Source organism: Cryptomeria japonica, chromosome 2, assembly GCF_030272615.1.
Source record: "Cryptomeria japonica chromosome 2, Sugi_1.0, whole genome shotgun sequence".
In the NCBI taxonomy this organism is placed as follows: Eukaryota; Viridiplantae; Streptophyta; class Pinopsida; order Cupressales; family Cupressaceae; genus Cryptomeria; species Cryptomeria japonica.
The window spans coordinates 630163525-630307703 of NC_081406.1; positions in this window are offsets into that span (position 1 = coordinate 630163525).

Below are 144179 nucleotides of genomic sequence, written 5' to 3' on the forward strand. Positions count from 1 at the left end.
CTTCAATAGGTAGACTCGATCTCCCGATGACACCACAGTGACTCGATTGGGCCATTGACATAGCTTCCATGTTGTCAAATTGATCACCGATATCGACCCGATCATCGAAGGTGAGCTCATTGGGTAGTGGTGTAGCAAACAATCAATTCTCCTGATCTCCAATGATACCCCAATCACTGAAGGGAATTCCATCGGGTCATCGACAAGACAACCAAATAGCTATCCCGATCATCCGATCTTCCTTGATTTTCTCGATCTCTCTTTCTACACTCTGCCATGTGGCACGCCCTAATTGGCTCTAGCGTCCATGCTCTACCACCTTAGCATGACCTCACTAACCACCCAAAATGAAGCTCTTCTTTGTCATTGGGTTGTGATGGATATTCTAATGTGCAGTTTCCCATCACAACCTAGCGATCACCATTGGATCAACCTAGGCCGCTCACTCCTCCGATAGTCGATAACACTCTTATGACCCAAGGAGGATCCATCGAGACTCAGTGTAGCTTCCACCCTATTCCTCTCGATAGCCAATGTCAATCTAAGGCAACTCCATCGGGTATCAGCGTAACACCGAACAAGTCCACCCAATAGTTGATGCTACCTTGATGACCGAAGATGACTTCATCGGGTCATTGGGATGAATTCAAACCTACTTCTACGAGCTCCATTACACTTCAAGACATAGGAAGACGGACTCATTGGGTATCGGTATAGTAGATTGAGACCACTCCCGATGACCGATACCTACTCCGATATGTCGAGTTCATTGGCAAAGGTTATACCGATAGAGCTCACAAATTTTTTTCACACTGTTTCATCAACCAGAATTAACCCGATCAGTATGAACAAATGTCAAGTGAATTAGAGGCACATTTCCAAAAGATATGTGCTTTGTCTTAGAGTAAAATACCAGTTTCTTTGATATGTCAATAGTAGCAGAGTTATCACAGTGAGTAACTACTAGTCCAGTGCAATGCACTTTAATATCGTTCAACATTTGCTTCATACATAGAAATTGTGTATAGTTAGTAGCATCAACCACATATCCAACTTCATTAGTAGATAAAGAAGTACATGATTGTTTCTTGCTTATGCATGAAACTAACTTCTTTCCAAGAAATAAAGCTCCACCGGAAGTACTTTTTGGGTCATCAATATCACTAGCCCAAATAGCATCTGTATATGCATATAAAGTAAAGTCATCATACTTAGGGTACCACAAACCATATTCAGATGTACCTTGCAAGTATCTAAAAATTATTTGCACTACACTCTCATGATTCTCTCTAGGATCACTCTAAAATCTAGATGCAGTACAAACAACATTCATTATGTCATGCCTAGTCTGAGTCAAATATAGCAGACCTCCAATCATAGATTTGTATCTTGTAGGATTTATCATGCAGAAACATCTTTCCTTGACAATTTCTCACTTGTAACCATAGGAGTACTTACTGGTTTAGAATCTACCATACCAAATTTCTTCAACAGTTCTCTAGCATACTTAGTTTGACAGATGAAAATACCTTTATCATTTTGAGTAATCTGCAAACCTAAGAAAATTTTCATTTCCCCAATCATAGACATTTCAAATTCTTTTTCCATATTCTTAGAAAATTCCATGCACAACTTATCTTCACCTCCAAAAATGATGTCATCAACAAAAACTTTAATAATCAATATATCATTATCAGTGACTTTATAATATAGATTGTTGTCAGCATTACCTTTAGTGAATCCAAGCTTTAAAAGATATTTATCTAACCTTGCATACCAAGCTCTAAGTGCCTGTTTCAATCCATATAAATTTTTCCTTAACCTGCAAACCATGTTTGTATCATCTGAAAGTGAAAAACCATCAGGTTGCTCAATATAAACTTCCTCATCAAAATCCCCATTCAAAAATGCACACTTCACATCCATCTGATAAACCTTGTAGTTTTTATGTGCAACATAGGCAAGAAATAATCTTATAGCTTCAATCCTAGCTACACATGCAAAAGTTTCACCATAATCAATTCCTTACTTATGAGAATATCCTTTACAAACTGAACTAAATTCCATGTGTTATTTTTCTCAAAATGATTGAATTCTTCTTCCATATCTTTCAACCAACATTCATCTTTACATGCTTCAATTACTGATACCAGTTCAACTTGAGAAATTAAATATACCTCATTAGATGCCAATCTCCTTTTTTTCATCACTCCATTGTTCTTATCTCAAATGATCTGATCTTCTGAATGATTCAATCTCACAAACCTAGGAGTCTTCTGACTCTTTGTTCCTCTTCCTGGTTCTTCAGTTACTATTGAATTTTTTGATACTACCAAAGTAACTAGTTCAACATTTTGTTCTGGTAAAAGTGTTACCGATTTAGTTATGATCATTTCCACTGCCGGTTCTTGCTCATAAACTTTGATTTGACTTCCATTCAGCTCATCCACCTTGACATTAGCACTCTCCACAATTATCTGCAATCTCTTGTTATAACTTCTATATGCTTTGATTTCATTAGAATAACCAAGAAAAATTCCTTCATCACATATAAGATCAAATTTGCCAATGATATCTGTAGCATAGGAAATAGGAATCATCAAAGCAATATATAAAAAGACATATTAATCATTATTAGCTCAATCACAAACACATATTGCAATGATCTAATCCTAAGCACACTCAATAGAGACATAAAAAACAAAGCATTCAAAAGCAAATATCATGCAAACCAGATGACGATTTGGATGCTTCTTCCATACGGCTCCATTGTTCTTCTTTCCTCTTCAAATGAATTTGTGGATCTCACCTACAAGTGCACATACAATTGAAAGCAAGATTGACATTGATTAAAAGCTCAAGAGTACTAGAAGCATAAATTCGATAGCCTGATAGGGATTATTAATTAAGAATCCAGGGATTTGATTGAAGAAATTCATCCAATTTATAGACAAATTGGAGAGATGGATCAAATTAGCATGAAATTGATATTAGAAGCAATTAATTTCAAAAATGGCACAATTGAGTGAAAAGAAGAAGGTTATGACACCTTCTATGTCAGGAATTATGACATATTGCCAATGCAAAGCCTAGAGGACTAGAACCTTATGACATCTTGCTATGCCAAGAGTATGACGCATGAAGCACAAAAATAGGGAGAACTAGAGACAAGTTAATTAGGTGGAAATTAAAATTAGGAATTTAGAAAATAGGTGGAAATTAGAAATTAGGAAATTTAGAAAATTAGAAAAATTAGAAAATAGGAAAATTAGAAATGAAGAAATTAGGAATTTAGTGAATTAATTAATAATTTCTCATTTATTAATTAATTCACAAAGAGGGAATTTAGAAACTGATGAAAAATTAGGAAATTAGGTTAATCAATTAATAATTTGTCATTTATTAATTAATTCACAAAAAGAGGAATAATTAGTTAGCCAATTAAATTAAACATTTAATTGTGACACGAAGACCTAGGATAAATAAATACATTATTTAACCTAGAGGGAGAAAATGACAAACAAGATTAAATGAATAAATCATAAAACCTTGGAAGATGAATTAGAAATGCAAAGACGACAATTAGGTCTTGACAAAGGATAGTTGATATCGATTCGATCATGATTTTGGATTGATAAATGACCAGTGTTGATAAATGATTTGATTGAGATTGGTTGACAAAAATCAATGACAAATTGACCAAATTGACATGATTGAAAAGGACAAGGATCGATGACGAATCGATCGCAATATGACAAGATTGACAAGGACAAAGATCGACCAAAATCATGACTGAAGATTGTTGTCGACAAGACCAAATTCGAAAGCGAGACAGATGAAGAATGTAGAAGAATGACTTGATGCTCGCAAATGATAAAGACCAAATGCGTGACATAGGAGAAATGTTAATGCGACGCAAAAACCTAAAATGAGGCAATGCGCAAATGTTAAAGTATGACTCCGCAAGCGTTGACCATTTTTAGGTGTCTACAATATCATCTCTCCTGATATAACATTTACTACCAAAGATTCTGAAATACTTAACTGTAGGTGTAGTTCCAAACCATAATTCATAATGTGTCTTACCGGTTTCTCCTTTGATATGTACTCTATTGAATGCATAAACCATTGTTCTCACTGCTTCTCTCCAGTAGATGGAGGTAGACTAGCTTCCATCATCATTATTGTAGCATCATTCAAGATAGTTATGTTCTTCCTTTCCACAACTCCATTCTGTTGAGGTGTCCGGGGAGCAGAAAATTGTCTCCTTATACCATGTTTCTCACAAAAGTTAGTAAACTCATCGGATGTGAATTTTCCACCATGATCTAACCTCAAACATTTAATCTTCAATCCTGTCTCTATCTCAACTTTATCTTTAAAGATTTGAAACTTTTCAAAAGCCTTAGATTTCTCCATTAGAAAAGTAACCCATATCATTGTAGAATAATTATCAATGATTAGCATAAAATATCTATCATCTTGAAAATTTTTAACTCTAGCTGGGCCACACAAATCAATATGAATAAAATCAAGAATATCATTAGATTTATCTTATATACTCTTAAAAGAGGTTCTGACCAGTTTACCCATTTGACATTCTTTACATATCGGATTATAGGGCTTCACAATCTTTGGTATATCTCTAACTTCCTTAGTTGAACTAATCTTTACAATGTGATCAAAATTCACATGACATATCCTTTTATGCCATAGCCAACTCTCATCAATTTGTGTACTCAAACATGTCTTCTCACCAGAATTGAAATCAAATATATTACCTTTTGTATGTGTACAAGTTGCAATCTCCAAACTAGATCTATTAATGATTTTGCATTTTCCATCCTTGAACGATAATTGAAATCCCTTATCCACCAATTATCCTACACTCAAAATATTATGCCTTAAACCTTCAACATAATAAACATTATCATTATTATACTTACCATCTAATGATATAGTCCCTTTTCCCTTGATCACACATGCTTTGTCATCTCCAAATCTAACTAGACCGCCATCAAATTCTTGCAAAGATAGAAACTTCATTTTATCTCCAGTCATATGATGTGAACATCCACTGTCAATTACCCATTCATCCTTATCTTTAATTTTAGTAGCAAATTCCTTCTCTTCAGGTACATTCTCTTCCAGTGCTGGAACATCTTCCTTGATAGAAAAGAACACCCATTCCTTTCCATTGTCGGAACCACTAGCAGAGTCTTATGTCGGTTCATCATCAGAATCAATCACACCTTCCTTGTCCGCTATGTAGTATGATTTATCTTTGTTTTTCCTATACTTATACTTGTTCTGATATCCAGGGTTAGGCTTAAAATATCTTCAATCTCTCTCTTCAAATCTTGAATTCCTTTCAGGACATCTAGATGCAAAATGACCAATCTTATTACATGCAAAACATTTAAAAGGTTCTTTTCCTTCATACTTACTTCTTACCGATCCTTTAGTTACTCTTCTAGCGAATAGGGCTTCAAGTTACTCAAATTCTTCATCTTCTCTCTGCATATCATCCAATTCCTTTGCATACAAAGCTTTCCAATCTTGCTTGCAAGTTGATGATGCAGATGCATGAAAATCAGGTTCAGACTTCATAGCTCTAGAGGGTCCAAATTCTTCAAGCTCAAAAGAAGATAATTTCCCAACCAATGTATCTCTATTGACACAAGTATTAGCCATTGTTCTTAACTCATTAATTGCAGTAGCCTTCATCTTGTAAGCCTATGGTAAAGCTCTTACAATTTAAAAAAATATTTCATCTTCACTCAAAGTTCCACCACAAATTTGAATTCTCGTAACAATCTAATTTACCCTTTCCATGAATGCAGTAATCCTTTCATCTTCTTCCATCTTCAATTTTTCATATCTCACTCAGTAACCATCAAGTTTAGCAATCTTCATAGTAGGGTCACCTTCATTAAGAGTCTCCAACTTGTCCCATATAGCCTTTGTAGATAATTTGTTAGTTATTCTCATTATTTGCTAATAAAAAAGTGCACACAAGAGGGTTTCTCTTGCTCTACAATCATTCTCAAGCTCCTTATCCAATTTTGTCAGAGGAGGATTGTCAGATGCCAGATTATGAGGTGTAACACCATTCTATGTGATCTCCCAAATCTCCTTGCCAGAACATCTTAGATGAGTCTCCATCTGAATCTTCCATACTATGTAATTTGTTCCATCAAGCCTAGGAATAGCTCTCTAAAAGATAGCTCCAGATGAATTAGATGAACTTGAGTTGTTAGTCACCATAGGATCTTCCTCAAGTAGTTAAGCTTCTACAAAGAGGACCAAAGCTCTGATACCAATTGTCAAACACTTCAAATAACTAGAAGACAACTAAGAGGGGGGGGTGAATCAGTTGTCACCAAATTACTAGAACCCAAAAGATCAATACCAGAATGCATAAAGCAAATACCAAAATAGTTGGTAAAGGGAAAAACCACGGTGGGAAGCCTACCCACAGTCAAATAATACTTCTGCAGTAAGTATATGAATTACAATTGAGGGGCATTCACTTGTAGGAAGGCCAACAACCTAGAGCATGTTTCTCATCACAAAAGGAGTCTCATTGACTACATAGAAATCCAGACTACAATCTGGAGAAATGAGTGAACTACAAAGATAGTATCTCCTATGCCTGAATACAATTCCGGTTAAGCTCAATATTGGAGGACTAAATCCTCTTACATAAACCCAACTCGATCACCAATGATCAACTAAATCCTCTACCTAAATTATTATTACATTATTTGCTCCTTACATATCCATATCCTATTTCATGATGATCTACAATGAGATCTTACATCATATATATACAAACCCTCAACCATAAATAATAAGGTCAGCCACTAGATAATAAAACAATTACATATTTATGGAACATGTTGTCCTAAGACCAAACAAATAATACCCAACCCATAAGACATCCTAGAAATATAGGTTCATAACCTAGATACGCCAGGGACTCAATATAGATCCCTACACACCAAAGCAATAATCCCAATCAACTAACTCTCAAACATGATCACCATCAACATCCTGAATCTCCACTAGAAGTCGCACCAACACCACTTATGCATATCATCAAAGATCTTCATCAAACCTCTTTCGGTGAAACCTTTTCCGGAACAACAAATAAGCTTCCAAGAAAACAGGATAGCATCCGATCACTAGATCAAAACCAACTGATTGAACATGAATATGAGCAAAATGAATAATCCAATTCCATAACCCAAACATATCAGAGCATACCGGATCATATCCAACCAGAAACCAAACAACCTACTAGGACCAGAAGGGTGCCGATAAAGCATCCAAAATAGCTAGTGCTAACATCAATGCAACACATAATCAATTCCTCCAAATGGCCAACACACTTTTCAAATCTTCATCTGTCAACGTCTAGAAGTTCAAGAACATAACCAATCAGCAACTATCATGAAGAAAGATAACTTGTGGAGAACCAAATCATGAACCATTTGAATTGAAGATACACAAGACCAACCAAAACAATATCCCAAAGACCTAGCAAAAGATTAGATCACAACGAAATATACCAGAGGAAATATCAACCTCTGCAAAATAGTGATCAGCAAAATCAAACTACAAAACCAGATGAGAAAAACTTCCCAAGTACACCAGATCAAATTATAGGAATATGTTGACATCAATGACAACAACATATCCTAGCAACATCAATGACCAACCATATCCAACATTTTGATCATTGTGCATTTTCTTGAAGATCTCATGGGTCCTGTGATATTTTTCATGTTGATCTTGGCAAGATTTCCAGTGGTGGCGCATGTTCGAGGATTTTATTGGGGTCCATGTTATGGTTTTTATGATATTGTATTGGTCTGGTGGTTGATTTATGTATTGTGTGATGTAATTTTGTAATTAGGTGTTAAGGGTTTGGTCGACCTTGTACTCAAGGTTGATGATCTATATAAATAGGTGTTATATTTTTGTAATTGGTGGTTCGGTGATGTGTTGATGTTGAGTCTATATTATCAGAGAGTGGTGTATGTGAGAACAAGTGAATTTATCTTTTGGTGTGGTGTATTGAGTAGAGAGTGTTGAAGGGTAGAAAAATATGCTTAATCGGAATTGTCATCAAGCATTAGCAGATGCTATCTTTGCAGTTTATGTAATCTGGATTATAGTCTGAATATATTTGTAAGGTAGTGAAGCTTCCCTAAGGGTTGTAGCCTTTTGGGTCATTGTATTTTGAGCAGTGAGCTCTAGGTAGTGTACCTAAATAGAGATTGTGCTTAAATTGTGTAATCTAGTAAAAAATGATTCACCCCCCCCCCCCCCCCTCTCAGTTTTCCTTCATTGGTGTTGCCAATAGAACTTACTCTTATGAATTGTTGTGCAATTGGAATTATGATTGTCATGTTGGAAATATGTCAAATGTGTTTTCATTGATGTCAACCTATCATACTTATGGATTGGTGTAGTTTAAGAGGCTGAGAAATGATGGATTAGTGTAGTTGTAGAGGTCATTTGAGACCAACATGTTTGGTAGAGATGGTTTGACATAGATAGAGACATGGGAACAACATGATTGAGGAAAATCAAGACTATCTAGAAGAAAAGTAGATGTATTCATGACCTTAGGTGATAGTAAGATAGTATGGAAGTATGAGTTAAGTGTCTCATTAGCTAACTAGAATGCTTGTGCAGACTTGGGGATATGATCAAAGAGTTACAAGGGTTAATACATGTGAGTCTTCGATGATTTATTGTACCACAATGCAATATCCAGTGTTTGAACTATTATAATCAGTCTAGCATGCTCTGTCTTCATCAATTTTATATGTTTCTCTTCTTGTGCCAATACTTAATGATTAGATACTTAAAGAGAAATTTGTAGGGATGTTGTGGATAGTATACATTTCTCATATCTTGATCTACATGATGTTTTTGGTCTCTCCCCAGTGGCACACAAATCTATAGTTGACATTTTTGGTAAATTTTGTTGATGGTGGGGTGACAGTCTTGTTTCTTTCATTTGTTGTTGATTCTAACTTATTATATTTTATTCCATTGACATGTAGCAATGTTTTCCTTGGCATGGTTATACCTTGGATTGATTTGCAACTCAATTTATCTTAAATGCATGTGTTTTGAAGCTAACCTATATAGTATCACACATTTTATCCAAAGATCAGTTTGGAGTCAACCTAATTGGAGTTTTTGATATGTTGAGGAGGATATATAAAGAAGAACAAATAATTATATGAAGAGCACTACTTGTGAATATATGAAGTATGTGTGCGAAAAAAGAGACTGACACATCCACATATGTTAGATACATCTTTTATAGTAGTAGCGGATAATGTATATGTTTTTCATTATAATATTCATCTATCCTACTATGGGAGAGTAAATCTCCTTAGCAGTTCTATGCATCTTTGTACCATTCTCAATAAGTCCATAAAGGAGCAATGAGCTTCCTTAAGAAATGAGCCTTAAAACAATATTATAATAACTTGTTGATATAGTGTGAGTTAACTCTCACCATGGTTTTTCCCTCATTGGGTTTTCCACAAAAAAATATTGGTGTCCTTGTGTGTAATGTTTTGGTACATGCTTTGCTTTTTGTTCTTTCAATCAACAAATCTATTTTGATGTTTAACTTAGAAATGGAATTGATTGTTTAACTAAATACCAATTGCCCCTCCTCTTAGTATCTAGGCACATTCAATATTTGGTATTAGAGAAAGGTTCCTAGTTAATAGTCTAAAAATTGTGGTAGGTCATGTATTTGAACACATGGGAAATGAAGTAATTCTTAATCATATGATTCTTTTAGAAATAGATTTAGATTCAATGGAGCCTAAATGATGAGACATCAATATAGATGATTGTCAAGTAGATCTTGAAGGAGAACTTCAATCTTCTCTTGAAGACATACATTTGCAAGAGAATAATGCAGTGAATACAAGATTAAATAAGCTAAAAAAGAAAATTGTCAAACTGAAGGCTCAAATTGAAGGAAGCAAAGAATGTTAAGACAAACTCAAAAAGTCAGAATACAAAATTGTCAACCTAAAAGTTAAAGATGAAGAAGCCAAAAATATTGTTGATTGTTTGGATTCCAAGCTTCATGACAAATTTTTTGAATGCACTAAGCTTGAAGAATAATTTATTTCCCTAAGGAAATAATTAGAAGAGATCAAATTTCAAGTGAACAAATGTCTACAATTCAAAAAGAGCACAAATATGCTTGATGAGATAATTGAATTTCAAAAACCACTAAAAGATAAGGGTGGTCTAGGTTTTGGAAAAGAGGGAACCTCTCAAACATATATGGTTAAAGGAAAGTGTGAGAAGGAAAAAGAAAAAACATATGATTAATCTAAGAAGACAGAGGAAAATAAGAATAACTTCACACAATTATAGAACTAGAAGAACTTTAGAAAACCCACTCCTAAACAAACTACTCTAAATAGGTACTCTCAATCATTCAATGGTAATTGGTATTCATGTAATAAGGTTGGACCTAAGGTTATTGATTGTAGGATTAAAATGAGTAATAAATCATTTAGGTCTCCAAGGTATAATGTTATGGAATATCAATCCTTTCATTGTTAGCTCTATTCTTAGAATAAGTTTGGTCATAAGGAAAATGAATGTAGAAGTAAGATAATAAATATTTATGTGCAATGTTATGACTTCTCAATCCTTCTATGCTTACTACTACACATGTAACAAGATTGGTCATAGGGATGTTGATTGTAGATCCAACATGAGAAGAAGAGGTTATGGTCCACAACATAGCATCACATTCTGTAATTGTAATAAATCAAGATGCATTGCAAGGGGAAGACTATGAGACCTCCTACTCCACATAAGAAGGTTGATCTAATTTAGAAAAAATAAGGAGATGGATAAGATATGAAAGAAGAAGGAAGAAAGTGAAGTGAGAGTTGGATCTATACATTTGTCTATTGTAAATGGATCTTTTGGAAACTAAATGGAAGTATTGATTCAAGGGGAGTTGCAATTGCAAACTTTTCATACACCTGTGAACCATAAGATGTTGAAGTCTTCAACATACATACAAATAGTGACATCATATTCTATCTATAGGTCTAGATAATGATATCATACCACTTTATCAATTTTCCATATCAAATACTCTTTTTGTGAAATATTGATGAGTGATTATAAGTCCCTGTGATATATCAAAACAATAAAAGGCTACTCAAAATAAAATGCATACAATGTAGAGTAACCAAGTTAGGTATGAAGGATATTTAAGTCATACTTGATCAGATTTGATCTCATTTAAATGACTTCAAGTGAGTGCAATATCTAAAGAAGAGAAGGTTTTCAAGGTTATTGCATGTTAATCCTAACAAATATATTCCCATTTGTTTTAGTTTTTCTTCCAGAAACCCTAGTTTTAGAAAAAGTTGGCATGGCAAAACCCAAGGTTATTTACATCATGGAGAAACCAAGGCCAAAATGTAAAAAAAAATTCATACAAATACATTGTGTCTGACAAGGATAGAACATTCTCCCACATTTTGATCAATGTATTGCATACTAAATATGTTCAAATTTATATCCACTTGCAACTAAATGAGTACAACCATCTAAAGTTGGAAGACCTTAGGGGCAATCAATTATTGGATGATAATCTTTTACTAAAATTGGAGTATGCAAATGTTGAGGAAAAATGACTAGATATTTAGAAGGGTTTCCTTGAATTTAATATTGAAGATGAATGGATAATAATTGTTTTAAGCTGGATTCACAAAGAATGCAATTATCTTCATCAACCCTATAGAATCACAAAGGAAGAAATCATGGATGTGACTAGCTTGTGCTCCACCAAACATGTACGAGCACTAAAGTTTGTGAAGAACGATGAATTTATAAAGATTACCTTATGTGACTAGTTTGTGAAGTATGTACTAGCATTGAAATTTTATCACCATTGTTTCCTATCTTAATTGATCTAGCTTGATATGGTTGCTCTTAAATTTTGTATTATGCACAAGATCTCAACAAATAAGGGATAGTGGCTATGTAGATGCTTGATTGATTCACTTGTTAGGGATATGATTGCATTAGTTAGGGTTGATAAGGATGAAAAGATCCTCTTATATAGAGAGTGCCCTAGAAATGGAGGGCTAGGATTAGGAGGTGAAAGGATAAATGGTCGGCTCAGATTAGAGGGTAGGTATAGGAAATAATAAAGTATTAGAGAGGTGGTTAAAGGCAAATTTAGATATGAATGACAAGTGTCATAGAGGGAAAAAGCTAGTGAATTAATTAAATAAATAAAGATCTATTTAATTAATAGAAGAAGTGAGGCCAATTAAATAAATAAAATATTTATTTAATTAGAGGGAAAGAATTATTTAAATAAATAAAAATATTTATTTAAATAAGGAAAGGATAGAAGAGGATTAATGAATTATCTCAATAAATAAAAATATATTTAATTAATAGAAGGCTTATTCTTGAAAGTAGTGGGATCCCATTTGATAATGATTGTTGATATCTGTCTTGAAGGATGTGGTCTATCATAATTCTTAGGAGAGTCTATTAATTGTCTTAGATACATGCTTTGATTCAAGTTATGTTCTCCCATGCATTTGTTCTTGAATTTTCTTTTAAGATTTGCTTGCTTTAAAATTGAGGCTTTCAATGATTCTAGATCAATGTATGTCAAAGATGGAGTAGCCTCTTGAATGATTGGGACTATTTTTTCAGGTCTTGGTCAAATATTGTTGCAACATATATATGGATTTGGATCACCTTTGATTGTGACTTAGGTTTCATTGTGTGGGAACTCAATGCATTGGTGATATGCCAAGGGCACTTCTCTCATTTCATATATCCATGGTCATTATATTGTATGTGAGATCAAGATCAATGACTTGGCAAACCACATCTTTTGTTATTGGCCCTACGCTTGGTAGTAGAGTGACTATTCCTTTTGAGGAGCTTTATTCATCATCATATACTTTAGGGTGATCTTCTTTCTAGAATCCACAACATTTTTAGAGTATCCCAATAATAAGATAGTGTTTAATGTACAAATATTGAGACCTGCTCCTCCATCTATCAAGACTCATTTTATGTGATTTTTATGGAGGAAAGCTTAAATGTGAAGTGGTGCATTGTGTGGTTGGTATGGAGATGCATCATTTAAATCTATGAATGTAAGGCAATGGGGGGTAGAAAGGTATCCCACCATAGCTTGAAACGGGTCCACATTTAGATTAGTAGGAATGGATGTCTCTCTCAAGATTTTGTCCAAATTAGCCTTATGTGAGGGTGAAATGCACAAAATCTCAAGGATCGGGAATAAGAGAATCTTTCCTAATTGGTCTACAAGGTCATATTGGCTATCAGATGAAGATGAAGTAATTTTGGGTGCAACACCTTGTAAATTAACTTTAACCATTTGAGTAGTGACATTGCATTTGAGGGCTTTGTCTTTGATAATTATAGTAGACACATGGTTGTCCATTTCTCAAATATGGTTGATGGTGTAATCATAGGTAGTAGTAGTGTAAATTGGCATTATTGTCTATTTTTGGGTCTTTCCATTATCATGTTTTGGAAACAATTCCTTGAACATCGCATGTCATTCATTGGAAGTGTGACCATCAACTTCTATTGCACTTGTAGCTAGGAATTCTGGAACAACATCAAAGCAATAAGCATTAGCTAACCACAAAGCTAAATTGCAATGAAAACTTTCCTAATACACTCAATAGAGCTACGAAGACAAGATAATCAAACCAAATTCAAACCATTACAAACGTGGATATCTCCTCCATAATTCTCCATTGGCTTTCTTTCTACTTCAAATGGGACTTGTGTGGATATCCCCTACAAGGTTGAAAGTGTGATGGAAGCAAGATTGCAAAGTGAAAACAACAACATAAGGATACTCGAAAAATGTGGTCCCAATTATAGAAAAGATTGATAAATTTATAGAGGATTGAAGACAAGATTGCAGAATCATGATGGATTCAAAAAGATGGCATAAAGTGGCTTTTGACTGGTCATGTCTCCTTTTTTGAACTTTAAATTGAGATTAAAGAGATATTTTCCAAGAAGATAAACCAATAAAATCAGAAGCTGAGTGGTTACTTCCATTTTCAATTTTTAGGAAGATATGATAATGATTTTTGAAAATCATATAAATCAAATGACAACATACTTTCCATTTTCAAAAATTGGGAGAATGTGAGAAAATAATTTATTTTAATCGGGTAATGATTTATTTTAATTTTTAAATCATTTTCTCGATTTATTTCCATTTTTGAATTTGGGTGACGATAATTAGAAATTAAATTAAAAAAAATAAGATTTGTTTCCATTCTTGATTTTTGGAAGAAGATAACTAAGATTTTATTAAATAAATTAAAAAATTATTTAATTATGATGAAATAATAAGCTAATTAAATAATTTAAAGAAATTATTCAATTATGAGAAAAATGAAATTGAATTTAATTAAATAGTAAAGATTATTTAATTAAAGTAGGATTGAACTAATCAAAAAATAAATATTATTCAATTAATGTTAGGAAGTGAATGATTAATGATGAAATGATTAGGAAAATAGAAAATTTGAATTAGAAGAATGACACTTGATCAATTAATTGGTTAGGGTAGAAATGTTAGTAAGTTAGTGTGCACAAGCATGGTGAAATTTTTGGGTGTCTACATTCGCCCCTCTTTGAGAGAATGTGATTATGAGCGTTATTTCAAAGAATAATTAAAAAGGTTATTCCTTAGTAGATCGAGAGACGGAGGTGGGATGCCCTCTTGAGAGATTGTTGATGGATGAAAGAAATGAGTGATCTCTCGAAAGAAGAGAAAAAAATGTTAGAAGGAGAAAATATGATGAAAGAGAAAAACGTTAATAAGAAGGGAAGAATGTTAAGGGATTGTAGAAAAAAAGAGGTGATTGATATCAAAAGAATAAAATTCTCGATTGATTAGATAGAATAGATAGCATGAGAATGATTGATTTGATGAATAGATAGAAGGATTGATGGGATAGAAGAAATGTTAGCCAGAAGAAACACAAGTGAGAAGTGAAGGATGATTAATGTGATGAAATATTGCTTTCGCAAAAGCAAATAGTAGGTGAGAACCTTTATTTGATATGGCAAAATGAATGCAGTGCACCATGGCAATGAAGGGCAGGGTGATAATGCAATCCCTTTGCGTAAAACAGACACATTGCAGACAAGGAATGAGTCAAAAAATTGTCCAAGACAATATGTATGTCAAAGGTCGAGGTATGTGCGATGTTTAAAAAATGAATCTACTTATCACAGACACCCAAGACATACGTGCCCCATAAATTTATGACTCTCTCTAAATAGAAAACAAAATAAAAATGACCATGAGCCATCCTGACCACTCTAAATCACTCTATGACATCATCGAGTAGTATAGGAACATGATCAAAGATAAATAAGATTCACAACTTCAAACAAGTCAAAAAAACATCCTGATCTTCATTGCCAAAAGTGAGAATGTTGTGTTTAAAGGAGAATCATGATGTCTAGTTTCAGGGAATGCAGTACCTCATCTAAAACAGGACATAGTCTGGTTTCGAGTATACTACATCCTGCATAAGACCCATGATAATGTTGAGAAAGAACCAATAATGTTGATATTGTTGATTGATAGGACAAGTTCGATCAATTTGAATGCTTGGTTGGTTGAATAGTTCATCTGTTAATGTGTGATTTGTGAAGTGCAATGTTTATGTGTTTTCTGTCTGATGTCTACGTAGATGTCTATCTATGTACAAAAGCGACATGTTATTGGTGAAATGAAACAAAAGTGTTTGTTTTTAGATTTTTCATGTTTACCAATTTTTTTAGGGTTTTTAAAATAAAAAAAAATTTGTGCCTTTTTCAAGACATTTTACAATTTTTTTGTATTATTATTTCAGGACCTTTTACAATTTTTTTGCAATTATTTTAAGGACATTTTTTTATTTTTAGGGACTTTTTTAGGACTTTATTTGATTTTTTAGGGATTTTTCCAGGACTTATAAGTTATGTACATCTCGTAGCCTCTGAAATGTTCACTATGATAACTCTATCAATTGATCATGACAAAGAATTTGCCTCCAATTAAGGTCCAAAATGTGTACAGTGACCAGGACATAAAATATATGTACAAAGATTGGCAATCGACCGAGAAAGACATTGATGTTGACCAATCATGAGTCTGGAGAAAGACATTGGGTCAAATCAAAATGGATGGGTGTGATAAAACTTTGTGCTATGTATAGAGGGAATCATGGTAGATGAAAGAGCAATGACCTTGCTACACATGGCACCTATTTGCCAGGTTTTCACCATGGTACTTGCCCAAAGTGCCCATTTGTCAAGTTTTCACTAGAGGGCGAATGACTTTTCTTTACTATTTTAGTCATTTTTTTTATATTTTCCACTTTTTTTTGCTTTCACACAAGGCACCTATTTACCAAGTTTTCACCAAGGCGATATTTTTTCTTTTTCTTTTTTTTTCCTTTTTTTAAGGATCATATTGAAGAACTACTAACTCAAACATATGTATAATACTTTCAGAGGTGCATTTTGTTCATAGGCTCTGATAGTGGTTCTCCCTCTGGGGTTGCAAGTTGATAAGCACTTGAACCATATGTTGCAATTATGATGAAAGGGCCAACCCAATTAGGTTCAAATTTTCCTTTGATGATCTTAGTAGATTGTGAATTCTTAGGGTTGGGTTTTAGGACCAAGTCTCCCACTTCAAAGTGTCACCCTTTGAATTTATTGTTATAGGTACAACAGAGACGGTTTTGATAAGCTTGCAAATGTGTCAAAGTTATTTGACTCCTTTCATCTAGCATCTCAAGCTGATGCAACCTAGAAACTTTGTATTCTTCATCATCTATCAAGTGTTGTAAGGAGACTCGCATGGATGGAATATTGACCTCCAAAGGTAAGATAGCTTTCGCATCATACACTAGAGAGTAAGGTGTTGCGCTAGTAGGGGTGTGAATAGAAGCGCGATAGGCCCATAAAGTTGGATTTAACTGCACATGCCAATCTCGGCCAACATCATTGACAACCTTTTTGAGTATCTTGATAATGGTTTTATTGGATGCCTCAACTTGGCCATTACTCTGTGGATAATAGGGACTTGAGAAATGATTCTTAATGTGAAGCTTAACACAGAGTTCACAAACATCTTTATTTTTAAATGGACACCCATTGTCACTGACTATTGCAAGAGGGACTCCATATAAACATATGATATAATTTAGAATGAATTTAGAAATCTACATGCCAATGATATAGGTCATGGGTATAGCATCAATCCATTTTGTAAATTATTCAGTGGCAGTTATGATAAAATTATGTCCATTTGCTAATGTCAGGTGGATCTTTCCAATGAGATCAAGCCCCCATTGAGAAAAGGACCATGGAGATATGACAAGATGAATTTCTTGTGATGGCATTTGAGTGTAATCTCTATGCATTTGGAACTTCTAACACTTCTTAGAAAATTCATGGGCCCCTTTTTCCATTATCGACCAATAATATCTAGCTGAGACCAAATTTTTAGCTAGGCTAAGACCATTGAAATGGCCCCTGCATATACCATCATGAACTTCGTGTAAAGTCATTTGTGCTTCATCAGAATCTAGACATCTGAGGAGGGTTTGGTCAAAGGATCGATGGTAGAGGGTATCACTGATGATAACATATTTGGCAGCTTGTCTAAGAAAGGCTCAACATTGGCTAGTAGAAAGGTTTGGAGGTATGGTTTCAGATTTTAGGTATTCATGGATTTCTTTGTACCACAGGAAGTTAGCACCAACAAGGACACACACCAAATATGATATCGTAATTTCAAAATATGGGACCAACAACTGCTCTACCAAAAATTCACATTTATCCATATTTTGAGGCATATATATCCAACATAGAGGCAATAGTTGCCATAGCATCTTCTGATTTGTTCTGAAGGCAAGGGACTTGATTAAATTGGATAACAATGAATTTTGTCTTGAAATGTTCTACCATGTTCTTATAAGGTAGAAAATTTTCATCTTTTGTTTCATAGTCATCATTTACTTGGTAGATGACTAATTGAGAATCTCCATAGATCTGCAAATGTGTAATATGTCACTAAATTGCTATTCTGAGTCCAGTAACCAAAGCCTCATATTTTGCAATATTATTGGTGCAATCAAAAGTTATCCTGTAGGATTTTGGAATAGCATCACCTTGAGGGGTTACAAATAAAATACCTGCCCCTAAGCCAAATCTAGTGTGGGATCCATCAAAATATAATTGCCATTCACTAGAAGATGTGACAACAATAACCAATTCATCTAGAAAATCAATCAACATTCGATGTTCATCTTGGATAAGTGCATCTGCAAGTTGATTGGTTATAACATGTCCTTTTATTGATTTTCTTTCAGTGTATTCAATATTGAACTCACTCAGAATCATGACCCATTTTCTTAATCAGCCTATTAGAGCTGCTTTTCTAAGTAAATATTTCAATGCATCAACCTTGCCTACCAACAAGGTCTTATTATTTTGCATATAATGTTGGATCTTTTGAGCTACAAATACGACAGCCAAGCATGCTCACTCAATGGTAGAATAGTTTAATTCATAGCCCACTAATGTCCAACTAATATAATACATAGCCTGATCTTTGCCTTGTTCATCTTGTTGGGCCAAAAGAGCTCCTAATGTTGTATCTATTGCAAAGATATACAAAATGAAGGGATTTTCATCTATGGGAGGCATTAAATTGGGTGGTGATAGAAGATAATCTTTTAAAGCTTGGAATGTTTGTTGACACTGAACATTCCATTTAAAAACTACCCCTTTGTGAAACAAATGTTGGAAGGGGTGACACTTATCTACCAATTGAGCTATGAACCGCAGATTGATTGTAACTTGCCCTGAAGGCTTCTTAGTTGACGAATATTTGTAGGAGGAGGCATAGCTATAATTGCTTTTACCTTTGTAGGATCCACTTCTATGCCTCTTTGAGAAACAATATATCCTAATAGTTTTTTGGTTGTTACCCCAAAGACAAACTTCTTCGATTGAGTTTGATCTTGTTTTCCTCCATCCGATCAAAGATTGGGCCTAAAATAGTTAGATGACTATATCTAGTAACTGATTTGCACAACAAGTCATCCACATAGTTCTCCATTAGTGTATGCATGTAGTTGTGAAAAATTGTTGTCACGTCTCTTTGATATGTTGCTCCTGCATTTTTTAGGCCAAATGGCATCACATTCCAACAATAGGCTCCCCAAGCACATGTAAAGGTAGTCTTATGCTGGTCTTCAGGAGCTATTCAGATTTGATTATACCCGAAAAAGCCATCCATCAATGACAACATCTCATATCCAGTGGTCATGTCCACTATAATGTCTATATTTGGCAGAGGAAAGTCATCTTTAGGGTATGCTTTGTTTAAGTCTCTAAAATCAATGCAAATTCTGATGCCCCCAGTTGCTTTGCTGACCGACACTAAGTTGAGATCCACTTTGTGTAATCAATTGGTCTAATAAATCCCACATCCAACAATTTCTTGAGTTCAGCTTTGACTAGTAGGGCCACTTGCGAATGCATTTTTCTCATTTTTTTTAGCAGGCTTGGCATGTGGTTTCAGCAGAAGATGATGAAGGACTAGATCTAGAACAAGGTCAGACATGTCTGCGTAAGACCATGCAAAATTTGATAAAAACTATTCTTTCTTTTTCTAACAACGAAGCAGCGAAACGAATGACCTTAGTGTTGTCAAGTGTACCCAAATTTATCTCTTCGGTCATCTCCACAAGCAATGTTGATTTGTCCTGACCTGATAGGGTTATGTCCAATCTTCCACCTTTGGGTACCTCAGAGAGGTTTTCACGCACAGGTACGTCCTTTATTTTTACTTTTTTGTGGTCAGAGGGTTCCTTGTAGTTTTCACCAGGAGACCTATTCTTTTGATTTTTTAATTTTTTATTTCTTTTTCAATTTTTTGACTGGAAGATGGAGTTGACTCCCCCAAAATATGTTGTGGAATCCAAATCATAAAAAATTCAGCCTTGTAATCACCTTGTGGTAGGCCTTCTCTAAGCTCAAGGTATTGTGCTATTGCCTCATCATTTTCAAAGCAATCTAACTGAAGTGGTCCTTGTTGGTCATATTCAATAAGCTGTGGCTATACAAGGGCCATGTCATCATCAGTTTCAATAAAGGTTTGGATCAAGATATTAAAGATATGAATGTTAGTGGTATCACTATCTGAGCTACTTGTGTCAGATTCAGTGGTAGGATTCCAAAATGATTCTATCCAAGCTTTAGGACATCTTTTGATGAGAGGAGGAATTTCACATTTGCCTTCCATAGGAAAATCATCATGTTCAGTGAAGACATTATCAAGGGCATAGGAGGTAGAGGAATAAGAGTTCCACTCCCATTCATTAGAGTTAGTTTAGGATGGGTGTCCTCAGGTGTCGTTTCATTATTAGAATCATGCCCTTTTTCACATGTAGTCACTTTGGTAGATGAGGTTCTGATCCGCAATGGTATAAAACCTAAACCTAAAGTTTTATGTCACCTCTTAGAGATGATAGGCTCTAATATTCTTTTTTGTCTGGTCCCAAACCACTGCATCCATCATATCCCTTCATCTAACATATGGTAAACCCTTTGCCATATTATTCTACTGGCAATTTGATAGGTGGAGTGTTTGGTGTATCTTCTCCATCTTTATAGAGTCATCCTGATATGTTATCATCCAAATTTTATTTGTTTAGTTCACCCCAATTTTTAAATACAGTGTGAGGTTGATATTGGAAGATTGTTTTGGATTCCTTTTGCAACAAATGTGGTTTTCCATGTGACTTTGGTGACATAGGTATCTTGACAATAAGAAATGTTTGGGACATTGAATACTCTACACAGCCTTGATCTTTTACTTTCATCTTACCTTTGATAGATTCTAACAATATATTCGGATCCACATAATTAGGTGAGGACACCTCTATATTTATTGATACTTGTTGTTGCATAGTATCCTTTAGGTTAGAACAAAATTGAAATGGATTAGGATCTTTGATGCAGAGTGCACAACTAAAAGTGTGCAAACAGACTCAAAATGTCTCTAGGGCTCCAAAGGGTGACTCAAAGGACTTAGCCAATCCTAACCACACACAATATTGGTTTAAGAGGACTCACCCTCACCTACCTATAGACATGCACAAGGTCAAACCCCAAACCCTATGGGTTACTCAGCTTAGACCCAAAAGTTGCTTCCGGGACTCACTCCCCTATTGAGGCTCAAATAGGAAAAATGACTCAATTGATTCCTCTGATCAGGAATAGCACTTGGCACACTTCATTTGACCCTAGACAACTAAGTTCCAACCATTGGTTTGACTCTCCAAACCCTCAAACACCAAATGCACAATTTGACCTACTAGGCTACTAGGTCTCTCAAACTGAAAATGGATGATTCAAGGAAACTTTCCCAATGGACCTAGCACTATTTTAATTGTTTTGAGACTTCCCACTAGTGGCCTAACATCCCCCAAAAGGGCAGAGCCCCAAAACACACATGCAACCCCCAATCGCTACAAGTCTCACAGGTCTAATTGGCCAAATTTGGCTTGGAACACTTGCCAATCGTTGAAGTTGGGTGCATACTAAAAGGGAGTGGTTTTGGAAGGTCTATCCACCTTTTAGGAACCTAAATCAATGCCTTGGACTAGGTTTTGGGTAGTCACCCATGCACAATATCATTAAACCCTCTTGACTGGCTAAATACATACAAATATTTAGCCTAGGGCATGACCAAACTTCCCTTGGCCTTCACTTTTAGACCCAGAGCTTTTGGAGTCTTATAATACACCATTTGAACTTGCAAATTCCAGAAAACCAAAGAATTTCACTATGGGATTTGCAAGTTATGGGTCATTTTGGGTTAAAACCCTCCAAACCCTATGTTCACGGGCTGTCTTCAGTGAAACAACGATAACTTTCACCAAACAGCTCCAAATTGTGTCAAACAAAAGCAAAATGTTAGGTGATTCACCCCTTCACCCTGTCATGCCCATGGATCCATACAAACAATTCGTACAATTGCTGTCTAAACCAGTTTGCTCTAAAAATCTATCTTTTATTGTAGAAAATTGGTCATGAATTATTACAAAAACCTCTAACCTCTTGGATTTCGAATTGGGAGCCTTAAATAGGCTTCCCCAACCACATTTAACAAATCCTAATTAGTTGGAGATGTTGGAAATGTCATCCAACCAAAATTTGCAAATGTTGTCATAGTTGCTATGCAACTTTTTTTTGCAATTGTTTGCACTTTTGCAACTTTGTGAGCATTTTGCCATGTTTTCACTTGATGGCCAACTTGGGACCTCTCAACCCATGGATTTGGGCATGAGATGATAGAAATGGACATCCTACCAAATGCCAAAATCAAAAACATGAAAATTGTCAAAATGGCCTAGGCTTGCCTAGACTAGATCCTAGTGGACTAAGGGACTTCTAGGCTTATAAAATGGCCTTAGAATGCCTTGACCACACATATTGGATCATGAGACATGGATGGTGGACCTCCATCCTTATTATAATGCCAAAACAAGAAAATGCAAATCCAGTGCCCTGCACCATGCTCCACAACTTCAAAAGAACACAAGTCCCTTGAGTTGGGATGCTATCAAACTGAAACCCTAACTTTTCAATGGCCTCCTTGGTCATCCAAGTTGCTTCTTCTAGGGCTTGGTGCCTCCATTTGACAAATATTTATAATATACCTTTCTCCTTGTTTGTTTAATCACCCTCTTGTCAAGAATGCTCTCAATCTCCAAGATAGATGGGTTTGACATCTCCTTAAGTGCATCAGCCTGTTGTACATCAGATTTACCTGCAACAAACACATCATCTATAGATCCTTTATAGGGAAATATGTCGACAACATTAAATATAGGTGATAAACCAATGGATGAAGGAAGATCAACATGATAAGCATTATTTCCACACTTTTTGAGGATCTTGCATGGACCAAGCTTCCTCATCATCAACTTGGTGTATTTCTCCTTGGGTAACCTCTCGTTCTTCAAATGAACCATCACCAAATCACCCACTTTAAATTGCAAATCTCTTCTTTTCTTATCTACTGCTACCTTATATTTCTCAGTTGCAAATTTCAGCTGGTTCCTTACTTGCTCATGCACATCCTTCATTATCTCTGCAAAATCTTCAGCCAAAGCACTTTTCCTTTCCAAATGACTAACATCTCTTAGCTCCATGACTCCTCTAGGGTGCATACCATATACAATTTGAAAAGGTGTCATACCTATACTCCTGTTTATGGAATCGTTGTAAGAAAATTCTGCCTGTGCTAGGATAGAATCCCAGCTTGAACCATGCTCTTGTGTGAGACACCTCAAGAGGTTGCCAAGTGACCTATTGATGACCTCGGTTTGTCCATTTGATTGAGGATGGTATGCTGAAGACAAAGCCACATTAGTACCAAGTTTCTTCCATAAGGTCCTCCAAAAGTGACCTATAAACTTAGGTTCCCTATCAGAAATGATTGACATCGATAGTCCATGAAGTCTTACTATTTCTTTGAAGAATAAACCAGAAACATGTGAAGCATCATGAGTGGTTTTACAAGGAATAAAATGAGCCATTTTTGAAAATCTATCCACAACCACATATACACTATCAAAACCAGATTTAGTTTTAGGAAGCCCAAGCACAAAATCCATACTTACTGAGTCCAATGGCTTTGAAGGGATAGGTAATGGTGTATAAAGTCCTGCATTAGATGATTTGCCTTTGGCCCTTTGACACACAATACAAGTCTCAACAAACTTTCTTACACCAGTCTGAAGTTTAGGCCAAAAATAAAATCTTCTAACCAATTCCAATGTTTAATCTACTCCAAAGTGCCCTGCTAGACTCCCACAATGCTTTTCCTTGATTATATTCTCCCTTATTGACCCCTTAGGCACACAAAGAAAACTACCTTTAAACAAGTATCCATCTTGCACCAAAAATTCAAAGAACTCAGTATGATACCTGGTTGTCATATCAACACATACCTTGTAGATTTCCTTGAAATCATCATCCATAGCATACATGTCCTTTATTGTGTGTATACCTATACTTTCCAATTGAATCCCTTGAATGGTCAAATTCCTCCTGCTTAGAGCATCCACCACTTTATTAGCAATACCTTTCTTATGTTTTATGGTGAAAGTATAAGATTGTAAAAATTCCATCCATTTAACATGTCTATGATGAAGCTTCTCTTACCTATTCAAAAAACTCAAAGCTTGATTATCCGTAAACACAATAAACTCCTTAGGAAGTAGGTAGTGCCTCCATTTCCTCAAGGCTTGAACCATAGCATAGAGTTCAAGGTCATAAGTAGAGTACTTTTGTTTGGCCTCATTCAACTTTTCACTGAAGAAGGCAACTGGCCTCCCTTCTTGGCTTATGACTCCTCCAATAGCCCTGTTGCTAGCATCACATTCTACCACAAAAACCTTATGAAAATCAGGAAGTATAAGCATAGGAAGTTCTGCAATCTTCTTTTTCAATGCCTCAAATGACCTACTTGCCTCATTAGTCCATGCAAACACACACTTCCTTCCACCTTTTATAGTATCAATGAGTGGAGCACAAATTCCACTAAAGTTTTTAATGAACTTTCTATAGAAACTACATAAGCCATGAAAGCTTTTTACCTCAGTGGCATTGGTAGATGCTAGCCAATTTAGAATGACTTCAACTTTGGATGGATCCATTTTCAAAGCTCCTTTTGAGATGACAAATCCTAGAAAAACCAACTCTTCTTGCATGAAAAAACACTTCTCAAGGTTGATTTTCAGTTTCTCCTCATGTAGTCTCTTAAGAACCATGTCTATATGTTTGAGATGCTCCTCCTTGCTACTGCTAAACACCAAAATATCATCCATATACACTACAATAAACTTGTTAATGAAAGGTGCCAGAACTTCATTCATCAAGCGCATAAAAGTACTAGGAGCATTAGACAAACCAAAGGGCATTACAACCCATTCATACAAACCTTCATTAGTTTTAAATGTTGTTTTCCACTCATCTCCTTGTCTGATCCATACCTGATGATATCCACTCTTGAGGTCAATCTTGGAGTAGTACTTAGCCCCTCCCAAACAATCCATGAGATCTTCCAATCTAGGCATTGGAAACTGGTATCTGATGGTGATTTTGTTGATTGCTCTGGAGTCAATGCATAATCTCCAAGTTCCTTCCTTCTTAGGTGCAAGGACTGCTGGTACAATACAAGGACTAATACTTTTCCTTATGAAACCCTTCTCCAACAACTCTTGGATTTGCCTAGATACCTCAGCATTTTGTTCAAGTGTAAGTTTGTAAGCGGCCTTGTTAGGCAAAGTGGCTCCTAGAATCAGGTCTATACAATGACTTATCAACCTCTCAGGGGGCAAAGTGTCATTGATTCCATCAGCAACAATTCCTTTGTATTGGTTCAACAAATCAGCCACCTCCTTGGGGCCTACATCCTTTGCAAAGTTCTGAATTTTCTCTTCTTTGGGTCTGCTGTCCTTAAGCTTCACTACAACAGCAAAACATAGTGTCTTCTCTTCCTTCAACCCTCTCATGAACTCCTTTTCTCCCACCAACATCACACTATTAGTTGAGGTCTTCTCCTTTGGCTCATCTAATAAGGGTGTCATTGTGAAACTGTCACCATTCTTCTTGATGTGATATACATTCTTTTTTACATCATGCTAGGCACTAGTGTCATATTGCCAAGGTCTTCCTAAAAGAAGATGACAAGCATCCATGTGCACTACTTCACACAAAATCTTATCTTCATATTCACCTATTGCAAAACTTATCCAACATTGTTCATCAACTAGAGTTTGCTGCTCTTTATTCAACCATGAAACTTTATAGGGGTTGGGATGAGGTATTTTCTTTAATCCTAACTTCTCAATCATTTAAGTAGAAACCAAGTTTTTAGTGGATCCAAAATCTACAGTTACCTTGCATACTTTACCATTCACCAAGCATGTGGTTCGGAATAAAGACTTTCTTTGTGGTGGCTCCTTGCTGATTGGTATCAATAGTGACCTATTAAACATGATGCATTCCCCAATGACTGGATCAGTAGGTTTTGATGAGGCAGTATGGTATGAGGTGGTGCTTTGGTGATCATCCTCTTGGGCTAGTTGCACTCTTCTTTCTCCTTGCTGGCCTGAACTAATGCTTGCTTTCTCAAGACACCTAAATGATTGGTGGCCTACTTGGTTACATGAGAAACATATCCCAGTAAAGAAATTAGAGCCCCTACCTCCAAATCTGCCTCTTCCCATGCCTCTTCCACCTCTAGGATTGCTTCTATAGCCTGAATCTTTTCAATATCTTTATGGCTGCCTTCACCTTGCTGCTTTTGGAATGAACCTCTACCATGAAATCTGCCTCTTCCTCTGAAATTTGGATTGCCTCTACCCCCTCTATTGTTTTGTTCACCTCTCTTCCTTTGTTTTTCTTCAATTTTCAATGCCATTTGATGGCATTTATGGACTGATTTAGGGTTAAACAAACTTAACTCATCCTGAATGCTATATTTCAGTCCATTTACATATCTAGCCAACTTCTGATTTTCAGTTTCAGATATCTTAGTCTTCAAAGAAATTTTATAAAACTCCTTTGTATAGGTACTCACATCCATATCCTTTTGTTTCAGATTATGTAGCTTCTTGTGGAGGGTAACTTCATAGTCTTCAGGCATAAATTGCTTCTTTACCTCAACCAACATCTTCTTCCATGTGGTGATAGGTACTTTGTTGTTCTCAACCCTCTCATTCTGCAAGAAGTTCCACCAACTCAATGCTGGTCCCTTCATCTTTGATTTTGCAATCTTCACCTTTGAACTCTCAGGTGTATCATCACATTCAAAGTAGTTTTCAAGGGCCTCTACCCAATCCATGCATTCTTCAGCATTCATCTTTCCTATGAACACTGGGACATCAGGTTTACTATCCTTCCTTCCTACCTTTTCAATGGCTTCAAGGAATTGTCTTTGATCAGCAGGTATATTCAATCCATCAAGCTGAGACCTAGGGGCCTCTTCTTCCTCTTCTTCCTCACATTCCTCTTCATCTCTTATTGTCCCTTGTCTATGCTTGAGTCTTTCTAACTCCATTTCCATCTTCTTGCTCCTTGCTAGGTGTTCTTTGAACATTTTTGCCAACTCCTTGTTGGTGATGTTTTGAGGAAATCCATCCCCATCATTTCCTTCATTCTCAGACATCTTCTTAGAACCAGTGATCTTAGTGGTGCTCAAATACCACTTGATGCAGAGTACACAACTGAAAGTGTGCAAACAAACTCAAAATGTCTCTAGTGCTCCAAAGGGTGACTCAAAGGACTTAGCCAACCCTACCCACACACAATATTGGTTTAAGAAGACTCACCCTCACCTACCTATAGACCTACACAAGGCCAAACCTCGAACCCTATGGGTTACTCAACTTAGACCCAAAAGTTGCTTTCGGGACTCACTCCCCTATTGAGGCTCAAATAGGAAAAATGACTCAAATGATTCCTCTAATCAGGAACAGCACTTGACACACTTCATTTGACCCTAGACAACTAAGTTCCAACCATTGGTTTGACTCTCCAAACCCTCAAACACCAAATGCACAATCTGACCTACTAGGCTACTAGGTCTCTCAAACTGAAAATGGATGATTCAAGGAAACTTTCCCAATGGACCTAGCATGTTTTAATTGTTTTGAGACCTCCTACTAGTGGCCTAACATCCCCCAAAAGGGTAGAGCCCCACAACACACCTGCAACCCCCAATCGCTACAAGTCTCATAGGCCTAATTGGCCAAATTTGCCTTGGAACACTTGCCAATCGTTGAAGTTGGGTGCATACTGAAAGGGTAGTGGTTTTGGAAGGTCTATCCACCTTTTAGGAACCTAAATCAATGCCTTGGACCAGGTTTTGGGTAGTCACCCATGCACAATATCATTAAACCCTCTTGACTAGCTAAATACATACAAATATTTAGCCTAGGGCATGACCAAACTTCCCTTGGCCTTCACTTTCAAACCCAGAGCTTTTGGATTCTTATAATACACCATTTGAACTTGTAAATTCCAGAAAACCAAAGAATTTCACTATGGGATTTGCAAGTTATGGGTCATTTTGAGTTAAAACCCTCCAAACCCTATGTTCATGGGTTGTCTTCAGTAAAACAGTGATAACTTTCACAACATTCACCTCTTCACCCTGTCATGCCCATGGATCCATACAAACAATCCGTACAATTGTTGTCTAAACCAGTTTGCTTTGAAAATTTGTCTTTTATTACAGAAAATTGGTCATGAATTATTACAAAAACCTCTAACCTCTTGGGTTTCAAATTGGGAGCCTTAAATAGGCTTCCCCAACCTCATTTAACTGATCCTAATCAGTTGGAGATGTTGGATATGTCAGCCAACCGAAATTTGTAAATGTTGTCATAGTTGCTATGCAACTTTTTTTTGCAATTGTTTGCACTTTTGCAACTTTGTGAGCATTTTTCCATGTTTTCACTTGATGGCCAACTTGGGACCTCTCAACCCATGGATCTGGGCATGAGATTATAGAAATGGACATCCTACCAAATGCCAAAATCAAAAACATGAAAATTGTCAAAATGGCCTAGGCTTGCCTAGACTAGATCCTAGTGGACTAAGGGACTTCTAGGCTTATAAAATGGCCTTAGAATTCCTTGACCACACATATTGGATAATGAGACATGGATGGTGGACCTCCATCCTTATTACAATGCCAAAACAAGAAAATGCAAATCCGGTGCCCTACACCAATCTCCAAGAATTGTTATCTCAGTTCACTTGTATGAATATTTTAGACACTGGAAATAGGTCGAAGGAACCACTTTCATTGCATGAATCCAGGGACAACCTAGAATCATATTATGGGGGAGATCCAAATCTAGCACTTGTAGCAAAGTGTTCTCTGTTGCTGGACCCACTCTGATAGGCAAACCAATCACTCCTTTAGATGGGCATTCAACATCATCATAGGATTTTATTGTTATCTTCCTTGAAGGATCTATGTCATTTTCAAATTGACCAAGGCCAATTATGACTCTCATAGTGCATATATTCAGGCCTACTCCACTATCTATCAAAACTCATCTGATTTTGCAATTATGGACGAACACTTCAAGATGGAGGGGATCATTATGATTAGTTTTATCGCAAGGTATATCTTTGTTTGAAAAGGTAACATGCTGAAAAGGCAACATGCAAGGTATATGATGACTAGTGCTTATGGTTCTTGTATCAACTACACCATCATTAGTGGAATTCTTGTTTTTGGACAAAAACTTATTCCTATCACTCAAGTTGGTCGGATTTTTGTTATCTTTGTTTACTTTAATAACTCCCTTATCAATAAGAGCATCCTCAATGTCCATTCCTTTTTTAATGAGCTTCACAATAGTAAAATGACCTTTCAATTTAATCTCATACATCATTTCTGGTATCAAGTTTTGAATAAATAAATTGACTTGTTGTTCCTCCAGAATGTCAAGGGAACATTGACTAATGATGCAGTCAAGGTAGGAAGGTCCAATCAAGGACATCCCCACCTTGTAGCCTAAACACAAACACCATGCAAGATATATCGGTAACCAGCAACACAACACAGATAAAGCAGAAAGAGCAACCAATAACATCACAAAATACATAACCGGTAAATAGTATAAACAATTCCTATAACAACTTGAAGAATTACATATGCCACATGTCATAACTAATAAAACCCTCAAAGAGAATCAACCAACTTATGCAACAAGAGTAAAACAACGAAAAAAATAAGAAAATATAGCAAGATTACAAAAACTGATCATATTATTTCCTTAGAACTTCTAGCAACCAACCTGTTATCATCATACAATCATCAAATAACATCTAGTAGCTAACCGGTTACATTCAGGCCTCAAGCTAGATACAATCCAACTAGGACTCTAAGAATCAACCAGATCACAAAATATGAATCTCAATCCTTATTCTCAATTCTACTTCCTTTGCCCCTACAAATTATTACATAATATCATATTTATACCCACCGAAACATATCCAGGTCAGCCTCATAAGATTACATTTACCAATGTAGGAAAATGAAATGTGTAACTAGGTCGGCCCTAAGAATTAAAGAAATCTTTTCAAAAAATAACAACCAAGAGGTGAAGTTCAGCAAGAAGGTCAACCAAATGACAAAAAACATTGGACAAGATCCCAAATAGGTCCACATGCAAAGAATCACTCTGGTAATGAAGGAAAACCAACCAGTAAGCACAAGAGTTGTCCCAGAACCAAGAAATAGTCAACTGGAAGCGATAACTGACTGGAAAAGAACCCAGATGAACTAAAAATATGGAATTAAGCACATGAACCAGCCTAGAAACCAAAAATAAAATCTGCCATGAAAAGCAAGAAACTACCGGTACCAACCAGTAAGAACATAGAAAAATGAACAATGAACTAAACAAGAACAAAAATAAAAGGAAATATTTTTGGTTGATGCAAGATTGCTCATCGACCGAGGATGCTCCTACATCAAACACCCTAAATAGAAAAATATGTTCTGTGAGAGGCAACTCATGAACATCTAAAAGGATTCGAGATAAAGACCACATGCTCCTTTTTTATCTAAACATCTTCCTTATCTGCCAACCTCTTCTTTAGCTCCTTTGGTGCCTCAACCGGCTTCTCTGACCCCTAACTCTCTTTCTTTATCTTCCTTTTCTTCAGATATGCACATTGTCTCTGTTTAATCTTCTCTTTCTTTTGCAACTCTGATTTGTTTCTACCACAAGAGTTCATCCAGTTTGTTTCCACAAGCTTTATGTCATCTGGTTCCATCTATCCCTCAGGCTCATCTACCAAGTCCTTCTGCAAACTCATGTCACCCTTTGGTATAACCTCTACAACTGGTTCTATCAGATCTTTCTGCAAACCTTTTGGTATAACCTCTACAATCTATTTCTCAGTACTACTACTCTTCTTAAGGTTCAAATTCTTCACCTCCTTCTCTTTCTCCTTCAAAGAAATCAATGTGAACTTTGTTAGGTCCCGAAGACAACTTAGAGGGGGGGGGGTGAATCAGTTGTCCAATAAATTCAACCAAAATTAACTTAACCAAAACTTAATGCTTAATGTCAGTAAACCAAACTTTATGTCAGTAGACAGTTTTATCAGTTAATTGCAGTATCGGTAAAGATTAATGCATGGAACAGAAAGACAATAACATCCATAACACATAACACAAATATTTGTACGTGGAAACCCTATAAGGGGAAAAACCACGGTGGGAAGCCTTACCCACAATCAAATGATACTACTGCAGATAATATGAGTGTACAATATGGATTCTGCACATGCAGAAAGGCCAGCTACCTAGAGCTCACTGCTCAATCACAAAATGAGAGTCACACTGACTACAATTGGATGGTTATATTCAATGATAATGTACTGCATAAAATAGCATCTTCATATGTTGGATTTAGTATCGGTTAAGTTCTGATTTCCTTCACAAAAAACTTCCTTCAACCTTCAAATGATGTCTGCATGTATAGCTCTACTTATTTTTGCAAATACCTTATTATTATTTAACACATCACACTCTGTAGACTCACTTTGTGAAGACTCATCATCATTGTCAATAGAAGTTTCAAACATGTTAATATCAAGCCCACCTTCTTTTCTCATAGATTCTTGAAGGGCTTGAGCTACAACACATTGCTGAGGGGAATGTGGTCCATCATTGGCCATGCACCAGGGAGTATTTTCTATATTATGAACATTTCCTCCTTTCAAGGGATCTGGGGTATCTTGGCTCTAATTTTTTTTTGGCTTATCATTTTGATGTTTGCCATCCTTCCAAGTAGTGTTGTAAGACATGTCATGTAATCTAGGAGGCCTATCTTGCCAATCGTAATGTGGCTTATCATTTTTACTCACCTCAGCAGTAAGATCTTTCATGGCAGTCATCAACTTCTCTATTTTGTCATCCTCCTTGGCAACTTTATTTGGCTGTTGTTTTGATTCTTGCCACAACCTTCCATCAGCTCTCCTTCCTACTTTTTTGGATGCTTTCCTATTACTTTCTACATTAATGGCAATCTTAAAAGCATCCCTTAGATTATGTGGGTTCTTATCCCTCAGAATATAGGCCATTTTAGAATCAAAAGCATTATAATAAGTGTTCAGACACATATTATCATCTAATCTCATCACTTGATAAAGCCTATGCATTGCTTTTTGAAATCTAGCATTGAAATCTATGACAATTTCATTTTCAAACTTCCTAATATTATTGAACATATTGAGCATGAAGCTCACATTTTTTTTATCACCATATTGTTCTTGGAAGCAATTCTTAAAATCCTCCCAAAAACCAATGCTATTCACAGGCAGACCTCTATACCAATCCCTTGCATCATCTACCAAGGATTGTACAAATAATTTCATGATGATATCTTCATCTACAATTTCATAATCATTTATCAGGTCACCAAATGATTTTATATGCTCTTCTGCACTCATTGCATTATTACTAGCAAATTTATGAATCCTATCTCTTAATTCAATAGGAACATGGTTAGGATACCCTGGGATTCCATCAAAAAGGAGCTGTCTATATAATTCCAAGTTAATGGGTCTTCTCTAGAACTGATTAGCATTAGGGTTATTACCCATATTACTTCTCACATTGGAACAATGTGTCAGAGGGATTTGGCTACCTTGATTAGCTGGAGGAGTGCTCACAAGTAAGGTTGATCGAATCTTTATTGGAGGGAGTGAAACAGGCCGAGGTAAAGGTTTACTTAAGTCTGTTGAAGGAAAAATTATAGGAAGAGCCTTTAGGTAATTAATTTTCCATTTAACCTCTTGATTGGCTACTTCTAATTCAGCTTTCTCCAATTCCCTTTGTAGGTCCTCTTTTTTTGTTCTCATTCTATCTATTTCTTTCTCATGTGTAGACAACATATGAGAAACTTCTACTATAGTCTTAGACCTAGACCCATCTTCCATACATTTTTGTTTTCCTTTGTGAACAACATTCCTAACAGGTTGTGGGTCACTAAGGACCTCCCTACTTGGTTGCACAATGGATTTGTATGCAGGGTTGATTTTGGCAACTAAATTTTCTCTGATGACTGGACCTTCATCCTCACTCTTAGCTTTCTCTTGGGTGAATAGTTTAAGATCAGCAATCTATCTTAGAAGCCTATCCCTCTCAATCACTTAGCTTTCACTTCCCTTTCTTTATTTTCTTCCTTTTGTGCTCTTAGGGAAATTAAGTGATGGACTCTTCTATTGGGGGCCTCAATTTCTTGGGATACCTTATATTCATCAGGAAACATTTCTTCAGAATCTGACACATTGACTTGGTCGATATCAATTAAACTAATTTTTCCATCCACTGTTCTAGGTACAAAATCCATCTTAATATTTGAACTATTCCTATGCTTCCCAGATAAACTAGCATGAGAGATCCTCTGATTCAAAACTTGGACATCATCATTATTACCAAACAAACCAGAATGGAAACCCAAAATGTCCTGCTCAGATTCACAGGAAGAAGAATTTGAATTTGCATATATGGGTCTATCGGATGACTTACCCATATTAATGCTCTTTTATACCCAGGTAGCACTATATGGCTCATGTGCAACTAATCTTTTCTGGCCTCTCTGTGCCTATTCAGGTAATCCCTCTTGCAACGTCTCTTGAGGATGTTTCCTCATGAATGACCTGGTGTTTCTTCCTCTCTACATTATACTTGTTTCTCTTAAAAGAATTATACTTATTCAATCGCACTAGTTGTACTTGTCAGATTCGCCACCCACAAAAAATATGGGAAAATAAGAAAACAAGTTTCGACAAATCACTTGCAGATATTTAGATAACAGGAATATTTTTAGAGAGAGAGAGATATAGCACAAATGAGAGATAACACAATCTGCCACAAACACATAGAGATTCAAACAAACTTCCGAGATAATACAAGCACCAATCTGTAACATAAGTACACACTATGACTCTCCCCAGTAGAGTCGCCACTTTTATTGTTCTCAAATTCTGATTCCCTCCTATTCCTCCCTATAAGAAAATTTAATAACTCTGTTTGCATATGAAGAGGACATCAATAAAATAGAATTCTAGACTAACATATAACAAGGTTTCAACAAAACCTTCTACACTTCGAACTTATCCAAAGCTCGGGTGGGTATACCTTTTGTGAATACTTTCACACTTTTAAATTATGATCCATAGTAAACCTGTTACGGGTCCCATGGATATTGAGAGGAGGGGGGTGAATCAGTATCTGACCAGTAATTAGAATTTCTTAACTTAAAGCATGCAACACATAATATAACAGTGTACCGGTATGCAAGAAATAATGCAATAAACAGAATCAAGAACATCCACATGAAAAGCATACCATAACATAAGATTTTAATGAGGAAACCTGGTGTGGGAAAAACCTCGGTGGGATTTGTGACCCACAATATTTACTCACTGGCCAATAAGAGAATATTACTTACAATAGGGGCCTACACATGTAGGAAGGCCAACTGCCTAGAGCTCACTGCTCAATGGGAAGTCACACTGACTTACAATAAGGATTATACAAATCCAATATCTTGTACTGCTTTACAATAGCATCTTTAATGCCTGATTCAATACCGGTTCCTGCTCTATTCTTTACATATACCCCTCGACCTATATTTCGCACATTAGGTCTACCTAATATTTTCTTTTATGCTCCTACCTCACTATATCAAATGTCTACAATGATCTCCTTTATATATAAGAGTCATTTTACAATTTTCCAAGTCAGCTTACAATAATAAACAAAATATTGTATAACAAAATACTGTCGGCCTCTGTGTCGGTATACTTCTTTTCTTCTGTGCCAGTGCCGGTGTAGAGTGTGATTTGCTGATGCTGGTATAATGTCTTTGCTGATGCCATAAGATTGCAAGGTTTCCATCAATGCCAAAACCTTCAATCACATACAATGTCTCATTGGAGTGTGCATATGTCAACAATCTCCCCCTTTGGCATTGATGGCAACACTCATGAGAAATTTCAAAAAGTGTTGATATGTGTGCAGTCCAAAAAATGTTACCAAAAATGTGAGAGCTCCCCCTGAGCATATGATTCCTGTGTTTTGAACTTTCTCATCCCACTACTCCCCCTTTGGCATCAATGACAAAGGTTGTCAAGATGTCAGTAGAGTTTGTAGTTTCAACTATTCGTAAACTCAACCTTGTAGCTGGGTAGTTATAATCTAAAAAAGATCTCCCAAAATCAAGTTTATACTTTCCATAAAATTCTTACTATCCTTTATTGTTGTCTCAGTTCTCTTCATTGTATCGGTTAGATGTTGCAAATGCTCTGTTGGTGTTTTCCTTTCCTGTATTAATGCCTCAGAAATTTCCTTCTGCAAAGATGCTAGATAGTCCAATCTTGGAATTAGTTTAGATCTCAAATGTTTTTCCTTATTTATTATCCTTTCTTTCTCCCTTTCCAATTTGAGTAGTTCTTCCTCAAAATTTGATATCTTCTCTTCAAAAACTGATAGTGTATCAGGTGAGTTGACAAAACTATCTACAAGTTTATTGATCTCATCATGTACCTTGCTCATTTTCTTATCAATATCTACAGTCAAAAAGTTTGTTTTACAGGTATCTTTGTACAAATTTTTGTACTCTTTCAACAAACTACATAATTCCGGTAGAAGTGTGTCAAAATCTCTATTACACTTCTTTATTTGTTCATCAAAGAATTTCTGTTTTTCAACTTCTACTTTATCCTTTACTAAATCTTCCTTTATTTTCTCAATGTTCTCTGAGATATATTTACAGAGTGTGTCCAATTGTCCTAAAGAATCTTTATTATCTATATTACAGTTAGGTGCAATTACCTTCAAAATTGGTATGGTATCATCAATTGCTTTGTAAGCCTGTGAGCTGCAGTCGGTTATTTTCTTGATAGAATCTAGTAATACCTTAGTCACATTTGTTGATTTGTATGCTGATGATGATCCAACAATCTAAGTACCGGTGGAAGTTACCAAGATTTTATTGACCTCTGGTAGGTCAGTTTGTGTCTGCATTTCTTTAAGCACTAGTTTTCCTCCTTCACTGGTTGCCGGTGGCACTATTTCCTTATGTACCTATTCTGGTTGTTGTTGTTTTGGAGCCTTTTCTCTATTTGTTTCTCTGTAGGTTTCATTTCCTCATTTTGTGACTCAGTCTCTACCTTTTTCTCTTTATCATCTACCGGTTTATTAGTTTCCCTTGCTACCGGAGGCTCACTAGCCATATTTGACTTTTCAGTTGTATCTTTGTCTACTGCTATGTTGATCTTCTGAGTATCAACATCCACAGTATATAGGATTTCAGAATTAGGATTATTATCCTCTACATCGATACTCTCAACTGCCGGTTGATCTTCAGTAGTTGTTAATTTTACCGGTGGAGTATTTAAAGAAGGTGGGGGTAAGTTGTCTCTAACCTTGATACTTGGTGGTCCACCAACTTTACCTTTCCCCTTGTCTCTGTCTTTCTGATATACCTTTATAGGTTCAGGGTTCTTGTACTCTTCTTGTTTTTCTTTCTCAACTAGGAATATATCCCATCCATCTTCTATTTCCTCTATCACTTCATTAACTCTTTCTGCCATTAGCGAAATATGTCAGTGTGTAGTAGAGAATACTGACCGGTTTGCCTTTGCAATCAAATCATCAATTTCCTTTGGTGAGTTTACCGAATATACAACAAGTAGCTTCTCAATTTTTATTTTCTTATCCAATTCTATCACTGCCTGTCTTCTTGCCTCAAGTCTTTTGAATAATTCATCAAGAATTTCATTGACTACTTCCATCAAAAATTTCTTGTACATATCCATGTGCAATATAACACTATTTTCAACTTGTTCTTTCTCATCAGCTATTAGAGTGTCATAAATTTTCTCTATATTCTTCAGTTTACCTTCCTCTGTGATTTCATTTAGTAGTATATCAAGAGGGGCCAAGTCTTTGTTTGTCCTTTTCTTCTTCTTAGGTGTTAGTTTCTTCTTTGGTGTGGCCTTTCTAACCAGAGATCTCATTGCTTGTTGCTTTTGCCTTGTCCTCCTAGGTGAAGGTGTGGCTGCTAGTGGGATCTCTTTTCCTTACAAATCTTTTAAAAGTTGCAAGCATGTCACTTCCTGAAGAAGTACCTACCGGTGATAGGTGAGTTTTAGGCTGTGGAGCTGCTAGCTCATCCTCTGTTATGCCGGTTTTCTTCAATACATCTTTCTTAATGGCTTTTGCTTGTCTGGACCCTTTCCTTACAACTGCCTCAACCTTTTTCACTCTTTTCTTTGATTGAATTTGGCTTTTTATGGTTTCAGCACTACCAAATACTTCTTCTTTTGGTTCTCTGGGGGCTTCCAGAAGTGCTTTAGCATATGTTTCAACTATGTGATCATCTGTTTCATAGCCCATCTCAGTTACCCAAACTGTCCTTGGGATGACCACTTCCATCTAGATTTCATCTTTCTTGATGACAAAGCATATATCATCTTTGTATTTGTCTACTATTAGGGTTCCCACAGATACTAAGAGGGGGGGTGAATCAGTATCTGACCGGTAATGAAATTTTCTTGATACTAAATATGCAGAATATAAAGTAACAATATATCGATATGCAAGAATTAATGCAAATAACATAATCAAAAGCATCCACATGAAAAGAACACCATAACACAAGATGTTTAACGAGGAAACCTCGGTGGGATTTGTGACCCACAATATTCACTTACTGGCCAATAAGAGAATATTACTTACAATAGGGGCCTACACATGCAGGAAGGCCAACTGCCTAGAGCTCACTGCTCAATAAGAAGTCACACTGACTTACAATGAGGATTTACACAAATCCAATATTCTGTACTACTTTACAATAGCATCTTCAATGCTAGATTCAGTACCAGTTCTTGCTCTGTTCTTTACATATACCCTTGACCTACAATTCACACATTAGGTCTGCCTTATAATTTTATTTATTGCTTTCTATCCATATCCTACAAATGCCTACAATGATCTCTTTTATATACAAGAGTCATTTTACAATTTGCCAAGTCAGCTTAATAAACAAAATATTACATATCAAAAATCCTATCAGGCTCTGTGCCGGTATACATATTTCCTTCTGTGTTGGTGTACATCTTCTGTGTCAGTGCTGGTGTAGATTGATTTTGTTGATGTTGGAGTACTGTTTTGTTTGAGTAATGCTTTGCCGGTATAATGTCTTGTCGGTGCCATAGGATTGCAAGGTTGCCTGTGTAATACTTTGCCGGTGCCATAGGATTGCAAGGTTTCCATCAATGACAAAACCTTCAATCACACACAATGTCTCATTGGAGTGTCCATATGCCAACAATCTCTCCCTTTGGCATTGATGGCAACACTCATGAGAAATTTCAAAAACATATCCAAAAAATGTTACCAAAAATGTGAGAGCTCCCCCTGAGCATGTGATCCCTGTGTTTTGAATTTTCTCATCTACTACTCCCCCTTTGGCATCAATGACAAAGGTTAGTAGATTTTGTAGTTGTACCAATTCATAACCTCAACCTTGTAGTTGGGTAGTTATTATCTGAAGAATATCTCCCAAAATTAAGTTTATGCCATCCATAAACTTCTTGCTCTCCTTTATTGCTATCTCAGTTTTGTATACTATACCGGTGTTTTGCTACCCTGTGCTAGTGCCTCTGAGATTTCCTTACGCAGAGATGCTAAATAGTTCAATCTTGGACTTAGTTTAGATCTCAAAAATTTTGCCTTTTTTATTATTTTCTCTTTTTCTCTTTCTAATCTGAGCAATTCTTCCTCAAAATTTGTTATCTTTTCCTCAAAAACTGATAATGTATCGGGTGAGTTAACAAAATTATCAGCAAGTTTATTGATCTCTTCCTGTACCTTGCTCATCTTTTTGTCTACATCCGTGGTCAAAAAGTTTATCTTACAGGTGTCTTTGTACAGAGTTTTGTACTCTTTCAATAAATTGCACAGTTCTGGTAGAAGTGTGTCAAATTCTCTGTTACACTTCTTTATTCCTTCCTCAAAGAATTTTTGTTTCTCTTTTTCTACACTTTCCTTTATAGTTTCTACCTTTGTTTGCTCAAAATTTCTAGAAATATATTTACAAAGTGTATCCAACTGGCCTAAAGAATCTTTGTTGGCTATATTACAATTGGGAGCTATTGATTTCAAAACTGGAATTGAATCATCTATCGCTTTATAGGTTTGTGAGCTATAATCAGTTATTTTCTTGATAGATTTGAGCAATACCTCTGTTACATTTGATGGTGACCCAATAAACTAAGTGCCGGTGGAAGTGACCATGCTGGTATTGACCTCTGGTAGGTCTGTTTGTGTCTCCATCTCTTTAAGCATAGTTTTTCCTGCACCATTTCTTACCGGTGGCATTTGTTTTGGAGCCTTTAGCTCTGTTGGTTGCTCTATTTGTGTTCCAGATTCCATCTTTTTCTCTGAATCTACTGCCGGTTTCTCTTTGTTATCAGATTTATCTATGGTATCCTTATCTACCACTATGTTGATTTTTTGAGTATCAACATTCACAGTATATAGGACTTCAGGATTAGGATTATTATCCTCTATGTCCATGCTCTCAGTTGCTGGTTGATATTTTGCAGTTGTTGCTTTTACCAGTGGAGTATTTAAAGGAGGTGGGGGTAAGTTGTCTCTAATCTTGATACTTGGTTGTCCACCAACTTTACCTTTCCCTTTGTCCTTTTGATATACCAGAATGGGCTTGGGATTCCTATATTCTTCTTGTTTTTCTTTTTCAACCAAGAATGTATCCCAACCATCTTCTGTTTCATTTGAAACTTAAGTAACTCTACCTGCCATTAGTGATATTTGCCGGTGTGCAGTGGAAAAAACTATCCAGTTGGCCTGAGCTATCAAATCATCAATTTCCTTAGGTGAGTTGACCGGGTATACTGCAAGTAATTTTTCTATTTTAATTTTCTTATCCAACTCAACTATTCCTTGTCATAGATTTTCCCTATGTTTTTCAATTTACCTTCCTTTGTGATCTCATTCAGTAATATGTCAAAAGGGGCCAAATCAGTGTTTGTCTTCTTCTTCTTTTTGGGGGTCAACTTTTTCTTAGGTGTGGCTTTCTTGACTGGAGACATCATAGCTTGTTGCTTTTGTCTTGTCCTTCTAGGTGAAGGAGTGGATATCGGTGAGGGGTCTCTTTTCCTAACAACTCTTTTGAAAGTTGTTGGCATATCTCCTTCTGAGGAGGTATCTACCGGTGATAGATGAGTTTCAGACTGTTGGGCTACCAACTCTTCTTCTGTTATGCCGGTTTTCTTTAATACATCATCTTTTATGGCTTTTGCTTGCCTGGTTCCTTTCCTCACAAATGCTTCAACTTTCTTTACTCTCTTTTTAGATTGAATTTGACTTTCGATGGTCTCAACACTACCAAATACTTCTTCCTTTGGTTCATTGGGGGCTTCCAGAAGTGCTTTGGCATAAGTTACCACTATGTGGTCATCTGTTTCATACCCCATCTCTGTAACCCAGATTGTTCTTGGGATGACTGCTTCCATCCAGATCTCATCCTTTTTTATTACAAAGCATATATCATCCTTGTATTTGTTGACAATTTCTTGTGATAGTCTGATTCTTTTATTCATTCTGACCTTTAGTGCTTGAAAATACTCATTGATATTCTTTTCTCTGTTTTCACCCATGTTGTTGAATAAGTCAGACAATTGTCTTCCTACCAGTATGTCGAATCCAAAATCCTTATAGCCTATATTGGGAGCCTGTTTGGTTATATGTAACATTAAGCATACAAGCAAATTTCCAAATCTAAAGGTTCCTTTCTTATCCTTCTTGATTTTTGCCAAATGGTCAATTAACTCATCTTTTAACCATTCACAGATATCAATTTTTACATTGTCCTTAACCATGTCATAAGCACTTTTTATGCATAAACTGGAAACAGAGTTAAGCCTATTTGCATGAGTTGCTTTGTAACCTAGAATCATGCTAATGAATCTCACATTTGTATCGGTCACATCATTAACCCTTAATGATCTTTTGTCGGATGTTGCACCAGTTAATTTCATTACTAGGTCATTGGAGACCTTCTTGGTTTTGTCGGGTCTGGTACCGATGGAAGGTAACCCTATTACTGCTTTCACAGCTACCTTTGTAATTTTATGCACTGAGTCAAGCCAAAAGAATGAGCCATGTACCCTACTAAGAACTATCCTAACCACTTCCTTGGGAAATTCAGGAATGCAGAGGATTTTAGTGAATCCTAGGGTTTCAACAATTTTATGTTCAGGTTTCACATTTCCAGCATTGTCACATATAATAGATTTATACATGTTTTTGATTTCTTCATCACCTAATTCCTCTATGTTGCAATGAATATACATTCTAGGGTCTTCTACATAAACAACACCCTTTGGAATTTGGGAAAAAGCACCTATGTTGTCATCTTTCTTAGCTACCTCGAGAACTAGCTGAAACACGAGCCTAGGTCATTTTATAACCTCAACTACTGTAGGGTTTACTATGAATTCAGGTGTAGAGGAGGATGCCATGATGATAAATACCTTTTTCTGCCTTTGGATGGATTGATTGCTAAAGTGCTTTGCCTTGGAATGCCTTAGCTCAAAAATCTTCGTGCTCTCTGAAAGTTTGAATTCACGGTGAAATCAAATGGAGCCAAAAACCTTATTTTATAGTCTTTTCTACTACCTACCACATTAATTGTTTGCCGGCAATGTATTAACTCAACTTTATTTGCCAGTAATGAAGGATTTTCAACTTCTTTTTTCTCACCGAGGGAATAATAGCACATGTGTCATTAAATTGCCAAACCCTCAAGATAATTTTCTTCAATTTGATGAAGAACATCCTGCCGGTGGAGCATCATATTGTCCTGCCAGTGAAGCATTTGTTGGTTCTACTGGTGGAGGAGTAACCCCAATATTTAGATCACCTTTTCTAATCCATTGCTTTGAAAATTCTTGCTTAACCTCTTCAACCTTTTCTTTACCTTTCAAGCTAGTACTTTTGTTATCTACTGGTGTACCTTTACTTCTATAGAATTTAGCAATATGACCAATCTTGTTACATGCATAACAAGTTACATTATTTTTCTAAATAGCTTTCCCATAACTTATGCTGGTTTGTGTTCTGCATTTATTTTATAAATGACCAAATCTTCCACAAACATAACATCTTACATTCATTCTCCAATTTTCAGAGTTATGACCAATTTTGTTGCATTTGGTGCATTGACCGGTGGGAGGATTGATGTTCTGATAATTCCTAGATCTACATTCATTTTCCCTATGACCATATTTATTATAGTTAAAGCATTTTCTATTGAATTTGTAAGTATTAGAGGGTCTTACCGGTTTGCTTTGATCCTAGGTATTTGCAGTATCGGAGCTTTCTCCAACTTCAAATCCAACTCCAGAAGTGTCACCTTTGGGTTTTTGATTCTTCAATAAGGTACCAAGTTCTTCTGAGCTTTTCTTGAATTTTTCTTTGTGTTGATTTGCAGTTTCCAATTCCCTTTCCAAGATCTCTTTTTGTCTCATTAGTTCATTCGAGTCAATTTGAGTATGCATCAGATCTATCTTCAACATGTCATTTTCATAGCTAAGTCTTATGTTCTCATTTGCTGCATCACTTAGTCTTCTAGTCAATTCTTCTTCATTCTTCTTTCTGTCCTCAATCTCTTTGCAGAATCTCATAGTCATATCCTGCATTTCATTTTTTGTTGTCATGATCTCTTATTTCAATTTGCTTATCATATCATTTAGTGATTCCTTTTCCTCATTTTCATTTTGCAATTTTTCACAAAGTTCTCTTCTCTTATTTCTTGTAACAGTAAGATTTTCTTGAAGTGCCTGAATAATGTCCTGAGCTACTTTTAAATCATCTTCTAATTTGATATTTTTCAACTTCTCTGCATCATAGTCAGTAAGAGCTCCTTCAAGTTGCTTCATCAGATTTTCCATCTTTACCGATGTCAAGATCTTCCTCAAGCTGTTAGGATTCTGAAAATAGAGGACCAAGCTCTGATACCAATTGTTAGGGTTCCCACAGATACTGAGAGGGGGGGGTGAATCGGTATCTAACCGGTAATGAAATTTTCTTGATACTGAATATGTAGAATATAAAGTAACAGTATACCGGTATGCAAGAATTAATGCAAATAACAAAATCAAAAGCATCCACATGAAAAGAACACCATAACACAAGATGTTTAATGAGGAAACCCAGCGTGGGAAAAACCTCGGTGGGATTTGTGACCCACAATATTCACTTACTGGCCAATAAGAGAATATTACTTACAATAGGGGCCTGCACATGCAGGAAGGCCAACTGCCTAGAGCTCACTGCTCAATAAGAAGTCACACTGACTTACAATGAGGATTTACACAAATCCAATATTCTATACTGCTTTACAATAGCATCTTCAATGCTAGATTCAGTACTGGTTCTTGCTCTATTCTTTACATATACCCTTGACCTACAATTCGCACATTAGGTCTGCCTTATAATTTTATTTATTGCTTTCTATCCATATCCTACAAATGCCTACAATGATCTCTTTTATATACAAGAGTCATTTTACAATTTGCCAAGTCGGCTTACAATGATAGACAAAATATTACATATCAAAAATCCTGTCGACCTCTGTGCTGGTATACATATTTCCTTCTGTGTCGGTGTACATCTTCTGTGCCGGTGCCGGTGTAGATTGATTTTGTTGATGACGGAGCACTATTTTGTTTGAGTAATGCTTTGCCAGTATAATGTCTTGCCGGTGCCATAGGATTGCAAGGTTGCCTGATTAATGCTTTGCCAGTGCCATAGGATTGCAAGGTTACCATCAATGACAAAACCTTCAATCACACACAATGTCTCATTGGAGTGTCCATATGCCAACATCTACAATCTTCTGGGATAACCTTACTCTTTTCTTCATTTTGGTCTTTAATGCTTGGAAAAAGTCATTAATATTGTTTTCCTTGTTCTCACCCATGTTATTGAATAGTTCAGGCAATTGTTTTCCTACTAGTATGTCATATCCAAGTTCTTTGTAGCCTATACCAGGAACCTATTTTGTTATGTGTAGCATTAGGCATACCAAAAAATTTCCAAATCTGAAAGTTCCTTTCTTGTCCTTCTTGATCTTTCCAAGATTGTCAATTAATTCATCCTTTAACCATTCACATATGTCAATTTTTGCATTATCTGTTACCATATCATAAGCACTCTTAATGCATAAACTTGAAACTGAATTTAGTCTATTAGCATGAGTTGCTTTATACCCTAATATCATACTGATGGATCTCACATTGATATCTTTTACATCATTAACCCTTAGAGACCTCTTGTCAAATGTTGCACCAGTTAGGTCTATAACTAGGTCATTGGAAACCTTCTTGGTTTTATCTGGCCTTTTACCGGTGGTCGGTAACCCTGTGACAACTTTCACAGCTTCCTTGGTGATCTTATGGATTGTATCTAACCAAAAAAATTCTCCATGTACCCTGCTTAAAACTATCCTAATAACATCCTTTGGAAATTCAGGAATGCTAAGGATTTATGTAAATCCTAGGGTCTCAATGATTTTGTGTTCATCCTTTACATTGCTGGTATTATCACATATCACGGTTTATACATGGTTTTGATTTCCTCATCTCCTAACTCTTTAGTGTTACAGTGGATGTACATTCGGGGGTCTTCAGCATAAACAACTCCCTTAGGAATTTGAGAAAAAACACCTAAGGTATCATCCTTCTTTGCTATCTCGAGAACTAACTGAAATACGGGCCTAGGTCTTTTTATTACTTCAACAATAGTAGGGTTTTCCATGTATTCAATTGCAGAGGTGGATGCCATGATTAAATACCTTTTACTGCCTTGGATGGATGATTGCTTGGAGTGTGCTTTCTTCTTGCTCGAAATGCCTTAGCTCGGAGTCTTCGTGCTCTCTAAAAATTTGAAATCTCGGTGAAATGAAATGGAGCCAAAACCTTAACTTTATAATGTCTCTTCGCCATCTACCACATTAATTGCATGCCAGTTAAATATTCACTTAACATTGTTTTCAAGTAATAAGTAATTTTCAACTTCTTATCTCTAATTGAGGGAATAATAGCACATGTATCAATAGATTGTCCTACCAGTGGAGCACTGCTCTATCCTTCTGGTGAAGCATCACTCTATCCTATTGGTGAAGCATTGGTTTGTTCTACCAGTGGAGGAGTATTCCCAATATTTAGATCAACTTTTCTAATCCATTGTTTTGAGAATTCTTGCTTAGCCTCTTCAACTTCTTCTTTACCTTTCAAGCTAGAACTTTTGTTGTCTACCAGTGTTCCTTTACTTCTACAAAATTTAGCAATATGCCCAATCTTGTTACATGCATAACAAGTTACATTATTCTTCTGAATAACTTTCCCATAACCTATGTCGGTTTGTGTCCTGCATTGATTAGATAAATGTCCAAATCTTCCACAAACATAACATCTCACATTCATTCTACAGTTTTCAGAGTTGTGACCAACTTTGTTGCATTTAGAATATTGACCAGTGGGTGTGTTGATATTCTAATAATTTCTAGATCTACATTCATTTTCTCTATGACCATACTTGTTATATTCTAATAATTTCTAGATCTACATTCATTTTCTCTATGTTCATTTTCAGTATTGATCCTCAAGAAAGATAGAAAGAATTCCATAACTGATATCAGTGCCTTATCTAGGCTACAAAGTCACCTAAATCAAGCAAGAGTTTTCAAAACTAAACATTCTCATACATTTCATCACTTTGGCTTTCATGAACCCCATACATGCCTAACATATGCATAGGTTCTTTCCCTTTAAACTAAAATAGTTCATCAAATTCAAAGAAACAAACAATTGATCTACTGACAGAAATATTTCACGCATATTTAATCCCTCTCCTGAAGAGAAAAGCCAGAAATATATCTATAGGGTTGCCTTACAATCCATGCTCATTCAAATAACCCTAAATTATCCAAATGAAACCAGCAAACCAATGAATGCACGCCAGAAGACAAAGAAGATTTAGGCCTAAAACTTTGATCTGTATATTCATATTCATTCTTGAAAATTTTACATAATTCAAGGTAATCTCTGAGAGAACTAGAAAAAACCTAGATATATTTCAACAGAGTTCCTTTACAAATTCTTGTGATCTTTATTCTTAAGTCTTGGTATCCATTTATAACAATATGGATGCATACAAGCTTCAGACATTCCTAAGAATAGTTTGTTACAACCACATTTTTTTCAAAAAGAAGTTACAAGTCACTTTCAATCCTAGCAACCTTTTAGTTGGTTATTACGATGCAACATCTTCTTGAACCTCTGCTTCTTGCATTGCATATTTTCTTGTCCACTCTTGGAACATGTCATCAACAGGCCATGAGAAGCTAACAATTTTTTCTTTCAACTTAGCTAACCTTTTCCAAGAGTTTCTCACTTTCTTAACCTCTGATTCCAAAAAATCGTAATATGACTTTATCTTCTCTATTTCCTCAATTGTCTTGACAAACAAAGATGTGTCATCTATATTGATGATTTCATTCACCCTTAGAGACAAGTTTGCTCCTAGCTCATCAAGCCATACTTGTTTGTCCTTCAACTGATTTGGACTAACAAAACCCCAAGGAAACAGTTCAAACTTATGCTCAGTATATTCCTTCCTGTACAAGTTGGCTTTTCTCTCTAAACCAACTCTTCCTTCTGGTAACCTAGTCATGCTTTTTGCTAATTCACATGTGGATTTAATAATGGTATCAGATCCTGCCTCATCATGGGATGCACTCATAAGTTCTAGATCCACTTCTCAGGCATCCACTTATTCAAAATTGGCTCCAGAGTAGCCTTTTCTTCATTCAACTCACTCAAAATATCCAAAATTATTTTCATGTTAGTGTGCACAATGGGGGCTCCTACTATATCAGCAAAACTCAAAATTGTGGCCTTTACCTTTTCTTCTTATTTATTTGCAAACAGGGCTTGAGCCTGTTTTAAATTTTCCAATTCATGTTGAATGGTCTTAGCTGGTTGAAAACCAAAAGACATAGGAGAAGGGGGAAATTCAATGATGGGACTGGTGGGTGGAGGTCTTGCTGGAGAAGATGCAATCATTAGAGTAGAGGACTCACCTTTCTAGTATTGTCCTACCAATTGACTCTGTAATTTAGCAATGATGTTATCCCTATTAGCTATCTCCCCTTTGGCTTCATTATAAGCCTTCAAAATTATTTCTAATTTTACTTGGAAATCTATTTTTTCCTTGGCTTCCCTCTTAGTTACTACCAAACTGAATTTTGCAGTTTCTAAAACTATGCTGGCAGCTTCCACTATCCCTGTGTCCTGCACTCTTTTAACAATCATCCCTCCAAAGTAATTGGACTCTGAGGTGTCCTTCCTTCTTCTACCCTCATCCCTCTTTAAGGACCACATGACCAAAGCAACATTATCCTTACTGAATGTCACTGCTTCCATAGGCTTCGTTTCTTTTCTGACTACTTCAAGTACTAAAACACCAACTATATCCCATTCAGGGAGGATTAAAACACCAGCCTTTGACACCATTTCTCTCCCCTTTTCAGGAGTAATGGCTTTGAATTCTAACATCATTTCTTGTTTCACCTCCTCCTCCACTGTAGTTGCATCTTTGTGAGGTTGCTCACTCTTTTTCTTCTCACACCTTGCCTTAAATTGCTCAATGTTTTGTTTCCAAACAAATTGCATAAAGGACCCTATTGTGACAAAATTACTATCAGCTAGGAACTCCTCACTGGCTTGTTTGATAGCAGGGTCTAGTTTTTTGCCTTTGAACTCATCTACAGTCAAGTTCATCTCGGCACTAGGTGGCTCTTTGGGCATTCCCTCTTGTGTTTCCTCATATGTGTAGGCAATCTCCCCGAGACTCCCTAACTCCAACAGTTGCTCGGCCACTGCCTGTTCATCTCCCACATAGATAGGGGATTGGGATGGAGAATATAAAGGTTTACTTGTTTGCACTTCTCTTCCCTCTTGAAGTAGAGGGCTCACCTATTACTGGCACCAACACACTATACCTTATCTTCTTATGCATCACATAATCACCCGAAGGGATGGCTTTAGCAAAGGCAGGCTTGGCTAAAACCAATTAGCCTTTTCAAGATTATTCCTTATTATAGCTTCCCTTTTTTCCTTTAGAGTTTGCATTAGGTCTTGAAAATAAAGAATTAAGGATTTAACCTTTTCCTCAAAGGGATTAAAACTAGACAGAGGGTCATAACCACTATCAAATTGGTGAATAAAATCAAGGGCCTTTTTGTATGCCACCCATTTTTCTTTTCTCAATTCTTGCTCATCTAAATTGAATTCATTTCTAATCAGATCCTCAAGAAAATGGAACTGATTTGGTCTACCTTTACATACTGCTCTTTTTTTGAACATGCCATTGAAGAAATCTTCAGGGTCAACAAACCTTGATACTGTATTAGACAATCTATATGGTTGAAAGAAATCATCAAAGTGTTTCCAACCACCCTTGGTGATTACAACTTGATGAGCCATGGTGATAGTTGGGAAAATTGTCCCTTTTCCCCGATTTGATAACACTACCTCTTGAACACCTCCAATTTGCCTCAGGATCTCTACAATTCTTATCTTCAATGAGACTTGATAGGGGAGTAAGTATGGAGTACCTCTGAAACCATAAATTCTGAATACAGTAGAGACAGGGTATAAATATATGTCTCCCCAATTATGAACAATCTTAATACCTTCAGCAAATTGTTTAGGCCTAAGGAATTCTAAGAGAGCCTTAGGGATCCTAGGGTTTTGTTGGCATCCTCTATATCCCAAGACAAAATTGTGCTCCACAATTGCACAAGCATCTCTTCACCTTCTTTTTCCTTAACCAGGTCCATATCATTAGCAAAATAATCAACACCTTTGAACAAAAACATGTGCATGAGAAGTGAGTACCACCCAAAAGGTCTATCCACCTTACCATTTTGTATACCTACCAGCCCTGCATGAATTGCATTAGTGAGGTAAGGTGCATAATCAAAAGGGATAGTTCTTATACTAAATGTAAGTACAGATCCAATAGCCAAAAAGATGAGGGGGGGGGGTGAATCATACAAACTTAATCTTCTATAAAAACATCAGATTCAACCTCGGTAACATATACTTTAGTAATATAACCAAAACTGTTAAACATGCAAACTCAAAAGCATATAAACATCATAAACCTCATAACACCAGATTTAACATGGAAACCCAAATAGGGAAAAACCACTGTGGGATTTCAGACCCACTAAGAAATATACTCTTCTAGAGTATGCTCGGTTAAAAGCAAACCCTGTTAAAGATTACAAACACATTGCTAGATATGACCCAATTAAGGGATTTCCCTCAGATCTATTAGGATCTTCACCTTGTTAGAAGTGACCTTGTTAAAGGATTTCAAACACTCAATAAGAATGTCACCTTGCTAGAGGGTTTTACAAATAAGACTGTTAAGTCCACTCGGTTAAGATATTTTCTATCACTTTCACAAAATAACAGTAATAAAAATCTATCTACAGCTTCACATCTAAAATGCTAAAGCAGATTCTTATTTGTTCAATACAATCTAGACATAGAACTAATCTTGTCCATTTGCTGGGCTTCTATGCTCTGTTATTCAAATAGGTCTTCAAGCTTTTGTGCTTGGTAATCACTATGTAGCATTCCTATGCATACATTTGCCTGCATACATTGTTTATCAACAGTTCCCTATTTATAAACAATTAGCTAACCGCTTAATCTCCTTGATCACATTTCCCATGATCAATCATAGCCATCAGATCTTCTATCTTGTCCAGGTTTAATGCATCTTTCGATCTGAAAACATTTTACCCCGCCTAGGAACTTGCATATATTTCTTGGATCTTGTGCTAGGGTATTGTGGTTCAATCTGAGCTATAGATCTTCGTGCCGACTTTTCTTTGCCATAGATTCATTAACAAACTTTATGCATGACATACCAATCATCTAATCAGTTCCAGCTCATCAGCTTCATTCATTAAAAAACACATGTAACCATTTAATGCATTCTGTTATAGCTTGGTTACAACTCAGTTATAACTCAATAAATACTAAAATTCACTCGGTAGACATTCTGCCTTCATTAACCGATAGTGATAACCTTAGGGTTTACTGACTAGGTTCTTTGCTTAGTAACATAGTATAGTATTAACCTTACAATTTTACAACATATGTATGATGTTAAAACAATCTAAACATCATGATCTCATCATTGTCTGACTTGGTAATAGTTTCCCATTGAATACCTTATTCATCCTCTTATTCATCATAATCTTTCTTGTGTCTTTTACCAACATCTTTATATTCTTCAAATCATACTTCTCAAAATATGGCAACATCATACTGAATTAGAAAATCAATTTCTTGACATCAGTGACAAAATAATAATATCAAGACAGTAAACATCCTTAATCAGTTATATCCATAATCATCAACAACCTTCTCAATATTCTTGTTGAAATGTCAACAATCCTTCATTGTTTGTTATAATGCTATATTGCCAACAAAAAGTTATTGCTAGAGAGGGGTTTAAAATCTATGCTATCATTAGCATGTAGTGAGTTGGCATGGTGGTATCAACATCTTCCCCAAAAATCTGATATAGTGACCAATACATACCTTTAGCCCTCAGGGTGAAAAGATTTAGAGAGAAGGGTTCCATGGTACTAGGGCCTACAATAGTTAGTCCTCCTATTTTGACAAAAAATTCTTTCAAAGGGCCACTCCTGAGGTGATCTCTCTGCACATTGTAAAACTGGGCCAGTGTATCAAAATTTATGGGCTCTAAATAATTAGACACCTCACTGAGCCTGAAAAAATTCCTAAATTCATCATCATTGATCTCAATTAAAGCTCCCCCATTTACATTTCTAACACATTTATCAATAGGGTCATAATTATTTGCAATCTGGTTTAATAAATCTACATCCATAAAAACCCCAGGGACTATGAGCTTTCCCGCGTCTAACTCCCATATACTGTTCATCCAAGCAGAGGAATGTCTTTGACCAAAACCCACCTTGTAAAGTCCCAGCCCTGATATCCCTATCTATGAATCCCTCAACTAGTTCCCTTTGTCATACAAACCATCGCCAATTCTAAAACGGGGGGCCTTGGGCACTAATTCTTTAATCTTAGCAGCGATATTTGTAGACATGGTTAATTATTCCAAGAAATCATCACATATAGCTCTATCCTTATAATTCACTTTCCCTGTGAAATCCCTTCTTGGTGCCATCCTGGAATTGCAGTTATTCAATTAATATTTGGACAAACTTTTGAGAAAACAAGCATGCAATGATACTTTCATTGGACAAACTTCTAAGAAAACAAGCATGGAGACGACCTTTGAAAGAAAGCAATGGTACTTTCATTGCTCTCATACCCAAAATCCAAGGTGCAGACTCTATGGACAAGTTTAGACCAATTAGTTTATGTAACTCTTTTTATAAGATTATTTCCAAGGTCCTTTCCACTAGAATTCTGACTATCCTTCCTTCTTTGATTAATCATCAGCAAAATGGTTTTGTCCCTAGTAGACAAATTCTTGACTCCATTATAACTGTCCATGAGAATATTCATTCTCTTGTTAGGGCCAAGAAGCAGGGTCTCATCCTTAAGCTTGATCTCTCCAAGGCCAATGACTGGGTTGACTGGCCTTTTCTTGTGAAGGTACTTATGGCTTATGGTTTTTCCTCTAAATGTGTTGACCTTTTCAGCCAGCTTATTACTTTAGCCTCTTTTTTTGTTCTTGTTAATGGTTCCCCTCCCCCCTTCTTCCAAGCTTCTAGAGGTCTAAGGCAAGGGGATTGGTGCAGGGCACCGGATTTGCATTTTCCTATTTTGGAATTGTAATAAGGATGGAGGTCCACCATCCATGTCTCATGATCCAATATGTGTGGTCAAGGCATTCTAAGGCCATTTTATAAGCCTAGAAGTCCCTTAGTCCACTAGGATCTAGTCTAGGCAAGCCTAGGCCATTTTGACAATTTTCATGTTTTTGATTTTAGGATTTGGTAGGATGTCCATTTCTATCATCTCATGCCCAAATCCATGGGTTGAGAGGTCCCAAGTTCGCCATCAAGTGCAAACATGGAAAAATGCTCACAAAGTTGCAAAAGTGCAAACAATTGCAAAAAAAAGTTGCATAGCAACTATGACAACATTTGCAAATTTCGGTTGGATGACATGTCCAACATCTCCAACTAATTGGGTTTAGTTAAATGTGATTGAGGAATCCTATTTAAGGCTCCCAATTCGAAATCCAAGAGGTTAGAGGTTTTTGTAATAATTCATGACCAATTTTCTGCAATAAAAGATAGATTTTCAAAGCAAACTAGTTTAGACAGCAATTGTATGGATTGTTTGTATGGATCCATGGGCATGACAGGGTGAAGGGGTGAATCACCTAACATTTGGCTTTTGTTTGACCCAATTTGGAGCTGTTTGGTGAAAGTTATCGTTGTTTTACTAAAGACAACCCGTGAACATAGGGTTTGGAGGGTTTTAACCCAAAATGACCCATAACTTGCAAATCCCATAGTGAAATTCTTTGGTTTTCTGGAATTTGCAAGTTCAAATGGTGTATTATAAGACTCCAAAAGCTCTGGGTCTGAAAGTGAAGGCCAAGGGAATTTTGGTCATGCCCTAGGCTAAATTTTTGTATGTATTTAGCCAATCAAGAGGGTTTAATGATATTGTGCATGGGTGACTGCCCAAAACCTGGTCCAAGGCATTGATTTAGGTTCCTAAAAGGTGGATAGACCTTCCAAAACCACTTCCCTTTCAATATGCACCCAACTTCAATGATTGGCAAGTGTTCCAAGCCAATTTTGGCCAATTAGGCCTGTGAGACTTGTAGCGATTGGGGGTTGCAAGAGTGTTGTGGGGCTCTGTCCTTTTGGGGGATGTTAGGCTACTAATAGGAGGTCTCAAAACAATTAAAACAGTGCTAGGTCCATTGGGAAAGTTTCCTTGAATCATCTATTTTTTAGTTTGAGAGACCTAGTAGCCTAGTAGGTCAAATTGTGCATTTGGTGTTTGAGGGTTTGGAGAGTCAAACCAATGGCTGGAAATTAGTTTTCTAGGGTACAATGAAGTGTGCCAAGTCTTGTTCCTAATCAGAGGAATCATTTGAGTCATTTTTCCTATTTGAGCCTCAATAGGGGAGTGAGTCCTGGAAGCAACTTTTGGGTCTAAGTTGAGTAACCCATAGGGTTTGGGGTTTGGCCTTATGCAGGTCTATCAGTAGGTGAGGTTGAGTCCTCTTAAAGCATTATTGTATGTGGGTAGGGTTGGCTAAGTCCTTTGAGTCACCCTTTGGAGCCCTAGAGACATTTTGAGTCTATTTGCACACTTTCAGTTGTGCACTCTGCATCAGGGATCCCATCTCCCCTATCCTCTTTATCATTATGGCAAAATGTTTTGGTAGGTCCATGGAAAATATGGTTATGCAAGGATCTTTTGAGGGACTCCAACCTTCTTCTGTTGACCTTATTTGCTCCCATCAATAGTTTGTGGATGATACTATTATTACGGGGGAATCAAGTATCTTTGAAGCTAGAACCCTAAAGAATACTCTTTGTAAGTTTACCTTAGCTTCTAGTTAGCCTATTAATTGGATCAAAAGTGAAGTTTTTTCCATCAATACTATAGAGAGAAGACAACAAAGAATCAGAAAAATCCTGGAATGTAGGATTGATGATCTTCCTACGACCTATCTTGGCCTCCCCATGGGCATTACACCTCCTGATCCTTTTTGGAGCTCACTTGTGGATAAATTTCATAAAAAATTAGCTGGTTAGAAAGCAGCCATTCTGAGTCAAGCTAGAAAGCTTCAACTTCTAAAAGCTTCTCTTCAAAGCATACTAATCTATGCCTTGATAGTTCTGATACTTATTGTAAGTACAGATCCAATAGCCAAGAAGATGAGAGGGGGGAGTGAATCATACAAACTTAATCTTCCATAAAAACATCAGATTCAACCTCGGTAACATATACTTCAATAATATAATCAAAACATGCAGACTCAAAAGCATATAAACATCATAAACCTCATAACACCATATTTAACATGGAAACCCAAATAGGGAAAAACCACTATGGAATTTTGGACCCACTAAGAAATATACTCTTCTAGAGTATGCTCGGTTAAAAGCAAATCCTGTTAAAGATTACAAACACATTGCTAGATGTGACCCAGTTAAGGGATTTCCCTCAGATCTGTTAGGATCTTCACCTTGTTAGAAGTGACCTTGTTAAAGGATTTCAAACACTCAATCAGAATGTCACCTTCCTAGAGGGTTTTACAAATAAGACTGTTAAGTCCACTCGGTTAAGAGATTTTTTGTCACTTTCACAAAATAATAGTAATAAAAATCTATCTGCAACTTCACATCTAAAATGCTAAAGCGGATTCTTATTTTCTTAATACAATCTAGATATAGAACTAATCTTGTCCATCTGCTGGGCTTCTATACTCTGTTATTCAAATAGGTCTTCAAGCTTCTGTGTTTGATAATCACTATATAGCATCCCTATGCATACATTTGCCTGCATACACTCTTTATCAATACTTCCCTATTTATAAACAATTAGCTAACCGCTTAATCTCCTTGATCACATTTCCCATGATCAACCATAGCCATCAGATCTTCAATCTTGTCCAAGTTCAATGTATCCTTCGATCTGAAAAATGTTTTACCCCACCTAGGAACTTGCATACATTTCTTGGAACTTGTGCTAGGGTATTGCAGTTCAATCTGAGCTGTAGATCTTCATGCCAATTTTCCTTTGCCATAGATTCATTAACAAACATTATGCATGGCATACCAATCATCTAATCAGTTCCAGCTCATCAGCTTTCTTCATTAAATAACGCATGTAACCATTTAATGTATTTTTTTATAGCTCGGTTACAACTCGGTAATTACTCAATGAATACTAAACTTCACTCGGTAGACATTTTGCCTTCATTAACCGATAGCGATAACCTTAGGGTTTACCGACTAGGTTCTTTGCTTGATAACATAGTATAGTATTAACCTTACAATTTACAACATATGTATGATGTCAAAATAATCTAAACATCATGATCTCATCGTTGTCTGACTCGGTAATGGTTGCCCATTGAATACCTTATTCATCCCCTTATTCATCATATTCTTTCTATGTCTTTTACCGACATCTTTATACTCTTTAAATCATACTTCTCAAGATATGGCAACATCATACTGAATTAGAAAATCAATTTCTTGACATCAATGACAAAATAATAATATCAAGATAGTAAACATCCTTAATCAATTATATCCATAATCATCAACAACCTTCTCAATATCCTTATTGAAATGCCAATAATCTTCCATTGTCTATTATAATGCCAAATGCTAACAATCTCCCACTTTGGTATTGATGGCAAAACCAATTGATTTGACCTTAAAAAGATTCAGATTGCTGTGATTCAGAAATGCTAAAATGCTCTCTTACTGTCATTAGAATTCTCCCCCATACATCAGACTTCTCATATTTTCTTCAGTCTTTTCAATCAGTCTTCTCTCCCTTATATTAGTCTTCTCCCCCTTTGACAACAATGCCAAAAACTAAATAATTAAAACATAATTTCTTCCTATATGAAGTGATTTCTTGTTGTTTGTGTATCAACTGAGTCTCAGTCAGAGCATTTTGCCTTCAATTTTTGTTCCCTGTATTGTTTCCTGTATTTTTCCAGTACTATTTCCTGTACTATTTTTTGTACACCTTTAGAAAAACATCCTAAACTATGTAAATCAACATCAACTCTGAAAAGATATTCGATAGAGTCATTGAATTGATGCTTTCACCAAACTTGGTCAGTGAGTAGAAGATAGGGGTAGGACCCCTAACTTACTTCTGAGATATTCAAAAGTGTCCCTTGGTAGTGGCTTGGTAAAGATATCTGCTATTTGTTCCTTTGTGCTAACATACTCCAACACCACTTTCTTCTCTTGAGCTTCTTCTCTAAGATAATGATATTTGATAGAGATGTGCTTTGTCTTAGAGTGCATAACAGGATTCTTTGAAATGTTAATGGCACTAGTATTGTCACAGAATATAGTTATTGGCTCGGTAACTTTCTCATTTATTCCTTCCAACAGTTTTTTGATCCATGCAATGTTGGTACAATTCAATACTATAGCAATGTATTTAGCTTCTATTGTTGACTGTGAAACCCATCCTTGTTTCTTGCTAAGCCAACTCACTAGTCTTTCTCCTAAAAAGAAAGCTCCTCCACTTGTGCTTTTTCTGTCATCAATGTTGCCTGCCCAATCAGCATCAGTATAAACTTTTAAATCAAAATCATTTCCTTTCTGATATACTAAGCCATAATCCTCTATGCCTTTCAAGTATCTAAAAATTCTTTTGATTTCTATCATGTGTGTTTCCTTAGGATCTGCAGAGAATCTTGCAACTATACCTACTGCATGTGCTATGTCTGGTCTGCTGTGAACAACATATTGTAGCTTTTCAATCATGGATTGATAAAGTGTCTCATCAATAGATGCAAATTCATCATTCTTTGATAGTTTATAGTTGGTAGTCATAGGAGTACTTACTGGTTTTGAATCCTCCATTCCAAATTTCTTCAAGATTTCCTTTATGTACTTAGATTGAGTAACGAAAATCTCATTTTTTATTTGCAATATCTGTAAACCTATAAAATATTTTATCTCACCAATTAATGGCATCTCAAATTATTTGCTCATTTCATTTCCAAAGTTCTTACATAGAGAGTCATTTCCACAAAATATAATATCATCAACAAATATGGCTGAGATCAGTATTCCATTTTCATCATTCTTCATGTACATATTGTTGTTCTCACTTGTCCTTATAAAACCAATATTAATCAAATAAGAGTGCAATCTTTCATACCATGCTCTAGGTGCTTGTTTCAAACCATATAAAGCTTTGTTCAATTTACGTACCTGATCTTTATTATTGTCTTCTACAAATCCTTTAGGTTGTTCAATAAAAACTTCTTCTTCTAATATTCCATTTAGAAATTCAGATTTGACATCCATTTGATATACCTTGAAGTTTTTGAAAGTAGCATATGCCAACAATGTTCTTACTCCTTCAAGTCTAGTCATAGGTGCAAAAGTTTCACCATAATCAATTCCTTCTTCTTGAGCATAACCTTCGCAAACTAGTCTTGCTTTATTTCAAATGACCTCTACTTTTTCATTTAGCTTGTTTCTAAAAATCCACTTTGTATCGATTACATTTTTGTCCTTTGGTCTTGGGATTAGTGTCCATGTGTCATTCTTCTTGATTTGATCAATCTCTTCTATCATAGCATTTATCCAATCTTCACTGTTAAATGCCTTTTTCACTATTGTCGATTCAAATTCAGATATCAAACATGTGTTCTATCTCAGTTTGTTCCTTGTCACTGGATCATCCTTATCTCCTATAATCTGACTCAGTGCATGATGTCTTCTGACATACTTGGCTAATATAGGATTGGAAGGCTCTGTATGATCTTCTTCATTACTCAGTAACTAGATATTCTCTTCATTTTCTTCAACATTTTTCTTAATAAGACTTGTCGGTTGAACATAGACAAATTCATCATAATCTTCTGGTTCCTTGGAATTTCCTTCATCATTTCTTTCTGCAAATTCATCAATTTTCACATTTGCACTTTCTACTATTTTGTTACATGATTTGATCAGACATTTAAATGCTTTGCTTTTAGAAGAATAACCTAGAAATGTTCCTTCTTCACTTTTCTGATCAAACTTGCCATTTCTATCATCTTTGTGTACATAGCATCTACTTCCAAAGATTTTAAAATAACTTACATTAGGTTTCCTGTCATACTATATTTCATATGGTGTCTTCAAAGTACCTTTCTTCAGTTATACTCAGTTTAGGGTGTAAACTACTGTGCTTATTGCTTCTCTCCAAAATGTTTGTGGCACTTTCTTTTCAATCATCAGTGTTCTAGCACAATCCACAATAGATCTGTTTCTTCTCTCAGCTATTCCATTCTGTTGTGGAGTTCTTGGTGTAGAGACTTATCTTTTAATACCATGATCATTGCAGAATAAGTTGAACTCATCAGATCTGAACTCTCCTCTATCTGATCTAAGACATTTCAGTTGTCTCCCTATTTGATTTTCAACTCTTGCCTTGTACCATTTAAACATTTGAAAAGCTTCTAATTTTTCTTTTAAAAACATTACTGACATCATCCTTGAATAGTCATCCACAAATAATATGAAATATTTATCACCATAATAACTTTGAACTTTCATAGGACCACAAATATCAGTGTGCACAAGATCTAAAATTCCCTTAGAAGTGTAAGACTTACTTGTGAAGCTTGATCTTGTCATCTTACCCATCTATCATCCTCAGCACATAGCATTCTCAGGTTTTTCAAGACTTGGTAGACCTCTTACTTGGTGCTTCTTACTTATTTTGACCAGATTATCAAAATTTACATGACAAAACCTTTTATGCCATAACTAGGTATCATCTATCTTTGCATATAGACACTTGTTCTGAGTTGATTCAAGGTGAAATGTGTTACCTTTGGTTTGTGTCCCGGTAGCAGCTAACTTTCCATTCTTATCATGAACTTTGACAATTCCTTTCTAAAATTCTATTTGGTAACCTGTATTGTTTAGCTGTGCTACACTCAACAAATTGTATTTCAAACCTTCAACCCAATAAACATCATTGCATCTTGCATTGTCAAGAAGTGTTATAGATCCTTTACCTTTCACCGGACATGGCGCATCATTACCAAATCTAACATAGCATCCATCATAATCTTCTAACATAACAAACTTGTGTTTATCACCTGTCATATGATATGAGCATCCACTATCTATGATCCAAGAATCATTAGTGTTTATGTGAGATATTAGGGCTTTTTCCCCATACCTTTCTTCATCTGATCCATCTTTGATAGCCACATAAACTACTTCCTCTGTATCAGTTTCATCTGATTTATCATCATTAGATTCCTCATCAGCTATTAAGCATGTCTTTTTATCTCTTCTTTTGAAGTCTCAGTGTCCTCTGTAATGATTGTCTTTCTATCTGTCATCTTGATAATCTCTCTTTTCAGTAGAATCTTTGTCAGGACAGTTAGAAGCCATATGTCCTATCTTATCACAATTGAAACATTTCAAAGGTAGTTTTCCTTTATACTTACCTTTGCCTCTTGGTAACCTTCTGGATAATAGTGCTTCAAACTCTTCCTACGTTTTGATTTCCTCATACATTTTGTGTACTTCTTCTATGTTCTTACAAAATCTTTCACTTGCTCCACTGTGATCTCCTTCAGAGTACTTATACTTTATTTCATTGTAATCATTAGATTCATCAAGATGAAAAGAACTAAATGCAGATTCAACTTTATTTACCAAAGATCCACTGTTATCAAAGTTACTTAACTCAAATGCATGTAGCTTACCAATAGTAGCATCTAAAGAAACTAGCATATTAGGTACAGACCTCAATTCATTGATTGCAGAGACGCAGATTGCATAAGCCAGTAGAAGTGTTATTAACAACTTACTTGTTATATCCTTTTCTTCAATAGTTCCACCTGCTCCTTTGATTTGATTGACAATCTCCTTTAGTCTTGTACTATACTGAGTTATGTTCTTACCTTCATTCATCCTCATAGATTCAAGTTGTCCTCTTAGACTATCTACTTTTGCTCTTTGAACATGTTCATCTCCTCCATATACTGATATAAGCTTATTCCATATAGCCTTTGCATCATTGCAGCCTTCTAGATCATTAAACTGTGAGTCGGTCAATGCAGATGTTATTTCAATCATTGCTTGGATACGTTCTTGCTTTTCCTTTATCTCTTCCATAGTCAATGGATAGGTGCTTGGTGTGATGAAATCATTCTCCAGATAATATACATAATATTCTCCAACTCGTGATAGGTGCAGCTTCATCCTTTTCTACCATGTAGAGAACCTTGATTTGTTCAACTTCTGTCCATCCCTCTTTTACATCTTCGGATCTTTGCCTCAAGTACCTTTAAACTTTTCTTCCCAGAGTCCTAAGCTCTGATACCAATTGATAGTTCTGATACTTAATGTAAGTATAGATCCAATAGCCAACAAGATGGGAGGGTGGGGTGAATCATACAAACTTAATCTTCCATAAAACCATCAGATTCAACCTCGATAACATATACTTCAATAATATAATCAAAACATGTAGACTCAAAAGCATATAAACATCATAAAGCTCATAACACTAGATTTAACGTGGAAACCCAATTAGGGAAAAACCACTGTGGGATTTCGGACCAACTAAGAAATATACTCTTCTAGAGTATGCTCGATTAAATGCAAATCCTGTTAAAGATTACAAACACATTGCTAGATGTGACCCGGTTAAGGGATTTCCTTCAGATTTGTTAGGATCTTCACCTTATTAAAAGTGACCTTGTTAAAGGATTTCAAACACTGAATCAGAATGTCACCTTGCTAGAGGGTTTTACAAATAAGACTGTTAAGTCCACTCAGTTAAGAGATTTTCTGTCACTTTCACAAAATAACAGTAATAAAAATCTATCTGAAACTTCACATCTAAAATGCTAAAGCAGATTCTTATTTGCTCAATATAATCTAGACATAGAACTAATCTTGTCCATTTGTTGGGCTTCTATACTTTGTTATTCAAATAGGTCTTCAAGCTTCTATGCTCGGTAATCACTATGTAGCATCCCTATGCATACATTGTTTATCAATAGTTCCCTATTTATAAACAATTAGCTAACCGCTTAATCTCCTTGATCACATTTCCCATGATCAATCATAGCCATCAAATCTTCAATCTTGTCCAGGTTCAATGTATCCTTCAAGCTGAAAAGTGTTTTTCCCCACCTAGGAACTTGCATACATTTCTTGGAACTTGTGCTAGGGTATTGCAGTTCAATCTGATTTACAGATCTTCATGCCGATTTTCCTTTGCCATAGATTCATTAACAAACGTTATGCACAACATACCAATCATCTAATCAGTTCTAGCTCATCAGCTTCCTTCATTAAATAATGCATGTAACCATTTAATGTATTCTATTATAGCTTGGTTACAACTCAGTAATTACTCGATGAATACTAAACTTCACTCGGTAGACATTCTACCTTCATTAACCTATAGCAATAACCTTAGGGTTTACTGACTAGGTTCTTTGCTTGATAACATAGTATAGTATTAACCTTACAATTTACAACATCTGTATGATGTCAAAACAATCTAAACATCATGATCTCATCATTTTCTGACTCGGTAATAGTTGCCCATTGAGTACCTTATTCATCCCCTTATTCATCATATTCTTTCTATGTCTTTTACCGACATCTTTATACTCTTTAAATCATATTTCTCAAGATTTGGCAACATCGTACTGAATTAGAAAATCAATTTCTTGACATCAATGACAAAATAATAATATCAAGATAGTAAACATCCTTAATCAATTATATCCATAATCATCAACAACTTTCTCAATATCCTTATTGAAATGCCAACAATCTTCCATTGTCTAGTATAATTGCAAATGTTAACATGCCCTAAGCCTTTTCAGAATTCCATTTAAGTATGCTGATGCAATTGAGAAAATTCAAAGAAAATTTCTATGGTCAGAGGTTGAGGACAAGAAAATAATGTCTCTTGTCGCTTGGGATTAGGTATGCAGACCAAAAAGTAAAGGAGGTATGGGCCTGAGAAGAATCCGGACCTTAAATGAAGCTCTCCTGTCCAAGAAAGTCTGGAGAATGTTCCATTTAGATACTGAATGGTGTAAAATCTGATGAAGTAAGTACTCTCTTATGTTCTCTTCTCTTTCTTCTTTTATCAACTCGGAAATTAGTATTAATGGGTCCCATATATGGAATCATGCCTCTAAGTGCAGAGAAAGCATTGCTAAAGGAGTTATATGGAAAGTTGGAAATGGTAGGAGAGTTAAATTCTAGGAAGACCCTTGGCTTTTTGATAAACCCTTGAGTGATTTCCTTGAATGGGCCCCTCATGCTCCCTCTTGTATTAGAATTTTTGGCACCTTAGTTGAAGGGTATTGGTCTGGCAATAAATGGAAAAACATTGAAAGTATCCACCCAAGTCTCATAAAGCTCAAGATCCACCTATCTTCGGTATGGTTGAACAAAGAGGAAGACTCCCTCATTTGGAAATATGAACCCAAAGGTATCATTACAGTTTCTTCAATGTATGGTGTTCTCTCCCCCACCCCTCTTGATAATCCTTTCTGGTCTAAAGCTTGGATTATGGGCCTGACCCCCAAAATCAACTTTTACTATGGGACTATTCTTCAAAATAAAATCTTGACCCTAGATAACCTCAGGGGTAGAGGTTTTGCCTTTCCTAATAGATGTTCTCTGTGTCTTAAGGAGGAAGAGTCAATGGACCACCTAGCCATCCACTATTCCTTTTCTTCCTTGGTTTGGGATAGATTTCTTAAAAGTTTTAGCATTGATTTGATATTTCCTATAACTATCAGTGAGTTGTTCTACTCCTAGAATATCCATTGGTCTAACTCCTTTTTAAGATCTATGTGGCAGCTATCACTTTATCACATTCTGTGGAGATTATGGAAAGAAAGAAATAATCGTATCTTCAGGAAAACTTCCCTCAATCAGGATATTGTGTTCCAGAAAATACAATGGGCGATTGTGGAGAATATTGGGATCATTGGGTGTCTATGTTTTTTGACCAACCCCCTGGAATCTAACATTTTAAGTTTCTAGAATTTGAAGAATGTTGGAAGCTCTGACCCTAAGAAAAACAAAAGACTTGAAGCAAGATGGAAAACTCCCCCTCATGGTTGGTTCAAAGTCAATTTTGATGGTGCTGCAAAAGGTAATCTGGGCCATGTGGGTTGTGGAGCTATTCTTAGAGATGATAAAGGAATATGCAAGGAAATGATTGTTGTCCCAATAAGGAGTCAAACAAACCACAAAACAGAAGAAATGGAAGCTCTCCAAGGAATTCTCCTTGCTAAAAGATGGAATTGCCCCTTCATATGGATTGAAGGGGATTAAAACAACATCATTATATGTCTCAAGGGGACCTCTTAGCCCTCATGGTCTATCCATAATATTATAAAAGCCGCTAGAGACCTTATTAGCACTTTTGAAAAAAGTTATATATCTCATATCTACCGTCAAGCCAATGGGTTTGCTAACTGGGCAGCCAACATGGTGGTCAATAAAGATGAAATGATTACATGGATAGGAGAACAAGGACTCCTTGAGGATGTCAGACTATTCATTTTTAATGACAGATATAGTAACACTCCAAAGATCTTTGATGGATAAAACAATAATTAAATGTACTAAATGGAGTACTCTAAGTTATTATAATATTGTCAGCACCACTTATTATATTACTCATTCTATAACTTCCCACGCTTTATGGGTAAATTTGGTAGCTTCGAGAAACTTTGTCTAAAACTCTTTGCAAGTTTCATTTTTCTGCTCTGAACAAACAAAACATGGACAGAAACAAACGTTGATACGAACCTAGTAGCTGCAAGGAATGGAAGCAGAAGGAGGAGGTCTGGAATATTTTGCAAAAGGGTGGGTTTCTAAATTTATGGAGAGACTCTATGGATGGGATGGCATGGTCACCAGTTTCTTCTGCAAAAACTGGAAAAAGGGCACTTTGAAAATGGGAGACCAGTCTGCTGTCATAGATGAAGATCTTATCACCCAAGCCACGGGTCTCCGAAGGGAAGGAAGCAAATTCTATAGAGACAGAAAAGTGAGTAAGGAGGCCATTGAGAGATATCTTGAAACTGACAAGGAGAAAAAATGTCTGGTGAAGCTAAGTAAAACTTACTATCCCCCTAGGGCTTTTGTTAAACCTTATCGGAAGGTTCTCTCTGTTATAATGCCCTATATTACTTTGTATGGTAGATTTACTAAAGTATACAGCTACCATTTTGTTTTGTTGAATCATTTTAGGCATGATGAGAAGGTTAACTTTCCTTATTTTCTGTTATGCTCTATGAATGCCACCATTAAGGCCTATAAAGAGAACACAATGGGGGACATTGCCATGCATCAAGGCTTAATGGTTCTTATTTATGATCATCTCAAGGCTAATCAGATTGTCCACCCTCAGCCCTCTATTGAGTCTGAGGACGATGGGTCAGACTCTGCTTTTTCTATGGATGAGGGTTCCTCAAGTGACCCAACGAGTGACTCTGAGGAGAATTTGGATGACTTAGAATTTGAAATTGGTAAGAAGAGGAAATATATGAAAACCAAACCTTCTTCCTCAAAGGGAAAAAAAATTTAAGGCAAAATCCTCCATATTAGCTCCTCGGAGGAGGAGGAGGTCTCTGAAGACTCGGAGAAGGAGAAATGCCAGGGTTCTCTGAAAAAGAAAACTAAAGTCCATACTCAGACTAGAAACTAGAATAAGAGAAAGGTGGAGAGTGTGAAGGAGCTGGAGGCTCATAAGAAGGAAAATATTTTGGAAGCTAAACAGAACCTGGAGAAGGTGATCACTGGAGAGGTTCATAGGGTTGACGACACAGATACTTTTGGTGACACTCCAAAAAAGGAACAAGACAACTCCGGTAAGATTGATCTTCCCCTGAACCCTCCTCTTGAGGGTATGAAAGGCTTTATGGACACCATGGAGTGGTTAATAACTAGTTGCAAGAAAGTTGTGGATGACAACAAGAAGCTTAGCCACAGAATTCAGATTGTGGAAACTATCAACACTGGGAAAGGGAAGACTATGGCTGATTATATTGAGGACTTGAAAAATACTATTGCAAAAGTTGAAAATATAAGAGACATCTTCAACCCCAAATTTGAGAAAATAGAGAAAGACCAGCTGGAGAGGAAAACTCTTGCTGACGCTATGGATCAAACTATGTCGGGCACTGTCAGTAAAGTCAGAAAAATTGAGGTTTGCCTCAAGAGTATTACAGAGAAAAGTTTAGACATCTTGAAGGTTTTTATTGGCAATACTAAAACTCTCATCAGCAAATTGGACGAGGAGAAGGATACCTAGGATATTGACCCTGACACTGAAGGCACAGGAGATGCTCAAGGACCTAGAACTAGAACCAAAGGTAAAAAGAAAGAAAAGAAGCCTAATAAGGATCTAGATGATCTCCAAGTTGTTGCGGCCAACTATGACCAGTTGGTGAAAAAGGTGGAGGACCTTCTGAAGACTATAACTATGTAGTGGCTTCCTAGTTTCTTTGGTATGCTGGTTTTATTGTCAATCATTTTGTAAGCGGTTTTTATGCTCTGGACTCTTTGATGACTTATCTTAATTTCCTATATTAAAGGTTTCAAGTCCTGAAAACCTATTTTTCTTAATTAATCAGAACAAGCATGCAGTGATACCAATTCAGACTGTAACTAACAAGCAATATGCAGAAACTTACTACTTGCCGGAAGAAATTCGCTCTATGCACCGGCTTCTCTGCAAAAATCTTCAAAATGGTGCCAATGTTTAGTTGATGTGAAGCTTAATATGGCAACTAGGCATTGAATTGAAACATTAAAACCGCATGCTTCGGCAATCAACTCAGAATTGAATTCAAAAAATGGCTCCAACAGATCATAAAATCTTCTAAGTGTTTCACCTTTCGCTATTTCGTGGAGTTTAAAATCCTTGCACCTTTTCATTGCAAAGCAAATGACGTTCATTGGATCCCAAAAGACCTACACGTCCTTTACCTTACCCAGTCATTCTACTTAGAAACAGGCCCTACCTTCCTTTTCCTTCTTCGTGAAAGGTAAACCTCATGCATTTTTATCATGCGAAACAATGTTGTTCGTCAGATCTTCTACCATCCACTTGATCTTTACTTCTTACGATGACCGCCAGTCTTTTTCACTAACTGCACACAACCATCACCACTTAAGGTTTTTGTTGTTTTGCAAAGGTTAACAACCCTACATCTTTGGGCTGTGAAATAGTGCTGATTGTTGGATCACCTTTGAGATGCACCACTTTTACCATCCCTTAACATTCAGAGTGGGCCCTCTGCATGGATTCCACTTGCATTATTGATTGGGCAGATAACTCTTACATGTCAACCACCCATTTTCCCAAGAACTCTATCAGGATCCACATCTTAACTGCCACGTGCTTTACTTTAGCCATGAATCTTATCACCATCATTGCTCAATCAAAGTGGGCCCTTCCCGATCCTCTAGAGCCATGTGTCCATCCGACACATTACCTTTTGCCTTAGCCAGGCATCCAACTGCATTGCCACATCATTAGCCATGTAAACACCAGCTCATTTCACCATTTCGTGAAAGGTAAATCTCATGTTGCTTCTGGCTGTGAATCAATGCGGGTCATCCGATCAACTCCAAATTGATCAGTCTTTAAAACCATGAGCTTCCTATCTTCCAGACCCATCCTCCTTTCGTTTCTTCACAAAGGATAAACCTCGTGCATTTTTTGCCCAGTGAAATAACACGGACCATTAGATCTACCTCAAGAGGCACCTCTTTTACCTTTCAAGCAAACCTTCCATCGAGCCCACTATCCTTTCACCATTTTGCATAAGATAAACATCAAACACATTTGCCGAGCAAAATAGTGTTGGCCATTAAATCTTTTTGGATATGATCAGGTTTTAACTAGAGGATTCACTTATCTTTTGGGGCCCACCAGGCTTTTGCTACTTCATGAATTAACGTGCACCGTCAGATCTTGATCAAGATGCTCAATCTTTAAATTCATTCTTTAATCCACTTACCCGAGTCCACCACTCCTTTCACTACTTCGTGAAAGGTAAGTCTCATGCATCTCTGGGCTACGAAACAACATGGTCTGTTAGATCTTCTGAGAGATGATCATCCGTTAGCCTTCCTTGTGACCATTTTACCCGGGCCTGACACCTTTTCATTACTTCACGAAAGGTAAGTTTTGCACATCTTTTCCTCACAAAACAACGCACACCGTCAGATCAACTAAAACCTACATGATCTTTAGGAAACCCGACAAGGAAATAAAACTTAGGGGAAGGCATAAAAAAAAAACATTTTAAGGACCTGCCTAGGATAAATGTAAAAGGGAGAACCTCTTTTCACGGTGGAGTGACCCTTCCACTTAAGTGGAAAAAGTAACATAGAAATAGAATGCGGGGATGTTAGGATTCCCACAGATACTGAGAGGGGGGGGGGTGAATCAGTATCTAATCGGTTGTAAGATTTTCTTAACTTAAAACATGTAGAGCATATTAATACTGTGTACCGGTAAGCAGAAAGTAATGCAATAAATAGAGATAAAAACAACCACATGGAAAACACACCATAACACAAGGATTTAACAAGGAAACCCGGTGTGGGAAAACCTCAGTGGGATTTGTGACCCACAATATTCACTTACTGGCCAATAAGAGAATATTATTGCCACAAGAGGGGCCTGCACATGCAGGAAGGCCAACTACCTAGAGCTCACTGCTCAAATACAAAATAGGAAGTCTCACTGACTTACAAAATGGATTGTATAAATCCAGTGTCTTGTACTGCTTCAAGATAGCATCTATAATGCCAGATCCAGTACTGGTTTCTACTTTGTTTCTTACATAAACCCTTAACCTATAATTTGCATAATAGGTCTACCTTATTTTTCCTAATTACAATCTTCTTACTTTATTACAAATGTTCTACAATGATCTCTCTTATATAAGAGTCATTTTACAAATTGCCAAGTCGGCTTACAAAGATTTTACAATAATAAACAAAATATATAAACAACAAAAATCCTGTCAGCCTCTGTGCTGGTATACTTCCTTTCGTTGCCGGTGTCGATGATTTGAGTGCCGGTGTAGAGTCTGATCTTGCTAGTGCCAGTGGAATGCCTTGTCGGTGTTATAGGATTGTAAGGTTGCCATCAATGACAAAACCTTCAATCACCTAAAATGTCATTGGAGTGTGCATATGCCAATAACCTCCCCCTTTGGCATTGATGGCAATACTCATGAGAAAATTCCAAAACTTGTAATCCAAAAATTGTGTACCAAAAATATGTGAGCTCCCCCTAAGCAGATAAGCCTTTTGCTGATTATTTTCTCATACTACTACTCCCCCTTTGGCATCAGTGACAAAGGTTGTCAAGGTGTCAATAGAGTTGTAGTTTTCTGCCTCAACCTTGTAACTGAGTGGTTACAATTTGAAAGAGATCCGCCAAAACCAAATTTATGCTTTCCATAAATTTCTTACTATCTTTTATTGTTGCCTCTGTTCTTTGAACTATACCGGTGAGTTGTTGCATATGCTCTGTCGGTGTTTTCTGTCCTTGTACTAATGCCTTAGATATTTCCTTTCTCAGGGATGCTAGATAGTCCAGTCTGGGACTTAGTCTTAGTCTCACATTCTTAGCCTTGTTTATTATTCTCTCCTTTTCTCTCTCTAGCTTCAGTAGCTCTTCCTCTAAACTTGTTATCTTTTGCTCAAAAACTGATAATGTATCAAGTGAATTAACAAAATTGTCAGCAAGTTTATTAATTTCTTCTTGTACTTTGCTCATCTTCTTATCTATGTCCACTGTCAAAAGTTTGTCTTGCAAGTATCTTTGTATAGAGTTTTACATTCCTTCAATATGTTACATAGTTCCGGTAGAAGTGTGTTAAATTCCCTAGTACACTTCTTTATTTGATCCTCAAAGAATTTCTGTTTTTCAATTTCCAACCTATCTTTGAATGCCTGTTCCTTTATTTGCTCAACTGTCATTGTTTTGTCAGTAATATACTTCGACAAGGTGTCAAGTTGACTTAAAGAATCCTTATTATCTATGTTGCATTTAGGAGCTATCATCCTCAAAATTGGGATTGTGTCATCTATAGCTTTATAAGCTTGTGAACTGCAATCAGTTATTTTCTTCAAAGAATCTAAAAGAACTTCAATTACATTGGTTGATTTGTAATTTGCTGAGGATGAACCAACATTCTGAATTCCACTAGTGGAGGAAGTAACCATGCTTGTAGTGACCTCTGGTAGGTCAGTCTTATCCGTTGTGTCTTTATCTACCACAATGTTGACCTTTTGAGTATAATTGTTAGGATTTCCACATATACTAAGAGGGGGGGTGAATCAGTATCTAACCGGTTGTAAGATTTTCTTAACTTAAAACATGTAGACTATATTAATACTATGTACCGGTAAGCAGAAAGTAATGTAATAAACAAAGATAAAAACAACCACATGAAAAACACACCATAACACAAGGATTTAACGATGAAACCTAGTGTGGGAAAAACCTCGGTGGGATTTGTGACCCACAATATTCACTTACTGGCCAATAAGAGAATATTACTGCTACAATAGGGGCCTACACATGCACAAGGCCAACTGCCTAGAGCTCACTACTCAAATACAAAATAGGAAGTCTCACTGACTTACAAAATGGATTCTATAAATCCAGTGTCTTGTACTGCTTCAAGATAGCATCTATAATGCCAAATCCAGTACCAATTTCTGCTCTGCTTCTTACATAAACCCTTAACCTATAATTTGCATAATAGGTCTGCTTTATTTTGCCTAATTATAATCTTCTTACTTTATTACAAATGTTCTACAATGATCTCTCTTATATAAGAGTCATTTTACAACTTGCCAAGTCGTCTTACAAAGATTTTACAATAATAAACAAAATATATAAACAACAAAATTCTTGTCGGCCTCTATGCCAGTATACTTCCTTTCATTGCTGATGTCGGTGATGTGAGTGCCGGTGTAGAGTCTGATCTTGCTAGTGTCGGTGGAATGCCTTGCCGGTGTCATAGGATTGTAAGGTTGTCATCAATGACAAAACTTTCAATCACCTAAAATGTCTCATTGGAGTGTGCATATGCCAACAGGGGATTCCAAAACATAGCAAGGGTAAATTTCAAAAAAACCCTAAACCTTTTGACCAATAACTCAGAGGCAAGATGAAGTATAAGCATAACTTTGCAAGTTTTAGCAGATTAAGGAAAAAAATCACCCAAAAGTCAAAACAGTGATAACAAGTTGACCTTGAGTAGGAGCAGTATAGCCATTCTTTGTAACATCCCATATTTCCTTTCCAATGCAATTCAAATGTATCTCCATCCTGATCTTCCATATGCCATAGTTATTTTCATCAAGTTTCAGACTGTCCTTCCTGAAATAGTTAGAAGACATTGGATCTCCTCAAGCTGTTAAACTTCTGCAAAAAGAGGACTATGCTCTGATACCAATTGTTAGGTCCTAGAGACAACTGAGAGGGGAGTGAATCAATTGTCCAATAAATTCAACCAAAATTAACTTAACCAAAACTTAATGCTTAATGCCGATAAACCAAACTTTATGCTGGTAGACAGTTTTATCACTTAATTGCAGTACCAGTAAAGATTAATGCATGAAACAAAAAGACAATAACATCCACAACACATAACACAAATATTTGTACGTGGAAATCCTATAAGGGGAAAAACCATAGTGGGAATCCTTACCCACAATCAAATAATACTACCATAGATAGTATGTGTGTACAATATGGATTCTACACATGCAGAAAGGCCAGTTGCCCAGAGCTCACTACTCAATCACAAAATGAGAGTCACACTAACTACAATTGGATGGTTAAATCCAATGATAATGTACTACATAAAATAGCATCTTCATATGCTGGATTCAGTACCAGTTAAAATCTGATTGCCTTCACAAAAACCTTCCTTCAACCTTCAAATGATGTCTGCATGTATAGCTCTACTTATTTTTGCATATACCTTATTACAATTATTTTTCCAATCGCATATCAATCTCACAAATGAGATCTTACATTTATACCATAACCTAAGACCAATTAAATAGGTCAGCCCACTAAAAGATATTACAATAAAATCAATTATAAATAAATTAATATCCGATGCATGATGTTGGCTCAATGCATTTACAATAAATCATCTCCATAATGTGTCGTGTTGATATGGAATAGATATGATTGTCGGTGCATATCTTGGACCTATTTGCCGGTAACAGCAAATATGCAAACCTGAATAAACCAATAACCAAATCACCAAAACCAAGTGATCAAATAATGTCTTTGACATAACCAAGTAATCTCCAAGTCATTCCAAGTGTCGGTGAACCAAATACCAGTGACTATGCATAAGTCTCTGACTTGTCAGTGAACATAACCAAAGATCTCCAAGTGTTGATAAGTGATTATAGGTATTGACATCAATGACAAAACCATCTCAACATATCCAAAATACCAACAAACTTTTGCCCATCCTTCTCAAAAAGTGATTAGGTTTCTTCTACAATCATAAATAGCTCCTCTATCAAACTTCCAAGGTCTTCCCAACAAGACATGACAAGCACTCATAGATACAACATCACACAAAACCTCATCCCTAAAAGGCCCAATATTAAAATTCACCAAACATTGTTCCTTTACTTCTATCTTTTGATCATCTTAGCTCATAAGGACAAGGATGCTCAAGCCTCTTCAATCCAAGCTTCACAACCATCTCCTCAGATACCAAATTGTTATTACTCCCAATATCCACAATAACCTTGCAACACTTACCTCCTAATTTGCACACAGTCCACAAAAGACTCTTCCTCTGAGTAGATCTAGTATCCTTTCTTCTGAACATAAGGGATTCTCCTTGCTCCAGTGCACAGTCACATTAGGTACCTTCACCTTTTGATTCCTCATTTTCTACACAACTTCTTGAAATTCCCTGCTTACATTCATAGAATCTATGTCTAATTTCTCCACACTTGAAACATTTGCCAGGAAATTCTCTACCGGTACTACCAATGCCTTTCCTCTATATTTTTTGCTCTGGTTCTTTACTCCACTTAGGTTTTGATTCTTCCTCAACATTTTGCTTCTCTATACTCATCGATCCCTTGAATTTCTCCTTCCCTCTATTTGGTTGTCTTCTTCTCATCTTCTCCTCAACCTTCAAAGCATACTCTTAAGCTTCCTCAACTATGGAAACCCTTAACATACTCATCTCATCCTGAATATTAAATGCAAGTCCATTTATGTACCTTGCCACCTTTTCTCTATCCATCTCTCTATGTCCAGATCTAATCATCACCTTGTAGAATTCCTCAGTATACTCTTTCACAGTCATGTTTCTCTATTTTAGGTTCTGCAACTTCTTAAAAAATTCTAACTCATAGTCTCCCGGTATGAACTTGGCCTTTAATCTTGTAGCCATCTGTCTCCACTAGGTGATATTCATTTCACCATTCTCCACTCCATCTTTCTACAATTCCTTCCACCATAAGGCAGCATGGCCTTTCAACTTAGTCTATGCCAACCAAACTCTTTGCAGGTCCTTGACATCCTCAAACTCAAATTAGTCCTCCAACTCTCTGATCCAATCAATCAGATCCTCTGGGTTCAATGTTCCAAAAAATTTGGAAACTTCAACTTTATGAACTTTACTTGCTTGGGCCACTGCTCTCAAGAATATTTCCTCTCATCTTCTAGTACTTTAGCTTCTTCATATTCATCCTCAAATTTAGGTTTTCTTAGCAAACCAGCCAAAGCATTTTAGATTTTGTTCCTCACTTCATTCTTGAAGTCCTCCATCACCTGCTCTACCCTCTGAGGGTTTTGTTGGCATTTGACTAAACTGGTAAATAATTGATTGGTGAATGTGATGAAGAGATTAAGATTCATGTTTGATGAGTAATTCTTGTATTATCATTGATGGCAACAATTTTTTTGGTAGTCATCTAAGTCTTGGAAGCCAACTAGTGAGGTATAACTGATACATAAGATAGTTTACCAGTGAACTAGCAAATAGGTTCTTAACTGGTAAACAAAGATAGAGTTGCATTCATGCAACCAATACAAACAATTGGTGAAGAGTTGAATGATGCGGTTTTATAGGAGTGATGGAGACAAGTATTTGGAGCTATGTTAATGACCGCATTGGTAGATTCAACCGAAAAAGCGAGATTTGATGTATAGAGTAGGTATTCTGATGAACACTTAGCTGATAGTGATAGAGTCACTTAAATCGGTAAAATGACACAGATTTTAGTTTATTATATCAGTGCTTGACATAAGTTCAGCATGCAATGTTAGTTTGTCTAGATTCATTGAACCTAGGAAATTGTTCCAAGGTTGTAGCCGACTAAGTTGATGTCTATTAAAAGTGTGATGGGTTATGAGATATATATGCATATGTTGAAGAGATCGAAGGCGAATATTGTGATTCTCATTGTGTGGTGATTAGTGAAGCTCTGTATTGATGTGTTGTTGAAGTTTTGAATATCTGAAGTAGATATTATTAGACACATGAAGATAATTTGAACTGTTGTTATCCTAACAGTTACAACAGTAAAATCCCTTAACTGGGTAGGTCCTAATAGGCCTTGCATTGTAAATCCCTTAACTGGGTAGCTCTATATCAAAGTGTTAAATCCTCTTGTGAGGTTGATCCTAATAGGTCAAAGTAACTAACAAGGCTCATCATCTAAATCCATTAACCGAGTGACTCATAACTCAGTTTTCTCCTAATAGGGCATGTTTGCAAGACCTTAACCGGTCAAGTGCATGTTTGCAAGACCTTAACCAGTCAAGATTTCTATTTTGCAGATAGTGAATCTTATGGGTATTAACTCCCACCATGGTTTTTCCCTTTTGGGTTTCCATGTATAAATCTCTTGTGCTATGTGGAATTTTTTTTATTAGGCATTAGCTTATGTGATGATATTCCTCTTATGCTTGTTAAGTTTTAAGGTGTTTAAGTTAGTGATTAGATTCATATTGTTTTTTCTTGCACTTATTCATCCCCCCTTTCAATGCCTTATAAGTTTATTGGGTTTTCCCTTCTAGGCAACATCTCCTCTTCCACTCCGCTGAATTGCCTCAACTTAACGATCTGACTATCAATTTCAATTGCCTCTCCTCAATGATCTATTGAATACACACACAACCTACCTCCAATCGGTGATCTATCCACCAAAAGGAATGCCTCAATGTTTGCAAACAACTCTTCCACCAGCCAGTTCATAACCAACTTTGATACCACGATGCAACCATAATCAGTAAAACCCTCAAAGAGAATCAACCGACTTATGCAGTGAGAGTAACACAATGAAAGCAACAAGAAAAAATAGATCATATTATTGCCCTATAACTTCCGGCACCTAACCAGTTATCATCATACAATCATCAAAGAACATCCAATAGTTAACCAATTATATGCAAGCCTCAAGCCAAATACAATCCAACTAGGACTCTAAGAATCAACCAGATCATAAAATGCGAATCTCAATCCTTATTCTCAATTCTACTTCCTCTTCCCCTACAAATGATTACATAATATCATATTTATACCCACTAGAACATATTGGGGTCAGCCTCATAAGATTGCATTTACCAATGCAGGAAAATAAAAATGTGTAACTAGCCAGTTCATAACCAGCTTTGATACCACTTCATGCAACCATAATCAGTAAAACCCTCAAAGAGAATCAACCGACTTATGCAGCGAGAGTAACATGACGAAAGCAAAAAGAAAAAATAGCAATATTAAAAAAATAGATCATATTATTTCCCTATAACTTCTGGCACCTAACCAGTTATCATCATACAATCATCAAAGAACATCCAATAGTTAACCAGTTACATGCAAGCCTCAAGCCAAATACAATCCAACTAGGACTCTAAGAATCAACCAGATCACAAAATGCGAATCTCAATCCTTATTCTCAATTCTACTTCCTCTTCCCCTACAAATGATTAGGTAATATCATATTTATACCCACCAAAACATATCGAGGTCAGACTCATAAGATTACATCTACCAATGCAGGAAAATAAAATGTGTAACTAGGTCGGCCCTAAGAATTAAAGAAATATTTCTGAAAAATAACAACCAAGCGGTGTGGTTCAACAGGAAGATTGACCAAACACCAAAGAACATAGGACATGATCCCAAATAGGTCCACACGCCAAGAATAGCTTTGGCAATGAAGGAAACCAACCGGTAAGCACAAGAGCTATCCCAAAACCAGAAACAGTCAACAAAAAGCGATAACTAACTGAAAAAGAACCCAAATGAACTAAAAAATATGGAATTAAGCACATCAACCAACCTGGAAACCAAAAATAAGATCTGCCATGAAAAGAAAGAAACTACTAGTATCAACCGGTAAGAACACATAAAATTGCACAATGAACTAAACAAGAACAAAACTGAAAGGAAATATTTTTGGTTGATGCAAGATTGCTCATCGACTGAGGATGCTCCTGCATCAACTAGCCAGGCCTCTCCATCTTTGTAAGAAAGTCATTGATGGTTCTCCTATATTTTTATTTATGTTGCATAAATCTGACATGATTATCTCATTATCGATGTTGAATGCAAAATGACAAATGAATTTATTGGCCAATTTATTCCAAGACCTTATATTCCCCAAAAAATGTACATACCAATCCATAGCTTGTCCTGTGAGACTGTACGGGAAAAGACGCATCAAATATGTCTCATCATAGGTTACCTCAGTACACATTGCATAAAAAACTCGAATATGTTCTTTTGGATTACCGTTTCCCTTGTATTTTTCAAAATTTGGTGCTTCAAAGTGCTTAGGAAAAGGAGGCATGTACAAACTCTTATCAAATGGATTAGGACATAAGTCTTTCTCTATGTATAACTTCTTTGTATTTTTGGTTTGTAATACCTCTATTTGTCATTGCATCTTTTCAATTTGTTGCACCAACACATCTGATTGTGAAGGCTTTTGAGGATCATCATTCATCCCTGGATGTCCTTGTTTTCGATATATAGTACTTCCAAATGGTTGTTTACATTCAGAAATCATTGTCTTTGGTGTCTCTTGAATATATTCATTTTGGTATTTCTCATGTTGTTGAGGCACTACCATGTTTTGGTATTGAGTATTTTTTGGTGCCCTTTCAGATTCAATTGCCATCTGCATTTGTGGTTGATACTACACTTTGGGTTGTTGAAATAGCATTTGTGGTTGGTAATGTGCATTTGGTTGTTGTTGTTGTTGTTGTTGGGGCATATAATAGCTTGCTTTCCCTTGTTATGCATATTGAGGTACATATTGTTGTTGATATTGATGTTGTTGAATTTGAATTGGAGTTTGTTGCTTTTGTGCCATTTGTTGATGTCCTGATGTAAAACCCATTAATTTCAAGAAGCTTTGCTTATGTGCTTTAGGTTGTTTCACTTTTACATGTGGAATGGCACTTGCATTTACTTCTTGTGAAGTTTGTCCAAATTATTGTTGTTGTTTCCAGTTTGTATTTACTTGTAGTGGCACAGAAGGAGCTATTGTTTGTTATTGAGTATAATATTTTCGTTGTGCATTATGTGTTTGCATATTTGATGGTGCATGTTGTGCATTTTTAAATTGTTGCAATATTTGTTGCAGTTGTGTACCACTATTTGTTCTTTTTGTTACCATAATTGAAGGTTATGTCGATAAACTTTGTGTCATTTGTTTGGACATTAGTAATGTTTGGCATTCTGGTTGTAAAATGCTCTTACATTTGTGATTGTGATCCATTTTGGAGAACTTGTGATGTATTTGGATATGTTGTCTTTGTCAATGATTTCACCATCACCATTTGATCTTGTGGAAATGATGTAGTGTTGAACAATGGATTATTAATTGTGTCAAAGGTTGATTTTAGTGGATCACTCACACCCAAGGATTTAGAGACACTCTTCTCAAGTGGTGTGGTTGGTACTTCCTATTGTGCATTCATTTCATCTAGATGAGGTTCAAAACTGAAAATATTACCAAATTCATGTTGTGTTTGTACATTAGTTTGATCATTCGAGGTTGTAGTAGATTCACGCATGCTTCTATACTTGTTGGGAAAAAATCTAGACACTTTACTGAAAAATTTATTCATTTTCTTTTCCATTTTTGGATTGGTAACAAATATTTTGACATCATCTAAATCATCAGAATCTGATGAGGAATCCGATGGATTATTTGGATCCATTTCTTGTTGAAGGTCTTGTTTTGACCCAAATCCTTGTATAAGGTTTTGTCCCTCATATGATATTGGAGGTTGTGTGTCATGTTGATGGTTTAATTGATTGAAATCGAATGGTGCACTCCCTGACGATGTTGGTGGAACACTTCCAAATCCTGGTTTCATTGGCACAAATATGGGTTCATAATATGGAGGTGGTCCCAATTGTACTATCTCATATTATGGTGGTGCATTGCTTGAGGAATCCACATTTGGATTGAGTGACTAAGTCTAATATTGTTTTTGATTATGGGAAAAATAGGTTTTGAAGGGACCCCGAAACCCTTTACAAGATATCCTTAAAAGAAAAGAGCATTCAAAAACAAGAAAAGACATTCTGCAAAAAAAATAGCACAGTTCTCGGACAAAACCAGCATAAAAGCCCAACAAAACCATCAACATCCAGCCAAAACAGAAAAAAGACAAATTACTTAATGTTTTTAAGGGCATTAGCCAAATTTCCACTAATCCCTTGCAAATCTTTGATATTATCCCTGAGCATTGGGATTTCCTTTAAAGAGGCCAAAGTAGCTTTTTTCATACTCGCCCTAGTCCTTTTGGCCACACCACCAGGAGCACTTTCCACATTCCCTACCTCAATAGAATCCTCATCAACATCTAGGTCCACCACAGGTTTGGAAGTGCTGGAGCCATCAAGTTACTTGGCAATTTCCTCCATATTCCTAGTCACAGAGGTAAGGAAATCTGGAATCATAACTAAGAAGTTCTTCATGGTTGTCTTTCCTTCCTCTAGCTTCTCCACTTTCTCCTCCATAACCTTTTTCCATTGCTCATGGCTACTTTCATCTTTCTTTCCTTGCTCTTCCTGCTGCTTATCAATTTTATCTAGTTTATTGATTCTTTCATATACCCACCTATAAAAACCCATACAAGCCTCAGACTGGTTCTTGAGTTTATCCAGAATAATCCCATCTCCAGCTTTATCATGTTCCTTGCTCGTTTCTTCCTTATCCTTTTCCTTCTCAGTTTTGATTTCCCTTTCCTCTTTATTTATCTAATTCTCTTGCTACTCCATAGGCTAGCTATTAACATTACCAATACTCACGATGTGGGTAGGGTTGTTCTGATCAGAAACATCCTTTGCTCCTCCTTCCTCTTCCCCCACTTCCTCTTCTTTCCAGCTCTCCTCTCTGTCAGACTGATCGGTCTCCATCTCACTTACTTCTTTTCCCATATCCTCATAATCAACCTTTGTATCCTTTTGTTTATCCATGTCCTCTTGAATTTTCTCCATAGTGGCTTTTTAAACCTTTTTACTCTGTATCAACTCATCCTTACTGGGCCCACATTCCTCAATTTTCCTCTTTCCTTTCCCTGGAGACACCAACAACCTTTTGTTTTCCTAAATAGCCAAAATCTTACAATGCTCATAAATGAGAAAAATAAGGCCGTAATGAAGCATAGGAGAAGAGGGGTTCTTACTATGCTTGTTCAAAGACCGCGACAGAGACTTGAAAAGGTAATAGGACAAAGAAATCCTCTTCTCATGTCTAAAGTGATTTAGAAGGACAAAATGGTAGGTGTGGACCCTAGTGAAATGACCCTCCATAATAATACATTTCATAATTACATTAAGCACACAGCCCCAGATTTTTTTGATATTAGAAGCATCATTATACCCCCCGAAGCTTTTACTAATTTTGCTCTCTCCTTGTCTTTACATAGAAAGAGCTTCACTGCATTATTAGACACTTTCAGGTCCCTAAAGAAATTAAGACCAAAATGGGGCATACCTGTGACCGTTGAAATGAGGTCTGCATCCAGCTTGAATCTAAACACCATGAATTTTAAAGGAGCCATTTTTCCAATTTTTAGTAACTTTGGTAACCGCCAGGTTAACTCTACTTTTATCATAGTCTACCAATTTTTCCATGAAATGCATCATGAAACCCTTCTCTAGCTTTGTCCATACCTTAGGCATCTCCCACCATCTAGAAATATTATCATGTTCTTCTCTTCTAAGATCACCCCCCATTTTAGAATTCGTTTTACAATTTCTCTGCTTCTACAACTTCAGAGCTTTCTTCCAAATGACACTTGACTTTTTGAAAATGCACACCCACAAAGCATGCAAAATTTTAATATTCTTGTTTAGGACCCTGCCCTTATGACGTGTTATCATTACCTTTCTAAAAAATTGATGATTAATCATTAATACTTCCATGATTAACGTGTGATCCTTCTTTCCCCATAAATCCATCCTTTCTAATGAGATCTTTAATATTAAAATCAATATCATCCTCCCCATTCCATATGCTTTGAGCTTCAAAAATAATGCCAAGGTTAGCAAGGTCGTCCACTACGACATTTTTTTCCCTGAAAGAATGCTCAATAATAACTGATTTAAAGCTAGAAATAATTTCTCTAGCTTTAAAAATAATATTTTCTATAGTCCACAAAGGCTCAAATTCTCCCTTAAGGCATTTAATAATGTTAAGAGAGTCTCCCTCCAACCATAGATTATCATGATTTATACTTTTAGCTATAATCAAAATATTTAGGGCCATCAAGGCTTCAACATAATGACTAGTTTGGCTACCCAAAGGGCCAGCAATAGCCACAAGGCAACTTCCAACAAAATTCCTGACAATGCCCCCATAACCAACATTCTCAGGATTTCCCTTAGAGGCCCCATCAAAGTTGGCCTTGATCCATCCCTTAGGAGGAAAGCACTAGAAAAGACCATCACTACCTTTATCCTTTTTGTTTCTACTATTGGAGAGGTTCCATCTTTCATTAAAGTCTTCTTTAACAGCTAAACCATTATCAATTTCATATAAACATTCATAGATCCCTCTATAGATTTTATCCACCACCACTTCAAGGTTTGCACTTTTTTCCCTAAAAATCTCATTGTTACGCTCCTTCCAAATGTTCCATATGACAATAGGGAGAGTAAGTTTCCAAAGCTCAACATTCTTAGAATTGGAACTAGGGCAATACCATTGCTACCAAAACTCTTCCAGAGAGTTCAGGAAAACCCACCTCAAATTCCACTTACTAAAAATAATATTCCAAATTTCCTGACTGAAATTGCTTTGGTAGAGGATATGGCGAGTAGACTCCTCCTCCCTGTAGCAAAGAGAACACCTATTAGGAAAAAAAAATCCACCCTTATGGAGATTATCAAGAGTTAGCACCTTATTCTGGATAAAAATCCAAAAGAAGATATTAATTTTGGGTGTCAACTCTTGGCATATGGACACTCCAATGAGACATTGTGTGTGATTGAAGGTTTTGTCATTGATGGAAACCTTACAATCCTATGGCACCGGAAAAGACATTATACCAACAAAGTATTACACAAGCAACCTTGCAATCCTATGGCATCGGCAAAGACATTATACTGGCAAAGTATTACATAGGCAACCTTGCAATCCTATGGCACTGGCAAAGACATTATACCAGCAAAGCATTACTCAAACAAAACAATGCACCGGTATCAACAAAATCAATGTACACTGGCACCGGCATAGAAGATGTACACTGGCACAGAAGGAAATATGTATACCGGCATAGAGGCCGACAAAATTTTTGATATGTAATATTTTGTTTATCATTGTAAGCCGACTTGGCAAAATGTAAAATGACTCTTGTATATAAAAGAGATCATTGTAGGCATTTGTAGAAGATAGAGAGTATGTAATAAATAAAATATAAGGCAGACCTAATGTGCGAATTATAGGTCAAGGGTTTATGTAAAGAACAGAGCAAGAACCGATACTGAATCTGGCATTGAAGATGCTATTGTAAAGCAGTACAGAATATTGGATTTGTGTAAATCCTCTTTGTAAGTCAGTGTGACTTCTTGTTGAGTAGTGAGCTCTAGGCAGTTGGCCTTCCTGCATGTGCAGGCCCCTATTGTAAGTAATATTCTCTTATTGGCCAGTAAGTGAACATTGTGGGTCACAAATCCCACCGAGGTTTTTCCCACACCGGGTTTCCTTGTTAAACATCTTGTGTTATGGTGTTCTTTTCATGTGGATGCTTTTGATTTTGTTATTTACATCAATTCTTGCATACTGGTATACTGTTACTTTATATTCTGCATATTCATTTTTAAGAAAATCTCATAACCAATCAGATATTGATTCACCCCCCCCTCTCAGTATCTGTGAGAACCCTAACAATTGGTATCAGAGCTTGGTCCTCTACTTTCAGAAGCCTAACAGCTTGAGGAAGATCTTGACACCGGTAAAGATGGAAAATCTGATGAAGCAACTTGAAGGAGCTCTTACTGACTATGATGCAGAGAAGTTGAAAAATATCAAATTAGAAGATGATTTAAAAGTAGCTCAGGACATTATTCAAGCACTTCAAGAAAATCTTACTGTTACAAGAAACAAGAGAAGAGAACTTTGTGAAAAGTTGCAAAATGAAAATGATGAAAAGGAATCATTAAATGATATGATGAGCAAATTGAAACAAGAGATCATGACAACAAAAAATGAAATGCAGGATATGACTATGAGATTCAGCAAAGAGATTGAGGACAAAAGGAGGAATGAAGAAGAATTGACCAGAAGACTAAGTGATGTAGCAAATGAGAACACAAGACTTAGCTATGAAAATGATATGTTGAAGACAGATCTGATGCATACCCAAAATGACTCGAATGAACTAATGAGACAAAAAGAGATCTTGGAAAGGGAATTGGAAACTGCAAAGCAACACAAAGAAAAATTCAAGAAAAGCTCAGAAGAACTTGGTGCCTTATTGAAGAATCAAAAACCCAAAGGTGATACTTCTTGAGTTGGATTTGAAGTTGGAGAAAGCTCTGGTACTGCAAATACCTAGGATCTAAGCAAACTGGTAAGACCCTCTATTACTTACAAATTCAATGGAAAATGCTTTAACTGTAATAAATTTGGCCTTAGGGAAAATGAATGTAGATCTAGAAATTATCAGAACATCAATCCTCCCACCGGTCAATGCACCAAATGCAACAAAATTGGTCATAACTCTAAAAATTGCAGAATGAATGTAAGATGTTATGTTTGTGGAAGATTTGGTCATTTATCAAATAAATGTAGAATGCAAACCAGCATAGGTTATGGGAAAGCTATTCAGAAAAATAATGTAACTTCTTATGCATGTAACAAAATTGGTCATATTGCAAAATTCTGTAGAAGCAAAGGTACACTGGTAGATAACAAAAGTACTAGCTTGAAAGGTAAAGAAAAGGTTGAAGAGGTTAAGCAAGAATTTTCAAAGCAATGGATTAGAAAAGGTAATCTAAATATTGAGGTTACTCCTCCATTGGTAGAGCCAATAAATGCTTCACCGATAGGACAATATGATGCTCCACCGACAGGACAGAGCAATGCTCCACCGGCAGGATATTCTTCATCAAATTGAAGAAAATTATCTTGAGGGTTTGACAATTTATTGACACGTGCTATTATTCCCTCGGTTAGAGAAAAGAAGTTGAAAATCCTTCATTACCGGTAAATAAAGTTGAGTTAATACATCACCGGTAGACAATTAATGTGGTAGGTGGCAGAAAAGGCTTTATAAATTAAGTTTTTGGCTCCATTTCATTTCACCGTGAATTCAAACTTTCAGAGAGTGCGAAGATTTCCGAGCTAAGGCATTCCAAGCAAAGAGGCAAAGCACTTCAGCAATCAGTCCATCAAAAGGTAGAAAAAGGTATTTATCATCATGGCATCCTCCTCTGCACTTGAATTCATAGCAAACCCTATAGTAGTCGAGGTTATAAAATGACCTAGGCCCGTATTTGAGCTAGTTCCTGAGGTAGCTAAGAAAGATGACAACACAAGTGCTTTTTCCCAAATTCCAAAGGGTGTTGTTTATGCAGAAGACCCTAGAATGTACATTCATTGCAACATAGAGGAATTAGGTGATGAAGAAATCAAAGACATGTACAAATCTGTTATTTGTGACAATGTCGAAAATGTGAAACCTGAACACCAAATTGTTGAAACCCTAGGATTCACTGAAATCCTCTGCATTCCTGAATTTCCCAAGGAAGTGATTAGGATAGTTCTCAGCAGGGTACATGTCTCATTCTTTTGGCTTGACTCTATACATAAAATTACAAAGGTAGCCATGAAAGCAGTAACAGGGTTACCTTCCACCAGTACCAGACCCGACAAAACCAAGAAGGTCTCCAATGAGCTAGTAACGAAACTAACTGGTGCAACATCAGACAAAAGATCATTGAGGGTTAATGATGTAACTAATACAAATGTAAGATTCATTAGCATGATTTTAGGTTCTAAAGCTACTCATGCAAATAGGCTTAACTCTATTTCCAGTTTATGCATAAAAAGTGCTTATGACATGGTTAAGAACAATGTAAAAATTGACGTCTGTGAATGGTTAAAAGATGAGTTAATTGATAACTTAGCAAAAATCAAGAAGGATAAGAAAGGAACCTTTAGATTTGGAAATTTGCTTGTATGCTTAATGCTACATATAACCAAACAGGCTCCTGGTATAGGCAACAAGGATTTTGAATTTGACATACCGGTAGGAAAACAATTGTCTGACTTATTCAACAACATGGGTGAAAACAAAGAAAAGAATATCCATGAGTATTTTCAAGCACTAAAGGTCAAAATGAATAAGAGGATCAGACTATCACAGGAAATTGTCAACAAATACAAGGATGACATTTGTTTTGTAATAAAAAAGGATGAAATCTGGATGGAAGCAGTCATCCCAAGAACAATCTGGGTTACAGAAATGGGGTATGAAATAGATGACCACATAGTGGAAACTAATGCCAAAGCACTTCTGGAAGCCCCCCATGAACCAAAGGAAGAAGTATTTGGTAGTGCTGAGCACATTGAAAGTCAAATACAATCAAAAAAGAGAGTAAAGAAAGTTGAGGCATCTGTGAGGAAAGGATGCAGGCAAGCAAAAGCCTTAAAAGATGATGTACTAAAGAAAACTGACATAACAGAAGATGAGTTGGCAGCCCAATGGCTAGAAACTCATCTATCACTGGTAGATACCTCCTCAGAAGGAGATATGCCAGCAACTTTCAAAAGAGTTGTGAGGAAAAGAGACCCCTCACCGGTATCCACTCCTTCACCTAGAAGGACAAGACATAAGCAACAAGTTGTGAGGTCTCCAGTCAAGAAAGCCACACCTAAGAAAAAGTTGACCCCTAAAAGGAAGAAGAAGACAGACACTGACTTGGCCCCTTTTGACATATTACTGGATGAAATCATAGTGGAAGGAAAATTGAAAAACATAGGGAAAATCTATGACACCCTATCAGAAGATGAGAAAGGACAAATTGAGGAAAGTGTTATACTACACATGGACATGTATAAAAAGTTTTTGATGCAAGTCCTAAATGAAATTCCTGATGAATTATATAAGAGACTTGAGGCCAGAAGGCAAGGAATAATTGAGTTGGATAAGAAAATAAAAATAGAAAAATTACTTGCAGTATACCCGGCCAACTCACCTAAGGAAATTGATGATTTGATAGCTCAGGCCAACCAGACAGTCTTTTCCACTGTACACCGGCAAATATCATTAATGGCAGGCAAAGTAACTAAAGTCTCAACTGAAACAGAAGATGGTTGGGATAGATTCTTGGTTGAAAAAGAAAAACAAGAAGAATATATGAATCCCAAGCCCATTCTGGTATATCAAAAGGACAAAGGGAAAGGTAAAGTTGGTGCATCGTCAAGTATCAAGATTAGAGACAACTTACCCCCACCTCCTTTAAATACTCCACTGATAAAAACAACTGCAAAAGGTCAACCGGCAGTTGAGAGCATGGACACAGAGGATAACAATCCTAATCCTGAAGTCCTATATATTGTGAATGTTGATACTCAAGAAATCAACATAGTGGTAGATAAGGATACCACAGAGAAATCTGATAATAAGGAGCAACCAACAACAGGAAACCAAGAGCAACCGACTGTAAATTCAGAGAAAAACAAGGAATTTGGAACACAAACAGAGCAACCAACAGAGCTAAAGGCTCAAGAACAGATGCCACCGGTAAGAAATGATGCAAGAAAAACTATGGAGACACAAACAGACCTACCAAAGGTCAATACCAGCATGGTCCCTTCCACCGGCACTTGTTTACTGGGTCATCATCAAATGTAACAGAGGTATTGCTCGATTCTATCAAGAAAATAACTGATTATAGCTCACAAGCATATAAAGCAATAGATGATTCAATTCCAGTTTTGAAATTAATAGCTCCAAACTGTAATATAGCCAACAAAGATTCTTTAGGCTAGTTGGATACACTCTGTAAATATATTTCTGGAAATTTTGAGCAATCAAAGGTAGAAATGGTAAAGGAAAGTGTAGAAAAAGAAAAACAGAAATTCTTTGAGGAAGGAATAAAGAAGTGTATCAGGGAATTTGACACACTTCTACCGGACCTGTGCAATATATTGAAAGAGCACAAAACTCTGTATAAAGACACCTGTAAGATAAGCTTTTTGACCACGGATGTAGATAAAAAGATGAGCAAGGTATAGGAAGAGATCAATAAACTTGCTGATAATTTTGTTAACTCACCTGATACATTATCAGTTTTTGAGGAAAAGATAACAAATTTTGAGGAAGAATTGCTTAAATTAGAAAGAGAAAAAGAGAAAATAATAAACAAGGCAAAATTTTTGAGATCTAAACTTAGTCCAAGATTGGACTACTTAGCATCTCTACGTAAGGAAATCTCAGAGGCACTAAAATAGGGTAGCAAAACACCGGCAGAGCACTTGCAGCATCTCACCAGTACAGTACACAGAACTGAGATAGCAATAAAGGAGAGCAAGAAGTTTATGGATGGTATAAACTTAATTTTGGGAGATATTCTTTAGCTAATAACTACCCAACTACAAGGTTGAGGTTATGTATTGGTACAACTACAAATCTACTAACCTTTGTCATTGATGCCAAAGGGGGAGTAGTAGATGAGAAAATTCAAAACACAGGGATCATGGGATCACATGCTCAGGGAGCCCTCATATTTTTGGTAACATTTTTTTGGGTATACATATTTTTGGATATCTTTTGAAATTTCTCATGAGTGTTGCCATCAATGCCAAAGGGAGAGATTGTTGGCATATGGACACTCCAATGAGACATTGTGTGTGATTGAAGGTTTGTCATTGATGGTAACCTTGCAATCCTATGGAACAGGCAAAGACATTATACCGGCAAAGTATTACACAAGCAACCTTGCAATCCTATGGCATCGGCAAAGACATTATACCGGCAAAGTATTACACAGGCAACCTTGCAATCGTATGGCACTGGCAAAGACATTATACCGGTAAAGCATTACTCAAATAGAACAATGCACTGACATCAACAAAATCAATGTACACCGGCACTGGCATAGAAGATGTACACCAGCACAGAAGCAAATATGTATACTGGCATAGAGGCCGACAGGATTTTTGATATGTAATATTTTGTTTATCATTGTAAGTTGACTTGGCAAAATGTAAAATGACTCTTGTATATAAAAGAGATCATTGTAGGCATTTGTAGAAGATAGAGAGTATGTAATAAATAAAATATAAGGCAAACCTAATGTGCGAATTATAGGTCAAGGGTATATGTAAAGAACAAAGCAAGAATCGGTACTGAATCTGGCATTGAAGATGCTATTGTAAAGTAGTACAGAATATTGGATTTGTGTAAATCCTCTTTGTAAGTCAGTGTGACTTCTTGTTGAGTAGTGAGCTCTAGGCAGTTGGCCTTCCTGCATGTGCAGGCCCCTATTGTAAGTAATATTCTCTTATTGGCCAGTAAGTGAACATTGTGGGTCACAAATCCCATCGAGGTTTTTCCCACACTGGGTTTCCTCATTAAACATCTTGTGTTATGGTGTTCTTTTCATGTGGATGCTTTTGATTTTGTTATTTACATCAATTCTTGCATACCGGTATACTGTTACTTTATATTCTGCATATTCAGTTTTAAGAAAATCTCATAACCAGTCAGATACTGATTCACCCCCCCCCCTCTCAGTATCTGTGAGAACCCTAACATCAACTTCTTTATCCACACTTTCACCCACAAAAGGATCTCTTCCAGAACTTTGTAATGGATAGACACTGTTGAAGACACAGAATATTTCCCATCAGAAGTTTCCTTCCAAATCAAACAATCCTCATAATGCTCCATAAAGATTTTCGAAGAAAGAAAGATCTCCAAAAATTTTAATCCCGAACAAAGCTGGCTGAACTCAATCCACTTCCCATTTTTCCAGTAGTCTCTAACAAAGTCTCCATACCTACTTTTGAACCAATCTTTCCATTCCTTAAGAATGGGGATTTCCTCCAGTGGTTTATCCATTAGCTATCTGTCCTCCCAGAATCTAATAATTCTCCCATTCCTCAATTTCCACTTTCTTCCAGCTACAGCCCAAGCTTTAACCATTTGAACTACATTCCAAATTGCAAAGCCTTCCACAAGAAAAGAATTATCCATAAATTATTCCTCAGATGGTTGCATGTGAAGGTATTTCTTTTTCCAAATTGAATTCCATTCCCTTTCCTCCCATTTCATTCTCCAAATTTGTTTAGCTAACAAGGCATTATTCATAGTTATAATGTTCCTTAATCCCAAACCCACAAAAGACTTAGGAGTGCAAATATTATCCCAGGAAATAAGGGGGGTTCTATTTTTATCTTCCACTCCCGACCATAAGAAATTTTTTTGAATTCTTTCAATGGCCTCAGCAAACTTCCTAGGGATTTTGAATAGACTAAGGGCATAAGTAGGCAAATTTTGAAGGGTAGCCTTAAGCAACGTCACCTTACCCACTTGCTTAAGGAGGGATCCTTTCCATCCAGCCAATTTGGAATTGAATCTATCAACCAACTTCATCCAAAAAATTCTCCGAAGGCTTTAAGCACAGAGGGAGACCTAAATAAGTAGAAGGGAACTTAGCAATTTTACATCCAAGGATTCTTTCGATCCTTCTTTGTCTATCCACAAGGCTATTGATGAAGGAAAAAGAACTCTTGTCCCAATTTATTTTTTGACCAGAAGAAGCTTCATAGGAATCCATAACACTCTTCATGTTTCTCGCTTCTCTTATGGTAGCTTCTCCCATAGTAATAGAATCATCAACAAACTATTCATGAGTACAGGTTAAGTTGGACGAGGAAGGTTTAAGGCCTTTGAGTTTCCCTTCTTCCACACTTCTCATAATAAATCTACCCAAACTTTTAGCCAAAATAGTAAACAAAATAGGAGAGATGGGATCCCCCTATCTTAGGTCTCTAGAACTTTTGAAGAAACTGGAAGGGGATCCATTAATAATAATTGCAGAAGTCTAAGTGCCAGTCAACTAAGAACAAAGCTGAATCACCTTTTCCCCAAACCCAAAAGCTTTCATAATTATGAAAAGGAATTGCCAATTCACTCTGTCATAGGCCTTGGACATGTCCAACTTAAGATAAAAGCCCTATTTTTTAGCAACAGTTAAAGAATGAATATTCTCATGCACAGAAATGATGGAATCTAGAATCTATCTGCCAGGGACAAAACCATTCTGCTGAGCCGAAATAATGTGGGGGAGGATATCCAGCATTCTAGAAGTGATAACCTTAGATATTATCTTGCAAACAGAATTACAAAGACTGATAGGTCTGAACTTATTGAGAGAATCTCCTCCAAAGATCTTAGGAATAAGAATGATAAAGGTAGCATTGAGTTCTTTTAGAAGCCGCCTAGAACCAAAGAATTCTTTAACTCCATTACAAATATCAATCACCACAATATGCCAAAAAATTTGGAAGAAGAACATAGGGAATCCATCCGAACCAGGAGACTTGTCTCCAAGAAAGAAAACATGGCCTTTTTTATTTCCTGATTCGAAGGGATCCGAGAAAGATTTTTGTTGTCATCGTCATTTAAAATGGGAGGGATAGCTTGAGCTAGAAGGTCTTAATTTCTGATATCCAGAACGTCCACACCTCCCAAAAGATTACTAAAGAAATCCATAGCTTCCTTTCTTATTTCATTTTCATCTGACAAAATCCCCCTATTGCAGGATAAACTGGAAATCCTGTTGGCCTCCCTATGCTTAAGAGCGGTCATGTGAAAAAATCAGGTATTTTTATCACCTTCCTTCAAATACAACAAACTTGATCTTTGTCTCCAAAAAGTTTCTTCATTAGAGATAATTTCATGGTATTTGGACAGCAACCCATTTTCAACATTCCTCGAATCCTCAGAAAGCCCTTCCACTTGAATTTTATCTTGAACTTCTTTAATATTTGTCTTAATATGAGCTTTCATTTTAAAGATATCTCCAAAAGTCTCTTTGTTCCAGATTTTAACTTTGGCTTTGATAATATTAAGCTTTTTGGCCACTCTAAATAAGGTAGTACCCTCAACCTCCGAATTCCACCATTCAGCAACACAGATTTCCAATGAAGGGTGGGACAACCAAGCTTTTTCAAATCTAAAAGGAAAATTTTGCTTTGCAGAAGTTGAATTGGCAGTGAAAGAAATAGGATAATGATCAGAACCAATCTTAATGATAGACGCCAAAGAACAATTATACTTAGAAATCCAATCAGGAGAAATCAGGGATCTATCCAACCTAACTTGAATAAGATCAGAGCCAGTTCTTCTATTGTTCCAAGTGTAATTAATCCCTTGGAGATCCACATCCATCAAAGCTTGATCATTAATAAATTCCATAAGATCTTGTGTTCCCTCCAACTGCAAAGGAAGGCCTCCCATCTTTTCATCCTCTTTTAAAGGGGTATTGAAATCTTCCATAATCATCCATCTTTTATCAGAAAAACTTTGTCTATCTTCAGCCAGGCTCCTCCAAAATTTAGCTCCTCCAAGTTTAGAATTAGGCACATAGATATTAGTGATAACCCAGACAAAGTTATCCTTAATGTGCTCAAGCAAAACTGAGGTCCTATTAACCCCTGAAGCAATTTCCTTACCTTTTATAGTATTCTAATTCCAAAAGGTAGTTGTACCTCTAGAGGCACCCTCCAAACTTGTTCCAATTACCCCATTACTTTTGAAAATTCTAATCCTTTCCACTTTATCCTTACACATCTTAGTTTCTTGAATAAGAACTACATCCAATTTATGATCTCTTACAATATTATGCAACACATCCTTCTTGTGGAGGGGCATTCAACCCTCTAATATTCCATGAAATTATCTTCATACTTTAACCAGGGATAAGCCTGACTCAATGGAACTCTGTGTTCCATCAGCACGGTTCTTCCAACTTTCCTGCTCCCTCTGATTCTTTAGAGAGGGTCTCCCCTATTTTTTGTTGTGACTGCCAACATCTGCCACCTTCTTATTCTTGTTTCTGGTTGAAATACCCACATTGGGTGAAAATCCTAAGATTTCCCTCAAGAGCCACTGTCTCCATACTTTTAGGAGGAGTTTTGCATTGGGAGTTCAGGATCATATTTCTAGTCTTCTTAGAACTTCCATTGGTTAATAACAACAATGACACAATATCCAAAATATTACAGTCCTATGCTTCATTAAAGTCTTCCTCATTTTCTTTATTATTAGATGAAGCTGAAGCATCATCATAGGAAAACTCATCAACTTTACCCTGGATGATAGGACCAACCTTCAAATCCTCTGATTCATATTTTTTAACCCTTTCTTTGGTCCCATTCTCTTCCTCCTTGTTACTTTCCTTTTAACTATCAGGACAGGCACAGACAAATTTTTCCTTGTTATTATTCAAACCCTTTTTTTCCTCATTTTCCATCTCAGTCACTTCCTTCTTAGGGACAATAGTCTAAGGGTGGATCATCATTCTTCCCTTTCATTTGCCATTTCTGCTTTGATTTGCTATCATTTTTACCATTCTTACCTTTCTTGGACGGACAAGATTTTGCCCAATGACCCAACTTTTTACAATGAAAACACACAAACGAGAGAGATTCATATTCAATCACTTGGTTCCATTTCCTCAGTTTGGACAAAATCTCAATAGATTGAGGCATATCCGTCATTTGTTTAACATTAACACAAATACAAGCATAAACCAACCTAGATTTAGCTACAGTCATCGGGTCGATCTGTTGGTATTTCGGTATGGTTTTGTCATTGATGTCAACACCTACTAAACACTTATCAACTTTGAAACTTTGGAGAATCAGCAACATTCACCGACAAGCAAGTGACTCATGCACAGTCACCGATATCTAGTACACCAACAAGATATAATGATCATCGGTACTTGGAATGATATGGAAAACACTTGGTTATGTCAAAGACATCATGTGGACACTTTGACTTGGAGTTCTATTTACTGGTACATTAGCATTTACATATTTGTTGTTACCGGCAAATAGGTCCAGGTTACACTGGCAGGTTTATCTTTTCTAGATCAGCATGGCATGTTATGGAGATGACTTATTATTGTTGTAAATGCATTAAGCCGACATATTGAATCGGTTATTGCATCGGGTATTAATTGATATGTAAATTAATTTTACTGTAATATCTTGTAGAGCTGACCTACTAAAATTGGTCTTAGGCTATGGTATAAATGTAAGATCTTATTTGTAAGATCAAATGTGGAATGCGAAAAAGGATTGTGTGAAGGTATATGTGAGAATAAGAAGAGCTATACACACAGACATCATTTGAAGATTGAAAGAGGGTTTTTGAGAAGACAATCAGAACTACACCGGTACTGAATCTAGAATATGAAGATGCTATTTTGAGCAGTACATTATTATTGGATTTAACCATCCAACTGTAGTCAGTGTGACTCCCATTTTGTGATTGAGCAGTGAGCTCTAGACACTTGGCCTTTCTGCATGTGTAGACCCCATTTGTATACACTTCCTATCTGTAGTAGTATCATCTGATTGTGGGTAAGGTTTCCCACTGTGGTTTTTCCCCTTACAGGGTTTCCATGTACAAATATTGGTGTTATGTGTTGTGGATGACTTTGTCTTTATGTTTCATGCATTAATCCTTACCGGTATTGCAATTAACTATTAAAACTGTCTACCGACATATTGGACTGATTTATTGGTATTAAGCATTAAGTTGGTTAAGTTGTTTTGGTTTGAATTTATTTGACAATTGATTCACCCCCCCCCTCTCAGTTGTCTCTGGGGCCTAACAATTGGTATCAGGGCTTAGTCCTCTTTTGCAGAAGTTTAACAGCTTGAGGAGATCCAATGTCTACTAACTATTTCAGGAAGGACAGTCCTAAACTTGATGGAACCAACTATGGCATATGGAAGATCAGAATGGAGACACATCTAAATTGCATTGGAAAGGACATCTGGGATGTTACAAAGAATGGCTATACTGCTCCTACTCAGAGTTAGCCCAATCCACCCAGCTTGACTAAAGATGAAGAAAATGATTGCAAAGCAAGAGAAGCACTTTTGAGCGTATTATCTGATCAAAAAATCATGGGACTATCAGATAGGTCTACTACTAAATCTATTTGGGATCATTTGGAAACACTGAATGAAGGTGATTCCACAATCAAAATTGCAAAACTTGAAAGCTTCTGGGTTAGGTATGAACATCTGAAAATGGAAGAAGATGAAAGGATTTTTGCTTTTATGGAAAGAGTAAATGAGATTGTTTTGGGTATTAAATGTTGTGGAGGAAGCTTGAGTGAGGATGAAATTGTTTCAAAAGTCTTAAGAGGATTGCCACCGGCATATAAAATGGAAGTCACTGCTATAAATGAGTTAAGAACAATGCCTAATACATCAGTAACTAGGGATACATTGATTGGAAAACTTTCAGCTTTTGAAATTGAAGAATTTTGTCCTGTTGCTACTATAAAGACCGATTTAGCCTTTAAAGCATCAACATCATGTACTCCATCAATTGACAAATCTGATTGGAAAGCCTTTTATGCAAGAGAACTTGAAGAAAGCAGGAAAGAAAATGAAGAACTTGGAGAACTTGAAGCACTATTTGCAAGGAAAATGCCTAAAGGTCTAGTTGGAAGTAAGTATGAAGGTAAAGCACCCTTTAAATGTTTTGACTGCAATAATATTGGTCATATGGCTTCAAGATGCCCCGATAGACATTCTAGACTAAGAGAAGAAGCTAGAAGAACATACAAGCCTAACCCTGAATATCAGAGATACAAATTTAAGAAGAATAAAGATAAATCTTGTTACATTGCTGATGAAGGAGTGACTGATGATTTTGATGAGGATCTGATAGAAAATGGATGGGTTTTTGTTGCTTCAATAGAAGATCAACCGGCACCTACTGCTCAACTAGTAGAATAGGCCTTGATAGCTAAAATTGAAGTAAAGGATGAGTGGATCATTGATTTAGGATGCTCACATCATATGACAGGAGGCAAAGGTAAATTCTTGAACTTTCAAGAATACAATGGAGGCTTAGTGAGATTTGGAGATGACAAAGCTTGTTTGATCAAAGGTAAGGGTATAATATCTCTTGATGGTAAGCATAATACTGACAATGTTTACTATGTTGAAGGATTAAAGCATAATCTTTTGAGTGTTCATCAATTAGTTGAGAAAGGATTTCAGTTACAATTCAAAAATGGAAAATGCAAAATCATGAATAGAACTGGTTTGGAAATTGCAACAAGTAATCAGACTAGAGGTAATATCTTTCATTTGAATAACAGTGAAAAGACATGCTTAATTGCACATATTGATGAAAGTTGGCTATGGCATAAGAGACTCTGTCATGTAAACTTTGATTGCATGGTGAAAATCAGCACTATTAAGGCAGTTAGAGACTTACCTAAAATTGTCAAACCTCACAATACAATATGTACGGAATGTCAATTTGGAAAACAAGTTAGAGCTAGTTTCAAAATTATTCCAGAGAAATCCAATAATGCTCTTGATTTAATTCATATCGATTTATGTGGTCTAGCTAGAACTAAAAGCTTACAAGGTGATAGATATTTCATGCTAATCATTGATGACAATTCTAGAATGTGTTGGGTTACTTTTCTCAGAAAAATCAGAAGCACTTGGAAAGTTCAAACTGTTCAAAGCAATGGTAGAAAATGAAACTGGTAAGAAATCAAATTTATAAGATCAGATCAGGGAGGAGAATTTACATCTAAGGAATTTAATACATTCTGTGAAGTAAATGGAATTAGAAGACAACTATCAGCACCTCGGACACCACAGTGGAATGGAGTTGTTGAAAGGAAAAACAAAACTATCTTGGATGCAACAAGAAGTATGTTATCAGAAGCAAACCTACCACATGTATATTGGAGAGAGGCAGTCAGTACAATGGTCTATACATTCAACAAAGTTCACATCAAAGGTGAAACCGATAAGACCCCTCATGAACTATGGTTTGGTATTACTCCTACTCTTAAATATTTCAGAATTTTTGGAAGTAAATGTTACATCAGAAGAGATGAGTATATTGGCAAATTTGATCCTAGAAGTGATGAAGGAATATTTCTTGGTTATTCATCTAAGAGCAAGGCATGTAGATGTTTTAACAAAAGATTGTAGAAAATTGTTGAAAGTACAAATGTAAAGATTGATGAACAATTCAGAGGAACTTCAAGGTATATAGACTCTAAACTGGCAACATAAATTTTGAGAAATGAACCTACTCTGAATCCACTAATACAGAATGAAGATCCAGTTACTCTGGTATCATCTGAAAATTCCACAGTAACTGAGGAACAACAACAAACAAAGACACCCCGGTATGTAAGACCAAATCACTCTGAAGATCAGATAATTGGAAACAAGTTTAAAGGAGTTATGACAAGAGGAAGATTGGCAAATGAAGAGGTATGTCTTATTTCTAAAATTGAACCATCATCATTTAATGAGGCATGTGCAGATAAATTTTGGATTAAAGCTATGGAAGAAGAATTAGAACAAATTGAGAAGAATAACACTTGGACATTAGTTCCCCGGCCTAAAGATAAAAATGTAATTGGAACCAAATAGGTATTCAGAAACAAACTTAATGAAGATGGTAAGGTTATTAGAAATAAAGCAAGACTAGTGTGTAAGAGATATTCTTAGAAAGAAGGAATTGATTACAATGAAACCTTTGCACCGATAGCTAGAATTGAGGCAGTCAGATTATTTTTGGCTTTTGCAGCACATAAGAACTACAAAGTATATCAAATGGATATTAAATGTGCATTTTTGAATGGAGATCTTGAAGAAGAACTTTACATTGAACAACCTGATGGATTTTCTTAGATAGATAACAAAGATATGGTTTGCAGGTTAAGAAAAGATTTGTATGGATTAAAGCAAGCTGCAAGAGCTTGGTATGCAAGATTGGATAAGTATCTTTTGAAGATTGGTTTTTCTAAAGGTAATGCAGACAATGTAGGTCCCGAAGACAACTGAGAGGGGGGGTGAATCAGTTGTCTAATAAATTCAAACCAAAAACTTATTAACCAACTTAATGCTTGATACCGGTAAATTAATTAAGTATGCCGGTAGACAATGTTAACAGAAAATTGTTGTACCGGTAAGAATTAATGCATGAAACATAAGCACAAAGTCATCCACAACACATGACACCAATATTTGTATGTGGAAACACTGTAAGGGGAAAAACCACAATGGGAAACCTTACCCACAATCAGATGATACTACTGCAGATAGTAAGTGTACAAAGAGGGGTCTGCACATGCAGAAAGGCCAACAGCCTAGAGCTCACTGCTCAATCACAAATGGGAGTCACACTGACTACAGTTGGATGGTTAAATCCAATGAGAATGTACTGCACAAAATAGCATCTTCATATGCTAGATTCAGTACCAGTGTAATGTTGATATGCTTCTACAAAAACCTAACTTCACCTTCAAAAGTTATCTTCATGTATATCCCTACTTGATCTCGCATATACCTTTCCTTAGATCTTTTTTTTCGCATTCCACACTTGATCTTACAAATAAGATCTTACATTTATATCATACCCTAAGACCAATTTTAGTAGGTCGGCTCTACAAGATATTACAATAAAAACATTTTACAAACAATACAATATCCGATGCAATAACCGATTGAGCATGTAGGCTTAATGCATTTACAACAATAATAAATCATCTCCATAGCATGCCATGCTGATCTGGAAAAGATAAACCTGCCGGTATAACCCTAGATAACCTGGACCTATTTGCCAGTAAAAGCAAATATGCAAATGAGAATATACCAATGATTATTACTTTAAAGTAAAGTGTCCACATGATGTCTTCGACATTACCAAGTGTCTTCCATGTCAATGTAGGTACCAATGAACATTATATCCTACCAGTTAACCATATACCGGTAACTGTTTGCACAATTTACTATTTTCCAGTGAATGTTGCTAGATCTCCAAAGTAGGTGTATTTAGCAGGTGTTGACATCAATGACAAAACCATACCAAAATACCAGCAGACAACAATTTATATTATAAAGTGAGTAATGATGACATCTTGGTTATAGAAGTATTTGTTGATGATATAATCTTTGGAGGAGAAGATGGATTATGTAAAGAATTTTCTATTAAAATGCAGCAAGAATTTTAAATGTCTATGATTGGAGAAATAAAATTCTTTTTAGGATTACAGATTTCACAAACTGATAAAGGTATATTCTTGAGTCAATCCAAGTACTTAAAAGAGTTACTAAAGAAATTTGGGATGGAGAACTCTAAACTGGTAAGCACACTAATGACTACAAATGACAAACTATCACTAAGGGATGAATCTACACCTGTTAATCCAACCAGATACAAATCTATGATAGGAGGTTTATTGTATTTGACACAAACCAGACCTGATATTATGAATGTAGTATGTATTGTTTCAAGATTTTAGAGTAATCCTAGAGAAAATCATGAATCAACAGTAAAAAGGATTTTTTGGTACTTACAAGGCACTATAAATCTTGGATTATGGTATCCTAGAGATGAAAACTCTGAATTATGTGCATACATAGATGCAAATTGGGCAGAAAATGTGGGTGATAGAAAAAGCACCATCGGTAGAGCATTCTTTCTTGGAAACAGACTAATCTCTTGGTTGAGTAAGAAACAAAGTTGTACATCTTTATCAACAACAGAATCAGAATATGTTGCAGCAACAACTAACTGTACACAGGTACTATGGCTTAAGCAAATGCTGAAAGACATAAAGGTAAAATGCAAGGAACCTATTACTATCTATTGTGACAACATTGTAGCAATTGATATATCTAAGAATCTGGTATTACATTCTAAAACCAAACATGTTTCTATCAAACTGAATTTTCCAAGGGAAAATGTTGAAGCAAAGGAAATAAAACTGGTTTATGTGAATACAAAAGAGCAGATAGCAGATATCTTTACTAAACCTCTGCATAAGGAGACTTTTGAATATCTTAGAGATCAATTTGGGGTCATACCCCCACTGGTAGAGACTTAGGAAGTTGATGATTATCATCAACTGACAGAATTAATAGAGAAATATTTTATTCTGGCTTTGATGGGAAGCTACTTCTCAGGGGGAGTAGTTGGTATACTAAATTAATTGGTACTTTGTATATGAACTTGGCTTCAAAATAACTTTGGCAATTGATGTCAAAGGGGGAGAGATTGGTATGGAAAAACACAAGGAAAACACATGTTGCTCCTAGGGGGAGAGATTGTTGGTTGGGAGAGATTATTACTCTCTGTATCTATATTTTGATTTCTAGTTATGGTCTATTTTTGGAGATTGTTGGTTTTTGGTATTTGGCATTTTTGTTTTTGCATTTTGAAGGTTTTTCCATCTTGTGTTGCCATCAATGCCAAAGGGGGAGATTGTTGGTATTTTGGTATGGTTTTGTCATTGATGTCAACATCTACTAAACACTTATCAACTCTGGCACTTTGGAGAATCAGAAACATTCACTAGCAAGCAAGTGACTCATGCACAGTCACTAGTATCTAGTACACAGGCAAGATATAATGATCACCCACACCTGGAATGATATGGAAAACACTTGGTTATGCCGAAGACATCATGTGGACACTTTGTCTTGGAGTTTTTTTTATTGGTACATTAGCATTTACATATTTGTTATTACTGACAAATAGGTCCAGGTTACACCGATAGGTTTATCTTTCCAGATCAGCAAGGCATGCTATGGAGATGACTTATTGTTGTTGTAAATGCATTAAGCCAACATATTGAACTGGTTATTGCATCAGGTATTAATTGATATGTAAATTAATTTTATTGTAATATCTTGTAGAGCCGACCTACTAAAATTGGTCTTAGGTTATGGTATAAATGTAAGATCTTATTTGTAACATCAAATGTGGAATGCGAAAAAGGATTGTGTGAAGGTATATGTGAGAATAAGAAGAGCTATACACATAGACATCATTTGAAGATTGAAAGAGGGTTTTTGAGAAGACAATCAGAACTACATCGGTACTAAATCTAGCATATGAAGATACTATTTTGAGTAGTACATTCTTATTGGATTTAACCATCCAACTGTAGTCAATGTGACTCCCATTTTGTGATTGAGCAGTGAGCTCTAGGCACTTGGCCATTCTGCATGTGCAGACCCCATTTGTATACACTTACTATCTGCAGTAGTATCATCTGATTGTGGGTAAGGTTTCCCACTGTGGTTTTTCCCCTTACAGGGTTTCCATGTATAAATATTGGTGTTATGCAATGTGGATGACTTTGTCTTTATGTTTCATGCATTAATCCTTACTGGTATTCCAATTAACTGTTAAAACTGTCTACCGACATATTGGACTGATTTATTGGTATTAAGCATTAAGTTGGTTAAGTTGTTTTGGTTTGAATTTATTTGACAATTGATTCACCCCCCCCCCCTCTCAGTTGTCTCTGGGGCCTAACACGATCGATAGAAGTTCACCAAATGATCTCAAAATCCCTTTAAAGACCTCCTCATTCCAAAACTCCAATGGAAGGCCAGGAAGACGCATCCACATAGGCACCGACACAAAAAATGAATCATCCAAAGGAAGGTTAGGAGCCCATTTCTGTAAAGCCAAGGTTGACTTGCCAAATATCCATGGCCCTTCGTAGAGCGCTTTATTCATATCTTCTTCATTATTAAAAGAAAATGAGAAAAAACCCCTAGGCAGAGCCGCTACATCCACTTGACCTTTGAGAACCCATTTTCTCCTTTTAAAGTTCCTTACAACATCGATGTTAGGTCTAAAACCAGCAAACCATCCAACCAAGGTCATAGCTAAGCCAGACACAGTGAAATCAACTAGCTTATCCGGTACAGATAAAGCAAAATCCCCTGTCGTTGGATCAGAAAGATTTTTAACTTTCAGAAGGCCAGATTGCACCAAAGGCTTGACTCCAAAAAGAGCCAACCATTTCTTTTCTTTATCTCTATTATGTGGGTCCCCAGTTTTGGAATCTTTATCTTCCACCGATTTGATTGTCGCCTTGTCCCCCTTAGTACCCTGAGAAGCCTGGGGACCTGCATGATTACCATCTCCAGCTGCAGAAAGACCGCCATCCCCATGAGTTCCTCCATCCCCATGTTTGAAATTTGAACTTCTTGCTTGTCGCTCCTCTCCTCCCATTTTTACTGAGTCTGATATTGTTGCATTTGTGTGTTTTGTTTTTTATCCATTGGAAAGGACATGGCTTGATACATTGATTTGTGTGGCTTCTTTGACTTAGACCTTGTTTCAACCAGCATGTCATTATGTGATGTATGTAACTAAGGCAACCTAGATGATTGACAATGCAACAAAATGTTTTTTGGTCTTTTTGAATTTTGGGAATGACAATTAGATGTAACTAAATGCAACCTTAGCAAATGATAATGGAACTTAGGGTAAAAGTGCAACCTATGTTTTTGTTATTTTAGGATTCTTTTAGAAATGATATGAAATCTTAAGTAATGGTAATGCAACCCGTTTTTGTTGTTTTTGACAAACTTTTGAAATTCATCCCTAAAGACATGACCCTTGTGAAATTGAAATGAAGTCTAGACCTTAAAAGGACATAGGACCAAATGACAATAGGACAAATTGACAATGTGTCACCTATACACTTGGATACTAAGCTAGGTTTGACAAAAGGATATTGACAAGAGGACAAATGTTGGACAAGGTCAAGACTTCCTAACAATGACTTAGGGTTTAATCTAAAGTTTTGATTTTTGAAGTTTGGCAAACCTAATTTTGAAGACTATATGCAAGAAGGCAATGATTAATGACAAGGACCTAGGGTATAAACCCAAGATATGATATGAAAATGACCTCAAGATGTGCTAAGACCTAGAAATATGAAATATCCTAAGGATATGAAATGGACCACAGTTATGATTATGATGCAATGATATGATCTAGGGTTTATGATATGACCTAATGATGTAAGCTTAGGGATATAAATGCAAATGTATGATTTTGTTTAGTATGACCTAAGTGAAGACCTAATTTAGGTATTGACAATGATTATGCAATATGAGGACACTACAAATTAAATGGACTACAATGAAGAATAATGATTATGTCCTAAGACCTAAGTTTGGACTATGCAAAGTCTAACCCTAAGTGACATGTATTTTGAGACAAGGATTTACAATGTTTTGACAGGCCATGTTTAAATGTTGGATGAATACTTGGACAATATTTTGGACCTTTGTTTGAACCTTGTTTTGAATTTGGTTTGGAAAAAGTTTGGACTTGCTTGAAAATGACTTTTTGTGACAAATTGTTTGTTGGACGTTGACACAAAACAATCATTCACCTTCACATCATTCCCTAAGGCTGGCAAGGACAATATCTTTTGACTCCTCTTACCATAAAATACCACATTCAACTAGATAGTTAGAAGCTTGGTAGCAATGGCTCCCCTCCACGACACTCACTTCTATAGGCATACCAAGCTTCGAATTCAAGGGGCATCACTTCCCAAGAATTTATTCTCTAATTGAGGGGTACATGAGATGTTTCTTTGGCTTGCATGTATCATAATGCCTGAGTCAACAAATAGGGGGATTTTGGTCTCTAAATACAAGAGGTTTTAGTCAGGACATCCATTCAGGTGGGCATAGATCCGGCAAATTTAATTGTCACTAAGCCATTCCAACACCCGTTGCTTACAACTTTTGTTGCAAACACAATTATTTAGAGTGGTTTGGAAGAGATTGGCCTTAGCTCATCACCACTTTGGTTTGTTCCCTCTCACCAATGCTTGTGCTAAGTAGCAGGCAAATCGGGAGGCAAACCCACTTCTAAGGGTAAAAACACACAAGCAAAATGAAAGAAAACATAACATACATGGTATTCATTAACCCTTAGAAAATGAAGTGTGCAACTATTCTAAAAATCACAAACACTTATTTTTGATGAAATTCTTTGGCCGCGTCCTGCACCAAATACATTAGTAGTTTCAATTTTTGTCTTCGATGCACGAAAATGATAATCTACACAAAATAAAGCCCAAAATTAGTTGCCAAAATAATATAAAAAGTCAACCAAAAGAAAATACTAACATGCGAACTAACAAACTAACCAACTAATCTAACTAAATACCAAACTCTAATAAAACAATACAAATTAAATTACCAAAATAAACTAAAACTAATCTAAAATTAAGAAATTAAAAAACTAAAACTAATCTAAATTAACAAAAAAAATAAAAAAATCTAACCTAAAAGTAATCTAAATTAGCAAAAAAAAATATAATCTAAAAGTAATCTAAATTAACAAAAAATAAAATCTAATCTAAAAATAATCTAAATTAACAAAAAAAATAAAATCTAATCTAAATAACCAATCATCAAAATCTAATAATAACAATTCTAATTTAAAACCAAACTAAGCTATCATTTTTAAAAAGAAAAAAAGAAAAACCAAACTAAAATCTAACTAATCTAAACTCAAACTAACACTAACACTAATACTAATGAAATAAATACTAACTAGAACTGAAGAAAAAAAAAAATCAAAAAAATGCTAGACAAACTAAAAAAAAAAAGAAAAAAACTAACTACCAAACTACTAACAAAGCTAATAACCCCAAATACTAACTATTAACTACACGTTGTTGCATTTAAATGTTTTTAAATCAGCCCAAAAAGAAAGCACATGGGAATGCTATTTTGCTTATTTTAATGTAGTTTTAAATCCGTCAAAAAACTAAGCACATTGGAATGCTATATTGCTGTTTTGAGTGCCTTTGAAATCTGCACAAAAGAAACTGCAAAAATGTTATCAAAAACGTTGTTCTAATGCCATTTGATCAATAAAAACACTGATTATAAATCAGAATGAAGATGGATTATATCAGCAAATATGTGGGCCATAAATTGATCATAGAAAAGACACAAAACAACATTATAACCTGTCAAAATATGGGATATAGACAAGCAAATAAACCAAGTTATTACATTCAAAATATGAATCAAATAAAAACACATAAGACCATGTTTAAATCTGCAAAATGTGATCAGAAATGAGCATATTTCACGCAGGGTTCACCAAGAAATGTAGCTAGGAATTCTAGAACAACATCAAAGCAATAAACATTAGCTAACCACAAAGCTAAATTGCAATGAAAAAATTCCTAATACACTCAATAGAGCTATGAAGACAAGATATTCAAACCAAATTCAAACCATTACAAACATTGCTAGGTCCCGGAGGCAACTGAGAGGGGGGGGTGAATCAATTGTCAAATAAATTCAAACCAAAAACAACTTAACCAACTTAATGCAGAATACCGGTTGACAGTTTTATCAGTTAATTGCAATACCGGTAAAGATTAATGCATGAAACAAAAAGACAAAGTCATCCACAACACATAACACCAATATTTGTACGTGGAAACCCTGTAAGGGGAAAAACCATGGTGGGAAACCTTACCCACAATCAGATAATACTACTACAGATAGTAAGTGTATACAAATGGGGTCTGCACATGCAAAAAGGCCAAGCACCTAGAGCTCACTGCTCAAATGCAAAATAGGAGTCACACTGACTACAATTGGATGCTTAAATCTAATAAGGATGTACTGCTCAAAATAGCATCTTCATTGCTGGATTTAGTACCGGTGTAGTTCTGATATGCTTTCACAAAAACCTTGTTTCAGCTTCAAATAATATCTGCATGTATAGCTCTACTTATTCTCGCATATACCTTCACATAATTCTTCTTCGCATTCCACATTCGATCTTACATTTATATCATATTCTAGGACCAATTTTAGTAGGTCGGCTCTACAGGATATTACAATAAAATCAATTTATAATTAAAACAATATCCGATGTAATAACCGATACAACATGTCAGCTTGATGTATTTACAACAATAATAAATCATCTCCATAGCATGTCATGCTGATCTGAAAAGATAATCATGCCAGTGTATAACCTGGACCTATTTGCCAGTAACAACAAATATGCAAATACGAATATGCCAATAAATAAATCTCCAAAAAAAAGTGTCCAAATAATGTCTTCGACATAACCAAGTGTTTTCCATGCCATTCCAAGTGTCGGTGATCATTATATCATGTTGGTGTACCAGATACCAATGACTATACATAAGTCATTTATTTGCTGGTGAATGTTGTTGACTTTCCAAAGTGTCAGAGCTGATAAGTGTTAGTAGGTGTTGACATCAATGACAAAACCATACCAAAATACCAACAATCTCCCCCTTTGGCATTGATGGCAAAACAAGATGGAAAAACCATCAAAGTGCCAAAACAGAAATGCCAAATACCAAAAGCCAACAAAAGCCAACAATCTCCCAAAAGAGATCATAGCCAAAAATAAAAAATTGAGAAATAAATAATCTCTCCCAAAGTAACAATCTCTCCCCTTGAGAGTGACATGTGTTTCCTTGTGTTTTTCCATACCAATCTCTCCCCCTTTGACATCAATTGCCAAAGTAAAAACATTTTTCAGATTCAAAATACCAACCAATTCAGTATACCAGCTACTCCCCCTAAGAAGTAGCTTCCTCATCAAAGCCGGAATAAAAGATTTCTCTAGTAATTCTATCGGTTGATGACAAACATCAACTTCCTAAGTATCTACCGGTGGGGGTATGACCCCAAGCTGATTTCTAAGATATTCAAAAGTCTCCTTAGGCAGAGGTTTAGTGAAAATATCTGCAATCTGCTCTTTAGTATTCACATAAACTAGTTTTATTTCTTTTGCTTCAACATTCTCCCTTAGAAAATTCAATTTGATAGAAACATGTTTGGTTTTAGAATGTAGTACCGGATTCTTAGATATATCAATTGCTGCAGTGTTATCACAATATATAGTTATAGGTTCCTTGCATTTTACCTTTATGTCTTTCAGCATTTGTTTAAGCCATAGTACATGTGTACAGTTAGTTGTTGTTGCAACATATTCTGATTCTACTATTGATAAGGATGTACAACTTTGTTTCTTACTCAACCAAGAAACTAGTCTATTTCCAAGAAAAAATGTTCCACCGGTGGTGCTTTTTCTATCATCCACATCTCCTGCCCAATTTGCATTGGTGTATGCATATAATTCAAATTTTTCATCTCTAGGATACCATAATCCAAGATTTGTTGTGTCTTGCAAGTATCGGAAAATCCTTTTTACTGTTGATTCATGATTTTCTCTAGGATTACTCTGAAATCTTGAATAAATACATATTGCATTCATGATATCAGGTCTTGTTTGTGTCAAATACAGTAAACCTCCTATCATAGATTTGTATCTAGTCGGATTAACAGGTGTAGATTCATCCCTTTGTGATAATTTGTCATTTGTAGTCATAGGTGTGCTTACCGGTTTAGAGTTCTCCATCCCAAATTTCTTTGATAACTCCTTCAAGTACTTGGATTGACTCAAGAATATACCTTTATCAGTCTATGAAATCTGCAATCCTAAAAAGAATTTTATTTCTCCAATCATAGACATTTCAAATTCTTGCTGCATTTCAATAGAAAGTTCTTTTCATAATCCATCTTCTCCTCCAAAGATTATATCATCAACAAAAACTTCTATAGCCAAGATGTCATCATTAGTCACTTTATAATATAAGTTGCTGTCAGCATTACCTTTAGAAAAACCAATCTTTAAAAGATACTTATCCAATCTTGCATACCAAGCTCATGGAGCTTGCTTCAACCCATACAAAGCTTTCCTTAACCTACAAACCATATCTTTGTTATCTGTCAAAGAAAATCCATTAGGTTGTTCAACATAAACTTCTTCTTCAAGGTCTCCATTTACAAATGCACATTTAATATCCATTTGATATACTTTGTAGTTCTTATTTGTTGCAAAAGCCAAAAATAATCTAACTGTCTCAATTCTAGCTACCAGTGCAATGGTCTCATTATAATCAATTCCCTCTTTCTGAGAATACCCCTTACACACCAGTTTTGTTTTATTTCTGATAACCTTACCATCTTCATTAAGTTTGTTTCTGAATACCCATTTGGTTCCATTTACATTTTTATCTTTAGGCCAGGGAACTAATGTCCAAGTGTTATTCTTCTCAATTTGCTCTAATTCTTCTTCCATAGCTTCAATCCAGTGTTTATCTTCACATGCCTCATTCATTGATGATGGTTCAATTTGAGAAATAAGACATACCTCTTCATTTGCCAATCTTCCTCTTGTCATAGCTCCTTTATATTTGTTTCCAATTATCTGATCTTTAGAATGATTCAGTCTTACATACTGAGGTGTCTTTGTTTGCTGTTGTTCCTCAGTTATAGTGGAGTTTTCAGATAATAGCGGTGTAACTGGATCTTCATTCTGTACTGGTGGGTTCAGTGTAGGTTCATTTGTCATAATTTCTATTGCTAGTTCTGAATCTATATACCTTGAAGTACCTCTTAATTGTTCATCAATATTCACATTTTTACTCTCAACAATTTCTTGTAATCTTTTGTTAAAACGTCTATATGCCTTACTCTTAGATGAATAACCAAGAAATATTCCTTCATTACTTCTAGGATCAAATTTCCCAATATACTCATCTCTTCTAATATAGCATTTACTTCCAAGTATTCTGAAATATTTAAGAGTGGGAGTAATACCAATCCATAGTTCATGAGGGGTCTTATCGGTTTCACATTTGATGTGAAATTTGTTGAATGTATAGACCGTTGTACTTACTACCTCTCTCCAATACACATGTGATAGATTTGCTACTAATAACATACTTCTTGTTGCATCCAAGATAGTTCTATTTTTCCTTTCAACAACTCCATTCTGCTGTGGTGTCCGGGGTGCTAATAGTTGTCTTCTGATTCCATTCACTTCACAGAATGTATTAAATTCCTTAGATGTAAATTCTCCTCCTTGATATGATCTCAGACATTTGATTTTTTTACCGGTTTCATTTTCTACCATTGCTTTGAACAGTTTGAACTTTCCAGGTGCTTCTGATTTTTCTCTGAGAAAAGTAACCCAACATATTCTAGAGTAGTCATCAATGATTAGCATGAAATATCTATCACCTTGCAAACTTTTAGTTCTAGCTGGACCACATAAATCAGTATGGATTAAGTCAAGAGAATAATTTGATTTTTTTGGAATACTTTTAAAAGTATCTCTAACTTGTTTTCCAAATTGACATTCCTTACATACTGTATTGTGAGGTTTGACAATTTTAGGTAAATCTCTAACTGCCTTAGTAGTACTGATTTTTACCATGCAATCAAAGTTTACATGACAGAGTCTCTTATGCCATAGCCAACTTTCATCAATATGTGCAATCAAGCATGTCTTTTCACTATTATTCAAATGAAAGATATTACCTCTAGTTTGATTACCAATTGCAATTTCCAAACCAGTTCTGTTCATGATTTTGCATTTTCCATTTTTGAATTGTAACTGAAATCCTTGTTCAACTAATTGACCAACACTTAAAAGATTATTCTTTAAACCTTCAACATAGTAAACATTGTAAGTATTATGCTTACCATCAAGAGATATTGTACCTTTACCTTTGATTAGACAAGTTTTATCATCTCCAAATCTCACTAAGCCTCCATTATATTCTTGAAAGTTCAAGAATTTACTTTTATCTCTAGTCATATGATGTGAGCATCCTGAATCAATGATCCATTCATCCATTACTTCAACTTTAGCTTCCAGGGCCTGCTCTTCATTTTCTCTCTTGCTTTCCTCAAGTTCTCTTGCATAAAAGGCTTTCCAATCAGATTTATCAAATGATGGTGCAAACGATTTTGATGCCTTAAAAGCTAAATCTATCTTTATAGTAGCAACAGGAACAAATTCCTCAATTTCAAAAGCTGAGAGTTTTCCAATCAATGTATCCCTAGTTACTGATGTATTAGGCATTGTTCTTAACTCATTTATAGCAGTAACCTTCATTTAATATGCCGGTGGAAATCCTCTTAAAAATTTTGAAACAATTTCATCTTCACTTAAGGTTCCTCCACAACATTTAATACTGACAACAATTTCATTAACTCTTTCTATAAAAGTAGAAATCCTTTCATCTTCTTCCATTTTCAGATTTTCATACCTGACCCAGAAGCTTTCAAGTTTTGCAATTTTGACTATGGAATCTCCTTCATTCAGTGTTTCCAAATGATCCCAAATAGCTTTAGCAGTGGATCTATCTGAAAATCCCATGATTTGTTGATTTGTTAATGCGCTCAAAAGTGCTTCTCTTGCTTTGCAATCATTTTCTTCATCTTTAGCCAAGTTAGGTGGATTAGGCTGACTTTGAGAAGGAGCAGTATAGTCATTCTTTGTAACATCCCAAATGTCCTTACCAATGAAATTTAGATGTGTCTCCATTCTGATCTTCCATATGCCATAGTTGGTTCCATCAAGTTTAGGATTGTCCTTCCTGAAATAGTTAGTAGACATTGGATCTCCTCAAGCTGTTAAACTTCCGCAAAAGAGGACTAAGCTCTGATACCAATTGTTAGGTCTCGGAGGCAACTGAGAGGGGGCGGGGGTGAATCAGTTGTCAAATAAATTCAAACCAAAAATAACTTAACCAACTTAATGCTGAATATCAGTAAACCAGTCTTTTATACCGGTTGACAGTTTTATCAGTTAATTGCAATACCGGTAAAGATTAATGCATGAAACAAAAAGACAAATTCATCCACAACACATAACACCAGTATTTGTACATGGAAACCCTGTAAGGGGAAAAACTGTGGTGGGAAACCTTACCCACAATCAGATAATACTACTATAGATAGTAAGTGTATACGAATGGGGTCTGCACATGCAGAAAGACCAAGTGCCTAGAGCTCACTACTCAAACACAAAATTGGAGTGACACTGACTACAATTGGATGGTTAAATCCAATAAGGATGTACTGCTCAAAATAGCATCTTCATATGTTGGATACGATACCGGTGTAGTTCTGATATGCTTTCACAAAAACCTTTCTTCACCTTCAAATGATGTCTGCATGTATAGCTCTGCTTATTCTTGCATATACCTTCACACAATTCTTCTTCGCATTCCACATCCGATCTTACAAATAAGATCTTACATTTATATCATATCCTAGGACCAATTTTAGTAGGTCGGCTCTATAGGATATTACAATAAAATCAATTTACAATTAAAACAATATCCAATGTAATAACCGATACAACATGTCGGCTTGATGTATTTACAACAATAATAAATCATCTCCATAGTGTGCCATGTTGATCTAAAAAGATAATCATGTCGGTGTATAACCTAGACCTATTTGTCGGTAACAACAAATATGCAAATACGAATATGCCAATAAACAAATCTCCAAGACAAAGTGTCCAAATGATGTCTTTGACATAACCAAGTGTTTTCCATGCCTTTCCAAGTGTTGGTGATCATTATATCCTGTCGGTGTACCAGATACCAGTGACTATACATAAGTCATTTATTTGTCGGTGAATGTTGTTGATTCTTCAAAGTGCCAGAGTTGATAAGTGTTAGTAGGTGTTGACATCAATGACAAAACCATACCAAAATAATAAAAAACGTGGATATCTCCTCCATAATTCTCTATTGGCTTTCTTTCTCCTTCAAATGGGACTTGTGTGGGTATCACATACAAGGTTGCAAGTGTGATGGAAGCAAGATTGCAAAGTGAAAACAACAACATAAGGATACTCGAAAAATATGGTCCCGATTAGAGAAAAGATTGATAAATTTATAGAAGATTGAAGACAATATTGGAGAATCATGATGGATTCAAAAAGATGGCATAAAGTGGCTTTTGGCTGGCATATCTCCTTTTTTGAATTTTAAATTGATATTAAAGAGATATTTTCCAAGAATAAAAACCAAAAAAATCAGAAGCTGACTGGTTACTTCCATTTTCAATTTTTAGGAAGATATGATAATGATTTTTAAAAATCATATAAATTAGATGATGACATGCTTTCCATTTTCAAAAATTGGGAGAATATAAGAAAATAATTTATTTAAATTGGATAATGATTCATTTTAAGTTTTAAATCATTTTCTTGATTTATTGTCATTTTTGAATTTGGATGAAGATAATTAGAAATTAAATTAAAAACAAATAAAGATTTGTTTCCATTCTTGATTTTTGGAAGAAGATAATTAAGATTTTATTAATTAAATAAAAATTTATTTAATTATGATGAAATAATTAGCTAATTAAATAATTTAAAGTAATTATTCAATTATGAGAAAAATGAAATTGAATTTAATTAAATAATAAATATTATTTAATTAAAGTAGGATTGAACTAATCAAATAATAAATATTATTCAATTAATGTTAGGAAATGAATGATTTAAATGATCAGGAAAATAGAAAATTTCAATTAGAAGAATGAAACTTGATCAATTAATCGATTAGGGCAAAAATGTTAGTAAGTTAATGTGCACAAGCATGGTGCATTTTTTGGGTGTCTACAACACCATTATCGATAAGATCCTAGATGAGATTCTTCAATTTGTGGCAATTACTAGTCTTATGTCCCTTCTCTTATGGTAATTGCAAAATTCATCATCATTCCACCATGTACTCTTTACCCTTGGTTCAAATGGTTGATTATCTAGCAATGTAATGATCTTATTAGTTACCAACTTCTTCAATGTGGTTTCAATTGGTTCTCCCAAAGGAGTGTACTTCCTTGATGTCCTTTGAGTGTTAACTTGATTGTTGGATGAACTAGCACCGAGAAAAAGTTAACTTTGGTTTTACCACATTAGCATCCACTACCCTATCATTATTGGTTTTCTTGTTCTTATTCCATAATTGGGGTTTGTCTTTCTCATTAGAATCATCTTTGTTGTCTTTAAATAGTTTGATGGTGCCATGCTCCATGAAGACCTTCTCAATTGATAAACCATTTTCAATGACCTCTTTGAAGGTAGAAAAACATGTTTTTTGAAGTTCATATCCAATTCATTTGTTCACATTTTGGGTAAACATCTCAACCATTTGTTTTTGTGGAATTTGAAAAGAGCAACGACTACCCAAACTTCTCCACCACTGTAAGAATGATGCAAGAGATTCCCCATTTTTCTACTTTGTGTTGCATAAGGTAGTCATTGATATATTTGTTTCAATGTTGTATGAGAAATGTTGTATAAAGGCCTCTACCAATTCACCCCATGACTTTATCCTAGGTAGAAGTTGTGAAAGCCATTCCATGGCTTTTCCACCTAAGCTTTGTGGAAATAATCTTATCAAGTAGGATTCCTCTCTTGCTACTTCTATGCAAGTTGTGAAAAAATCTCTATTGTGTGCCTTGGGATCTCCTTTTCCTCTATACTTGTCAAACTTTGGTGCCACAAAATAAGGAGGAAAAGGAAGCATTGGTATTCTTTTATCATATGGAGAAGGACATATGTCATTGATCATGTAGTTCTTTGTTGGTGTTTGCATACTTCCTATCTATTGTTGCAAATCCTCAATATATTGTTGTGAATCACTAGGTGGTGTCTTTTCCTTTTGAGTTGTTCCCATGCTTGAGCCACCAGGAGGAGGAGGAATTTAATGCATTTAAGGGTGATATTATTCAAAGATATGCTCATATGGACGAGGAAAAAAGTTATTGCTATTGTATGGGCCACTTGGTATGATATTATAATGAGGAGCACTAGGCCTAGGATGGTTGTATGTATCATGACCATGGGCATAATTTGTATTATAAGCTTGATCTTGAGCATTTCCCCCAAATCTAACATGTGGTTCTCTTGCATAGGGATTTCCATAAACTTGGATATTCTCTTGTTGTTGAGCATATGCATTGGTATTTCTTCGCCCTTGGAGAGGATGAGCATGGGGTTTCTCATGTGTGTTTCTAGAATCATTGGTATAAGAATGAGTATCAGACACTTTGGGTTTTTGAAACAAGGATGATGATTACTCAAGAACAGTACGCTCACATTTATGTTCACCATCATGACCACTGGAATTAGGTTGATTTGGATCCTCTTCCATAGTTTGTGACACATGAAAGTCATGGGGTAGTCTTGCACCACTTTGCATGAACATTTGTAAAAAATATTGGTGGTCTCTTCTCATGATTTATTCAACCACTCTATTAAATCGTGCATCAAATATAGTGTCTTGAATGTCTATTGTAGTAATGGACTCATTATCAACATATTGTGTATTACTACAATTCTTAAAAGATTGTGGGTTGTAAAATTCATTTCCATCTAACTCATACATACTCATATTGAGATATCTTTGAGCTTCTTCAGCTTATTTTCTAATCCTTTGTGAATGGGTTCCAACCATGAAAGACCTTGGATAAAATTGAGGATGGGATAAATGTGAAGAATATGGAAGACCAAGATGATTGTGGAATGGAAAATAAATCTAGGGTTGTCTTGCAATGTCCCAAATACAAGAAAATTATGACGATCTAAGAAAGGTGTGGCTTCCTAGGAGATGATATACAAATAATGATAATGAGGTAAGTTAACCTTAACTAAATATGTCCAAATGGTACCCAAGATAATAAATATGATGAGAGAACCACCTAGACATGCAATGTAATGTGTTTGCAAGATAAGATAGGGACTACTGAAACAACCTTTTTACTCTAGTTGAAAAGTGTGAGAGGGGATTGCAAATGATGTCTAAAAATGTTTGAAAATAAATGAAAAGCCTAGACCAAATGATGGTTGACTAAATTAAATCCTATGGAAGCAACCTTAGAATCTCCTTGTGATCTCCAGAATATAGATGCAGTATGAGTTCACAGATGCATCAAACTTTTACTTATACATAGCTTCAAAGTCCAAATATGTGTTTTCATAGTTGTAATGTAATTCTCAGTTTTTCTCAAATATGTGATATAAAGTTGTAAATGCGTGCCAAGATGTGTCAAATTTTAAAATTGTTAAAAGTGACCAAATCTCAATGTTTATTATTTTGTGGCAAGAAAACACATCAAACAACAAGACACAATATTTGAAGCTATTGTTGTCAAAATTTTGAGTGCAATGTGTATGTTCAATAGGTCAAAACAACTCAATTTCCACGAGTCTAAACACAATAAAAAACACTTCAAACACTCCTCAGCCTAAGGTCAAGGTTTCATGGTAGTAACCTCATCCCAAAACTTGGAATCTTTGTCGACTCAAATGTAGGGAGACCTCAAGGGGTGTATACACTATTTTGTCTTTGTGTGAAAGAACGGATAGGGGCCTCTAGGACTAGAAGGATGACCCAATCACCCTCTCCCTGGAAATCCATAAGTAGCTTATGCTAAGCCGAGAATTTTTGTCTAATTCCATGAGAGCCTTATGGTGAGTATCTTGGGGGGAAAACCAACTATCCCCTTACACTAAATCTATCATGACCTTTGGATAAAAAAAGGGTGACCACTAATCTAAGGTGTCTAGTAATATTTTGGGGTATACTGGTGGTCATGCATGCAACGGTCTGCTCAATTAAGAGGTCTCCTATCCCTTTTGAGTTTTATGCATCATTATGTGGATTAAAGATCATGCACATACTAAGGGAGATATTCATCAGTATAACACATCAACACTAGGTGATAAGAGACTTTCATCTGTAACCACAATTATTTATATAGCGGACCAAAACAAGGTACCGCTTGGGTCATTCCCTCTAACCTAATCTTAAGGGCTTCTCGAGAGGGAGACCCTCTAAAAAGAAAATAACAATTTCTCTTGCACCCAACATCCAATGGAAGGAGAGGAGAGAGGACACTTTTGTTATCACCTTAGGGTTCTAATATAAACACAAAGCATGCCAAAAGCAGAAGACACTCCAAAAAAAGTTAATTTACCCTCTAATGAAAATCATGTGAACCTAATTAAACTAGAAAATAAAAGGCAAACATGCATCTAAATTACCCCTACAAGCAAATGATTAGTAGTTTCAATGACTACCCCAACCTGCAAGGAAAATGATTAGAACATAAATTAAGATCAAAATTTTTATTTTATTTTTATTTTTTAATTTATTTTATTTCATTTTATTTTTTCCTTTTTGACCTAGTTAACAAGATTTTAATTTTTTGCAATGATTTTTATCCCCAAAAATAAAATTAAAAGAACAAACCCCTACTAAATTTTTGAGAGCTTTCTAAAAATGTAGATTTCTAATAAAAATACCTTGATTTGAGCCCTAGATAGTAAATTTATTGAAAAACTCCAATTTCCAAAGATTTGACCTTTTATGAATTATTTTGCATCAAAATTAAAATCACAAATATCACACTTTTTGGAGAGATCTTGGAATTCAACTCCGCTTGTCCTAGTGAAGTTTCTTTGAGTGTTGGAGGGGATTTTATCTCTTTCCTTCTTTGTTTCAATGTCTATTGCTTCTATCTAGTTTACCAATCTCTTATCTATTTTACTTCTATCTTTATCACTTTATCTCCCAATCGTTTCCACTGTCTGGGTTGTCTACGAAGGTGAAAAATCTGAAATGGGAGTCTAGCTAAGGCAAACCTCTAAACACATCTCCAAAATTTTCCTGTAGTGTCCTAAAATTGCACCCCTTTGCACTTTTGACCACATTAGGTCCTTACCTTAGTGTTTGTGCCCTTTGGCCTGCTTGGGACCTGATTATGCTCTTGCCCCTTTCATATTGCATCACTTGGCATTCATTTGGTACTTGACCCTTTCCCCAAAATAGGGTAGGACTAGGGTGTGGTGCCCTAGTCCTCAATAGGACCATGGCGCCACACCATGGTCCCCCTCATTTTTGGGCCCCTTTTAACCCATTTTCACACTTCAAAATTGATTGGGAATTCCATCTCCGTGTCAGCTCATATCGAAAAATTAGCCAATTTTCGCTACGGGCAAGTATATAAAGAGGATTTCCCCTCTCATTTGATTATCATGAAAAATAAAGAAGTATTGAGCACACACATGAGATCAAGAAATCAAGAATTCAAGAGCAATTGAGTATTTTGAGTCTTTCTTCAAGCCTTGGAGTAGAAATAAAGTCAAGGATCAAGCATTGAAGTGGAGATCTACATCATATTTCATGTAACCTTAATTCCATGTGGAGGAAAGCAAAACTTCACAAGGAGGTATCATTATTCAATCATAATTAAACATCTCCCTCAAAAGGAGAACCTTTCCTTAAAGTCACTTCAATTACTTCTATTTTAATTTCATGGTTAATTCCAAAATAGAGATTTGACCTAAGGCAATCCCTATTCCCAACCCATTTCCCTTTCTTTCTATGTGGAGGAAACATGTACAGGGTTGTACTTCTTAGAATAAGCTTCATTCACATAGACAAATCAACCCTTTTCGATTCACATAAAGTTCAGAAGACCGTGGTGTCATGTCTTGGTCTAGACTTTTTAAGAGATATTTCAAGGGTTAGATTCGACTCAACTTATAGTGCCTAATTCTAGGTGCCCTGCTCTATCCCGCATTTGTAACTCACTGTTTTCTCAATTTTACCTTCATTTTTCAACACTTTACCTTAAATCAACATTTCAACTTACAAAAGAGAGGAAAACCCCATAACAATTAATCACTCCATTCAGTATTCAATCCTTAATCTAATTTGTGACTAAATCTAGTGGATTCCCTTCCCTCTTTTCAATATAAAAGGTTTTTCAAGCAAAATTGATTTGTTGATTTCTCCTTTCTATGTTACAAATTGCCAAATCAAAATTTTCCTACATTTTGGCGAACTCGACATGTCCTATGCTTACTTCTGATTTTTTGTTATCAGATATGAGTGTGTTTACATTTTAAAATTCAAATTTTCATTTACAAGTTTGGTTTTGTTACAAATTTTTAAAATTTAGAGGTTAATTTCATTAAAACCCTAATTTTTTATTTTCAAAATTAAGCTTGTGAATTACATAATTTGGATTAATTGTTTCAGATACGAGTATTATTCAATTTTAAAAATTCAAATTTTCACTTGCAAGTTAAATTCCAAATTTAAATTTTAAAATAAAGTGGTTAATTGCAAAAATCCTAATTTTCAAAGATTTTTAAAAAATGAGCTTGTGGGTTGTTTAAATTTTGAATTTATCATTTTAGAGTGGCTTCAAATTCAAATTTGCAATCTTGGACCAAAATTAAAATATAAATTTAAAAATTAAGTTGTTAATTAAAAAGCTCTATTTTTAAAATTTAAATTAACCTTGTGCATTTCCCAATTTTGGATTCATCATTTCAATTTAAAAATTTAAACTTCAGAGGTTCTTTTTACAAGACCCTAATTTTAAATTTCTTGTGAACAATTTCAAATTTAATTTTCAAAATTAAGAGGTTCTTTTTACAAGGCCCTAATTTTAAATTTTCTTTTCAATTTAAATTTTTTAAATTAAGAGGTTATTTTTTACCCCTAATTTTAAATTTAAATTTAAATTTCTATCTCCTAGTGGGTAATTTTAATTTTAAATTAAGAGGTTATTTTAACAAAGCCCTAATTTTAAATTTCAATTTCTTAGAGGATTGCATAATTTATCTTTTCAATTAATTTGTTTATTTAATTGAGTAATCATTTTTTCTAAAATTTTGTATTATTCGATTACTTTACAAATTTTAAACTTCAAATTTCAAATTTTCAATTCCCCTCCCTTAGTGCATGAGTTTTACTACTATTAGTCCAACCTATAATATCCCTGTGAGAAGAAGTTGTAGAATTAAGGCTTCCTAAGGAGATGGAGCCTAATTTGGATAACTTGTTCCATGAGTATGTAAGGCTTCCTAAGGTTTAATTACAAATGTCTCCATTTATCTTCATTCTTTAGATAGTTCTCATGATGTAGATGAATCACTAACTAGGGTTTTTGTTGACCAATTGGAGAAGATTGACAATCAATTTGAAAATCTTCAACAATGGATGAGTCAACAATACTCAAAAAGTGAAGCTCTCCCATTGATTGAAGGATTGAAAAGAATGGTTCAAAGTGATCAACTTGGTGTCGATATCTTGTTTGGTATTCCTCATATTGTTGATTCTAATATTATGCCTATGAAGAGTTCTATTGAAATCCTTGTTTATACACAATGTCCTAATCAAGTTAATCATTGCATTCCTTCAACTACCCTTATGGCTAGTGTTCCCACTTTTACCTCCAACATCATGGCTACTTCTACTCAAAATGTCATACCTACAAGTGTTAATCGAGGGGGAAACTCCTATAATCATAACTCCTTCATCCCTCCTCAAGTGAGTCTTCCATTTGTTACCCAATCTTCTCCCATACCTACCTATAATAGTGTTTCACCTCCTTATTCTCAACCCCCACCTTCCTATAACAATATCCCTCCTTATTTTCAATTTCCTTCATTCAACAATGTTACCCCTCCTTCTCAATCCAACATGTCTGATTTCAATCCTTCTACCAAAGCTACAATCAATAGTCTATCCCAAACAATGTCTTCTTTACAACAACAAATCACTTCTATAAATCAATCTAAGTATAATGTGCCTACATTTGATATAGTGAGCCCATTATCCAATGAAATTATCCAAGTTGTCCCTCGTAAACATGTGGAAGTTCTTCGATTGGAGATATATAATAGAAAAGGTGGTCCCTTTACTCATCTAAAAACATTTCAAACTTTGTGTAGTGACTTTTCTCATGACCAAAGATTGTTGGCTAAATTGTTTACTAGAACATTAAGGGATAAAGTTTGGCAATGGTATTGTTTTTTGCCTCCTTGCTCTATTACTTCATTTCAACAATTGGCTAATGCTTTTAATCAACAATTTGACAATAATATTGGTTCTAAAATCACTTTGACTGATTTTATGCATTGTAAGCAAGGTGTTAAAGAAAAAGTGACTAATTTTATTGGTAGCTATAAGCATTTGTATTCTCAAATTTCTTTTCATGTGCTTGATCAAGATATTCAAATAATTTTTCATTTATAATTTGCAAAAGTATATTAAGGATAAACTTCTCTTTTTTGAGTTTACTTCCTTTACACGGTTGTGCGTAGTACTTCACAATTATCAACTTACCATGAGTCAATTGGAATAATCATCTTCAATGGCTCTGAGTGATAAAACTAGAAGTGCTCAAAAACCTTTTGTGAAGTTCAAACTGAATAAGGGATTCATAAAATTCAATGACAACAACAACACTCAAGTAGTAGTCGCAACAATAGGTGTGCCTTCTTTTTCTAAATAATTTGCATTGTATTATGTCACAATTGTTACAAAGGAATTTGTTGAAACTTCCCCCTATTAAACCAATTGATACAACCAAGCCTTTGCTAGCTTCTTATGATGCCAAAACCTTTTTCTAATACCATTGTCAATCTAGTCATGACACTAAAATGTTTTATTCCTTAAGGAGTAAGATTCAAGACTTCATTGATAATACCATATATGTGGCTGGTGTGAATGATAAATGGAACAAATAAGTAGCTCCTAATCAAAACCTTCAAATTTTCATTGATTCTTTACCTTCCCATTCCACTAATGTGATTGAGATTGATCTATTGGTATTTGAATGAAGATTGCATTGATGAACTATTGTGTTGACATTGATGTCAATTGTAACTAGTAATGATGTCATTATGATGATAGTTCTGATACTGAATGTTTAGTACAGATGCCAAGCTAATAAGATGAGAGGGGGGGGTGAATCATATAAACTTAATCTTCCATAAAAACAAAAGATTCAACCTTGGTAACATATACTTCAGCAATATAACCAAAACTGCTAAACATGCAAACTCATAAGCATATAAACATCATAACACTCATAACACCAGATTTAACGTGGAAACCCAAATAGGGAAAAACCACTGTTGGATTTTAGACCCACTAAGAAATATACTCTTCTAGAGTATGCTTGGTTAAAAGCAAATCCTGTTAAAGATTACAAACACATTGCTAGATGTGACCCGGTTAAGGGATTTCCCTCAGATCCGTTAGGATCTTCACCTTGTTAGAAGTGACCTTGTTAAAGGATTTCAAACACTCAATCAGAATGTCACCTTGCTAGAGGGTTTTACAAATAAGACTGTTAAGTCCACTTGGTTAAGAGATTTTCTGCCACTTTACAAAATAACAGTAATAAAAATCTATCTACAACTTCACATCTAAAATGCTAAAGCAGATTCCTATTTGCTCAATACAATTTAGTCATAGGACTTATCTTGTCCATCTTTGGGCTCTCTACTCTGTTATTCAAATAGGTCTTCAAGCTTCTGTGCTCGGTAATCACTATGTAGCATCCCTATGCATACACTTGCCCACATACATTGTTTATCAAAATTTCCTTATTTATAAACAATTTGCCAACCGCTTAATCTCCTTGATCACATATCCCATGATCAATCATAGCCATCAAATCTTCAAACTTGACTAGGTTCAATCTATCCTTCGATCTGAAAATGTTTTACCCCACCTTGGAACTTGCATACATTTCTTGGAACTTGTGCTAGGGTATTGCGGTTCAATCTGAGCTGTAGATCTTCCTGCCGATTTTCCTTTGCCATAGATTCTTTAACAAAATTCATGCACGGCATACCAATCATTTAATCATAACCAGCTCATCGGCTTCCTTCATTAAATAATGCTTTTTATTCATTTAATGCATTCTATTATTACTCGGTAAATACTAAACTTTACACAATAGACATTTTGCCTTCATTAACCAATAGCGATAACCTTAGGGTTTACCGACTAGGTTCTTTGCTCGATAACATAGTATAGTATTAACCTTACAATCAACACCATATGTAGGATATCAAAACAATCTAAACATCATGGTCTCATCATTGTCTAACTCGGTAATAGTTGCCCATTGAATAACTTATTCCTCCCCTTATTCATCACATTCTTTTTGTGTCTTTTACCGACATCTTTATACTCACCAAATCATACTTCTTAAGATATGGCAACATCATACTGAATTAGAAAATCAATTTCTTGACATCAATGATAAAATAATAATATTAAGACAGTAAACATCCTTAATCACTTATATCCATAATTATCAACAACCTTCTCAATATCCTTATTAAAATGCTAACAATCTCTTATTGTAATTGGAATGCCAACAATCTCCCTTTGTCTGTTATAATGCCAACAATCTCCTCCTTTGGCATTGATGGAAAACCAATTGATTTGACCTAATTGATTTGGATTCAGATTGCTAAAATGCTGAAATGCTCTCCCCCTATCATCAATCTTCTCCCCCATACGTTAGTCTTCTCCCCTTTTCTTCAGTCTTCTCCCCCTTTGACAACAATGCCAAAAAGTAAAGAACTAAAACATAATTTCTTCCTGTATGAAGTGATTTCCTGCTGTCATGTGTCAACTTAGTCTCGGTCAGAGCATTTTGTCTTCAATTCCTGTTCCCTATTATTGTTTCCTACACACCTTTAGAAAACATCCTAAAGTGTGTAAATCAACATCAACTCCTACAAGATATTCTATAGAGTTGTCGAATTGATGCTTTCACCGAACTTAGTCAGTGAATGGAAGATAGGGTAGGACCCCTAACTTACTTCTGAGATACTCAAAAATGTCCCTTGGCAGCGGCTTGGTAAAGATATATGCTATTTGTTCCTTTGTGATAACATATTCCAACACCACTTTCTTCTCTTGAGCTTCTTCTCTAAGATAATGATATTTGATAGAGATGTACTTTTTCTTAGAGTGCATAACAAGATTCTTTGAAATGTTTATGGCACTAGTATTGTCACAGAATATAGTTACTGGCTCAGTAACTTTCTCATTTATACCTTCCAACAGTTGTTTGATCCATGCTATGTTGGTACAATTCAATGCTGCAGTAACATATTCAGCTTCTGCTATTGACTGTGAAACACATCCTTGTTTCCTGCTAAGCCAACTCACTAGTCTTTCTCCTAAAAAAAAAGCTCCTCCACTTGTGCTTTTCCTGTCATCAAGGTTGCCTGCCCAATCAGCATCAATATAAAATTTTAAATCAAAGTCATTCCCCTTCTGATATACTAAGCCATTATCCTCGGTGCCTTTCAAGTATCTGAAAATTCTCTTGATTGTTGTCATGTGTGTTTCCTTGGGATCTGCAGAGAATCTTGCAACTATACCTACTACAAGTGCTATATCTGGCCTATTGTGAACAACATATTGTATCTTTCCAATCATGGATCGGTAAAGTTTCTCATCAACAAATGCAGATTCATCAATCTTTGATAATTTACAGTTGGTAGTCATAGGAGTACTTACTGGTTTTGAATCCTCCATTCCAAATTTCTTCAAGATTTCCTTTATGTACTTGGATTGAGTAGTGAAAATCTCATCTTTCATTTGCAGTATTTATAAACCTATAAAATACTTTATCTCACCTATTAATAACATCTCAAATTCTTTGCTCATTTCATTTCCAAAGTTCTTGCATAGAGAGTCATTTCCACAAAAGATCATATCATCAACAAATATGGCTGAGATCAGTATTCCATTTTCATCATTCTTCATGTACATGTTACTGTTTTCACTTGTCCTTATAAAACCATTCTTGATTAAATAAGAGTGTAATCTCTCATACCATGCTCTAGGTGCTTGTTTTAGACCATATAAAGCTTTGTTCAATTTACATACCTGATCTTTATTCTTGTCTTCAACAAATCCTTTAGGTTGTTCAATAAAAACTTCTTCTTCTAATATACCATTCAGAAATGCAGATTTGACATCCATTTGATATACCTTGAAATTCTTGTAAGCAGCATATGCCAACAATGTTCTTACTCCTTCAAGTCTTGCCACAGGTGCAAAAGTCTCACCATAATCAATTCCTTCTTCTTGGGCATAACCTTTGCAAACTAATCTTGCTTTATTTCGAATGACCTCACCTTTTTCATTTAGCTTGTTTCTGAAAATCCACTTTGTACCGATTACATTTTTGTCCTTTGGTCTTAGGACCAGTGTCCATGTTGTTAGGTCTCAGAGACAACTAAGAGGGGGGGGGGGGTGAATCAGTTGTCAAATAAATTCAAACCAAAACCAACTTACCCAACTTAATGCTTAATACCGGTAAACCAGTTAAGTATGCCGGTAGACAATGTTAATAGTTAATTGCTACACCGGTAAAGATTAATGCATGAAACATAAACACAAAGTCATCCACAACACATAACACCAATATTTGTACGTGGAAACCCTGTAAGGGGAAAACCATGGTGGGAGACCTTACCCACAATCAGATGATACTACTGCAGATAGTAAGTGTACATAAATGGGGTCTGCACATGCAAAAAGGCCAATAGCCTAGAGCTCACTACTCAATCACGAAAAGGGAGTCACACTGACTACAGTTGGATGGTTAAATTCAATAAGAATGTACTACACAAAATAGCATCTTCATATGCTAGATTCAGTACTAATGTAATGCTGATATGTTTCCACAAAAACCTAGCTTCACCTTCAAATGATGTCTTTGTGTATAGCTCTGCTTAATCTCGCATATACCTTCTCACAATTCTTTTTCGCATTCCACATTCGATCTTACAAATAAGATCTTACATTTATACCATAACCTAAGACCAATTTTAGTAGGTCAGCTCTACAAGATATTACAATAAAACATTTTACAAACAACATAATATCTAATGCAATAACCCATTAAACATGTCGGCTTAAAGCATTTACAACAATAATTAATCATCTCCATAGCATGCCATGCTGATCTGGAAAAGATAAACCTGTCGGTGTAACCCTAGGTAACCCTGGACTTATTTGTCAGTAAAACAAAATATGCAAATATTAATATTGATAGTTTTGATACTTAATATAAGTACAGATCCAATAGCCAACAATATGAGAGGGGGGGGGGTGAATCATACAAACTGTATGTTAGGAAATAGGAAATCATCACAAGACAAGATAAACATAATAGCTCAATCACAAAAACTCATTGCAATGATCTATCCTAAACAACACTCAATAGAGACATGAAATAAAAACATTCAAAAGCAAAGATTATGCAAACCAAAGATGTGATTTGAATGCTCCTTCATGCGGCTCCATTGTTCTTCTTTCCTCTTCAAATGGTTTGGTTGTGGATCTCACCTACAAGTGCACACACAAAATTGAAAGCAAGTAGATGAGATTTTTTATCAAGAGTACTAGAAATGTGATTCGATAGTCTGATTACCAATTAGCTTTGATTGATGAAGATCATCCAATTCATAGAAGAATTGGAGAGATGACAAGATTAGCATGATAGTGATTCGAATGGAAATTCAAATCAAGAATAGCAAAATTATGACATGTATATGACAAATTGCTATGCAAGGATTTATGACAATTTATGACAAATTTCTATGCAAGGATTTAAGACAATTTATGATAAATTTCTATGCAAGGATTGATTGATTGTCAATTATGACAAATTATGACAAATTTCTATGTCATTTCCATGAATTTAGGAGAGAAATAGGAGGAAATTGAAATTAGGAACTAGAAAATTAAGAAACTAGAAAATGAGGAATTTAGGAATTAAGAAATTTGATGAAAATTAGAAATTAGGTAAATTAATTAATAATTTATCATTTATTAATTAATTCACAAAGAGGAATAATTAGCCAATTAAATGAACATTTAATTGCAATGAGAAAACTTAGGATAAATAAACAATTTATTAATCTTAAAGGAAGAAATGACACACACAAGGTTAAATGATTAAATCACGAAACCCTAGAAGATGAATTAGGTCTTGATGAAAGATAATTGACTCGATTCGATTTGATTTTGGATTGATAAATGACCAATGTGATAAATGATTTGATTAATAAAGACGCCAATTGACGAGGAACAATGACAAATTGATCCAAATTGACATAATTGAGATAGACAACAATCGATGATAAATCAACCGCCAAATGACAAGATTGACAAGAGGACAAGAATCGATGACAAAATAGATTGCAAAACGACATTATTGAAAATGACCACGATCAATGACAAATTGATCGCAAAATGACAAGATCGAACATGACAATGATTGATGACAAATCGATCGTTAAGAGGACAAGATTGAAGGATTGATGATAAATCGACAAGATTGATAAGATGACAATGATCGATGACAAATCGATCGCAAGATTGATAGGACAAAACCCTAATTAGGATTGACGATGTCCAAAATGATGACAAATAAGCACGCACATTGATGCAATAGGATAAAATTGATCAAAATCATGATTGGAGATTGTTGTCGACAAGACCAAATTCGAGAGCCAGATAAATGAAGAATGTAGAAGAAAGACTCGATGTTCGCAAATGATAAAAACCAAGTACGAATCATAGGAGAAATGTTAATGTGATGCAAAAACCTAAAATGAGGCAATGCGCAAATGTTAAAGTATGACTCCGCAAGCGTTGACCATTTTTAGGTGTCTACATTTTGCCCCTCTTTGAGACAATGCGATTTTAAGTGTTGTTTCAAAGAACAATAATGAAAATGCCCCAGACAACTGACAATGACATATGCATGCCCCCTTGAGGAATTGGCCAGAAATGTGCAGAAAAGAGGCCAATTGATCGATAAAAATGATAGGATCGAACGGACTGACAATCGGATATCGGATGCATGAAGGACAAGCAATTGATGGTGCAAAAGACCACGACCAACATAAGATGGAGAGGGTGCACGTCCATCTATGCACTGACAAAGATCTATAAATGAGACCAAGAGAGGGAAAATTGCTCATTTGCACTAGACAAAGAGGAGGATTTGTTGCTCTGGACAAGAACACTTGCAGAGAGATGGCGAACATTCCAATGGCGGATCACCTTGGGGAACATGTACGCACATTCAGACGATCGGACGACGTAGGAGCAGCGGTATGGATCTCAAATACCCATGTTTTCAATTTCATGAATTTTGATTGCTTGCGGGACATTGCGGGGCCCACAGGGGATGCCGAAAAGGACTCCTGCACTTGTGTAGGGCGAATCCTATGCTTGTGTGGGGTCTTCTGCGCTTGTGTAGGGAGACACAGGCGCAGGTTACTTGACATAGGCACAGGTTACCTTACACAGGTGCAATTGTGCAATGCAAACTCTAATTTTGGTCAAAATGACATGCAAATGATCCGGAAAGGGGGGACAAGGATAGAATAGGTCAGATTAGATGAAAAACACCCTAATTAGACATGAAAATGAGGAAATGCAACCCGTAGGAGCAAACCCTAATACTGACAAAATATGCCCCAATTTGTGATGTAGAGTCGACAGTATCCGTTGATCACATGGGAGAACCGACCAGATTGCTTCATGCTACGACATAGACTCAGGAGCACAGAGAGAGATACCTTAGCAAGACTTGGGATATACTATGTCACATTCATGCCCAAGATTAGGGAAAACACAGGACTGCTTACCGCATTGGCAGAGCGATGGCATTCAGAGACTTCCTCATTCCATCTGGCGACTGGAGAGGCGACGGTGACACTGGAGGATGTATGGTGTATCCTCCGCATTCTGATTCATGGAGAGATGCATTGTGCAGATTGTTTGAGTGTGACACAGATGATCTGGATATTGTCGAGAGGGAGATTGGTTGGGAGACTATGGCATCATAGTATGATCGACGATATGTGGTGATAGCAGTGGTGATGGCATGTCTACTAGTGGGAGACAGACGAGGACATGGATTCCCTATTGGATGGGGAAGAGTGCTAGAGAAAATGGCGACAGAGGGGACAGTGTACGCATGGGGACCATGTGTACTAGCTATGCTCTATTTTCAGCTGCATCAGATAGCATATCAGGGAGTGCAGACTTTGAGCTATGGAGTTACACTGCTACAGGTATGGGCATTTGAGCACATAGCTATATGTCGACCGATTACAGATAGACAGGTAGTACCACACCGACCATATGTGTATTGCTATGGGGGAGCACTGAGACAGGGTCCTTTTGGATACATATTATATTGGCGACATGAGCTAGACCGACTGAGAGAGTTCATATGGAGGCCATATCGTGATTGCCTGGGATGGTCAGATGACAGTGATGAGCTACCATATTGTAGACAGGAGAGGTACCTGATTGGGCGACTAGTGAATCGCCAAAGAGTGATTGAGTTGTACCTGCCAGAGAGAGTCAGACGACAATTTGGAGAGAGGCAGGATGTACCCAGGAGGACTGCACACTTTGCCCGATCTCACAGAGAGACAAGTCAGTGGGGGAGTATGATTTAGCCACACATAGCATATGCGGACTTCTCACAGCTACAGCAGAGACAGTGGGAGTGGAGATCAGAGGTGGTGGACGTTGGGATGACAGATGAGTATGATAGATGGTTTGCACGATGATGACCAGTGTCATTGATGGATCCGGATATTCTAGTACCGAGGTGATAGGAGGACTTCCCACTCACAGGAGAGGAGGAGGGAGATGATGAGGACGAGGAGGATGAGGGCGGGGATGAGGAGGATGACGGGGATGGAGATGAGGATGGGGATGATGAGGACGGAGATGAGGATGGTGGGGATGATGAGGATGAGCCAGATTCAGGCAAGCATGAGGCATTACAAGACATACCCATAGAGCCAGAGACAGCTAGGACAAAGGAGATGGAGATATTTAGGGCTACCATAGCGAGTCAGCAGGATCACATTACGACTTTAGAGAGACAACAGGATCAGTTCAGAGTAGAGATAGCCAGACTCATAGCAGCTCAAGATGCAGCGATTGCTCAGGCACAACGAGAGGAACAGAGTCACTGAGTATATTGGGTCGATTCGAGATGCTAGTGTAAGGGAGCTAGGACAAATGCTGGTAGAGACCGGAGAGGAGATACGCCATTGGAGGACACTGTATGAGAGTGCAGTTCCGCCAGAGCAGAGAGCACCTTCATATCGGGCACGATCGAGGACAAAGAGCAGGGCACACTCTCAGAGGTCATTGAGCAGCATGGGGGTGAGTGGACCGATGAGACCACCACAGCCAGGACCAGGGGGAACATCATCCGTGAGACATGGCAGGGATGAGGAGGATAGAGGGAGCACCCAGTGACAGAGGCACGTGCTCCTTAGACAGACAGTAGACATTATGTAGTTTGACATTTTATAGTCAATCTACGGGTCATACTTAGGACAAACAGTCCGATTTTGTACTCCGATATTATTGTGACGGATGATATGATATGCATTGATATGATGAGATGCAAATGACTTATGTTATTTTCCATGTATGGATGACTTATGCACTGTTTATGCACCTTTGTGGAATATGTATGGATATATGTTTTTTTTGTTTATGTGTTTTTGATGCATTTATAATATGGAATGGATAAAATGCTTGATATGATGCGTAATGTAATGCAAATGTACTAACTAAATGGATGCAGGATGCAGCATATGTGTGCGGGGAAATCGGAGCACTAAACCGAACTGACTATCTGAACTGACGGAAGAAATGTTAGTAAGAAGAAAATGAGACAGAAGACAGTTAAAGATGAAGAAAACTTGCTTTCAGTAATGCACTTTGTAGGTGAGAACCTTTATTTTTATGTAGCAAAATGGATCCGTAGCATCATGGCATTGAAGGCCAGAGCTGAAATGCAACCCATTTTGCAAAAGACAAACACATCACAGACAAACAACAATCACAATAAAAAAGAAAAGGACCATGATCCATCCCGGTCACTCTAAATCACTCAGTGACATCATCGAGCAACATAAGAACATGATCGAAGCCAAAGATAAATCAATAAAAAGATAAGATGCACAAATTCCCACAAATCAAACAAATATCTTGATCTTCATTGTCAAAAGTTGAAAGTGCTAATAGGACGATCATGTTGTCTGGTTTCAGGGAATGTGATACCTCGTCTAAGACAGGACACAGTCTGGTTTCGAGTATACCACACCCTGTATAAGACCCATGATAGTGTGCCAAGGACGAATGATTTTGAGGTTGATTGATAAGACAATTTTGATCAGTTTGAATGTCTGGTTTGATTGAAAGAGTTCATCTGTTTACGCATGATTTCATTAAAGCACAGTGTTGGATTGCGAGTTGTTGGATGTATACTCAGTGAGCTGTCTATGCATAGAGGGGATATTTATTGCAAAAAAAATGCTTGTTTTTGGATTTTAATGTTTTTGAAATGTTTTTGTGTTCATTTTTTCAGGACTTTTTATGATTTTTAGGGATTTTCATTTTTTCAGTTTTTAGATACTTTTTTCAAGACTTTATTCGATTTTTTTTTTTTTGCTTGAAGATTTTTTCAGGACTTTTTAAAATGTTTTTTGAGATTTGTTCAGGATGTTTTTCAATTTTTTAGATATTTTTTCAAGACATTTTTCAATTTTTAAGAGATTTTTTAAGGACATTTTTCAATTTTTATGAGATTTTTTTTTTCAGGACATTTTTCAATTTTTATGAGATTTTTCTTTTTCAGGACATTTTTCAATTTTTAAGAGATTTTTTCAGGACATTTTTCAATTTTTATGATTATTTCAGGACATTTTTCAATTTTTATGATTTTTTTCAGAACATTTTTAAATGCAAAAGTTCCAGTGATCGATCATGACAAGGGAACGCACCCAATGTGCATCGGAAAGACATACATAGACCGGGACCAAAACATATGGACAAAGAACTGGTGTATGTAAGACAATGATGTTGACCAATAACGAGCCTGGAATAGGACATCGGGTCAAGACAAAGATAGAGATGAGAAACCCGCTGAGAAAAAAGCATAGCTTAGAGGTCATGATAGATGATGGAGCAACGATCTCATTTTACACATGGCACCTGTTTGCCAGGTTTTCACCAAGGTACTTGCCCCAAGCACCTGTTTGCCAGGTTTTCACTAGAGGGCAAATCATTTTTCATTACCTTTTTTGCTTTTTTTCACTTTTTTTGTATTTTTGCATTTTGACTTTTTCAATAGAAGTTGGACACATGATAGGAGATGGAAGAAGGACTCAAACATCTTTTTGTTTGGATAGTAGCCTTGAAAAAAATGGACCATGACCTTTAAAAGTATGCTTAAAGACGTTGGTAGGATATGGAAAATGAGATGAAACTAAGGCGAGGATTTATGCAAAGGATTGGACCAGAGGGATCGAAGGATGGAAAATATGAATTGGATAATGGATAGGGTATTGGAAGAATTGGGCTTCAATGGACAAAAATGTTGGCAAGATCGACATTGGCACACACCTTGAGGGGTGATGGACTAATGGAGGACAAATGTATTTTGGATATTGAGATTTTGATGAAGGAATAGCTAGGTATTTGTGGACATAAGGGCCCAAAATGGAAGAAGGAGGTGATGGAGGAATAGCAACTTTGGATGCCAAGTTGGATGTTTCTTTTTGTGCTTCAAGGAGCTTCTTAGGGATCCACATGGTTTTTGATTTTTCATGCTTTTGTGGTTCCTTGGAGTGCATTCCTTGCACAAGGGATTTAGGAACCCATATATATTTTGACTTTGCTTTATTTTGCTCAGTGGGCCTTTGTGGCCTTTTGGATATATTTTTTTCTTTATAGATCATATTGTTCATTGTTTTAACATGTCGATTATATTGGACATGTTGATCCTTGAATACATGTGGATTGCTAGACTTATGGCATTTACACTTGGCATCCAAATTGCTTGGAGGGGGAAAGGAATGCATGGATGGATATGAATGAAATGGACTTATTTTGGCTGGATGAAATTTACTCAAGGATGTGTGCCTTTGCTGACCTTGCATAGAGGATGAAGGGATATAAGGACCTAAGATGGATGGAAGGGATGATGGGGAAGGGATATGTTTGGCTTTTGAAGGAGGGATACCAACGTCTTGAGAGTGAGTTGTGTAGCCATGACCATTAGTATATTCTTTGATATGGAGGGATCCTTGCTTATGGAGATCTACTCCTTTGCCTTTATGACTATCTTGACTTGTAGGATACTCTTTTCTTTGGGAAGAAGACGGGAGTCCATTATGAGGTGGATATGATATGAGAGAAACAATGAGATCTTGAAGTGGATTGGATTGCACCAAAGTGGAAGAACCCATTTTGCATGTCAAGGGTTCATGAACATCTTGCACTGACACGTTAGAATCATGAGTGGGATTATGATCATGAGGGGGACTAGGATTGTGTGGTGGACATGGTTCAATGACAGGCTCTTCAAGAGATGGAATGGGAGGAATAATGGGATCATCACAAGAAATATGATCTTGGAGTGGATATGCTGGATTAAGACAAGGAGATGGAGGAACAAAAGGATCTTGTGGAGGATTTAAAGGAATAATTTGATCTTGACAAGGAGGAAGATCATTGGAATCCTCTTTAAAGGTGCTTTGCTCTTGACTTTCAATGGGATCATCATAAAGGATGGAGAGGATATCTTGATCTTTCTCAGGAAGTGGAATGTCAATGGGATTTGAAAGGACATTATGTTCATGAAATGGAAGGGGATCGTTTGGGATTGGATGGACTGGGATATCTTGATCTTGCCTAGGGAATGGAGTGTCAATAGGACTTTGGATATGATGGACAAGAATAGGGGAATCATCATGAGTGTCTGGGAACATGGGGTCCTGGTCAACAATTGGATAGGATGATAAGGTTTCAAGATCTTGATCTTCATCTATTTCAAGACACGTTTCTTCATGCTCTAAATTATCCTCTTGACATGAGGTTGGACTTTGGATATGCATGGAGGATTCTAACAAGGAATCAATGTTTTGGCATGAAGGAAATGCACTTTGAACATTTGGGATGGATTCTGACAAGGAATCAATGCTTGAACATGAGGAAGAGGGACTTCGAATGGGGTCCTCTAAAACAAGTAATGGCAATAAAGTGCATGGTGGCATTGGGTCTTGTATTTCTGAAACATGACAAGGATGTGCATCATGAATTGGATTATCTTGGCAATCAATTATGGATAGCCCTTGGATAATTGCATCCTTGGGTGTATTGTTTGATGAGGATAATATGGAAGGTTCTTGTGAAAATTCTAGAGGTGTAGGGATAGATGCCACTGGAGAGTCAATTTGTTTGCAGGGGGATGAGGCATTGCTAGACATAAGTATATTATCTTTATCTTCCTCAAAAAACTCACTTGGTAGTTTCCTTAAGAGCATTGCAATAAAGCCACCTTTCTTTCGAGGTTTTGATATAGTTGAATCTAGAATTTGAACTTGTTTGGAAAGGAGTTGGTTCTGGTCTGGTGTCATGTTTTGATATTGGACTTGGTTCAATTGTTCTGACATGTTTGAAATTTGGCTTGGTGTATGTTGCAAGTTTTGTTTTTGAATTTTTGATTGTTGTTGTTGACATTGATATGTTGATTGAACTTGTTGATATTCCACCATTGGTTGAACCATTTGTTGACATTGTATAGTTGGTTGGACATATTGTTGAAATTGGACCATTGGTTGTGTTGGTTGCATATGTTGGACAATTGGTTGTGATGGTTGAAAATCTGATTGATAGTAAACACCTTCTTGTTCTTGTTGTGGAGGCACATAATGTTGAAATTGATGTTGTCTCCTTTCTTGAAATTGTTTCATCATCTCTATTTGGGAGAGGAGAGCTGGTATGTTTGATCGTTCAATAAGAGACCTTACATCAATTGGCTCAATATTTGGATTTCGACCTGGAAGTTTTCGAAACATTTTGGACATTTGTGATCTATTCTTCACAATGTTTTTCACTCTTTGTTCCAAAATCTCATTTTCTTGAGCTAGTTTCGCCTCTATTTTTTGTATTTGGAGACTTGTTTCATCATAAAGAGTTTGATCGATATTGCCTTGGATTAAAATTCGATTGCATTGTCGGTTGATATGTCAAACTTTGTTGCATCATTGGTGCTTGGAACCTTGTTTCAATAGACATGTCACTATGCAAATGCAATATTTTTGGAATTTTTCAAAGACAATGTATGATATGCAACTAAATGCAAACTAGATAGACGAAAATGCAATCTATGTTTTTTGGTTGTTTTTTCAAGATTTTGACAAACTTTTTGAATGTAAATCTAAGAGAGGGACCCTTAGGAAATTGGAATGATATCTAGACCTCAAAGGACAAAAGGACTCAAGTGACAAAAGGACAAAATGACAAAGTCTCCCCTATATGCTTGGGTACTAAGCTAGGTTTGACCAAATGATATTGATGATAAAAGGACAAAAGATTTGACAAGGTCTAGACTTCCTAACAATGACTTAGGGTTTATCAAAGATTATAATTATTCAAGTATGACAAAACCTAATTTTGGCACTATATGCAAAGGGACATTACAATGCAAGTGACCTTAATATGATATGATAATGACCTAAGCTTAATGAAGAGACCTAGGGTAAGCAATGTAAATGTATGACAATGATATGACTTTAATGCAAGAGGACATATGCAAATGGATGACTCTTATTGATATGCAAAGGAGTATGACTTAGGTGACACCTAACCTTGGTACTTGACAATGAACTTTGCAAAAATACAACCTAGGATGAACCTAAATGTAAGTGACATGCTTGTTGTGATAAGATTTTGAACAATGTTTTCTAACCATGCTTGAAGATGAGTTTTGAAGATTTGTTGGACCTTTGTTGGATGAATGTCTCTTGTGTTTAATCTTATGTTGGATCAATTTGTTTTTGCTTTTGAAATGGGATGCAATTCAACTTTTGACAAGCAAAGAATACAAGATATTGCAACTTGTCAAGACAATCATGCTCATTTCCACATTTCTTATGGTAGGCAAAGACATTAGGTACTTGAGAGGTAGACTCATTATGGGATTCAAGGAGAATACATAGATGCTTGACCCCACGGGCTCCCCTCCACGGCACTCACTTCTCAGGGCAGCCAAGCATCAGTCCCCATGGAAATCTCCCCATGGCAAACTTAGTATCTCTTCCAAGTATCCGAATTTGTCCTTCTCAAGCAACTAGAAGGGTTTTTGGCCTCTAAAAATAAGGTGTTTAGTAAGGATTTCTGTTAAGCATTACTCCTTGATGTCACGCAAGCATGATTGACACATTAAGCCCATCAAGATACCAAACAAATGTAGTCGTGCAAGCACGATTTAGACCAAGAGGCCCTACTTAGATGTTGATATGAGAAAGAGTCCAAGGGTCATCACTTCCCAAGTAACTGCAATTCCCACGTAATACTTCCTTCAAAGCTTTCACTCATCGGGTATTTTTTTATAATGAGTTAGAATGCCAAGGAATTCTAGCCGTACTCACTTTGGGTCATTCCCTTCTCACGATTATCACTTGCTTGCAAAAGCAAAGTGGTCGGGAAGGCAGGCCCTCTAAAGGAGACACACAATCAAAGACAAAAGCATGGTATCGAAGATCTGGATTTCTGATCACCCTAAAAGGATGAGAGCATACTCTCCTACTCCAATGTCACACTCAACAATCAAATCAAGCATAGATTCATTCCATCCTAATTTCCATCCTATTTAAAAAAATCACTAGGTGCCTAAAACATTTAAAGACAAACACCAAGTTTAGTTGTTTCTCCAAGGCAACCTGCAAAACCCAAGTTAGGAGTTTGATTTGTTGTCTTTGACTATCAATTCTACATAACACATGTTAGTAGTTTCATTTATTGTCTTTGCCATGCGTATGCCAAGATTCTGCACAGATAATTAGTACCAAAATCCAAAGCACAGAAAACAGAATGCAAAAACTAAACAAATTTCAAATAAAACACTGCATTTTTACCCCTGTTTTGGACTTTACACAGGCGCAGAACCCATGACACAGGTGTAGAATGCAGGACACAAGCACAAAATGTCTTCAACACAAGCGCAGAATGCTCAACACAGGCGCAGGACACAGGCGCAGAAGTCTCCAGAAAACCCTGCACGACCCTGTTTTTGGGTTTTTTGGCTTGCAAATCAACTTGAAACCACTCAAAACACCATAAAGAGGTTAGAAGGTTAGTTTTCACATTGGGTTCACCAACTAATGTATGTTAGGAAATAGGAAATCATCACAAGACAAGATAAACATAATAGCTCAATCACAAAAACTCATTGCAATGATCTATCCTAAACAACACTCAATAGAGACATGAAATAAAAACATTCAAAAGAAAAGATTATGCAAACCAAAGATGTGATTTGAATGCTCCTTCATGTGGCTCCATTGTTCTTCTTTCCTCTTCAAATGGTTTGGTTGTGGATCTCACCTACAAGTGCACACACAAAATTGAAAGCAAGTAGACGAGATTTTTGATCAAGAGTACTAGAAATGTGATTCGATAGTCTGATTACCAATTAGCTTTGATTGATGAAGATCATCCAATTTATAGAAGAATTGGAGAGATGACAAGATTAGCATCATATTGATTCAAATGGAAATTCAAATCAAGAATAGCAAAATTATGACATGTATATGACAAATTGCTATGCAAGGATTTATGACAATTTATGACAAATTTCTATGCAAGGATTTATGACAATTTATGACAAATTTCTATGCAAGGATTGATTGATTGTCAATTATGACAAATTATGACAAATTTCTATGTCATTTCCATGAATTTAGGAGAGAAATAGGAGGAAATTGAAATTAGGAATTAGAAAATTAAGAAATTAGAAAATGAGGAATTTAGGAATTAAGAAATTTGATGAAAATTAGAAATTAGGTAAATTAATTAATAATTTATCATTTATTAATTAATTCACAAAGAGGAATAATTAGCCAATTAAATGAACATTTAATTGCAATGAGAAAACTTAGGATAAATAAACAATTTATTAATCCTAAAGGAAGAAATGACACACACAAGGTTAAATGATTAAATCACGAAACCCTAGAAGATGAATTAGGTCTTGATGAAAGATAATTGACTCGATTCGATTTGATTTTGGATTGATAAATGACCAATGTTATAAATGATTTGATTAATAAATACGCCAATTGATGAGGAACAATGACAAATTGATCCAAATTGACATAATTGAGACAAACAACAATCGATGACAAATCGATCGCCAAATGACAAGATTGACAAGAGGACAAGAATCGATGACAATATTGAAAATGCCCGTGATCAATGACAAATTGATCGCAAAATGACAAGATCGAACATGACAACGATTGATGACAAATCGATCGTTAAGAGGACAAGATTGAAGGATTGATGATAAATCGACAAGATTGATAAGAGGACAATGATCGATGACAAATCGATCGCAAGATTGATAGGACAAAACCCTAATTAGGATTGGCGATGTCCAAAATGATGACAAATAAGCATGCACATTGATGCAATAGGATAAAATTGATCAAAATCATGATTGGAGATTGTTGTCGACAAGACCAAATTCGAGAGTGAGATAAATGAAGAATGTAGAAGAAAGACTAGATGTTTGCAAATGATAAAAACCAAGTACGAATCATAGGAGAAATGTTAATGTGACGCAAAAACCTAAAATGAGGCAATGCGCAAATGTTAAAGTATGACTCCACAAGCGTTGACCATTTTTAGGTGTCTACACAAACTTAATCTTCCATTAAAACATCAGATTCAACCTCGGTAACATATATATTAGTAATATAACCAAAAATGTCAAACATGCAAACTCAAAAGCATATAAACATCATAAACCTCATAACACCAGATTGAACATGGAAACCCAAATAGGGAAAAACCACTGTGGGATTTCGGACCCACTAAGAAATATACTCTTCTAGAGTATGCTCAGTTAAAAGCAAATCTTGTTAAAGATTACAAACACATTGCTAGATGTGACCCAGTTAAGGGATTTCCCTCAGATCTATTAGGATCTTCACCTTGTTAGAAGTGACCTTGTTAAAGGATTTCAAACACTCAATCAGAATGTCACCATGCTAGAGGGTTTTACAAATAAGACTATTAAGTCAACTCAGTTAAGAGATTTTCTGTCACTTTCACAAAATAACAATAATAGAATCTATCTGCAACTTCACATCTAAAATGCTAAAGCAAATTCCTATTTGTTCAATACAATCTAGACATAGAACTAATCGTGTCTATCTGTTGGGCTTCTATACTTTGTTATTCAAATAGGTCTTCAAGCTTCTATTCTCGGTAATCACTATGTAGCATCCCTGTGCATACACTTTCCTACATACATTTTTTATCATCAATTTCCTATTTATAAACAATTAGATAACTGCTTAATCTCCTTGATCACATTTCCCATGATCAATCATAGCCATCAGATCTTCAATCTTGTCCAGGTTCAATGCATCTTTCGATCTAAAAACATTTTACCCCACCTTGGAACTTGCATATTACTCTTGGAACTTGTGCCAAGGTATTACGGTTCAATCTGCGTTGTAGATCTTCATGTCGACTTTCCATTGCCTTAGATTCATTAACAAACTTCATCCATGGCTTACCAATCATTTAATCAGTTCCAGCTCATCAGCTTCCTTCATTAAATAACACATGCAAACATTTAATGCATTCTGTTATAGCTCGGTTACAACTCGGTAACAACTCGGTGAATACTAAACTTCACTCGGTAGACATACCGCCTTCATTAACCAATAGCGATAACCTTAGGGTTTACCGACTAGGTTCCTTTGCTTGGTAACATAGTATAGTATTAACATTTACAATTTACAACATATGTATGATGTTAAAACAATCTAAACATCATGATCTCATCATTGTTTGACTCGGTAGTAGTTGCCCATTGAATACCTTATTCATCCCCTCTTTCATCATAATCTTTCCTATGTCTTTTACCGACATCTTTATACTCTTTTAAATCATACTTCTCAAGATATGGCAACATCATATTGAATTAGAAAATCAATTTCTTGACATCAATGACAAAATAATAATATCAATACAGTAAACATCTTTAATTAGTTATATCCATAATCATCAACAACCTTCTCAATATCCTTATGAAATGCCAACAATCTTTCTTTGTCTGTTATAATGCTATATTGCCAACAATCTCCCCCTTTGGCATTGATGGCAAAACCAATTGATTTGACCTTAAATGATTCAGATTGCTATGATTCTGAAATGCTGAAATGCTCTCCCCCATACATTAGACTTCTCCTCTTTTCTTCAGTCTTCTTTCCAATCTATAGTCTTCTCAGTTTTCTTTTAGTCTTCTCCCCCGATGTTAGTCTTCTCCCCCTTTGACAACAATGCCAAAAGTAAAGAACTAAAACATAATTTCTTTCTGTATGAAGTGATTTACTGCTATTGTGTATCAACTAAGTCTCGGTCAGAGCATTTTGTCTTTAATTCCTGTTCCCCGTATTGTTTCTTGTAATAATTCTTGTACATCTTTTGAAAACCTCCTAAAGTGTGTAAATCAACATCAACTCCTATAAGATATTCAACAGAGTCATCGAATTGATGCTTTCACTGAACTCGGTCAATGAGTAGAAGATAGGGGTAGGACCCCTAACTTACTTTTGAGATATTCAAAAGTTTCCCTTGGTAGTGGCTTGGTGAAGATATCTGCTATTTGTTCCTTTGTGCTAACATACTCCAGCACCACTTTCTTCTATTTAGCTTTTTCTCTAAGATAATGATATTTGATAGAGATGTGCATTGTCTTAGAGTGCATAATAGGATTTTTTGAAATGTTAATGGCACTAGTATTGTCACAGAATATAGTTATTGGCTCGGTAACTTTCTCATTTATTCCTTCCAACAGTTTTTTGATCCATGCAATGTTGGTACAATTCAATGCTGCAACAACGTATTCAACTTCTGTTGTTGACTATGAAGCACATCCTTGTTTCTGGCTAAGCCAACTCACTAGTCTTTCTCCTAAAAAGAAAGCTCCTCCACTTGTGCTTTTTCTGTCATCAATGTTGCCTACCCAATCAACATCAGTATAAACTGTTAAATCAAAATCATTTCCTTTCTGATATACTAAGCCATAATCTTCAGTGCCTTTCAAGTATCTAAAAATTCTTTTGATTGCTGTCATGTGTGTTTCCTTAGGATCTGCAGAAAATCTTGCAACTATACCTACTGCATGTGCTATGTCTGGTCTACTGTGAACAACATATGGTAGCTTTCCAATCATGGATCGGTAAAGTGTCTCATCAATAGATGTAGATTCATCATTCTTTGATAATTTACAGTTGGTAGTCATAGGAGTACTTACTGGTTTTGAATCCTCCATTCCAAATTTCTTCAAGATTTACTTTATGTACTTGGATTGAGTAATAAAAATCTCATTTTTCATTTGCAGTATCTATGAACCTATAAAATACTTTATCTCACTGATTAATGACATCTCAAATTATTTGCTCATTTCATTTCCAAATTTCTTACATAGAGAGTCATTTCCACAAAATATAATATCATCAACAAATATGGTTGAGATCAGTATTCCATTTTCATCATTCTTCATGTACATATTGTTGTTCTCACTTGTCCTTATAAAACCAATCTTAATCAAATAAGAGTGCAATCTTTCATATCATGCTCTAGGTGCTTGTTTCAAACCATATAAAGCTTTGTTCAATTTACGTACCTAATCTTTATTATTGTCTTCTACAAATCCTTTAGGTTGTTCAATAAAAACTTCTTCTTCTAATATTCCATTCAGAAATGTAGATTTGACAACCATTTGATATACCTTGAAGTTTTTGAAAGCAGCATATGCCAACAATGTTCTTACTCCTTCAAGTCTAGCAACAGGTGCAAAAGTTTCACCATAATCAATTCCTTCTTCTTGAGCATAACCTTTGCAAACTAGTCTTGCTTTATTTCGAATGACCTCTTCTTTTTCATTTAGCTTGTTTCTGAAAATCCACTTTGTACCGATTACATTTTTATCCTTCGGTCTTGGGATTAATGTCCATGTGTCATTCTTCTTGATTTGATCAATCTCTTCTGTCATAGTATTTATCCAATCTTCATTGTTAAATGCCTCTTTCACTCTTGATAGATGTAGCTTCATCCTTTTCTGCCATGTAGAGAAACTTGACTTGTTCAGCTTCGGTGCATCCCTCTTATACATCTTTGGATCTTTAACTCAAGTGCCTTTAAACTTTTCTTCTAGAGTCCAAAGCTCTGATACCAATTGATAGTTCTGATACTTAATATAAGTACAGATCCAATAGCCAACAAGATGAGAGGGGGGGGGTGAATCATACAAACTTAATCTTCCATAAAAACATCAGATTCAACCTCAGTAACATATACTTAAGTAATATAACAAAAACTACTAAACATACAAACTCAAAAGCATATAAACATCATAAACCTCATAACACCAGATTTAACGTGGAAACCCAAATAGGGAAAAACCACTGTGGGATTTTGGACCCACTGAGAAATATACTCTTCTAGAGTATGCTCAGTTAAAAGCAAATCCTGTTAAAGATTACAAACACATTGCTAGATGTGACCCGGTTAAGGGATTTCCCTCAGATCTATTAGGATCTTCACCTTGTTAGAAGTGACCTTGTTAAAGGATTTCAAACACTCAATCAGAATGTCACCTTGCTAGAGGGTTTTACAAATAAGACTATTAAGTCCACTTGGTTAAGAGGTTTTCTGTCACTTTCACAAAATAACAGTAATAAAAATCTATCCGCAACTTCACATCTAAAATGCTAAAGCAGATTCTTATTTGCTCAATACAATCTAGACATAGAACTAATCTTGTCCATCTGCTGGGCTTCTATACTCTTTTATTCAAATAGGTCTTCAAGCTTCTATGCTCGATAATCACTATGTATCATCCCTGTGCATACATTTGCCCGCATACATTGTTTATCAATAGTTCCCTATTTATAAACAATTAGCTAACCGCTTAATCTCCTTGATCACATTTCCCATGATCAATAATAGCCTTCAGATCTTCATGCTTGACCAGGTTCAATGCATCTTTCGATCTGAAAAATGTTTTACCTCGCCTTGGAACTTGCATATATTTCTTGGAACTTTTGCTAAGGTATTGCGGTTCAATCTAAACTGTAGATCTTCATGCCGATCTTCCATTGCCATAGATTATTAGCAAACTTTATTTATGGCATACCTATCATTTAATCAGTTCCAGCTCATCAGCTTCCTTTATTAAATAATGCATGTAACCATTTAATGCATTCTGTTACAGCTCGGTTATAACTCAGTTACAACTCGGTTACAACTCGATAAATACTAAACTTCACTCGATAGACATTCCACCTTCATTAACCGATAGAGATAACCTTAGGGTTTACCGACTAGGTTCCTTAGGGTTTACCGACTAGGTTCTTCACTTGGTAACATTGTATAGTATTAACCTTACAATTTATAACATATGTATGATGTCAAAACAATCTAAACATCATGATCTCATCATTGTCTAACTCGGTAATAGTTGCCCATTGAATACCTTATTCATCCTCTTATTCATCATAATCTTTCTGTGTCTTTTACCGACATCTTTATACTCTTTAAATCATACTTCTCAAGATATGGAAACATCATACTAAATTAGAAAATCAATTTTTTGACATCAATGACAAAATAATAATATCAAGACAGTAAACATCCTTAATCAGTTATATCCATAATCATCAAAAACCTTCTCAATATCCTTGTTGAAATGTCAACAATCTTCCATTGTCTATTATAATGCCAAATGCTAACATCTTGGGGCTTGTTTCAGTCCATATAGAGCTTTTCTTAACCTGCAAACCATATCATTGTCATCTGTCAAACAAAATCCATCAGGTTGTTCAATGCATACTTCCTCTTCAAGATCTCCATTCAAAAATGTACATTTATTCTCCATTTGATAAACTTTGTAGTTCTTGTGAGCTACAAAAGCCAAGAATAATTTGACTGCCTCAATTCTAGCTACTAGTGCAAAGGTTTCATTGTAATCAACTCCTTCTTTCTGAGAATATCCCTTACACACTAGTCTTGCTTTATTTCTAATAACCTTACCATCTTCATTAAGTTTGTTTCTGAATACCCATTTTGTCCCAATTACATTTTTATTTTTAGGTCGAGGAACTAATGTCCAAGTATTATTTTTCTCAATTTGTTCTAATTCTTATTCCATAGCTTTAATCCAAAATTTATCTTCACATGCCTCATTAATAGATGATGGTTCAATTTGAGAAATAAGACATACCTCTTCATTTGCCAATCTTCCTGTTGTCATAACTCCTTTAAATTTGTTTCCAATTATCTGATCTTCAGAATAATTCAATCTTACATACCGGGGTGTCTTAGTTTGTTGTTGTTCTTCAATTATTGTGGAATCCTTAGATGGTACCGGGGTAACTGGATCTTCATTCTGTACCGGTGGATTTAGAGTAGGTTCATTTGTCACAATTTATGTTGCCGGTTTAGAGTCTATATACCTTGAAGTTCCTCTAAATTGTTCATCAATTTTTACATTTGTACTCTCAACAATGTTCTGCAATCTCTTGTTAAAACATCTATATGCCTTGCTTTTAGATGAATAACCAAGAAATATTCCTTCATCACTTCTAGGATCAAATTTGCCAGTATACTCATGTCTTCTAATATAATATTTACTTCCAAAAATTCTGAAATACTTAAGAGTAGGAGTATTACCAAACAATAGTTCATGAGGGGTCTTACCAGTTTCACCTTTGATATGAACTTTGTTGAATGTATAGACCATTGTGTTGACTGCTTCCCTCCAATACACATGTGGAAAATTTGCTTCAGATAACATACTTCTTGCTGCATTCAAGATAGTTTTGTTTTTCCTTTCAACAACTCCATTTTGCTGTGGTTTTTGAGGTGCTGATAGATGTCTTCTGATTCCATTCACTTCACAGAATGTATTAAAGTCTTTAGATGTGAATTCTCCTCCTTGATCTGATCTTAAACATTTGATTTTCTTACTAGTTTCATTTTCAACCATTGCTTTGAACAGTTTGAACTTTCTAAGTGCTTCTAATTTTTCTCTGAGAAAAGTAACCCAACACATTCTAGAATAATCATCAATAATTAGTATGAAATATCTATCACCTTGTAAGCTTTTAGTTATAGTTGGACCAAATAAATCAGTGTGAATCAAATCAAGACCATTATTGGATTTTTCTGGAATACTTTTGAAACTAGCTCTAACTTGTTTTCCAAATTGACATTCCTTACAAATTGTATTCTGAGGTTTGACAATTTTAGGTGGATCTCTAACTGCCTTAGAAGTACTAATATTTACCATGCAATCAAAGTTTACATGACAGAGTCTCTTATGCCATAACCAACTTTCATCTATATGTGCAATCAAGCATGCCTTTTCACTGTTATTCAAATGAAAGATATTACCTCTAGTTTGATTACTAGTTGCAATTTCTAAACCAGTTCTATTCATGATTTTGCATTTTATATTCTTAAATTGTAACTGAAATCCTTTCTCAACCAATTGACCAACACTTAAAAGATTATGCTTTAATCCTTCAACATAGTAGACATTGTCAGCGTTATGCTTACCATCAAGAGATATTGTATCCTTACCTTTCATTGAACAGGCTTTGTCATCTCCAAATCTTACTTAACCTCCATTGTATTCTTGGAAGTTCAAGAATTTACCTTTGTCTCCTGTCATATGATGTGAGCATCCTGAGTCAATGATCCACTCATCCTTTACTTCAACTTTAGCTGCTAGGGCTTGTTCTACCGGTTGAGTAGTAGGTGATGATTGATCTTCTATTATAGAAACAAAAACCCATCCATTGTCTACTAGATCCTCATCAGAATCATCAGTCACACCTTCATCAGCAATGTAACAAGATTTGTCATTGTTCTTCTTAAATCTGTATCTCTGATATTCAAGATTAGGCTTGTATGTTCTTCTAGCTTCTTCTCTTAGTCTAGCATGTCTATCAGGGCATCTCGAAGCCATATCACCAGTCTTATTGCAGTTAAAATATTTAAAGGGTTCTTTACCTTCATACTTACTTCCAACTAGACCTTTAGGCATTTTCCTTGCAAATAGTGCTTCAATTTCTTCAAGTTCTTCATTCTCCTTCCTAGTTTCTTCAAGTTCTCTTGTATAAATGGCTTTCCAATCTGATTTATCAAATGATGGAGCAGATGATGTTGATGCTTTAAAGGCCAAATTTGTCTTTATATTAGCAATAGGACCAAATTCCTCAATTTCAAAAGCTGAAAGTTTTCCAATCAATGTATCACTAGTTACTGATGTATTAGGCATTGTTTTCAACTCATTTATAGCAGTAACCTTCATTTTATATGCCGGTGGCAATCCTCTTAAAAAATTTTAAACAATTTCATCCTCACTCAAGGTTCCTCCACAACATTTAATACCAAAAACAATTTCATTTACTCTTTCCATAAAAGCAGAAATCCTTTCATCTTCTTCCATTTTCAGATGTTCATACCTGACTCGAAATCTTTCAAGTTTTGCAATCTTGACTATGGAATCTCCTTCATTCAGTGTTTCCAAATGATCCCAAATAGCTTTAGCAGTAGACCTATCTGATAATCCCATGATTTGTTGATCTGATAATGTGCTCAAAAGTGCTTCTCTTGCTTTGCAATCATTCTCCTCATCTTTAGCTAAGGTAGTTGGACTGGGTTGACCAACTACAGTAGCAGTATAACCTTTCTTTGTAACTTCCCAGATGTCTTTACCAATGTAATTCACATGTGTCTCCATTCTGATCTTCCATATCCCATAGTTGGTTCCTTCAAGTTTAGGACTGTCCTTCCTAAAATAACTTGTAGACATTGGATCTCCTCAAGTTATTAAACTTCTACAAAAAGAGGACTAAGCTCTGATACCAATTGTTAGGTCCTGGAGATAGCTGAGAGGGAGGGGGGGTGAATCAATTGTCAAATAAATTCAAACCAAAAACAACTTACCCAACTTAATGCTTAATACTGGTAAACCAATTAACTATGCCAGTAGATAGTGTTAATAGTTAATTGCTATACCGGTAAAGATTAATGCATGAACCATAAACACAAAGTCATCCACAACACATAACACCAATATTTGTACATGGAAACCCTATAAGGGGAAAAACTACGATGGGAAACCTTACCCATAATCAGTTGATACTATTGCAGATAGTAGGTGTACATAAATGGGGTCTGCACATGCAAAAAGGCCAACAACCTAGAGCTCACTGCTCAATCACAAAAAGGGAGTCACACTGACTACAGTTGGCTGGTTAAATCCAATAAGAGTGTACTACACAAAATATCATCTTCATCTGTTGGATTCAGTATCGGTGTAATGCTGATATGCTTCCACAAAAACCTAGCTTCACCTTCAAATGATGTCTTTGTGTATAGCTCTGCTTAATCTCGCATATACCTTCTCACAATTCTTTTTCACATTCCACATTCAATCTTACAAATAAGATCTTACATTTATACCATAACCTAAGATCAATTTTAGTAGGTCGACTCTACAAGATATTACAATAAAACATTTTAAAAACAATATAATATCCAATGCAATAACTGATTAAACATGTCGGCTTAAAGCATTTACAAC